Source organism: Ambystoma mexicanum, chromosome 1p, assembly GCF_040938575.1.
Source record: "Ambystoma mexicanum isolate Mex_15411 chromosome 1p, UKY_AmexF1_1, whole genome shotgun sequence".
Taxonomy (NCBI): Eukaryota; Metazoa; Chordata; class Amphibia; order Caudata; family Ambystomatidae; genus Ambystoma; species Ambystoma mexicanum.
In genome coordinates, this window is record NC_090921.1 from 263,518,184 (window position 1) to 263,662,362 (window position 144,179).

At 46.9% G+C, this 144,179-nt stretch overlaps 1 protein-coding gene across 1 annotated transcript; it reads right to left on the reverse strand.

The window, feature by feature from the left end:
* Positions 1–19,272: 19,272 nt before the first annotated feature.
* LOC138568795 (2-acylglycerol O-acyltransferase 2-like) lies at positions 19,273–108,659 on the reverse strand. Its single transcript, XM_069646571.1, has 6 exons — positions 108,350–108,659; positions 76,264–76,442; positions 63,823–64,027; positions 61,448–61,622; positions 60,861–61,060; positions 19,273–19,727 (listed from the first exon to the last, which is right to left on the reverse strand). Exons 1-6 carry the CDS (start codon positions 108,441–108,443, stop codon positions 19,573–19,575), a joined length of 1,008 nt encoding a protein of 335 aa, XP_069502672.1. The 5' UTR covers positions 108,444–108,659; the 3' UTR covers positions 19,273–19,572.
* Between the last annotated feature and the right edge of the window lie 35,520 nt (positions 108,660–144,179).

A 144,179-nucleotide genomic window follows, 5' to 3' on the forward strand; every position in this document is an offset into this window, starting at 1 on the left:
CACCGCAGAATGCCCCAAACTCTGGACCTGGTACTCCAGAACAATGACGGGGGCAGCACCCCGATAACACACCGGTTCCTAGGGAGGAGGCACAAGGGGAAGGGGGGTGTAAAGCCTTGGAGGAAGCTTCCTTCCCAACTTGTAAACAGCCCCTGGAAAACCAGGAACCAGAAACAAAATCTCCTGCCCCTGAAAGCCTGCCTCCCAAGGAGCAGAGGGGGGGTAGGAGAAACAAAGGACCCAAACAGACCCACTTTGTGGAGGAGGTACAGGTCTTCCAATTTGAGGGAGAGGGATCCTCAGAGGATCCTGGGGAAAGGACCTTCTCCTTCAGAGATGGGGGAACTCCTCCCAAGGAAAAATGGGTCCCAAGGGATGCCAATTCAGACTGGGGAGATATGGAGACTGAGCTACCGCCGCCCATCATCTCATCCCAGAACCCACAATACCAAAATCCCCTGGTTCAAACCCATCCTGATGACTGCCTCCAAAAAGGGGGGGGCGGCCCAGAACCGGAACCAGGGGAACCCACAATGGCTCTGATCTCCAGTTGCCAACCTTTTCTTTCAGATTCCCAAGGCTCTCCACAGAATTCTGCCCAAATTTCTTCTCTTGCAATGTCCAAAACCAGAAAGTTAGCCCACCAGTTGTCCAAAAATGTGCATTATCTGTGCCCCCTTGAGGAGAAGGAGGGAAGATACTATGCCCCGGTACAAGTACAGGGGCAGGGTACAATTTTGGCACTGGTGGACACTGGATCCCAAGCTACCCTTCTGTCCAAAAGGGCCTTTGATGAACTAAATGCAGGAAGGGGGGAGAATTACCGTATTCCTCTCACCTCTCTTCCTGGACAACTGCAGAACTTTGACGGGAAGGAAATTCCCGTTGAGGGGACTGCAGACTTGGACATTAAAATTGGGCGACACAAGGTGAGACACCCGGTCATAGTTGTGACTCTAGAGGGCACCCCTTGTTTACTAGGGAATGACCTCCTGAGAAGGTTGTCACCCCTAATAGATTGCGTAAACAAGGTCCTCTGGACCCAGACTAGCCGACCCATAAAATTAAAACAGATTGTCAACCATGTTAGTTTAAACGGAACATGCCACATGGTTGAACAAAAATCTGACCAAGTAGAATTCCACTTCCAGAATAACCAAATTCCAGACGTGACAGTAATAGCAGTAGGACAACAGACTGGTGATGGGGGGTCCTCTCCATTTCTGAAAATCAACCTTCCTTCCAGTCTAAAGTGGTATTCCACGCTGGAAGGAAACACTCTGAAATTCTATACTAATCCACAATCAGAAACTCCCCCTCCTATAGTCCAGAAAGATGTGAAATCAGCTCAGAGCCTGGCTGATATTCAGCAAATTGGAGAGCAGTTGTTCATCCCTGTTCAGTTAAATGATGGGAAGGACTCTGTTCTCGCTCGAGTGTGTGTGAACAACGGTAAGAGCTTCATCAGCGAAGCCATGTTCCGCCAACTCCCAAAAGATCCAGCCATTCCCACATTCAAACTGATAGACAAATGGGAAATGGACCTGGAAGCACCCAATTCCAAACATCTCCTGCCAAGCAGGTGTATGCTCAAAATCTCTATTGGCAACAAGAGCATAGTCCACAATTGTTGGGTCGTGCGAGACGTCACTGCCGCTTTTTACTTAGGCAGTGACATTCTCAATCGCTTTGCAATTAGTTTGGACCTAATAAACTTCAAAACTTGGTCCCGATTAGCGAATAATCCCATGGGCTTTGATGATCCAGAAAAAGCATTTAGGTCAGCTCAATTGCTACCTTATGCAGTTGAAATTCAGATCAAAGAGGAAGTCACCATCCCAGAAAGGACCCGACAATTCTCCCTGGAAGTGAAAGCTAAAAGAGGACAACATTTGAAAAACCCTGATGCTTACATACATCTAAACGCTTCTCTCCAACAGCAAGGGTTGGGGGTAAACCCAACTCCATTAGTCAACATAGAACATGACACCATTCTAATAGAGGTGGATAACAGCGACTTAAAGAGTATTACTCTAGCCGCAGGCACCATTATTGGAATGGCGGTTGATGACCGACATTTTTCCATCGATTTAGGTAATGAACTGTTAGGGCCAATCCCCAAGGACTGCTTTGACAGTGACAGTGATGACAATACAACACCAGACAGGATTTTTACCCGGCATGGGGGGGAACTTCCTGGTGTACACTTCTTGCCCTTATGGTAAGGAAGATGTGACTTGTGACTTCAGGAGGGATGAGGTAATTTTCCAGGTCCATGAGGGCTGCCTTTCCCACCTGAAGCCTCCAGTTCAAATCAGCACTCTGACCAGGGACTTCTCCAACCAGCTGGAGGAGGCTGAGATAGCCAAACCAGAAGTCTTTCCAGGCTTCAGGCAGATGGTGGAAGAGAGAGTCAACCTAGCTGATGCCTGTGTGACTCTGGAACAAAAGCAAAAGTTGAAACAAGTTTTCTTGGATTTCCAAGATCTCTTTGCGGTAGACTCATATGACTGTGGCCGCACCGACATCCACACAACAACAATCCCCACGGACCCTGGCATGACTCCAGTGTTTGTGAAGCAATATCGTTTGCCTCTCGCATCCATGGAGTCCCTTACTGAAATAATTAAGAACCTTGAGTCCCGGGGAATAATCCGTCCAGTTCACAGCACCTTCAATAATCCGGTGCTGGGAATATTGAAGCCAAGCGGCCAGTGGAGACTCTGCGCCGACCTCAGGGAGCTCAACAAACGGGTCAATACTTCCCGATGGCCTCTGCCCTACATTGACCAAGGGCTGGCCCAGATCCAGGGGTCACAGGTATTCACTGCAACAGACCTGACCAATGGATACTGGACTGTGCCTGTCAGTAGGGAGGACCAATAGAAGCTGGCTTTTACCTTTGGGGGCCAGCAGTACACATGGACCCGGACTCCCTTCGGATACCTCAACTCCGGCAATGAATTCAACATTTTCCTACACAAGGCCATGCCCGACCTGGGTGCAAGGGGTAACCTGGCTTATGTAGATGATGTCCTCATCAAAAGTTCATCTGTGGAGGAACACATAGCGGAGATCCGTTATGTTCTGACGCAGTTGAGGGCCGCCGGAGCAAAACTTTCCTTTCAGAAAGCACAGTGGTGTAGAACCCGTGTTAATTTCTTGGGGCATGAGATTACTCCTCAGGGTCTCTGTCCCCAGGAAAAGAAAGTGGAAGCACTTCAGAAACTGAAAGACCCCACAACTCTGCGGGAACTAAGGAGCCTCCTTGGACTGACTAATTACAGCAGAAAGTTCATTGAGGGCTACGCAAAGATCACCAGACCCCTGATTCATCTCCTGAAGGGGGGGGGGGGTCAAGTGGGAATGGGGTCCAGAACAAGCCGAGGCGGTAAAACAACTCAAGAGAAGCCTCTCACAAGCGCCTTGCCTAGCTTACCCTGTCAGAAACAAGGAGTTCTTCCTGGAGACAGGGTTCTCTAATACGTGCTTGACGGTGGTATTATACCAAAAGCATGACAAGGTCAATAAAGTAATCTCCTATGCGAGCAAAACTGTATCCTCTGTGGAGGAAAAATTCAACGATTGAGAGAAGGCACTCCTGGCAACGGTGTGGGCATTGAAGAATTACCGCCCGTTTATCCAGGGGGAACACATCATAGTGGAGACTCCACACCAGCCTCTGCAATATCTCCAAAGTGACAGAATCCGGGCCGGAAAAGTGAGTAATTCCCGAATTACTTCCTGGATTCTGTCAATGCAAGGCTTTCCTGTGGAGGTCAGATATGGCCAAAACAAGAAGAGTCCCCTCGCGCAAGGTCTGGCTGACTTGCATGATTGTGCCAGAGAAAACTGTCTCGAGGACGAAAGTCTAAAGATCAAGGACAACACGGAGGCATACCTTAATTCCCCACACAAAGTCTTTGAAGAAGACAAGTGTGAGGGAATGCCCACTGCCTATGTGGATGGATGCTCTTACCATGTTGACAACGACGGGGAGAAAGAACTGGTAGCTGGCGTAGGGAATGCATTGGTGAAGGAGTTTCCAGAACCCTCCGCTGGATACAAAATTGGTCCCCGAAGTAGTCAGGTGGCAGAATTGATGGCTGTGCATCAAGCCATCCTCACTGCTGTCCAACATCAACTCCACGAACTGGTCATAATCACAGATTCTGATTATGTACGGAACGGGTTCGTGGAGCACCTGGTTAATTGGAAAACCAGAGGCATGTTATGTGCTAACAACCAACCCTTGAAACATGGGAAGTTGATCCAAAACATTGACGATCTGGTCACCTCGAATGAGATGACCATCTATTGGAAAAAGATCAAGGGTCATTCCAAAGTAGAGGGACCAGACAAAACTGGAAATGACTTAGCTGATCAGCTGGCCAAAACCGGGGCCATCCAAGGGGATCTAATTGAGATTAAGTCCCTGTTGGGGGAAATCCAGGTCACTGCTATCACTAGGTCCCAGACAAATGCTCACAATGATCTTTCAATTGCACAATGGAGTAAGGAGACCCCTGATGCGGATTTGATTACAGCTCAGAAGGGGGATCCAATTATTGGTAAGTTTTACCAACACCTTGAGGACCCTGAGAACTTTCCCCTGACGGATACCGATTACATTGGGAAAGAGGACCTAAGAGTGTTGATGAAATGTCCAAAAATGTTCCTAATCCAAGACGGTTTGCTGGTAAGGAAATACAAAGCTGGCCACGATCAGTGGGTGGTTCCCACCTCATTCCGAAGCCTGATGTTAAGTCACGCCCATGATGCGGCCACCGCCGGTCATAGGGGGTTTCACACAACACTGGAAATCTTAAGAGAGGTTGCATACTGGCCACACATGGGGCAGGACCTTGACCAATACTTGAAGGGGTGTCTTGTGTGTGCACAATTTCAGCCATCATCCCTCACGCACCGTGCACCCCTCCAAAAGAGGGGGGATGACACTGCCATGGTCAGATTTTCAAATCAACTTTGTAGGCCCCGTGATTCTCTCTGCTAGGGAGAATAAGTACATGTTGACTGTGACATGCTTGTTTACCAAGTGGGTGGAATGTCTCCCAGCCCCAAACTGCAAGGCAGAAACGGCAGCTGCCTTGATGATTAACCACATCTTTTCCCATTTTGGTCTACCTCAAAGGATTGAGTCAGACAGAGGTAGCCACTTCACCAGTGAAGTGATGACAAAGATGTGGGAGATACTGGGAGTCAAAAGGAAGTTGCATATTGCTTACCGGCCAGCTTCTTCTGGGGCAGTAGAGAGATATAACCGAACCATTGTGAGCATCTTAAAAAAGTTTGTGGCAGATTCTGGGCCAAGTTGGGATATCAGATTACCTCTGGTCCTAATGGCCATCAGATCTACCCCTGCATCTGCAACCAAAATGTCACCATTCGAGTTGATGACTGGACGCAAGATTGTGCTTCCGCAGCATTTGCTCTACAGGACCCAAGAGCAAACACTAATAAATGCCTCCACAACTCATGAGTATGTGGAGAATTTAAGGAAACACCTTCAACATGCTTTTGCCTATGCTCAGCGGAATCTAGAAAGATCAGCTGAGAGTATGAAGACCCACTATGACCTGAAAACTTCCAGGAAGGAATATCAGGTGGGGGACCGGGTCTATCTATACAATTTCCAAAGGAACCAGGCCAAGCAGCGAAAATGTTTGCCTACATGGAAGGGACCCTATGAGATTATAGACAAGATCTCCCCTGTGGCCTACAAGATCCGCATCCCCAAAGGCGGTTTGGCAGAGGGGGAAGACAAGTGGGTCCATATAAACCAGTTGAAGTGTTGCCATCCCAGGCACACTTTGCAGCAACTGGAGGAGACCTCGGTAATCCTAGAGGGTACTGTCTCTGATTAATTCAGTTCTAACTTAAAATATCCTACATATCGCCTATCAAATTCTGAGTTTCTCAATGTGGGTGTTTTCGTTTTTGAATGCAAAAAGAAATGTGCATGTTCATATGTTTTGACTATAAATTTATATGCCACCCCACTATATCAATGGTGGGGGAAAAATGTCTATGAATAGGTATTGCCGCTCTTCCTTTGTCGTCCTAGGAGAAAGAAAACCTTGAGACTGGCCAGGGAGGACGATCCGGAGACCGGGAGCAGAGATACAAGGGGCCCGGGGTACCGCCTAATCTTCCCATCAGGACCGGCGAGGAGAACCGATCGATCCGACCGGATGGAGAAAAAGATGCTGAACTGTGCCATCTATTGGAAGAAGATGAGGAAACATCCCAGATCTTGCAAGTTCCATCAGTGAAACAGAATGGCCATCGCAAGAGGGGGGCTTGTGGGATGTTTTTACCCATGCATCCGAGCCCTACCACAAAAACTGTGCAGTACTGGCATTGAAAACATCATGATAGCCAGAGCTTCCCAGAAAATGCCCAGGGAAATGCATGAAGAATAGGCTGCCACCCATTTTTGCCGATGTTATGTGCACAGAAGGGCACTGCCTAAAACCACCATTGGACTACCCACACAGTAGCCTGAAACCATTGGGAATGGCAATGCTGATTGCCAAAAGCAACCTAGAACTGTCGGGAATTCGTTTTCTTAAATCCCCAAAATGGTTGCATTACCAGTACTCACCACTATCAGAAAGCCGGCGTTTTAAAACCACCAGACATTTGTGTAAAACTGAATAAATGAACCCAAAGCAGGCCAAAGAAAGACTTACTGAGAGGTGGATACAATGTAAAGTTATATTCTGAAGTGACTTGAATGTTCATAACAAGACTGGCTGAGCTCTGCAGGTCTGCAGCAGCCTAACTGAAACTGGATTTAAAACTACCAAAAATCGAAAATGTTTAAATTATCTGAGTGACCTACTTTTGAGTGTCACATAGTTTGTCACTGTTGAAATGTCATAGTTTTGAACTTAGAATCAGCATTCTAGCGGCATATGTAAAAATTGTCTTGACTTAAACTGGGGAACAAAAAGTGACACTTTATCTGAAACCTGGCTTAATGAAACTGAATTCTGCCCACCAGCTACCCCCGACAGGAGTTGAGACTTGCAAAACAGCTGTGTTCCCAGGCCTAGCTGCCTTTTGCTGTTCCCACCAAAAGGGATATGACACTTCTCTGATTGAATTACCTGGGCTCTGCAGGAAATTGAACAAAGCCTTGTCCTGACTCAGGCAAATGTTTTATTTGGGGGGGGTCGTAAAAGTGGCTTCCTCCTGGAAGGAAAGGGGAGGAGCACTGCCTGTGAGAGCAAGCTGGCTTGGCAGAAACTGGAAATTCCAGAAATTCAACCTTGTGCTGGGGGAAACCACACCCCTTTGGGGCCAGAACATAAATCTAAAAAGATGGATCATTCATAGAGCGGACTTGTGAAAATTTTATAAGTGATATCATTATTCTTGTGATTTTTCTGTGCACATTTGAAGACTTGTTAGGACCCAGTGGTATGTTCAGGGGGGTTTTTAGCAGAAAAGAGGATATTACTCTAAATGTATGTATGTTAAAAACCTGACACTCCACCACGTAATGCCCACACACCAGGGGCACATTTGTGTAAATGCGGGGACAAATCCAATATTGGTAACCCGACCAAAAAGTGAAATATGTTGCCATTTTTGAACCCAAGCTCCTAGAAACGACAGAATTGGAACAGGGGCTACCATCAGTAAATGCATGATGTGTGTATGCAATGCCAAACAACTGTCTATCGGGGAATTATGTATTTGGATCAGATATAGATTGTGTGTAAAGTTGACAGGGGTGGGTTCTCTGTATCATTAACAGACCTCATCATGATGACACTTCATTTCATTCCCCCAATCAAGGGGAAGAGGAGGGAGTGGCCAATGACAAGTGGAGAGGGGTAGGGCCTAGAAAGCTAGCCTCTCCACCCACTTTCAAAACACATAAAAGCAGACAGTCAGGACAGATAGAGACATTCTATTCCATCTGCTGCGGGACGCTCTGCCGGGAAAATCCATACTTTACCTCCATCAACCTCCAGGGAGCCAACATAGAGACTTCAATCTATCCACCTTCAGAGACCAAGACTTTACTTCAGAATTTGTAGCAGAGAGGTCAACTACAAGCTAAATCCCTCTTTAGCAGGCCTCAAATCATTGCCACTATTCACAGCCAGGCGAGCTGTTTGAATTCTTTGCAAGAACTCTTGCCATTTGCCAGAGAGCAGTGTTGTATCCAGAGAGAGACCAGCTGAACCGGAGACCGCTGTTAGCAGAACCAGAGAGCTGACCCAGATCACTGAAGTGGCGAGACCAAACCGAAGTCCAGTCCAAAACCTGACCAGATCCGTGGCGAGGCCTAATTCAAAAATATATTGTGAGTACCTAGCAGAACTGTGCAGAACCAATCTCTAAGTTAAAATAATATAATTCAATCTATTTTAATCTAACCAGAACTGCCTCCTAACTCTCACCTGTCATTTGCAAAGCTGTCACCTGTCATTTTCTATCTGCAAGCTGTAACCTGTCGCTTTGAACTTTTAAAATTTTGAATCTGAAAAACTACCTTTATTTAATCGTTCGTATCTCTGGAACCGTTTGGGCTAGGAACTTGGTTTAACTTTCCTCTGAAAGCTTAGGATCTCGCCTTTTCAACAAGCCTAGAACCGACTTCCTACTCCTCATACATTTGCTGTAATCACGATTCTCGCACTCGCGAATTTTACCGCGATTTGCGATTTGGTTAAAAATCCAGCCAAGTGTGAAAACAGCAGCTTCCTTGCTAAAAATTTGTTTGCCTCTTAAGAACCATCCCTGAATCATTGCTAGAGTGAGCCTGGACTAATATTAACTAGATGCCACTCACCCTGAACCTCTAGAGGGAATTAAAAGCATTTTAGCATATTTTTCACTTCATTGCCAGCACATATAAAAGCATGTTGGGCCTGTGTTTCAAACTTCTGTAGTCTAAGCTTGCTGGGGTGAACTGAATTACATTTGATTGCATTTCTGAGAACTGTGTGCTTTCCTTCCATTTCCTTGCATTGCATAAAGGGGGGAGTGGATTGCCAGAGAAAAGTGATTACATTGTTTTGTTGAAATCATATTGAGTATTTCTGTACTGCAATTTCATTCCACCTTGCATCCATTTGAAACCATAAAAGTATTGTTGCTATCTTATCCATCCTATAACCACTCATCATTGATTATAAAGAAGTGTGCTAGTGCCGGACTATCCATTATTGATTACTGCTCAGATTAAGTGTGATATATATATATCACACTTTATAATAAATTAATAATTGAATATCTATTGTTTAAATGATCAAATAAACCTTTTAAACTTGCAAAACAGAACTACTTCTTGGCTCAGTGGGGTCAGGGGGATTCCAAGAGAGGGGTGTTATATAGGGGTAGTCATCCAGAACGCATGAACTGGACGTAAAGATATATCAATAAGGGTTTCCATTCAGTATCCCAGACTAGGCATTGACTTAGCTGTAGTGTTGAATTGAATCCTCTTAAAGACACCACACATGCACAAGTCACATGGCGCAGAACACCAACGTAGATAAAAGCAGAGCCATCCTGGTGATGACATGGAATGTTAACGGACTCGGAAATAGTATTAAAAGACGCCTAGTCCTACAAGCACTGAACCGTCACTCACCGGATGTGACCTTAACAGAGACACATCTGGCGGGCAAAAGATGCACACTGTTTAGTCGCACAAACTACCGACAAGCCTTTCATGCCGGATTCACCATGGGATCACGTGGGGTATTGATCCTAGTACATAAAAGACTCCCCTATAGCCCCACTGCAGTCACCCAGGACCAGGGAGGTAGATATGTACACACGATAGGAACCCTGTGGGAGCGCACCATCTCTATGATCACTGTATATGCACCGCCTAGCCTCCTAACCCCCCTGACTAACGTTATTACACCCCTAATTGTTGACAACACTGAAGGCCTCACCTTGATTGGAGGTGACTTTAACAAAGTCATGAACAGAGTTGGATAGGACATGTGCGATCCGAAACCCAGATATATGCACTAAACTTGCCACATTTGCCAATGCAATGGGGTTACATGATGCATGGAGATCCCTACATCCCAATACAAGAGAATACTCGTACCACTCCGGTGCACATACTTCGTTGTCCAGGTTGGATTACTTCTTCCTATCAATGTGTAACATACATGAGGCGTGTGACGCACAACTGCTCCCCAGAGGTATTTCAGATCATTCCCCACTCATGTTAACGATTAAGACCAGCAGACCGCTCCCCCCGCCCAGTTGGAGACTGAATGGTTATTACCTGGGGTTTCCTGAACTGGTGGAACACATACAAAAAGTTACTGAAACATACTTTGAAATAAATACTGACTGTGGACAGCCCAACGCCGCTATGGGAGGCACTAAAAGCAGTATTGAGGGGTGAAATGATAGCCTGGACTGCAGCCCACAAGAAAAAACACCTTGGAAGCGTTTTGTGCAGCTGAAGCCAAGGTACGGAATGCAGAATCTGCTCACCTGGTCCATGACCTCCCCGAGACACGTCGTGCACTGCAGTTAGCACAGAAACAGCTACAGCATATAGCCTTAGACAATGCAAAACAAGCGCATGCAGCAATGCGAGCGAAAATATATGAAACTGGGGACAAGGCGGGGAAATTTCTGGCGTGGTTGGAGCGCAGGGACTTAGGCCTCACTCAAGTTGGGAAACTAGCGAAAGAAGGGCCAGACCCGCTAGTAACGGACCAGGACATAGTGGAGTGATTTGCTAAATATTACGCTGAACTGTACAGTGCTCCACTTGCACTGCCACCGACCGCTATATTAGAAGAAATCACCCTTCCTACCCTAGACTAACAACAGGCGGCCCTACTAGAACAAGAAATTACAGAGGAAGAAGTAACCTGTGCAATGTCAGAACTTCAGTCAGGGAAGACCGCAGGCCCGAACGGTTTCCCTGTCGAAATATGGAAGAAAATAGGCGCAAACGTAATCTCTCCACAACTACTATGCCTCTTTCAACACTCACGCTCGCAGGGTTGCCTCCCCCCAGGCCTCAGAAAAGCTACAATAATAGTTTTGCCCAAAGCAGATACGCCACCTGACAAGTGCAGTTCCGATAGGCCCATCTCTCAAACTGCGAGGCCAAAATACTGGCGAAAGTACTTGCCAATCGGCTGCAGGGCGTGGTACACACTAGTGCACCCGGTCCAATGCGGCTTTATGCCACAAAGATCCACCAAGCAAAATTTATATAGATTACACACAGCACTAGAGAAAAGACCTAAGCTATCAAACCCCCTAGCCATACTTTCAATAGATTTCGAGAAGGCTTTCGACTCTGTGCACTGGGAGGCAATTTGGGAAATTATGCGACGTATGGGCATAGGCCCTTACTTCATAAGTTGGGTTAAACTATTATACCCCCTTCCAGTGGCAGTAACAAGAGTGAATGGGTATACTTTTGAACCCTTCCAGCTGGGTAGGGGCACACGACAAGGCTGCCCCTTGTCAGCTTTGATTTTTGGTTTAGCAATCGAACCTTTAGCAATCCTGTTAAGATCCACGCGTACATGGAGCGGCTTCAGGTGGGCGGACGGCTGAGAAGACAGAGTGTCTTTATATGTGGATGATCTGTTAATTTATCTGGCGGACCCGCGAGTTTCCTGCCCCGTTTTGTCGCATTTACTAGAGAGATATGGCACGTTCAGTGGACTCCGCGTCAACTGGTCAAAGTCCATACTATTCCCGGTAAAACATATACACATTGCGGTACCAGATTGTGCCTCTACCGTATTGAAAGGGAACAATTCAGATACCTCGGAATACAAATCACACACAAATTAACAGACTATGTGGGGAAAAACTTACATCCAGTGGCGACCAGGTTCAAGGATGATGTTCGCCACTGGATGTCCCTACCACTCCCATTGCTGGGTCGCGCGGCGCTCTTCAAAATGATGGCCCTCCCCAGTTTTCTCTGCGTGCTACAAAATGCACCACTATCAATAGCACCCAATGAGTTCCATAAAATGGATCAAACACTTGGGCTCCCCCGGCTACAGACCTATTACTGGGCCAATCAAATGGCAATAGTGAATGACAAACTGCATGGGGATACCACTCTACCGCATAATGTAATCTAGCTGCCACCTATGCACTCCCCCCAGCGAACATTACCACTATATCCAGCTCAAACATGCGCTGCAGGCCCATCTCCCTGAACTGAGTGACATACCTGATTATTCTCCGTTAGAACGCAATGTATTCCCAGAATTGCTTACACAGAAGGTCACATCGACTATGTACAGTGCTATTAACTCCTTTGCTATGAAAGAGCTGTCGAACCTGAAAGCCAAGTGGGAGAGGGAGGTGGGTGATTTACTCCCAGAGGAATGGGTGTCTGCGCTGATGTACCCCAGAGAATCAACTATCTCCTCCACACTTCGATTGATTCAACTGAAGATACTACATAGGATTTATTACCCGAGGGTGGCACTGTTCAAGTGGGGAAAGGCTACGAATCCATACTGTTTGCGATGCAAGAGGGAGGAAGGCTCCTATTATCATATCCTGTGGGATTGTGCCATCATTCAACAATACTGGCAACAGTGCTGTGAAGAACTGTCAAGGGTAATGGGCAAAAGGATACTTGCAAATCCAAAGCAATTATTGCTGGGGATAGAAGGAGATACTGATTTAACGAGGCATGAGAGCGCGCTCTTATCTACCACCACTGCGATACTTAAAAGGAACATAGCGCAACTTGGGGCTCTCAGAGGCCACCGAGCCTTCAACAATGGATCACAGACGTGGATATATGCATTGATATGGAAAAGAGAGTCTATACTGCCAGGGGGTGCCCAGAAAAAGCGCAAAAGATATGGCAAAGTTGGGAAGAGGCGCACTAAAAGTGAGTTATAATATTGTATCGTTACGCTATCCAGAGACTTGCAGATGGACTGGCGGGTGTACTGAGAAAGGGATAAATGTTATGGCATGTTTTGCAGCTCGTTGGTAAGGGGCCACAGCGGGGAGTCGTTGGTGGGCAGGTACGGGTGGTTTTGTTTACCCCACTGTGTGGGGCTGTATGTTTTGTGTTTCCAAAAAACCAATAAAATGTGGTATTAAAAAAAAAAGAGCTCTACCTCCTTGGACCTTCCTATATCGCCCGTAGAAAGTAACTGATGCGATTTCTTCTCTGAAGAGTGGTACTGCTCCAGGGGATGATGGATTCACGGTCCGGTTCTTCAAAACATTTCGATCCACATTGGCCCCTTTCTTAGCTAGAGTCTTTAACGATGCCCTGGAATCTGGTTCTCTCCCCCCTTCCATGATGTCGGCTCTCATTGTGGTTATCCTGAAGGAAGGAAAGGATCCCTCGCTTTGTCAGTCCTACAGGCCCATTTCCCTCCTTAATGTAGATGTTAAAATCTTGGCCAAACTTCTAGCGAATAGACGGTCTAAATTTCTTCCCTCTTTGGTCCATGGGGATCAAGTGGGGTTTATCCCCGGACGCCAGGGCTCGGACAACATTAGGAAAACGTTGGCTCTGATGTACGAGGTGTCCAAGCGGGAGTCAGAGTCTTAACTCCTCTCGCTGAAAAGGCGTTTGACCGCTTGGAGTGGCCATATATGGGGAAGGTGCTCCGTAGGATGGGTTTTGGTGGTGGGTTTTGTGGGTGGGTCTCAGCCCTATATAATGGTCCCTTTGCACGGGTTCTGGTTAACGGTTCTACTTCACCGGGCTTCTCGCTCTCGAGAGGAACTCGCCAGGGATGCCGTCTCTCCCCCCCTCCTATATGCTCTGGCAATGGAGCCTTTTGCCATCGCAGTCAGAAACGACAGAGGGGTTGCGGGGGTAAAGTGTGGGGACTTTGAATTTAAATTGTCTCTTTTTGCGGACGATATCTTGGTGTACCCGTCTGGGATTCACGACTCTCTCCCGCGGCTGTTGGATTTAATTCGATGCTTTGGAGCGTTCACTGGGCTTAAAATTAATGTATCCAAATCCTGCTTTATGCCTATGGGTAGGCTAGATCAACAGATTAGAGGTAGGACAGTGGTGCTGGGGATGAGGGTAGAGAGCTCTTATACTAGGCATTTGGGCACTAACATACCTAGGGATCTGGGTAGGATTTATGAGTTGAATTTCCCTCCCCTGCAGGCCAAGATTTTTAATGACCTGGTTGGATGGGCTCCTCTCACATTGTCCTGGTTTGGGCGTATGGTCACTATGAAAATGAACATACTCCCCTCCTCCAACCCCCCCCCCCCCCCTGTCTCCTTTACCTCTTCTCGGCTCTCCCTTGCATCATTCCGGACTCTTTTTTTCAAATCTCTTCAATTTCACCTCCTTCGTTTTGTCTGAGGTGGTAAGAGAGCTACAGTGAAATTCGATATCCTGACCCTTCCAAAGGCGCTCAGGAGTTTTGGCCTCCCGGATGTTAAATTGTACCACAAAGCAGCTCAGCTGCGGGTGATGCTAGAACATCTTAGGGATGACCTGAGGACATACTGGACATATGTCCACCCCTATAAGGTCAGGGACTTGCTTTGGGCTCCTCTCCGCTCTCTACCAGGCTAAATCCCACCCAATTCTTTCGGCTCTTTGGGCACTATGGAAGCCGAATAGGGACAACAAGCTCCTCTCTTCATGGCCTTCCCCCTTGTCATTGTGGGGCCCCCCGCTCAATTTAGGGACCCGAGGTTTTCGCGAGACGCAGTAGTGGTCGGATCAGGGGCTTGAGGGCTGCGCAGCTGTTTAATCAGGGTTCTTTTATTGATTTTGACCAGCTGTCTTAAGCTCTCCCGGAAAAGCCAATTTCTATCTTTGATTATTTGCGGCTCAAGGGCATTCTTATTCAAGCGGACTTGGCGGTTCCCCTCTCTCGTCCTTTGACTCCCTTTGAGAACATTTTTGTGGAGGCTAAATCCAGGAAGGGCTCTCTTTCCAAAATCTACAGCGTTCTGGTGTCAGCTAATCTAGACGGTAGGCAGGGGTTTAAAAGTGCATGGGAGGAGAGGATGGGTGAGTCCCTGGATGATCGAGCTTGGGAATTAGTATTTAGGGCAACTTTTGAGGGGAGGCTGTACACCGCAGCCATGGAGCATAATTTTAAGGTTTTGCACTCGTGGCATCGGCACCCTGTCACCCTGTCTAAAAGGGTTTCCTAGTGTGTCTCCCATGTGTCCTAGGGCATGTACAGGCAGAGGAACGTGGTTCCACATGTGGTGGGAGTGTCCGGTTATTCAGGGTTATTGAGCAGAGGTGCTCAGTTGGATCAAAGACATCCTGGGAACATGCCCCTCCCTTCTCCCTATGGAGATCCTGCTGAGCACTCCTGAGTCTGAGACGCCGCTCTTCTCTAAGGTGACGAGGGCGATGCTGAGGGCTGGGAGAATGGCCTTAGCCCAGAAATGGAAAAGCCCCCAGGCCCCAACGAAAGCAGAATGGGTAAATAAACATCTGGCAATTTTTCCCTATGAAAAACTTGCAGCTATAGATAATAACAGGTCTTCTTTTCTACGGGATTGGACGATTGTGTTAAGTGAGGACTGCAAAGCCTTGAAGCTTTAAAATAACTGGGCTCGGGATGGGGCTCGAAGACAGGGGTGGTTGAATCGGGGTGATTTACAGGGACCCTACTACCGGAGACGGGTTATAAAAGAGTCGCCTCATGGTTAAGGCCTTTGCTCGAACTCTAGTGCACACCTGGTTTGTTTTTCCTGTGTAGCTCCTTGTTTGGGCGGAGGGGGTTTCTGGGTGGCGGGTGGAAGGAAGGCGGGAGTGGCAGTATAAAATTGATTTTTTGTTGGAAAGGTTTTTCGTTTTGTTTTGTCATCAGATGTTTACTGACGTGTATGTTGCTATTTGTAAAGCATAATAAACATCAAGTGGAAAAAAAAAAAAAAGTACAATGCAAGACTTCTGATAACCAGTGAAACCCCTGAAACACTGGGGCTTAACTTCCGCGGTCTGCCAGGCACTATGGAAACAAGTCTCTGATGGAAAATAAAAAATAAAATAAAGGACTCTCTCCTCTGGTTCATCCATCTCAAAGCAGACCACTCACTGTCACTCTCCACGCAGTGCAGCTAACGAGGGTTTGAACTTGCAGCTGGGCCATGCAGGCAACATGCTCATCAGCCAAACAAACAGTATGGCAGAAAGACTACCTTCAACAAGTTCTCGCCAGAAGTCAGAGCAGACCCCACACTGCAACGCACAATAAGTTGATTGGTCAAACATTTATCTAGAAAGGGATTTATATAGAAGTCAACTCAGAGTTTGCATGCCACCACTTTAAGCCTCTGCTCCACACCCAGTTATCTAAAAATGTCAAATGGAATAACTTGACCAATTAACTAGGGCACCGTTCTTTAATGGGCCAAAAAGAAGCTTTAGATTTTCGTGTTTCATACAAGAATGGACGTGTTGATGAGCTACCATGCTACAAAAGATGAAGTGGTTCACGTTCACAATAATTTCATTTCACATCTTGTTGTACAAGTAAGCCCACAGGTTCTTGGTACTCTTGCTCTTATGATTAGTTCGGATGGCTGAAAATAGAAATACTAATATTAGTAATCTTTCAGCGTCTTCATTCATATTCTTCTCCTAGACAATCTTGTCCCTCCCTCATGAGGCCCTTCTGTTTTCTTCCTTACTCTCGATTTCTTTGCTTTTTACTATCATACATGTAAAAACATTAGTCCATGATGTCTCTTCAGCTCCTATAATCAATCACATTGTAGTTTCTAGTTTCTCCGCCTGAATCAACCTCCTTTAATCTTATTTAAAGTGCAACGTTATCTCTTCTATGTATTGTTCCACCGCATTAATACTGCTCCTTCCCATCCTCTCCTGGTTTCCTTGATGAAATTTGTCTTTCCTGCTTTTGTTTCTGTTTTATCTACTCTCGTTAATGCTTCTTTACTATATGGGAATTTTCCCTCCCCTCACCGTTTAAAGTTGCTACGATTATTTCCCTGCCTAAAAACCTAACCTGTATCAAACAGAACCTTCACATTTTCTCCCAATTTCTCTTGTGTTATTTATCCAAATCGCCCAAACTCTTCGCATATTCCCCACTTGGCTCTTATATATAATGTATTTCCTTCTCATCAATCTGGCTTCCATCCTCATCCAGCTGAAACTGATGACCATCCCACTTGCTCCCCATCCTTTCCTCTAGGAGTCTCAAATACTGATTTCCAATGGTTTTCTTGCCATCGGTCTATTTGTTCCTTTGCCAACTCTTGGAAGGTATCCTCCTCACGACTACTCCCTAATTGGCTACAATATTCTTTAAGGTTCATTTTTAGGATCCACTTTTAGGATCGAATGATCCCCTTCGGCCCCTTTAATCTCGGACCACAGTTTTCAGGTTCATATTTACACTCACTATACGCAGATCTTTCAGACTTCTCCCTCTTTTACGACTGTTCATAATTGCCTTTCCTTTTGGTCGTTAAATCCTGGATGTCTTCTCCATTTCTTTTTCTCAACCCGAAAGAACTGAAATTGGAAGCGGTCCTCAGACTCGTAACCCTGGTTTGATCTTTGGCTCTCCCTCTTCTCTACAAGCCCAGATTGCTGCTGTAGTTCCATCTCGCAGTGTTCAGCTCTTTAATTTCAAGAAAATGTGACATTTGTTAACATTTGCTTCTACTAAAGTTCTGCTGCAAGCCATTGTTCCATCTCGTCTTCATTATGGTGGTTCTTTAGATGTGGGACTTGCTAACTATACTTTTTATCCCCCATGATTGGCTTTAAAAACGAGGCTTTTTATTTGATTCGCCTCCCCCTTCAAGCTTGTGCTGTATCCTTATTGCCATCTTGTGACTTTCATGCTATGTACTGTATCCTGATATGCTACCCTCTTCATGTACTTCAACGCACTGAAAACTAAACAGTATTAATCCATTGTACTGGGCCACTCTCCTGTAACCCTGAAGCAAGCCTGTATACATATTCTTACAGCACCTCGATGCCCGTGGGCTGTAGTGCGCTATACAAATCCAAAATAAATTTAAAAAATATTTTGTCCATCTCCATCCAATGTTCTATTTATTTGACTCATCTCCAATGGATTCCAGTAAAACAGTGTTTTGACTTCTCCTTTGCTTAGTTTTTTAAAAAGTATTTACACCTATGCCCCACACTATCTTTGTTCTTTGATACCGCATTATCACCCTACTAGAGATCCGCGTTCCTCTTCAAAGGTCCTTCTTTCTGTTACTCGGCCACCATACGCACCTTCGCAAATCTGCTTTTTTCAACGTCTAGCTACCAAACTGTAGAAATCTCTTCCTCTGGAAAAGTACTCTTGGTCCGTTGAAATTCGCTCATGTCCCTCCTTAGTTCAATTTAAGAAGCATCTCAAACCTCAATCACTTCACACTTCTCTTGCATAAATCTGTTGCTCTAGTCTAGGTCTTGCTTATTCCGGTCATGTGAATCTCTTCTCTGGATCATGCACTCCTCGTTGTTCCTTTTTGTTGGACAGTTCTATTTTTATTTTGTTCAGCACTTTGTGTTGAAGTGCTAGATTAGCCCTGTAATACATATTAAGCACTCCAAAAGGCAAGGGTGGCTACCTTGATCCAGCTACATGAACAGTCAAGTCTTACGCCTGAACTGGGAGCCCTCCGTTAAAACTGGCTCCAATTTTCAAAGGGGAGGGGGTCCAGTTAAACCCTCCCATCCCCAACCAGAAATCCTAATATCTACCATGTCCCCCACCCCCAATTCCTTGTGGGACACCCAACGTTCTAGTTTTTTGCACTGCATGCTGAGACGTGTAGGCCCATACTTCCAATGGAAAACAAAAAAAACAACCTACAAGTCCAAGCATGCAATGGGAGAAAAAAAAAAAAAAAAAAAAAAAAAAAATCAGGATTATCTCAAGGGGTTATGCATGGAACTGGGAAACATGGCCGATATGGTACCTTCACACCACCCATGCCATATTCCCTTGATTAGATCCCTCCAGCCATCAAGGATGCAAGAGAACACCCAGCTATTACCGCCTCTTCCCCAACTCACACCAAGGCTCCAGAGAAGCATTCAAGAAGAGCAATCTGTCACCAGAAAACTTCACCTACACAAGCCGCTGCAGGTACAGCAAATCTGTTTTTTCAGAGACCCTACACCACACCCTGAAGGAATTCTACATTCAGACCTTCACCTGTAACAAAGCATCTGCACATTCAACTAGAGGAGCATCAACTCCCTACATTCACAAAACCCTAAGGAACAGAATGCAAGGGTGAAGCCAAAGAGACGTGGAGTAACTGCAAAAATAATCTCTTTATTGGAAAAACAATCAAGACTTCCAAAAACACCTTACAAAAGACAACCCTTGTTCTGCTTCAGTTGGCTTAGAAGGGGTACCTTGCAATCAATGCCATTAACAATCACGTGGACATTCAACGCCCAATCCTCAAAGCAAGGGGTAGAGGTGCTACTTCAACCTGGGAAAGCTGCCTCCAGCAGACCAGGCGTTTGCAAATGTCTAGTCCCACACATGTCAATCAGCGTTCCAGTCCCCTTGCTTTCTCCGAAGGTAGTTTTCTTGTGGCCTAAATGAGGACAAGGTGCTTGCTTTCTGGTATTCCGTAGAGCGTCTTGTTCGCCTCAAAGAGTTGCACAAGTTTCTCCAAGTAGATCTTGTGCAGCTGGTCCACCGACTCACGGGATGGGTTTGAGTTCTTCTCCACCGCTATGGGTTCCCCCACTAGAAAGATGGAGAGAAGGAAACAGGTGGGTGAACACTAGCTGAACAAACAGGCAAAGACAGTCATAAGAGTCTAGGATCTCTCGGATTCTTCATACTTGGGTACCTCATCAATAGCTATAGCTTCCAGCCAGTCCTAATGCACCAACAAAGTCAATGTGTGGGGGTGGGGCAGGGTTGGTGGAGGTGCAATGGGGCAACTGATATGGCGACAGTGTGGGCAGTGGGCCGATTGCCTACACACAAACTTCCATTCACTCTCAATGTGCTTTGGGGGCAGTGTGTGGGTGTACTCTGTGTAGTGAGACAATGTGTGGCGGTAGGGCAGTATATCTGGGGGTAGTGCAATGTGTGCTTGTGGAGGGGTCGGACTGTCAGGAGGTGGATGTTGGGTGTTGCATGTAGGGTCTTTCTGGCTGTGTTGCGGATATGTGTACAGGGCAGTGTTTGGGGAGGCAGTGCATGTGTGTGATTCTAGCCAATGTATGCAAAGCAGTGTGTGGAGAGGAAGTATGGGGGCTCTACACGGAGGCAGGGGAGTGTGGGCAGTATGCAGGGGTTTGTGTGGTTGTAGAGTGTACATATGCGGTGACTAGAATCAGTGTGCGTGGGAAAGTGGCTGTGTGGTGAGTGTGCAGGGGCAGTGCATGTGTGGGGGGAAGTGGAAGTGCATGTGCATCTGCAGATTGGTTGCTTACCCACACACAGACTAAGTTCATGTTGGGGGGAGGTGGGAGCAGTGTGGGTGCATTGTACAGTATGTGTGCGCACACTGTCTGGGGGCTATGTAGGGCAGTCTGGGTTGGAGAATTGTGGGTGGGTCAGTGCATGTGTGGGATGAGTTTGGAGGGGCAGTGTGTGTAAAGGGTCTGTGCATCTGGAAGAAGCAGTTGGTGTTCGGGGCACGGTCTTCAGGCGGTGTTTTTGGGGAGCAATGTATGTGGGGCTACAGTGTATGTGTGTTTGTTGGGAGGAGGTCATCTTCAAATCCTGTTGCATCATCTACAAGGCGGTCATCCTGAAGTCCCCAAGCTGCCTCACTGAGAGTCAGCATCTCTGGAGGCCTACGATCCACCAGAAGTAGGGAAATGTGCAGACTTAAATTATGACAGTGCAGTAAGAAAAGAACCAGAAGACAAGCCATCTCTGTCTATGCTCCAAGACTCTGGAACTTCTTCCCTGCCAACATCAGACTTGCCCCATCAGTTCTACAGTCTACCCGACACTCTGATCTGCTCCCAGTCTCCACCCCAGTTGCTTGTACATCCCTTGCTGCCAATTGCCCACCCTCCCCGGTCAGCTCCCAGGTCCATTTTTCTGCGCTTCCCTCACTGTGGTCTTCACCCTATGATTGTAAAGCACTCTGTTGCTTCCTGGAGCTTAGTCCGCTCTCAATAAATATAGTAATAATAATGTCCAAGTGATGGTGCTAGGACTGGTCTTTCAATTGGAAATGTCCCATCATGCATAAGAAAGCCTGTGCTGCTGATAAAATAAGTATTTTGGCGAGTCAGTTATGGGGATCGCTGCAGAGCCATGGACGCAGTCTGTCTACCTGTGACTTGGAAATGGGCAGGGATTGAACCTCAGAGCCCAGCAGATTGTATATTTTTCTCATGCAAAGAAATAAAAACCCTGAGTCTCCAACGCTTTGTGATCCTTTGAACCAAGATTACGCACTTTAGAAAACACAATAACTAGTGGTAAGGTGTTACCAATGCGATATTACACTGCATCAATGGCTACATTAAAAAGTACAGTCATCTGTTATTTTGTAATCAGCCTTTCACTCTGAGTTTTTGTATTTTGGAAGATAAGGAAGAGTGAGTCAGAACAGCATCTTGCTGTGTGTATGGAAAGGCAAAGTGCAGGCAGGCCATGCGTTAAGGTGGACTGCTGCTAGAGTCGGACTGGGACAAGAAATGCACCCGGTCACCCAAAAAGAAGTGGCCCGACCCTTGACCTCTAATAACATCACCAGAAGTGATGTCATTTGACCCCACCCCAAAGTGACATCCCGGGAAGTGATGAAATACAACCTTTCACCCCTTGGCAAAACAGGAAGTAGCATCAAATAGCATTGTTCCTAAGTACACTAAATGACAGTGAATCCAAGCAAACGTCCAAGGCCAAATGTTAATGTTATTATACAGCACTTACGCTTAAGCTCTTTTTTTATGAAACAAATATGCATACAGTATCACCCAATTTTGAAGAAAAAAAAGAAATTGAAAATGTATATATTTTTTCAATTTCTTTTTTTTTCTTCCAAACCGGCCCAGGCATAGCCAGAAACTGGCCCCACTCCCCAGGAACGATTTCGGCCCGGCCACGGCTGAGGGGCCAATCCGACCCAGACTGCTGCTAGCCAGGGCCGAGTACCGGCAATCCTCCAAAACATAATCAGATGCAGCTCTGCCAATGTTACCTCGGACCCCCCACCCCGCACGACCTTAGACCTGAGCACAGGTGCAGAGATCTTAACTGGGTGTACTACAAGAACCCACACTCAGGCTGACTTGTGTGAATCATGACCATGTGATGCTGTGATGGAATGATGTGCATGGAAGCTGTATAGGACAGCCAACACCGGACCCCCAAAAGGTGGAGCTCTCCAAATGCATATATACGACTCATGGTCTGCAGTCATTTTACTGTTGGGGTGTTCGTACATTGTATGCTCAGAAGTGTTGCAGGCTTGAGTCATTGCCACAAATGTCATGACAAATGTGTGCCAATTCTTGTGTTCCCAAAATGCTCTTTGATTTTATGCAAATTAGCGTACATTGGCTCCTTTTGTCCTCTCCGGTTTCACATGGGTAAACTTCATGGCCTTTGGAATATGCATAGGGGCATATTTTAAAATGATGTTTGCGGGCCACCTACACCTCCCTCACGCACTCACTCCCATCTGAGACAGCAGTGTGGTGAATATAGATTACAATGAAGAGGTTTGCTAAGGCAAATTCCAAGGGGCGACTTCCCTGGGTTTACCATACATGGTGCAAAACTGGACCCCCACCTTTAAATTCATCCCAAAACAAATTCCCTGCCTCATATCAAAGAGCGGATTAAGCAGATCAGGGATAACACCTTTCACAGAGGCCGGTCTCTGGCCAGCAAAAGCCCATTGAAAGTGGCACAGCCTTTAGTTTAAGGAGACTGGTGCTTTCCTGGGCAGTGTGTGCATACCAACAGTCCTTCATTGTGGCTTCATACTGTGGCAACATCCTAGTTAAAGCACTGGATCCAAGCGGTTAATTGCTGCAGAATATCACGTGACAGACAAGTAGCATGTTAAACCCTAAATGAGCACTTCCAAAATGACCCGTGCCCCTTTGACAAAAAATAAATAAATAAAAGGATTTACTCACTGATTGCAAGTCAATTAGTTTCTCGCGCCCTATATTAACAAATGCTACAGCAATTTGTTTGGAAACTAAACGAGAGGGAGCTTTGTTTACAGTTTGCAGACAAGATCACCCGAGACAATGCCGACCCAAAATGCATGTTTGCAGAGCCTCGATGTATTGTTTGGGACAGGCTGCTATTGACCAAGCCAGCTACCCGATCCCATTGTAGAAAGGAAAGTAGGAATGAGTGGCATGGTTGCATGGGGGAGATTTATTCTGGCGACATGCACAATTGTTTTTGAGCAAGCCAGGGGTCTCCTGACAAGACTCCCCTTGTGGGCATGTGTACTTCTCATGGAACTGGTGGCCTACCGTTGTTGAAGGATAATAATTCCAGCAGGGCCTTTACAAGGCGAGGATCAGGAACGCGGTTGTGGCTTTCATTCGTAGTCCCAGTCTCATTTAGAAATGCGGCATCCGCGTTTAAGGCCCGTATGGTGTAGGAGAGCGCGACAGCCGCCGATTGCTGCTTTCTAGGTTTATGGATCATTCAAGAAAGGTTGACAGCAGTTTGAATGATATCTGGAGCTAGTGCACGCAGGGCCGCCATTAATGTGGGGGATACTGTGGCAAGCCAAATGCAAGCAGTATGAGAATTATTTAACGTTGACCTTCAGCGATATCGAAATTGGAGCACTGTTTGTTGGGAGGGAGTTTACGTCAAAAGAGTATTGGTGTTAAATCTGATTTTTATAAATATGAAAGGATGCCGATAATGTGATTTCTGAAAAGGGGTCTGCTACTAAGACCCCCCCCCCCACTTTCAAAATGCTCCATGATATGATAGGTTATTTATAACGTGCTTAATACCCAGAGGTTTAAGCGTGGACCGGGTATCGAACCTGTGGTGCTCAGTGTCATCTTGCTTCCAAGGTGAGCACGTTGCCCCTGAGCTATCCTCCCATGCCAAAATTATAATGAACACAGGTGCCTTGATGCAACCAGTCTAACAAGACAGCACCCATAATGTGGCACAGAGCAGATCTGACTGCTTCTGGCACAGGGACTACAGGCAAAAGTAGCAATTTAACTTCTGCGCCTTCGATGTACATTTTTATGATTAACTGCCTTAATCAGTCTAGGGGCAGCTAAAACTGCAATTATAATCCATGCCTTGTTCTGGGATGGTGACTGAAAAGAGCACACAATTAGAAGCCACACCAATCTGATATCAGAACCTTTCCCCAACCCACCCATCCAGGGCAAAGAAACTACAACCAGGCACCTTTTTTTCGATATTATGACTGAACACCGGAAGAAGTGGCGTCATTTGACCCCCCACCCTGAAGTGACATCACGAGAAGTGATGGATCATGACCTTTCACCCCTTAACAAAACAGGAAGTGGAATCACATAGCATTGTTCCTAAGTACACTACCAAAAATATGGTTACGAGATCACTATAATGTGATATGCATTTCATACAAGAATGGATCACCACCATATGAATCATTAATATCAGTGTGAATAGGCCCAAATTAGCAAATTACTGTGAAAGCATGTGATTTCCAAGGCCAAATAAGTGCATGTGCTGTATAATAAACACATCATTAAGCACTTATTATAGAACAATTATACATACAATATCACCTAACCTGTGTTGGTACTCAAAAATTGACCTCAGAAGGATGAAGGGCTGAGTTGAGGTGTTTGAGAACGGACTAAAATCAGAGACTCGCCCCCCCCCCGATGTGTGTCTGAAATAAACCTTTAATGAGTCTAGCAAATATATAGCTCCAGAAAGACAAATTAGTCATTCCTATTCTTTGTTATTTAGGGTCATTGCTCTAAGTGTTGTAAGAAAGCCAGCCACTCCAGAAACAAAGAACCACATGGCGCTGGACACAGCCCAGGAGCTTACATTTTTTTTTAAAGAAATATTTTTTTTTATTCTTTTTTTTTTTTGGCGGGCGGTAGCAAGGGAGACCGCAGGGGTCCCAACTGCGACCCATGGCTACCTCCAAATGACGTCCCTGGATTGCACCCCTTATAGCGGGCTTGATTTTGACCAAACCCTGCGGCATTCTGCCTATAAATGTGAAGGAGCACAATGTCAGTGTCAAGAAAGCGTTTTGTATGAAAAAGGCTGAGAAAGTTTATATACACACACACCTTATACATGAAGTCATTGGCTTTTGCTATTGCACTCCCAAATTCAGGATGTCCACCTCAACTCACGCAAGCTTTTTTATCCGGTCAGATAATTTATATTGTGATACTGCTTCACAGGCCATTCGTTATGGGTTCCTACAATTAAGTCATTGCAACCCTTCAGCACCCTTTACAATAAATACATTTAAAAATATATATTACTAATTCACAATTATATATAACTCCAAAACTAGACTTACAATGTGGATTGAATCCTAAATTTACAACAAAGCTGGACACTGGGCCTTAACAATATGGATACAACAAGCCAGTGTGCACAAACTGAAATACCATCCAATCTACACATAAAACACAGACACAGTCATAGAAACAACCCAGGCAGTGGACCTTACCCATACGGATACAATAAACCAGGTCACGCAACCAACCATCTGCAAGCCAACACACAGATGCCAGTTTCTCCTAGTCCTGGACCCATCCCATCACTCTTCCCTCACTAACCAACCCGGTCCCTTTTCTTGCAGAGCCACGCGAGTGCCTGGAGACTGCCCCTGGATGGTATAAATCAACATAACTATTGTGCCTTGTTACCCCTGGTTACTCTTTGTGACTATAAATGAGAACTTTTTACTTTTAAATCACATTTATGAATCGTGCATTGTATTCATTCCCAACCAAGTTAGAAGACCAGGTTAAAAAAGACTTGAGAAACTGACCACCTTTGTTTTTTTCCCTCGTTTTTTTAGTAATCCAACATCTTGCCTCCGGATTATTGGGCATCCATGGCACTTGGTGCATCATTGATATCTTTCCCTGAACCTCTAGATCGCTCACAACATGCCCAAGTGTGAAGTATGAAACAACCATTCAACCTTGTTGGATCGCTGGTCGACGGACCTGGAGGACAGAATGATGTACAGCTAGCGTGTACGATTGCACATGCTCATTTTGCAAGGTCCGTGTTTGAACCTGAAGTCGCAAGTTCCACTGACAACAAAGACTCAACAAGGAGGACCGATGGTTTTATACCACGCATTGCGGCATAATTTGAGAGATCTAGGTGCTCCTGGTGAAAAACCACTTGGAGGATGATCTAGAGGATTGGAACAGGTAGGTCAATAGGATGTAGCATTTTTAAATTATGCTCTTACCTTTTCTCACAGTTTTGCACTTTGACTTTCATTCCTACGCACAGCACTTGCAGCAAATCCCTCCATAGTAGATGTAAATAATTGAGTGTTATTTCATCGCATTCTTTAATGATTAGTCACTATACTTGGATCTAATCTCCTAAAGGACTGTGGGCCTCAAAGAGTTGGGCGGTATTCCCCACTGTATTACTGCCGGTGCCATTAGCTTTGCTGCCAGATCCCCGGTGCTATTAGCGACGGATTACGGGTTTGACAGAACAGTAAGTCCTCATTCCCCATTGGGCCCATTCGGGAATTCTTCGTTCCCAATTGGGCTCAATGGGAAAAAAATGTCGGTGCTTCTACTGCCGGCGGTAATAGCGTCAAGTAAATAAATAAATAAACTGAAAAATAACCAAAATCGCTGATTTGTCCTCAGCTCAGAGCTGGGGGTAAATCATGACAAACCTGTGATTTGGCGGACTCTGAAATGCGGCAGTAATCTGCACATTTGTGACCTTAGATCACCACAAGGATCTTATTCCCCAACACGTCCGCCTTTAGTAAGTTTCTAGGACAGTCATCTGGCCTGCCACACGTGGCTGTGGCTTTTTATTCCTGCTGGGTAATCTCCCACAGATTGGGATCACCGAGCAACACTCTTTATTCCCTTTTGTGGAGTGCATGAATCAGTTATGCATGTCAAATGATATTTATACTGTGCACTATCACCACTTGAGTGGTCTCCTGGTGCTCTGGCGGCTCTGAAAAGCAAGAGGGTAGGATGTGGGGGATAAGTTAGTGGTACTGAGCGGGAAAAAACACACGAGAGATGTGATGTTGGAAGCTACAGTTCGGTTTACACTGTTCGCTGAGCGTAGATGAGTGTTCGGTCGAAAGTTACCTGCAAAATGTTTTAACGACTAGGCTGGTGATCTCTACTTATACCTTGTGTGATTTCACAATGACGAGGGATGCAGATTTGGGTAGGTTCCCAAACACCTGATGCGTACCAGGTGGAACCTTACTTTTAGCAGAACCTTAATGCAGAGGGTAACTACTATGCACAGAGCATACAAACCAGCGTGTGTTTCATTCTGAAGGATTGTGCCATTTGGTTAATTGTACGAATATGTTAGCACTTTATACAATGTTAGGAGCCGACATGTGTGGGCACCTAACGCTTAATGGCCTGCGCTATGTGCAGCATAGAAAACGCCCAGATTGCACTTAGTGCACCACCTAAGGAAACATGGATGTCAGCGGCCGGACAGCTTCGAGACAACATTGTGCCCAGGATGAAACGGAGAATAAGCCACTGGACCCCCAGACTGCTCCTGTACTGCACCCTGCACTGCACTCCCCAAAAACATGGCCATTTAAATACAATGCTATTGACTTGCACTTAAAATTAATAAGTAGACAACGTATGATACAATGTTAGGAACAGCAATGAATTTTCACGATCCCATGTTGGTAGTCGTCTAAATAAAGAGCACTCATCTAGGCATGGCTGCCGCAAACGCTTTTATTGCTGCCATAATCTACTGCTCCAACACTTTTGCTCTCCATTGAATGTGTAACAAGAGCCAATAGCTGTCTTCAGTTGGTGAGCACAGCCAGTGGTCGAAGTCGGTGGGAGCGGTGCTCCTCTTATTTTAAAAAGAAACCGTTCCGGAATGGTTGTTTTAAAATACAAGTGTAGGAAGAAGTTGAAACTGCACGGAACGTTCTCTTAAACAGCAGGCGCATGTGTTTGTATTGTGCGTGGCGATGGGGTTCCTGGAAAGGCGCGACAGGTCAGTAGGGAACGTAGGTCCACTGCTTCGTACACTTCAAGCACCGAGCACAGCTCTCCGAGGCCTTTCCAAATGCTCCAGTGGAGCAAAGGGAAAGAGGCAGAGGTGCAAAAGGAGGCAGTTCCAGCTAAACGAAGTAAAGTTGGGTTACAAAGAGTGCCTTGAAGCAACTTAAAGCACTATAGGGAGACGACCAGAGAAGTAGGCACGCTATGAGGTGAAGCAGTCATGTTGCCATATGATCTGCGTAGCGACACAAAGTAGAATATCACCTGCCAAATGGAGGGAGTGCATGAGCAGTTTATGGGAAAAGCTGCTGGCATTACCAGAATAGAAGCTGGCAACATCTAGACAAAAGGCAGGAGTCTAGGCACGTGATGACAACAGCTGCCTATTGGTGTTAGTTCCAGGGCATATCATGTCGGCATCAGGCACCTATTGGATGCTGGTTAGATAGCTCATTGCTTTGGGAATAGGGCATTGCCATGCAACAGGTTGCAAAGCCTGCTTGGACCAAGGAGGCCCTCATCATTTTGAAGCTGGGGAATAGAGTGGATAATAATAAACCTATTTAATACAGAGGTTAGCAGTGGCCCATCTATATGATTCTCATGTATATAATGCAAGTACAATTCCAGCATTGGGAAAGCTTTTAATTACAAACATCAATTTGATCCGGTGTTGAAACAAAGCAAAACAGAATTCAGGCGTGAAAAAAACGAAATTGTAAAATTACCAGTAATGGAGAGACATGAAGCACTTGCTAAAGTCAAGTGTAGCTTTAGGAATTGGACTAGAGGAAGACAGGCATTCATGTATCAAAGAGACAGCGAGAATATGCTAACTTGATTGCAAAATACCAGTATAGCGCAAACTTGGACCCGGATTAATAACAGTGAATACAGCAGACAAAGTAGTTGCCAAATTAATGGGGTGATGGAATGGCAATGGCGGCAACATTTTATCCAACTATATGTGGATTCTGATTTTGACACCTTAAAACATGACCATCCTGAGGCTGATCCATGGGCTCTTGAAGTTCAGAAACAATAGAAGATCGAATATAAAGATCTAGCCTCACAGGAGCAGCGGGTCCAGATGGCCTGAGCAACAGTATGTTCAATGCCCATCCTAAACATTGATCTACGATACTAAATACCATCTTTTGAAACATTATTATAAATGGCTTAGTACCTATTTTTTGCTGTAAATCGATAATCGTACCGATTTTTAAAAAAAGGTGATCGATCAGTACCTAATAACTATAGGCCAATAGCATTGCTGGATGCACCAGGAAAGATTTTTACGCGACTAGTCTTCAGAGATTTTAATGCCTGGACCAACTTGCAGCAAAAATGTGACCCAAATCAGACCGGCTTTATAGCTGGAATAGGAACCATAATCAATCTATTAAGCCTTAATGCCAATAAGACTCAGGCACGTGTCAGTAAACAACCAATTTACCTTGCATTTGTAGATTTTAATTCTGCATTTGATTCAGTGTCCGGAACACTTCTTAGGACTAAATTATCTATGGCAGGGTGCCCAGTCACACTGAAAGACATCATCTTCGCCTTACATTCGATACAAACTAGACTCCCCACAGAGGGTCTTCTATCTTCTTCGATTTGCACAGCGAAAGGACATAAGCAGGGGTGCATTCTCACATCCGCACTATTTAATGTCTTCATCCATGACATCAAATATATATTTGAAGACGCTGATCCTATTGTTGATGCTTGAATGGGATAACTGTTTCAGCATTATTATATGCCTACGATTTAGTTCTTATTTCCAAAACCCCAATAGGCCTTCACACTCTGCTAAATGCACTAACGCAATACGTTGAAGCAAATCAGTTGGTTATAAACTCAAATAAACCAATTCTAATATATTCACCAAACCAACTGTCTCGCAATAAAACATAAGTGAGACCTGAATCCGGACTTGAGGTGGCAAGTAATTACAGTCACTGCATATATTGGCATTAGCATAGCCACTGAATTTTTTTTACCCGCACTTGAATTGTCTAAGAGCACAGATGTATAATATCAAGAACCAGCATGTCAAGGTTTTGTGAATATAAATCTGCAATGAAAAAGATTGTACTTAACAAGAAAATCTGATATGGAGTAACAATCAGAATTAATTCTTGGTTATGTGGACATTCATATTGTTTAATGGCTTATCATGTATATTATATGCTTTGTTTATGTTGACATGTTGTTTTAATTTAGGTGCAAGGATGCAGTTGTTGATATACAATGATGTTCTCTTTGAAAGACTGAACATGACAGCTCATGAAATATTACTGTTAAATGATAATCAATGTATCTGATGACCGAGAAGGACCATAACGTTAATGAAATCTCTCTTCAGTGGCCAACCATAATAGACGTTCATAGTTTACTGCTAAACGGTAGCAATTAATGCATTTGATGACCGTGATGGATCAGATATGAAGAATCTGACAATTTGTCAAATCGAATATCATGCATAATTGAAGCTCCTGTCGAGAAGACTATTATATAATTGAAACATCACTTTACACAGCCTTCTTAATATACCTTTGTATGAATTTAAATTGTAAGTGATCTTTTTATACATGATTTTTATCATATGTAAAGATTAATTTGGGTTTTATGTTTAAATATCATCATGTGATTTTGTATTTTAATATGTTGTAAACCAATATTAAAAAGTTAATATTTCAGCTAAATAAAAAATATATATAAAAATATGATGCAAGTACAATTCCAAAACTGTAAAATGCCTCGTAAATATTGCTATTGTCGGATGGCAAATGCTGGCCTGGCAATGATGACAGGTGCTTATTATAGGAGGACAATACCTGTAATAGGGTTTGCCAGGATATCCTGCCATACACCCTGTCAAATTATTTGATCTTGTACATGCATTTGTAACACTAGGAAAATGAGGAGTACATGGGCATGCGACCTCAATACCTACAGGAGCAACAGAGGGATAATTTTAACTACAAACACGTCCACATTGTTGGCTTTGTGTTTTCTCCCCTTGCACACACATATTCTTCACCGCAAACACACAAACAAATCATCTCATCTTTCAAACCTTCAATTTTTTCAAATCTCAACTTAAAAAGGCAGCTACAAACATAAAGGATAGTATTGTTTTCCCTACTTATTCAAACTTTTTTCCATGTCACACATGTTCACTCGTCATGGGTGTTCATGCAACAGTTGCATAACGATTTTCAAAATAAACCCCAGTGATGTTCAGATGACATTAGTTACTCATTTGACCGCCCTAAAACATCCCGTGATCAAGAAAATGGGCTTAGTCACCTGCGACTAAACCATAAATGGATGCCAATTCCACCCTTCCTCATAGAATATGCCTTCCTTTGGCCATTTACTTTGGACTTCCACTCCTGCCCCACAACCCACTCCTGCAGGCAGTCTCTGACCTTTTTGCTCAAGCCATTAAAAAAAAAAAACCACCACAGAATGTTGTCCACCACAAGCCCCAACCTTCCATTCTACCATGCAAGTGTTATGGAGCAACTATTACACTGTCTAAATCTGGTTGTCCGGGAACGGGTGGGGTGGGAGAGGAGGGGGGTGTTGGTGTGGGTTGTTTAGCATGTTTGTGAAACTAAGCATGCTTATTCTGGGAGGTAAAAAATAAATAAATAATACATTTAAAAAACCCTGAGCAAAGTACTAAGCCATTGGCTGCATCCTGGGTGGTAGATTGATATGGCCAAGGCAGGAAGGCATCCAGCCATGCATCCAGCTATGCATCCAGCTATGCATCCAGCTATGCATCCAGCTATGCATCCAGCTATGCATCCAGCCAGCCCCTGCCTCGGTCCATGGATTGTGGCTGTCAACATTGGAATGCAAAGGCACGCTGATCTCCTAAGTGGGAGTGAGGTGGGGGTGACTGCTCCCCCCAACACTGTACCATCTGTTCCCCAGGCCTTTGCTGAATATACCTGCCCCTAGAAACAGCCCAGGTGAAGGGTAACTCATTACCCTTCACCAGCCCACAGAAACCCCAAAATATTGTAAAAACAGGGTTACTTTTAAATATCGAGTTATTCTTGGATGGGTGATCACTTTAAGCCAGAAGCCCAGGTGGCTCTTCCAGGGACCATTCCTGGTATACAAAAAAGAAACAAGCGATGTACATCCTCATCCTTGTGTAGAGCTGGGACGCGGACTAGTTTCCTTGTAAACAGTGATTTTATAGGTTTTTTGTTAAGAGTGTTTTTACATGGGACTTCTTGGTTACCAACTCTTCTACTGCGATTACTCAGTTTGCGTTTTCAAAATAGCAGCCACTTCAACCTAGACATCGTCATGCCATTTGTTTGCGATATTACTGTCACGACCCTCGCCCAAAACCCATTCTGGCAAACCCATTGGCCAGGTGGAGTCAGGACTCGGGCCTCTAGAGCCTGGCATCCTCTTCAAAAGCCCTCATGGTGCCAGTCCTGGCGCCGATGGTGCCAGGCTCATACACCATGAACAACAATGTGCTTTGGAACTATTGTATTGTCAGCCAACATGGAGGCATCCACATAGCTTGGTTCCTAAGAACCAAGCTATCCGGTCTAATGTTTTGGGTGTGGGCCTAGGGACTACTTTACCTGGACTATTTAGTTGGGGCTATTTAAACCACACCCGAGCAAGACAACACGCTTCGCGTTACTTTGCAGCTTGCAATGTGACGCTCACCGTGTCCAGCTATTCACTCGAACCTCGGAGAAGCAGAACCTGCAAGGAGACAAAAGGCACATCATTAGCAGCAGCATCTTACCTGCAGTCTTCATCTTTAAACACTCGCAGCTACTGAGAACAGCTTCCTCGAATCTGCACGCCTCACGGACAGAACGACCTGAAAGAGGAAGATAGAGGCAACATTAAAGAAAGCAGTAGAGACATTTACAAATTACGAACTGCTCAAAAGGCTTACCTGGCCGGTCGCCTCTCGGCCGGCACCACTCCGGACATTCCACTCGCGCTGAAGAACACTGCGACCTACAAGGAAGGAAAACACAGGTTAGCAAAGGCAAGACTTTGCAGCGCTGAGCATAGCGCTTACTTACCGCATCATAGCGCTCTTAATGCGCCATCATTTACCAATGGGGCTCAACCAAGCCAGTTTGCCGCCCTGAAGCTCTGCATACCTAAGGGAGAAAAAAACACATTTTAAACAAAGAAAGGCATGCAGGATAGCAACAAAAATAAACAGCAATAAGACCTACCTGAACAATATCAAACGGGCCGGCGTCAGTGAAGTAACTGGACCGCACTCGCCCATGAAAGACAACGCGCCCCTGCAAAGAAGGCAGGACAGAGCACACCTAATTCTACAAGGTGAGGAGAGGGCGCCAGAGGCACTGAAATCATACAGGGGTGGAGGGAGGATACTTGCCCCAGTCGGTCAGTCTTGAACACAGTCCTCCTGTATTTTCAGGCAGAACCTTCCCCTCAGACCACATCAGGGCAAAGCTGAGAAGCCTACCAGCGAGTAACCCGGCTGGGTGGCGTCCCTGTGGATACCAGGTGAGCGTAACAATTACGTCTCACTCTCGCTAGCAATCCATATATTCCAACTTCATCTTTAGTGCACAATTGCGTTGCCGCAGATAGCATGGGCACAGTCGGTAGCGCTCATTATCTCAAGGCAATCAGATATCCGTGGGCTGGATTACAAGTAGGAACATTGCTAGCTCCCACCTTCCCATCCCCTGGCCACCTTCAAGACTACTGACTCCACCATCCCTCTGCCCTCAGTTTGGCACCGATTTAGACAGTGCTGGAAATTGAAAATAAAAAATAAAAAAGGTCTTGGATAACCATCGTCTGCTTATGGGTGTGGGGGCAGGACCGAGGGCAAAGGCTCCAGCCAAGGTCACCCAACACAGTAGCTCTTCACGGAACCCAAGCTTGGCGATTTTGCATATAAGCAAAGTGAATAATGGGAAAATAAGAATGCCCACAATTTTTAATTTAAAAAAATGTATGCGATAGTCATTCAGCAAGCAACGTCTTTTTTGGAGTCATTGGTGGACTGTCTTCATTGGTCACAATTCTCACCCTAATAAAGCCTGTAAATCGCAAGACATGTATTCCAATTTGGACAGCTCCTGGACAGAATGCGCGGCTGTCTATTTCTGCATTCAATTTCGCGGGCCACTCGTGCATAAAACACAGCTTGGGAACAGCTCTGGGAGTTTCCTGGGATAAACCCTGGCCCTTGGTAGGAGCTGCAGCCCCGACAAGACAAACTGACTTGGTTGTAGCTCCGCTACGTCTTGTTCTGGCCCAATCCTACCCTTTTTCTAGACCAATTTACCAGCAAGAGAAGAATGCTACCAAAAAAAAAAACACAACAAGATGTGCCATTTGTACAGCACCTGCCGGACATTGATAAAGCTTTTGGAATGGGGGTGGGGGGGGCGGGGGGCTAATGGCTTGATCAACACCACACATTTGCGTGGAAAATGCCTAAGAAACAGTGGTGGAAATGGAAAAAATGTGGTGCGGGATCCCACAACACAAGGGCCGGGTGGGGGAGGAGGCGGTGCCTGAGCAGGCGTGGTCTAGAGGGGGCTCGTAGTGTGCTTCCAGCAATGCTGGAATCCTAAAACAAAAAAACGCCCGCGACGGCAGCATTGCCTTTTACCACCGGCTTTGGCACTGTTGTGTAATGCACAATGCTCACTACATGTACAACTGTTGTGTAATGCACAATGCTCGCTACATGTACAACTGTTGTGTAATGCACAATGCTCGCTACATGTACAACTGTTGTGTAATGCACAATGCTCGCTACATGTACAACTGTTGTGTAATGCACAATTCTCGCTACATGCACAACTGTTGTGTAATGCACAATGCTCGCTACATGTACAACTGTTGTGTAATGCACAATGCTCGCTACATGCACAACTGGTGTGTAATGCACAATGCTCGCTACATGTACAACTGTTGTGTAATGCACAATGCTCGCTACATGTACAACTGAAAAGAATCCGTTGTAAATGTAGCCAGCATTGCGCATTACACACCAGTGCCAAAGCCGCAGTAAATGGCAATGCTGCCGTCGTGGGCGGTTTTATTTATTTATTTAAGTCTTCCAGCGTGGTTCATGGTCTTGGACAGCTGACTCTGGCCGGATCCCCAGATCCGGCTCCATTTCTGGTGCCGGATCTCAGATCCGCCGAGAGCCGGATCAATGACCAGCACTGCTAAGAAATGGCAGTGCACGTGCGCATTACACTTGGGTATATAGTTCATAATGAACAGGGCATGACGTTGCATAGCATCAGAAGATCGCATGTCAAAACATAGCATATGAAACCGCATAGCAGGGGCGCAACGGCTATTGAGCAGACTCGACTTTAACCCACCCTGAAATGTGGGTTTAGATTGACTTGACATAGCTGAACTATAGAGCCGTGGCAGCCAGACAGGACCGGACACAGACCTGTACTAATTTAAAGCGGGTCGTCATTGATAGCGCCTCCATTCGTATACATGCATTTTTCGGCAATTGAAACCGTGATGGGATGTACTTGCATCTCAGGGGAGGGATTAGCAGGCCACGGAGACAGGAGACCGATCATTCTCACAGCAGTTCTGAAGTGTGTGTTTCAGACACAGTTAACAGCTTGTGACATTGAAGCTGCACTAGAATACTCAGAATACGTAAAGTTAAGATGCACACACAAGTAAGTTCACCCCCGCAGTCTCTAAAGTTAGCGCCTCTCACATCATTTGAAGGGTTAACACCCTCCCCCACCTTTGCTTAGTTGCGCATCTGCCTCATCAAGACCCAACTAGGCAGAATATCCTGGTAAGCAGATCATGGAACGTCTGTATCGGTCTACCACTGCAAGCAACTTCTGTAACCAAACTCCTAAGAAAAGGTGCCTAGATGCCTTCGGGCGCTATACAAATGCTAAATAAATAGCAACACAGCCTAGCTCAGTAGCGTGAAGACCAATGCATCTCAAACAGGGACAGTCCAACAAGATGGGGACAGCGAGGAAACATTGCACTGGGGCAGATCAGCCTCCTGGGGCGGACGATTGTCCGGGGAGCACACCTAAATAGGTCAGGGTGGGGGTTGGGGCGGGGGGGGGGTGGGGGGTTCGGGGTGGCGGCGCTGGAAGTGTCCTACCCAGACTACTGCCTCTGAACTCACTGCTGGCAAAAAAAGTGAAGCATTCCTCCGTTACAAACACAGGATTGCATACTGCGAAAGCAGCCGCCGAGATGCCCTGCAGACAAGCCGTGCGCCCTCGCCCTTTGTCTTCAGAGCCTTTAAAGTGGGGGTAATGTATAAGGGATGGCTTTTTACACAATATAGGATTATTTCAATGCTCAGAATAAAAAAGCCCCATCTCAGGTGCTGTGCGCTTACACCCAAAGGGGTGTTGGCTCCTGGGCGGATTTTGGAGCCTGGCAGGGTTCTGCCTAGATCCTGCCCACTTAAAGTCCTGGTGACATTTGCATGGTCTCCAGGCGCTCTGGCCGACTAAAACGTAGAGGGTGGGCTCGGTTAGTGGGGAGAGGGAGCATTCATGATGGCATTGGTGTCTGTGGTGTGTACGGCATTGATGTGTGCGGTTCGGAAGTATCGAGATACTGTGGATGTTTTTTTTAAATGTATTTTATTGGGAGGGGGCTGCATAGAGGCATTTGGGTCCCCGTGGTGCTCGGACGCATTGGCCGGTGCATGAAGGATTCAATTGGAGACCAGTCTAGTAACTGCACAGTGTGCAGTCACAGCGCTGGCATGGATGCACTGCAATAGGAGGCGCTGCAAGTCAGCATGGAGGTGCACTGGCAGAGCACCAGGCTGCTCCTGGTCACGGATGGCCGTGCAAGGCAGGAAGGAAGTGCGTCAGAAGAGCACTTTACAGTTCTGTATGGCAAGCGCGGGTCCCTCAAGGACACTGACCATTGCCCAAGTCGGTGCTAAGTGGACTCTGCAACCGGGGGCTCCTCTGCCAACTCCAGACAAGGCAATTGCAACATGGTTGGGAAACCAGATAAAAGCAAACACGCCGTCCTGCCACTGGGCAAAGTTTGGCTGCTTTGCACAATACAGTCGAGCGCTGGTGCAAAGTCCTGAGCAAGCAGGAAGCCATTTCTGCAACCTACCTCCACACTCCAGCTATGGGGCGATCGAGGACTAAATCACAGCCCACTGGAGTGGGGAGGGTAAGGGTGGGGGATGAAGGTTGGCTCTGGCACTTTTATTTTGACACTTCTAGAGCGCACCAAACCCAAAGGCATCTGGGCGCTTTTACTTCGGAAGTTGGTTACAGGAATTGCTCAAGTAGTAGGTTACAAATACAGTTACAGTGGTTACAATGTGCAAGTGCTTAGAAGTCAAGTCAAATAGTTACATGGTATAGACAATGCATATGTTATGTTAAGTTATGTTAAGGCCAGCAGCGCCCTGGGCGAACTGGCGCCCCCCCTCGCCCACTGCGCCCCCCTGGCTAAGCTAACAGGGGGCGGGGCAGAAGGGGGCGGGGCCAGGATGGGCAACTTTTTTTTTTTTAACCTCCTCACTCCGGGCGAGGAGGTTAAATAGGTGCCGTTAGCACCCCATTGCCACTGAATGAGACCGCCATCGCGGGTTCATTCAATGACAATGTGGCGCCTGCCACACCTTCTGCCAGCACGCCAGCTCGGGGGAGCGCTTGAAAGACTGCCCAGAGCTGGCGTGGTGGGGGGGGCTAATGGCGCCTTTTCTTGTGAAAAGTGTCCACGGCAGAGGGGCGCATTTAAATGCACCTGCCGCCGCGGGCACCTTTTACAGTAAAAGGCCGCCTGTGGAGCCTTGTCCCACAACGCCAGCTCGGGGGAGCTCTTGAAAGACTCCACCGAGCTGGCGTGGCAGGGACAAAAGGCGTGGTACTTTTATAGCACACCGTCACTAAGGGAATTGGTCCCCAGGTGCTCTGGCGGATTTGTAAACAGGAAGGGTGGGTTAGGGTTAGTCGGGAGGAGGGGAGAAGGAAAGTGGGAGAAGTGGGGAGGTGTTAGCAGCTTCAGCTCGGTATACACCGAGTGCTGGGCTTTGGTGCCAGTATCGGATCGGATGAAGGCCTTGAGTGCTGCGGGTGAAGTTTATGTGTTGTTGATGCAGTGTGGTAAAGTGCGTGCGGATTGCTGGGAGAGCGATGGTTGTGTGGTTTTGTGTGGGTTTAAGTATGCAGAAGATTGAGGGTTGGGTTAGTGGGGTCTGTATCCAGGTTCAGGACAGCGCAAGGATGAATCAGGGAGTTTCATAGCAAGGTCGGGCAGGTGGGCAGAGCAGGCCGCAAGGTCAAATCAGATGGTAAAGGAACAATGCAGTCAAGACATAAATAAAGCATACGTGTGTACTGGCTGGGAAAGCCTCGAGTTACAAGGGGCTACATCAGGCAGCATGAAGGTCAGGTTGGCAAGATCAAGCAGGCTAGGATAGCCCCTCCTCAGAGCATGTAGTCATGTGGGTGTATGGTGGGGCCGCGCCTCGCGATACGGGGCACCAACACTCGGAATACCATAGAGTGTAAGAATCCACCGCCAAATTCGAATTTCCCCATAGATGTAGGATTCGGGCACTCCGCAGAAAAACGGTCCCGAAGAGGCCAAGGTTCAGTGTGTGGTGTGAGGCGACGCAGCAGAGGCGTTGCTGGGGGGGCTGAGGGGGCTATAGCCCTAGGTTGTAGTCACGGATAAAAGCTCAGGAGCTACAACCAAGACTAGCTAGCCCAAAGTCTCGACAGTCCCAACATTAGTGTAGCCCCGGATCTTTTCCAGACCTAGCAACACCCCTGCGATGCAGTGTGTGCTCATCATGGATCAGACAAAGGCCGGCGAACTGAGGAAGCCGGGGTAGTCGGAAAGGGTCACTGGACCGGCGGTAATGGAGTAGGCACAAGGTCGCGGAGTAAGGGTGGGTAAACTGGCCTCAGCTAGTGTATGGTGGGTGCACAGCGGGTGAGGCATGGCAGCTGAGGTGACGCCCAGAAGACTCGTGTGGCAGCTTGTACTACAGATTTCCTTATGGTCAAATGCCCTTTTGACGTCCTTATTAAGACCTATACAGAGTGATGTTGCCAAACAAATCACCAGGGCCCATTCCCCTTTTGTAGAGTTTGTCCCAGCAGCCTTTAGACAGTGGTCAAAGTGTACGAAAAGAAGTAGTGGAACTATGTTCCCTACTGGCCTGCACTGTGCCCCACACACCCCCCCCCCCCCATCGCCATGCCCCCCTCCCACGCACAATACAAACCCCAAAACACATGCACCTGCTGTTTAAGGGAACGTCCAGTGCAGTGCAAGTTTCAACTTCTTCCTACACTTTTGTTTTAAAACAAACCATTCCGGAACAGTTTCTTTTCAAAATAAAATTATTGGAACGGTAAATCTTAATTAAAAGTATAGGAGCACCGTTCCCGACTGCTTCCCCCCCACTTCGACCACTGCCTTTAGAGCGTTGGGAAAAGGAATCACCCTCCTCACCCCTCCTCCTATCGGGCAGGAATGGGGCGATGGCTGTGATATCAAGGTGGCACAACTGATGAGTGTAGCTGTTCTTGTGCTTGTTCATGCGTGATGATCTCCTACATGCAGTCCTTCTGTGCTTGTTCATGTGTGATGGTCACCTACAAGCAGTCCGTCTAGAAAGGCAGAGTGGGGCAAGAAAACAAACGGACGCTCGCACACAGGACAGTGTGAACTAGTCACATGACAAGTAAGGGGGACAGTTTGAGATCTCGGATTGACATGTATTGAAGGTTTACAGCCAGTCTACCTTCTGTAGAATGGGGCGCTGAAAGAGAGGTGCCACCCGACAGCTTTCCATTTCTTTATTAACAAATGCCACCCTTCAGACACAGATGCACCAGACACACCCAGGGCAGTTTCTAGCTAACTTGGTGCCCAGGGCGAAACACTAGAATGTACCCCTTGCGCGCCTCCCTCCTTTGACTGCCCTCTCCTCCAACCAACTGGCACAGGTCACTCCCTAATTACATCTCTGTGCTGCTCGACAAAACCCTTCCACAATATCAATAGATCATTGCTGTACAAATGAAGCTGGTTTCGTTACATTGTAATTCAAGTACTTTACAGAAGAAATCTAATGTGAAAACACAGCTGTTGCTGCCCAAGTAAATCGTTCTTCTGCCACCTGCTTTTCAGGAAGGCCTAGCCTGAATGCAGTGTCAAACTGTCCGTATTGGCACACTGCGGTGTGACCAGCCTGAGGGCCTGAGGCGTCTCTATATTTGATAATCACGTCTGTGACAAAAGGGTTGTATGTGTGAATCTCTAAATACATAAGACACATGGCTTGGTGATCACAAAACTAACATTAAAACGTTTGTAACCATGAACTATACATACTCATTTGGACAGCATACGTTTTTGAACGGGAGTATAAAATGGCTGCAACATCATAATGGCGTACAATGGCTCTTTTACTTTGTTTATGGAGAATTTTAGCTGAAAAAGGGGCTGAGTCTCAGCGAGCATGCCTAGCTCCCAATACACAAACATCTTTCGGGAATAATTTATGTAAACAGGAAACTATACCCTACAAGAGACACAAACGATTGTACCTTTGACAAACTTTAGCCTGGCCAGTAATATGCTGATGAAACATTTTAAACAAAAACAGGCTTCTAATGCATTGTAAAGGGTTCACAGTTCCTCGGCCACTGCCTCCTCACCATTACTCAGGCATCAAGGGTTATTACTGCAAAAAAGAGCAAGTCCATGCTTTATCCAACAGAGCTGGCATTAGCATCTCTCATTAGTGCTGGCCTGCAGATGGTGAAAATGATATGGTGTGGCAGGTCATAAAGGTTGTTTGACCTAGTGAATGTACAGTTTGAGGCACCTTCTTTGATGTATGTGTTTAAGTGTGGGGACATGTGAGGAATTCGACCATCTGCACGGTGGGTGTGCGCTCGCCTGGGCTTTTAAATGGAATGATGGTAGATCAACCTCAGGAAAATGTTTAGGGCTAATCCAGACCTTTTCCTACGCACACACCACAAACACATAGACCAGTATACTCTGGGTGGACATAGCCTACAGGCACAGTCAACCCGGTCATATGTAGTTGTGATCACGACAGCCCACAGTACACTATATCCTCACCAGAAAGCCGGAGGGCCAGCCTTCCCCCATGGCCGGCCTGATTAACTAACAAAGGCTCTGCCCTGCTTTTTTGTTGGGCCCTCCCTGCAGCTAGTGGCAGTGATTATACTGATATAGTACTTCAAACAGGCCCACATGGGGCCTGGCTGCAGAGGGTAACCAAGGAGACTGGAAACCAACAACCTTTCATGTGTAACTGTCAACTTGAAGCCAGCTCCCGCCCTCAGTGTCATTGACAGTGAGCGGTCATGTCAGGGACTGTGGGTTTACAGTAAGCCTCCCCAGTAGGGGGACCCCGTTATTCAGTAAGAGAATGTGGTTGGCAGGAGCCAGAGAACATTGTCTTGCCACAGCTTCAAGGGTGACCTGCCGCTTTAAACAGGAACCACAGAGCTCCATTAACCAGAGAGACTCCGTTCAAGAGACAGGAAGATGGGTGGGACTTCATATCACGTTTTCACACCTTCCCTGTTGCAAAGCACTCTGGTTAGGACCTCATGCATCCAGGAGATTGTTGGTGGGGACCCCAGGATTGGGTCATTAAGGTGGATTTAGCCTACAGCAATCACTGGCCAACTGGTCTTTAAAAGAGGGCTGAGCCCCTCTTTTGGCAGATCTGAAGGCTTTGCATAGATTAGCAAGAAGACCTCCTCATTGGACGCTGGTATAAGTTTGTGCCTTGAAACACTTGTGTATAGGCGCGTTATAAATGTCATATCAAACAATCTGCCTTACATCTTCCGCCTTTGAAGGAAGGCCAGGACCTCCAAAGAGGGAAGCAAGATACCTCCCCTATATATCTCCAGGGAACAGAGGGAAATAAAGACCTCCCAGGACCAACCGGCCATTCCAGAGCTGGTACCCGGCCAGCACACATCGTGCCCTACTAGGCTCTGCAGCAAGCTTCCTAGGTAGGAAGTGCCAAAAGGTCTCTGAACCTACAACAAAGGACAACGCAGCTGCTTGCAACACTCTCCTCAGCATTGCGGCGTCCGCCTTAAAGGACAACATGAGCCCATTGAAGAAGCTGGTAGAAGTGCCTCGACAAGCATAACGCATCAGTGATCCACGTTCAGCTCCATACACTGAAATGTTAAGCGCATACCATGTAAAAGGAGCCATCCCTTACAAATTGCCCCCACTTCAAAGGTTCTGTCAACACAGAGCATAAGCTGGAGAGGAGGTGCACAGGCAGGGCTCGAGTTGAGGTTACAGGCTGGAGGACGGGTTCCCCCCACCCCCCTCCACTGAGGGTACCTTAATATGCTCAATTGTAGTGACCACAGTGCAGGGTGGCAGAGAGGAAATGGCGTGCTTCATGTTCATCCTCTGACAAACTGGCCTGCCGCCTGCTCCAAAGGCAATACCGGCTCTCCGTTCTCACCAAGAAGAGAGCCCTTATCCAAGCCCGCATCTCTGAGGCATCTAACAACTCGGCCGAACTCTTTAAAATCTGCAAGGAGCTGGCCAACCCTGCTGCAGTCTCTACCTCTCCTGTCCCCTCCCAGGCCCTCTGCACTGCACTGGCCTCGCACTTCATCTCAAAAACTCAGGACATCCTGTCCTCGCTCTCCTCCTCTCACCTCCCTCCCTCTCTTCCCTGCTCTTCCTCTTGCTCTCTTGCAGCCGCCCCTCCGCCCTCCTTCTCTGCTTTTCCACCTTTTTCTGCTGATGAGGTTTCCAGACAAGTCCGATCTATGAAAACCTCGTCTAAACAGGTTCACCCCTGTTCCTCCAAAACCATCAAGGACCACATCGACTCCCTGGCTCCTGCCCTAGCTGACTTTTGCAACCACTCATTCGCCTCTGGAGTCTTCCCATCCCCCCTCAAGCACTCCCTTGTGCACCCCCTCCTCAAGAAACCCTCTTCCGACCCCTCCTGCCCGGCCAACTATCGCCCAATCTCCATTACTCCCTTCCTGGGCAAGCTCCTGGAGAAACTGGCCATCTCCCAGCTTAACCTCCATGCTGAATATGTTGGTAATCTTCATGACCATCAATCCGGCTTCAGAGCGGCCAGAAGCACGGAAACTGCTCTCCTGAACATCCGTGAGGACCTGCTCCTGAACCTCGATTCCAACACTCCCTGTGTTCTCATTCTGCTCGATCTCTCCTCTGCCTTTGACACTGTCAACCATGCCATCCTGCTCAACCGTCTCTGTGATAACCTGGGTATCACTGGTCAGGCTCTGGCATGGCTGACCTCTTTCCTTTCCGGTCGACCCTCCCAGGTCCAAATGGGCTCCTTCCTCTCTGACATCTTTTTCTCCACCTGTGGTGTCCCCCAGGGATCCAACCTCTCTCCCTGGCTTTTCAATCAGTATCTGGCACTCCTTGCCCACCGTATCGCCGCTCTCTGCCCCCACTTTCAGTGCTATGCGGACGATACCCAGCTCATTTTCAGGCTACCCTCGGCCTCCTCCTCTCCTTCCCTCATCTCCGACTGTCTGTCTGCTATCCAGGAATGGTGTGCCGCCAATGACCTCTGCCTTAACGCCAGTAAGACTGAGATTCTACTCATCGGCACACCCACTCCCTCCTTTCCTGCAGCTCTCTGGCCGGCCTCCCTTGGCCCTCTTCCTGCCCCTACACCTGCAAAGCTAAAAACCTCGGGGTCATCTTCGACTCCACACTCTCCTTCTCTCCTCATATTTCTGACGTCTCTAAGAAGTCACACTACCAGCTGCACCTCCTCAGAGGTATTCTTCCCTTCCTCTCCTTCCCCCAGAAGCTCACTGTCTCCCGAGCCCTGGTTCTCTCAAGGCTGGACTACTGTAACAGCCTCTATCTTAATCTGCCTGCCTCCACTCTCCGCCCTCTGCAACTTATCCAGAACAGAACTGCGAGACTTGTCCTTGGCCTCAAGCCCAGGGACCGTATCTCTCCAGGACTGAAATCTCTTCACTGGCTCCCAGTGGCTGCGAGGATTAAGTTCAAAACCCTCTGCATTGTCCACAAGGCCTTCTGGGGCCTGGGGCCACAATACCTTCAACTCTCTCTTCCTAAATATCTGCCTTCACGAGCCCTTCGCTCATCCGTCTCCAACTCCCTCATGGTCAGCCGCTTCTCGAAGCAACGAGCTGGGGGTAGATCTCTCTCCGCAGCAGGGGCCTCCCTCTGAACAGCCTTCCTGCCTCCCTGAAACTTGAGGAGAACCATCTCCGGTTCCGGAAGCACCTCAAAACCTTCCTCTTCGCTTCTGCCTTCTCTCTCCCTCTCCCCTGCTAAACCTGCTAAACTCCCCACTGAAGTTTGCACTAAACCTGCATCTGGGCCACTCTGTGACCTCGGCCCAGGGCCCAGCCACTCTCCACTTGCACTGCCTCCCTGGCTCCCCCTGCACTGTGGGACTGTCACTGCATCCCTACAGCCCCCTTCCCAGCACTTGCTCTGCACTTACCTCGCACTTGCCACCAGCTGGCCCTTTTATTATGCTACTTACCTTGTACTGCACTTTCCCCCCCACCTCCTCCCCCTGCACTTTCTCCTTTTCCCCTTACCTCTGCACTTGCGCGATCTGAATGACACCTGGCCTAGTAGGATCGTTTGTCTGTCTTCCCCTTGTTTCCCCCCCTCCCTGCCTCGTCGCGCCTTGAAACACTTGTGTATAGGCGCGTTACAAATACCATATCATATCATATCAATTGGTATATTAAAAGCCCCCCGAACCCACCACTTTTAGGACTTGATCCCTGGGCATAGGGTGCGGCTCCAGAGCACCTCAGGCTGTTTTCAGAATATGCATTCTTTTCTTCAGCAGCGAGTCAGCAGTGTAGGTGGGACCCTTCCAGCACCCCCCCAAAGCTATTAAGCTCAGCTCCCCGGGCAGTCGCCCATCTCAGGAAAACGGGTCTGTAGGCACCCCTTTCATAATTGATCTTTTACCCAGGTTTTTGGTAAAGGAATGGCGTCAAATAGGCAAACCTACACCATTAACATTGGGGAAGGGAGGCTTTGAATTCCTCCCAACTGCTGGCTTCTCTCTATGCAGCCTTCTGAATCCCGATTTATAGCCAGGAGCTCCTCAGTCTAGGTCTGCCAAGAACGGAGACCGATGTTTTAAATGGGCACAGAGGTGGACTGGCCTACAGGGAACTCTGGACATTTCCTGGTAGGCCTCTACACACTGGACCTCTTGCGTGGCATTTCCACATTTTCTCATAGGAAAAGGGTTGGGATTGCTGAAAACGCGTAATATAGGGTCACTTTGGAAAAAAGAAATCGAAGGCCTCTTTTGGTTTCCAGTCCACCCCTGAATGGGCAGGGTCGTTGCGGAGTACCTGCACCTGATAGTTCCTCCGCCACTTCTCAGCAGGAAGCCAATACTTTTAATGGAGAAGTACTATAAGCCGATACTCTGGGATAATGAGTCTTTATTCCCAGGTCAAGCTCTGATGGAGACCATAACGGATCTGCATTTGGGTGGTATCCATCTGTAATAACGTAGACGGGCTAAAACACAGACACAAAAGCACAATACAGCTCATTGCCAGTGGTCGAGATTACCAAAGCTTTCAATGCATCACTCGGAGAGTGCATTGGGCTTGCCCAGATGTAGGCCCCTGCCTTACTGTTCCGAGGGATTCATGCTGCACCTTTCTGAGGCGGTTTGAGAAAGGTTTGGGGTCGCACAGGGGGACTATGAAACCAGTTCAGGTTACACTGCTACTGGCCAAGGTAGACAGGGCTCCATGCATGGATTATGGAGGAGCTGTAGGAGCTGGCTGCACTGCCAAAGTAGCGTCTTGAATTCGAGCACTGAGAGCCTGCGCATATAGCTACACCACCACATATGTAGCACCCGAGTTCTTTAGCACTGTGTGATCCTGGGCATTTAGGGCAGCACCTAAATGGGAAACCTGGAAAAAGTATCATTGGCATGATCAGATACTGCTCCAATAAAAAGGTAAGTCATTAAGAATAGAATCATGCAAGAAAGATGCTGAGGGGAATTTCTGTTGGGTCTCCTGTTAAGAAACTGGAATTTGACTTGCTACTGACCCCAGCAAGACCTGAACAGTTTTTGAACCTAGAGGTACAACAGCTCTGGATCAACCATTGCCTCCCCCTCCCCTGTAAGGGGCAGAGAGGTCCATCATATCTACTAGAAAGCTAGTTCTATGAACAAATCTTGGAATGCAACCATCTGCTGGATCAGGCATCAGACCCATGAGAGGCCCAGAAACTGCTCCATCTGGGATGCTCTAAAAACCAATGCAGACTCCAACACAAACTCCGCGCCAATACTACTCAATCTCTCAGCAGCCTCCACAGTCAACACCACGCATCCAAAGGCTAGAAGATATTGGAATCGGCAACAGCTCCCCTCTGGCTAAAATCAAAAATCATTACGGACAGAAAGAACAAAACTAATTTGGCTAGCGCCATTCAAATAAACATTTGGAAAACATGGAGTCCCCCAGGGCTTGTCGCGGTCACCGTTACTCTAACATCTACATGACACCCCTAATCAACCTCAACAAAAGACATGGGGCCTCATTACAAGACTGGCAGTCCAGAAATAAGGGTGCCGGTAGCAGCGTACCGGCACTCTTTCCAGACTGCCACACGGTCTGCCATTAGGGGCTTGTACTACCGGCAGGTCAGAACTGCTGGTAGTTTTGGCCCCCATCGGCAGACCTTTCACTGAAGCACCGTTGGCAACAGTACTGGTGCTTCAGTGACCCCATTTTCATGGAGTCCTACGGGACTCCACGGAAATGGGGAGTAACCGTTCTGCAGCCACCAGGATATCAGGCAGTGGGATCAGTGTTATGGGGTTGGTGGCAACCCTCAAACCTCATAATGAGGCCTATGGCTTCACTGGCTGCTACGCAAATGACACTCGAAGCAAGTGAAGAGGAAAACCCAACGCTAACAGACTGGCTCAATGAACTAAATCAATGGATGAGCACCAACAGCCTTACACTCAACCCAGACAAAACTGAAATAATGATTACACCAAACAACCGAGCAAACAGCCAGCACTTTCCATGGCCAACCAAGCTGGGAAACTCGCCAGAAACCTCCAAGGTGGTCAGAAATCGGGGAATTCCAATTGACAACGAACCAACACGATAGTTAAGAAATGTTTCTTCCACTTGCACATGATCAAAAAGATACTTCCCTTTTCCTTCACACACAAGACTTGCCATCATCTCTCTTGTCATGTCCAGAATAGACTACTATGCCAACAGCATCTACCTGGGAATGCCAGATTACCTGTTGCGAAAACTACAACGAATACAGAACGCAGCGGCAAGACTACTCCTTAAACTCAAGAGTAGAATGCTTCACAATGGCACTAGCGCTGCATTGGTTGCCAGACAAAAAACAGATCTTTAAAACGCTCTGCATAACAGCGATCCATGGCCAAGGGGCAGAATTCATACAGTAACAATTCACCATCTACAAACCAGCACAAACACCAAGATCTAGCAAAAACATCTGCTTTGAACAGAAACAATACTCAAAACAAATTGAGGATCAGCATTTTTCTGCATAGCAATGAAACTCTGGAATTCACTTCCAAGGGAAATACGAACAGAGCATCACCTCAACTTCAGGCAGCTGTTGAAAACATGGCTCTTTAACACTCCAAACTGAAGATAAGCCACCAAACTCCATCCACCGCAAGAGAAATCCAGGAGAATGAAATTGGGCTGTGCATTGCTGTACTACTACTTATTGTGGCTAGTGTGATGAACTCAGTGAGACCACTAGAAACCCGGTATGGGCATCTCCTGTGGCCAGGGAAAGGCAGGCACTACCTGATCCGGACACTGGGGGTGGATTCATGTGGGTGGATCACTGGGGAGGGTCCAATGCCGGGGGACAGTAGGAATCTCCTTTATCTTACCATTCCCCTATAATTCCTGAACTGATAATGGAACTCCATTACACATTTTCCGCTGTACTTCAATGCCCATAATGCTGAAAGTACTGGGATGAAGAACTCTCAGGCAATGGGGGCTCAGAAGTGTGAATACTGAAGGTGCGGTCTAGTAAATTCCAATTAGAGCACCTGAGCGGGATATTTAAAACCTAGGATTAGACCCATCTTGTGAAGATGAAGCAGAAGAAGCAGTTCATGGCCATGCGAGAGGCATAGAAGAGGGAGCTCAAGCCATCCGAGGTGCAGGAGCAGCCATGGAGAGAAGCCCACAAGCAGAAGTCACCCCGCCGGGGGGAAATCAGCAAAACAGCAGATTATGCGCAGTGAAAAATGGCGTATTAAGAAGCGTAGTTGGTCAGGAGAAGGGCCACTGATAGACTGGGGAAGCCGCAGAAGATCAAGGGAGCTGTCATTGCTCCCAGATACCACTGCACAACTGATCAGAAGCTCACAGAGAGCAGGCAGACGGACTGCAGAAGTACCGCAGCAAGGCCTGACAGTTGCTGCAAAGAACCGGTGAGTTGGCATAGAGTGAATGCGGACCCTGCGGTACTACGTGGTGGAAGCCTCTAACCTATGAGAACACATCTTTGCAGCCAGAAGAGAAACCAAATGGCTCTCTATCAAAGACAGGATATTACTCAAATCAGCCTCAATAACACACAAATGCCTAAACAATGCTGCCCCACAGTACCTCCAAGAAAAAAAAAAAAGAAATAAAAATCCAGAAAAGTCTCCACCCGCCCTAAGAGAGCGGCCCAAGCCTGCTGCATTATAGTGCCTGGATACAACCTGAAAGGAGCAGGTGGGAATAGCTTCCCTGTCCAAGCTGCCCAAATCTGGAACGCTGTACCATTGCACCTCCGAACAGTCCAAACATTCCTTAGCTTCAGAAAAACACCAAAACCTGGTTAGTCTGTAATGACATCTGATCCCTTCCATGCACTTGGCTACCTCATTATGCACCTTTTGCATACTGCCTTGCACCATAACCTGTCTCTATGTATTGTATAATGCTGTAACACTTACCAGTTTCACATGTATTGTAAATAATTTGTTTTCACCTGTAACATTGCACAAAAATGGATAATCTTGTTGCACCCAGATACCCTTTGGTGAGGAGCGCTTTACAAATAAACGGAGGAGCGCTTTACAAATAAACAAAGTATCCATTTCTGATAAACAGACTATTTTCAATATTTATTCAAAATAGATTTTCTTTATTTTAAAAACCACTTTCTCTAAAACAATAATTTTTACTTGCATTGATTGATCAAGCTCAAAACCTGTAACATTGGTTTTTGATCTCTACTAATCAAGAAGTATGTCTTTTGGTTTTGGAGAAAAACCTTTACATCAATAAAACATTCAGATTAATCAATTGTTTAGGTTTCCATTTTTCTACTTACTCATCCTTTTCGCTAAACACACATTACCTACAGCCAAGAGGCTACAGGTAGACCAGATCAAGACAACCCCTGGGAAAAGCTCAAAGTTGAGAAACCCTCCATAAAAGCAACCAAAGCATAAGTCCCCTTTTAAAGAGATATAATTTGGAAAAGCTTCTATCTTACATTTCCAACAGCCAAGAATGGTGTGGACAATACTGAAATCAAGTCATCAAGTTTGAAGTTCGTGGGGGGGCGCTGTTGCACACATCTAAGATGGCCGCCTAGTCCCAGAGCTCCGGCTTCTATAAATCCTTCAAGATACGCATCCTCTCTCAGGGCCGCCCGCGGAACAAACGAAGTGCGCCGTTCTGTGGCATAAGACTGGACACATACTGAGAAAAATTTGGGCCGATCCGCCGAACCGCGTTGAAGATACACCATCCTGAAGATCCTGCGGACGGAGGCTGAGACATTGGCCGCCCGCGAGTTCCAGGCGATCTTCCCCTGGAGCCGCGGGGGGAGGGGCCGGATCGAGTGAGTCGGAGAGGCCGCGCTTCGACCAAACTCCTTGATGTGATTGGACCATCGCTGCCGGCTGATGTGAGGGTGCCACGTCGGTATATATCGCTGCTGCGTGCTGGGCACGGCGAACGCGGTGGTCCCCCTGCCAACGGCCGCGTGGTGTGCAGCCGTCGTGCTACGCGGGCCACTGTTGCTCCAACACCCGTGCCTGCGGAGCCGCCCTTGGCCCCCCGGATATCTCCTGCTGGTGGAGTGCCCCTCCACGTGTGGACGGACGTTAACAACAAGTAAGAACAAGTGGGGCAACGCATGAGGAGGGAGGATCTGCTGAGGAGAGGACATTTTATCCGGCTACAGCCCTCCCTTAAACGCCTCTCCTGCACGATAGGTGGGTCTAAGCTCACTACCAACCCTGTATAGAGTCCGAGCCATACGTTGGGGCGGAGGGCGCTGGAAGACGCGGTCTACTTGAGTCTACACATGGGCCGATACGAGCAGAAGGGAGCACGCCCCAAGAAAACAGGCCCAATGGACTCCTTTGCCAATTCCCAGTCCAGCGGGTCTGCGGCGCCCGCGTCGCAGCAAGAGGACAGTCACCCTGAGTTGCCAATGGAGGAGAGGGTGGACCGATTGATGGCCATGGTTCAGAACGGCTTCCTGGCAGTGAACACTAAATTGGATGACATAGGGGCAACAATTAGCTCCTTGAAGGCGAGGGTGGACAAGGAAAGCACACGGATTACTGAGGCCGAAGGCAGGATCGCCATCAATGAAGACTCGATACAACAACATGGCCGCGATATTGCCCAGCTGAAGGGGGACCTCCGGAAAACCCTTGACAAATGCGAGGATTTGGAATCCCGTTCTAGGAGGAACAATATCCGTCTGGTTGGGGTGGCTGAAACCTTTGGCAAAGGGTCTATGGAACGTCAGGTAGAGGCCCTTCTGAAGGAACTCCTGGGTTCCGACTCCTTTTCAGACCATTTCCTTGTGGAGCGAGCACACCATACATCGGCGCCTCCGCCCAGGCCTGGAGCCCCACCTCGTATAATAATTGCCCACCTTCTCAATTATAGGGACAGAGACGCTATCCTGCGGATATCCAGGGAGAAGGGCACCCTATTCCATGAAAACAACAGAATCCACGTATATCCGGACTTTTCTACCAATGTGCAATCACTCAGGAGATCCTATGAGCCCGTCAAGAGACAACTGAGACTCCGCCAGGTCCCCTACCTTGTCTACCCAGCGAAAATGAGGATTCCACATGGAGGCAGGGCTCATTTTTTTGAAAATCCAACCGAAGCCATGCTCTATGTGGAAGCCTCCATCCCTCTACCGACCGGGGATCGGGCCGGGAACCAGAACCTGCCACCCCGGGGCGCGGTGGAGCACGACGACCCTGCGGGTTGATACCTTTTTTTGATGCCACACTGCTATAAAGTTTTAAATTGAAGCCCGCAGGGTGGCCCTGAAGGTAAATATTTGTTGGAATGGAGCCGTGCAGACTTCCTGGGTCGGCGGTCGTACGAGTGCAGCACACACCCCCAGGAGTGTTCCTAGGTTATGGTTTTAGGGGTACATCGTCCAGTTGGGGTTGATGATGCGGGAGGGGGTTGGGAGTGGAATAGGGTGTTGCCGTCCGAAATACCGGGCTTGTTGGGGGAACCCATGTTTAGGGTTGTTAGAGGTTAAAATAGAGCGCGGTTTTGCAGCAGGATACCCATTCTCCCTGCGACAGGGGCGGGAGCATGGACGTATGCCTAGTCTCAGGTACGACCATGACACAGGTCAATAAGGGCTTGAATGTTAAGATCCTTTCCTGGAACATCCGGGGGTTAAATAACACGATTAAGGCAAGGAAGATCACGGCATACATCACACGTCACAACCCTCACATTCTTTTTATGCAGGAGACACACGCGCTTGGGCAGGTCAATACTAAACTTTTACCGAGGTGGGGGTCACACAGATGCTATACAGAATAATCAGCAAAATCCAGAGGAGTGTTGACTCTCATACACCCCAAATTGTGTTTCAAATATCAGTCCAGCAAAATATACCCACAGGGTAGATACGTACTGGTGTGGGGTGAATTGGCGGGGCACCAAGTGCTTCTGATTAATACCTATGATCCCAATTTAGATGACCCACAGTTTTATTGTACAATACTGGATATGCCATCATCATCTGGGGAGACAAATACTCTGGGGTGGCGATTTCAACATGATACTGGACCAATCCCTGGATCGTTCATCGACTGTCCCCAGAACCCCCTCCAAGGCCGCACTGGTAGTAACACAATTGATGGAACAGATGGGTATGGTAGACTTATGGCGTACATTACACCCAAGCGAGAAGAAATACACCTTTTACTCGTCGGTGCACGACTCTCACTCGCGCATTGACTATTGGATCGTCAGTCAGTCCCTATCTGGGGCGATCTCCCAATGTGATATATATCCCCATACCGTTTCGGATCACTCGCCGGTATCGCTTGACATTAACTTTAGCGACGTCTCCCCCCCGGCGAGAAGATGGAGGATGCCCCCTGCAATCCTAAGAGACCCCAACATATGTGAATCATTGCATGTAGAGATTGTGGAGTTCTTAGAACTAAACGAGGGTTCGGTTGCCACCTATGCCACACTGTGGGATGCATTCAAGGCCTGGGTCCGGGGAGCCATCCTAGGCAAGTCGACTGGTATGTTGAAGTCGGTACGTGAGGAATTGGGGGTGGCCGAGACAAAAATTGACCCGTTACAGACCGAGTACAGCATCACACAGGATAAGGGAACCCTGGCGCAAATACATACCACGTTAAAAGAATTCCACAAGTTGGCCCATAGAGAAGTTCTTTATATGGGTGCTCCAGCCAAAGCCCGACGATACGGGGAAAGCAATAAGGCTGGGAGATTCCTGGCCAACATGCTTAGAACTGATAGGCACCACAACCCGATCCCGAGCATACAGACACCGAATGGGGGGACGGTGAACAAAGACCGAGACATTAATTCTGCTTTTACTGAGTTCTACTCCTCCCTCTATTCCAACCACGATAAAAAAAAACAAAGAGGATACGTTTCAATATCTGGATAATCTCGACCTTCCCACATTAACGGCCGAAACCCGTGATATACTAGACAGGCCAATCACATCAGAGGAGATTGCAGAGGCCATAAAAACTCTATCGAGCGGCCGTTCCCCCGGCTCGGACGGCCTTCCCGCGGAACTATACAAGGAATTCTCTAGTGAATTAGCCCCGATACTGCTGAAAGTGTGGGCGGAGGCAATGAGCCTGCGGGTTCTCCCGGAATCGATGCGAGAAGCAATCATCACCGTCCTTTTGAAACCCTGTAGACCGCCACAAGACATGGCGTCCTATCGAACCCTGTCTTTAATTAACACTGACGCAAAAATATTTGCAAAAGTGCTGGACACCAGACTCCTGCCATACATGCCGATCCTGGTTCATCCCGACCAGGCCGGCTTTATACCAGCCAGATCCACGGCTCTCAACCTAAGACGCCTATTCAATGTTATGGCACAGATAGACCCAGATGCCAAGGCGGCCGTGGTCGCATTAGACGCCGAGAAGGCCTTTGACTCTGTTTCCTGGGCATACCTCTTCCTGGTGCTGGAGCGGTTTGGGCTCGGCCAGTACTATATCAACTGTGTCCGATTATTATATACACAACCAACAGCTAAGGTCCTGACTAACACCACTCTCTCCCCGTCATTCCACCTACACAGGGGGACCAGGCAGGGATGTCCCTTCTCACCCATACTTTTTCGCTCTGACCATTGAACCAATGGCAGAATTCATACGTCAAAACCACTCACACAGAGGTCTTAGGATGACCGGCCCCCCTCAGATAATATCACTTTACGCTGACGACACCTTACTATATGTCCGTGACCCCAAAGAAAACATGCAACACATCATGTCTGACATACATGAATTCTCAGGACACTCGGATTATAGAATTAATATACCGAAGTCAGAAATATTTCCCCTTACTGACGGCACGGGAGACCTAGCTGAAATAGAGGGATTTAGACCTGCCCCCACCAAGGTACGTTACTTAGGGATAATGGTCGCCAGAGATAAAACCCTGTTATACACGCATAACCATGGGGAACTGTTGTCAACCCTTTCGACCAAATTTCAGATGTGGGCTGGCCTTCCACTATCCCTGTATGGCAGAGTTGCGCTACTTAAAATGGTGGTTCTCCCCAAGCTCCTATATTACTTCAATAACATCCCACTTTGGCCTGGTAAACCCTTCTTCTCGAAACTTAAATCACTCGCCTCCTCGTTTATTTGGAATGGGAAAACTGCCAGGATGGTTTGGGATAAGATGGTTGAGCCTTTCGTACAGGGAGGCATCGCGGCACCAGACTTCGAGCTTTATTATTTATGCGCGCAAGCGCAATTTGCAAAACATTGGTTCGACCCAGAGGACACTGCCCCCCACATATTGATCGAAAAGCACTCTGTTCGCCCAAACAACATACGCTCAGTCCTTCTTAACCCAAGCTATGGGGACATATGCCCGTTCGATCCGGTATACACGACCACTCATGCTTGGGCCAGACTTTACAAGAGGCTAGGACTGGAATCCCCCTACGACCCGGAAGTCCCCCTGTGGGACTTCTCCAGCATTTCCCCCACATTTGACCGAGCCCTCCAGCAATCCTGGGACCCTAACAAGCTTTTCACACTACACGACATGTTCCCGGATGGTGAGTTCTGTGACCTCACGAGCTTTACTGAAGCGGTGGGGAGGGGCCAACTTAAACGCCTTCAATATTACAGGATGAGGGCTGCTTTCTCGGCGAAGTGGCCGACATTTCCACAAGAACCCCAGTCCCATGCATGCATTAGGTCAATGGACGGTCAAGGCAAGGGGGTCTCTATGCTATATTCATTGGTGCAGACCCACTCCCCATTGCGCAATACGATGAGAAATCTGGGAACGAGACGTGGGCACTCAAATAGATGAGGTCCGCTGGGCCCGGTACTGTCAGCTTACTCGATCAGTGTCCATGAATGCTGGGCTCCGGCTGATTCAGTTCAAAGTTTTAAACCAATTACACTATTCCCCGGCCAGATTAGCTAAATTTGTGGAAAATTGCACAGGTGCCTGCCCCAAATGTGACACCCCCAATGCGGGGCCTTATCATATGTACTGGTCATGTTCGCTAATTGTGGAGTTCTGGAAGGAAGTTGCGAAGCTCCTTGAAGATATCACAGCCATCCCGGCGACGCTCTCCCCCTTGAAATACCTGCTGGGCTATATAGGCAAAGTGAAGGAAACCACGAGGCGATTATTTAACATTTCTTGTATTATTGCCCAACGCTGTATTCTTAAATGTTGGAAGTCCTCCACCGCCCCAACCAGAGCCACTTTCTTAAAAGACCTTTGTATGGTAAATGATGACGAGGAATTATTTGTATTGACGGTTCCGGCACCATGTCGCCCCAAAGATATTTGGCCATTGCTACGCTTCTACCTGTGCGGTCCTCGCCTTGACTTGCAATGTCTACTACTCTTGTACTGGTTGCTCTCATGTCTGTGATCTGTGATGTCTTCCTCTTCCCCTCCCCCCTTAAATTGAAAGCTGTAAAATAATGAAGCTATGGTCTGACATGTTTATATTGTATCTTGCTGCTGGCCTACTCTCTCAATAAAAATATGTTTAAAAAAAAAAAAGGTTTGAAGTTCGCGGTAGGAGTTTTCTTCCTTGCAGGCTAGTATACCAGGAAAGGGCTTGTAGTGGTTAGTCCTGGCAGGCGAGTGGACCAGGAAAGAAGAAGAGGGTTTGATATCTTTGTAGCAGAAAGATTTGTAAAGAAATATTGATTGAAAAGAAAGAAAAAAGTGCTTTATCATTTGGTGACAAAACAGGGGCATCACTGAGTTGTATGAACTGTCAACCAGCTGTGGTGAAATGGACATTTATTGTTTCTACAAGAAAGATTCTGTGGTTGAAAAACACTTTGATTTCTTTGAACTGAACTTTGTTGCAATTGAACTATAATCGGAGTATTCCTGAATTGATCCAGGGGGAAGGGTATACAACCCTGGTCGCAAGGAGTTCTTCTAAGAACATTTGAGGTTGAATTACAATTTTTGTTGAACTAAACTTTAGCCATATTTTCTGTGTATAATTGTGTTGTGTATTAGTGTGGAAGCCAGGTGTAGTTTGGACATTAGGCCAGTTTTCTTTAGTTTGCTAGGTAGAGATCCCTCTATTATATAGAGGAAAGCTAGGTGTTCATCAACCCCATTTTTACTTTCAATAATTGGCAAACTATGAGGAAACTCTACCTTTGTGTCAGTCTCACATTTCTGACCCCTCACAGTAGGCAATCTATTGAGCTTGAGGGTGTTCGAGGGTGGCCAGTGTGTTGATTGGTTGTGTTCAAGGATGAACCATGTGTCAGGCTTGATATAAGTCGAGGGTAACCAGTGTATGGAGCTAGGATGTAATTCAGTGGTAGCGAATATACTAAACTTGTATGTGTCTTTGGGGTAGTCCATGCATTGGGTTTGAATGAGCGTGGGGTGGGCTGGTCGATGCATTTAACTTTGAAGGCTATACCACTGTCCTCAAACCCACTAATGACTCAAACATTCTGCTTACTAAACCTAAACCACAGAATATAAAACATACGTGTATTGCAAACATAAGACCATCACAAACTACAGCGAGCCACACACAATACCAAACAAGAAACCAAGCCAACCACATACAGACACCAAATATCACAAACCAGCCGCAGTGAATGTTTTTTTTCTGAACTGAAACTACCAACAGCACATCAAAGCTCATGTGCTTTTCCCCCTCAATCCCACTAGAGGAAGAGGCTGATGCAGTAATCAACTTTAGAGAGAACCATGGCTCTGCAGACATTTGGCTTTTGTGGGATGGTGAGGAAAGGGAGAGTGCCCCTAAGGAGATGCGCTGAAAGTTGGACTTCTTGGCAAAGTGACATGTGTGGAGAGAAGGAGAGTGGAGTCAAAGATGATGCCAATGGTGTTTGCCTCACAAGTGGGTAAGGGGAGGGGTCCCAAGAAGTCTGGCCAGAGTGTGAGGTGGAAGCTGTGAGCAGGCATCCCAATGCCAACGAGGTCAGTCTTGCTGGCATCAAGACAGATATTGTCAGAGCACCGTACTGGAATAGCAGTCGGGCAGAAGGCAGGAAGAGGAGGAGGTAGGGAAAAGCAGCCAGAAAGGTGTGCGTCGTCTGTGTAATACTGAACGTGAGGAGAGTAGGTGGAGATCAGGTGGGCCAAAAGGGGCCAGGTAGATGGTGAAAAACCCTGGCGATAGGATAGAGCCCCGAGGGACACCACAAGTAGAGTGAGGTGGAAGACGGAAACTGATTCCTCTCGAACAGACCTGCCCAAGTTCAAATAAAAGAGGTAAGCCACGCCAGTGCCCTGTCCATGATGCTAGGGTATCAGACTGTTGAGGATCGAGTGGTTGACTGTGTCAAAGGCAAAGGAGAGATCGAGGAGGATCAGCACAGATTGGGAGTTTGAATTCAGATTGGAGAGTAGGTCTTCACAGGTATTTAGGAGAGCGGTTTCATTGGCTCTGGCTGCCCTGAAACTAGTTTGGTGGTCATGGAGAAGACACCCATTTCAGTGTGGAGGGTCAGTTGAGGGATGACCAGATTCTCCATGAGTTTTCTCAAGAAAGGGGTAATTGAGATGGGTCAATAGTTAGCCGAACAAGACGGGTCAGCAGCCAGCTTTATAGGAGAGGTGCACAAGGGAGTGCTTGAGAGGTTGGGGGAAAAGAGTGGTTTCAGAGATCAGCCAAGGCAGGGGCGAGAGTGTCAATGTTGTCCTTGATGGTTCTGGAGGAGCTGAGAAGCACCCGTTTTGAGGAGACTTCCATAGAGTGGACAACTTCAGAGGAGATGTCATCTGGTGCAATGTGAGAGAGGGAGGAGGGTATAGGGGGAGGGAAGAGGTGGAAGGAGGAGGGGTGAGGGAAGAGGGAGCAGATGACAGGATGTCAAGAGTCTGAGGAAAAGTGGGCGACAAATGCAGAATCAGTGCGATTTTCCCGCAATGGAAATGTTCGAGAGAGAAATGACAGAAGATTATTTGCTCAAAATAATCCTCGGTCATTTCTCCCCTGAACATTCCAGATGTGCCCAAACCCTTACCCAAACCCCCACCCACACCCCTATCCCCACCCCCAACACATCCCCACCCCTTACTTAGCGTCTCGCTGGACCCTGCGACGCCTGTTCGCTTTCACTTCTGTGATCAGGAACCGGCGCTGCAGGGCCCTTTTCATTTTTTTATTTTTAGACAGCCGCGAGGGTGTCCCCCTGCAACCCCAACACTATAGTGAGCGGGGTGTTGCGGGGGACACCCCTGCAACCTTTCTTTGGGGGTGGAGGGGGTCAGCTGCAGGGGTGTCCCCAGCAACTCCCGCAATGCCTTTTTTTTTCACTTAACCTACCCCACCAAATCATACACACCACAAAAGGTTCGAACCTTTGGGGATTGAACTTTTGGTGGTATGGATTTTAGCTCTTTTGGTAGGGTAGGTAAATTGTATTCGGTCATTTTGACTGAATCAGGAGCATAAGGACTGAGACGTGAGAGGGGAAGAGGAGACTGCAGTAGGATTGGCGAGTTCCCTGCAAATTTTACATTTTAAAGAGTTCCGCCGTGTTTGTGGCTCCAGTGATGCAAGCTTGGCCATAAACTCTTATTTTGGAGCAGGTGGAGAGTCGGTATTGCCTTTGGAGTAGGTGGCAGGTCAGTTTGTCAGGGGATGAGCTAGATGTCTTGTCACTTCCGCTCTGCACTTTTTTTTCAAAGCAGCCAAGTCAGAGTCATACCAAGAGTATTATTTGGAGACAGGCTTCATGCTAATCCTCATGACAGAGGCAAGGATGCCCAGAGCGTTAGTTATAGAGAGAAGGATGTTAGTTAGGAAACAGTTGGGGGAGAATCCAAAGAATGGGACTGGGGAGGGATGAAGGAGGAAGCAAAGGCAGCAACTGACACTTATCAATTGCATGCAGGAGAAGGAGACTGGGGACAGGGGAGTTCAAGGAAGGAGGAGATGAGAGAATGGTCAGACCAGGATAGAGGGGTGATAAAGGGGTTGGAGAGAGTAATGTCTGACGAGATGAGAGCCTCTAAGGTGTCCCCTATGGAGTGGGAAGGTGTCCAGAGGGAAGGATAGTGAGGGAGAGAGAGTTGTAAGGTCACAGGAGAGAGGTGGCTGCATCAGGAGAGTCAAGATGAATGTTGAAGTCCTCAAGGAAGATATGTTTGGGAGCGGGGAGGAAAGGTCTGCCCATTCGGAGAGGAAAAGGGAGGAAAGACCAGCGGGTGTGTAGATGGTAGCGAGTAACAGAGAAAGAAGAGGACATAAACAGCCTGCAGTCTAGGATTGAGTGGGGATGATGGCGGCAGGGACCTGCTCAGGGAAGATCTGGTGGTGGAGTGGCTCTGATCGACATGGTCTGGGGTTGGATATGATCGTGTAGCCATCAGGAAGAAGAGCGTCAAAGGCAGTGACAGTGCGGCCCTTGAACCAAGTCTCAGTATGGGCGAGGGCGTCAAGGTCTTTAAGGATGTGACAAATGTCAGAGGAGTGTTTAATGATGTCAGAGTAGAGTTGAGGGTAGCTAAGTGAAGCTGGTGACCCACTTTGAAAAATGTGCAGGGGGAACAGGGGTGCTGTGCAACCCATGGGGATGGGGTGGATGAGGGAAGGAGGGGTGGAAGATGCCCGACAAGGAGAAGGTTGGGCTGAGAGCCCTGGGTCATGAGAGTGCCATTGTGATAGATATCAATGGTGAATTTGGAAGAAAGGATGTGACCCAAGAGCACCTCCTCCATCACGTGCAGTCAGTAATGGGTGAGGAGGAGAAAGGGTATGGAACAGGTGGGTACATAGGTTAATAGATGGAACAGTAAAGAGAATGTCAGTTGTAGACAACTTGTAGGTAGAAGCTAAGAAGGTGTTTTAATTAATTTATAGGGGAAGTCGGATGGTGAGGTCTTACAGTTCTCATTGGAAGATCTTCAGCATCCTTTCTAGGTGGACGAGGGGATGTGTAACAGTAGGCCATTAAGATATTAGGCAGGGATGGGGTATCCTCAAAGGAAGAAGGGGGATACCATGTCTCATCAGATGGTGCCATGATATTCTCCCAGAGGATGTCTCCACCCACATGCGATTCTCCCAACCCCCCCCCCCTCACAGCCGCCTCAAGGGTCAGGATCAGGTAGTGGCTCCCGTCCCCTGGCCACATGGGGACGATTTCACTGCTTGTAAAGGAGGCATGACAACATCGATTCATCACACCACCTTCAGTTTCAGAACTGCTAGGGTGCCAAGAGACCACGTAATTAGCAGCAGCAGGCGGTACAAGAGAACATGTGCTGGAGGCCCAAGAAAGACAACATTTCACAGTGGGCAGAGGTTAAATTAAGGGGAATCACCAGATGTTCCCTTAATGATAAAATTAACTAGGAGGATGCATTGAAACAAGCCTATGACACATTATTCAGCTATACTGCAAATAACTGGTTAAGCAGAACTTCAATCCCCAGATGTGCCTAATCAGAGCACAGAAAAGCTCCCATGGTTGTGGACTGTGTGCACTCACAATGTTTCTCCCCCAGGATGGGCCAGGTGTTTCAGGTCTTACCAACAGTGTGGATCGGGTTTCGGAATGGTAGGAGGCCAAAGCTGTACTGGAAGACACCGCGGGCATGGAAGAGCGGCAGCGCAACACCCATCTTCTTCTGAAGGGATTCCTGCACCGCCCGGATCAGTGAGCCCCGTGGGTTCTCCACCTGGTTGAAGAGCTCGTTCTCCCCGAATGAGAAAACTGGGACGAGATGTGCCCTGCAATAAAACACCAAGAAGTTAGGCAGGTTCCACGACACAGCAAAGAGGTGGAGTTACGTAGACAGCACCTAAAGTTGAGCTTGCTCAAACTACTGCAGGAGGGATTGGTAGTGTAAGGAGTGGTACTACTAGAAAGAAGCAGAGGGACTGAAGGTGCAGCAGTGGCAGGACAGAAGTTAAAGTGCAGTGGATGCTAGAAGGAGAGAGGGAGAGGGAGAATGATAAAGGGTAAAGCAGTAGGGTGGCACGGGCAAGGTGAGCAATGGCAGCTTGGCCAAGAGGAGCATAGCCTGAGCAGGCACAAAGGAGTGCAAAAGCAACATGAGGATCAGTGGCAGGTGGTGCAAGGAGAAGTGGAGGGCATCATGCATGCAGCATTCTCACCCGTGCACCAGGGCCATCTTGATGAACCCCTTCCGACCGAGAATCTGCAGCGTCAGAGCACCTGGGCGAGCATCCAAGGACTCCGGGGGTCCCCCCACTGCAATTACAGCCACCTGCCCGCCATTCTTCTGACTCAGCAGGTGGGCAGCACTAGACTTGTCCGAAGAGACCAAGCCTGAAAAGGAAGGTGCACAGTCAGCACCCTGAGCTAACTGGATCAAAGCCATCTTGAGAGCAGATAACAGAACAGAGGTAAAACCAAGCAGGCCTGTTGGGGGTAAAAGGGCTTCCACATGCCCGAAGCAGAATATGACTTGGTGCTGGTTGGCACACCACTATCCTCCTCACACTTTCCCATGCTCAACATGAACCCTGGGTTACACCGCATAGGCCCCTCCAGCGCAAAACCATCACACAGCTTCATTGCTGGCAGAAAACGTGCACTCCTAGACTCTTCAGCATACAAAAAGACCATTCTTGAGCTGGCCGCTACTTAGCCACTGATAAAATCCAAGAACTTCACCCACCTCATCGTCCATTGTTAACACTCACCTAGGTTTCAGGCACTGCCACAACCACTCAAACTGTCCTCCACTTCTAAAATTCAGTACAAAAGTCTACCAAATTCTCCTGTACACTCTTCCCACTGACACCACTTCCTATGTTCGCACTTTCCACCACTCAACCTCTCCTGAATTGGCCCTCTTCCAATGGGCTGCCAACCCATATGCACTGCGGTTAAACCTTTATCCGAAATAAAAAATAAAAGTTACATCATTTATATGCTCACACTCATTCCTTCAACTTCTTCTCTTGTGTCCTTTACCACATGCTTTCTGGTAGCCACAGTACTACAGATCCTCAAGAAGCCTGCTCAGGATCTAACTCCTCTGCCAACTGCTGCACTGTGTCCCTCCTGCCTCTCTAGTACGAACATTTAGTCTTTGGCGGGATCAATAACTACCATGATCTTAAGGATCTATGCAACCCTGTTCAATCGGGCTTACAGAGAGAGCCACCATTTCACTGAGAAAGACTTCACCGCCTTCTCTGCTCATCTCCATTCCCATTCCCCTTGACTCAACTATCTCCCAAGAACTAATGGACCTCCTTTCTCCCTGTCCAACCCCGAAATCTTGGAATCTAGGGCTCTTCCGTCCATTCCCTTTGCTATATTTTGAAAAATGGGCCCCTCCGATACTATAGCAAGCCAAGTTGGGGTCCCACATGACTCAGTCCAAGGACATATATGTTATTTATGCACTACACCACGTTCCATGACAAATTCATCTTTCAGGTTATCCTACCACTGCTTTTTGGCTAACACCAACATGTTTTTCTTCCATTCCATCACCCCCTAAACTCTACAATAGTCTCTCTGCCATTCATCACCGACTCGCCCTCCACTTCTGTTTTGCTTCACATCTATAAAACCAAATTCATCTTTCCTCCAAAACCTCTAATCTTCCCTCTTTTCCTACCTCACCACCGCCTTCCATCTTTCCCCCCTCGCACTATCCCCTGCCTACCCCATCCTCCTAATGCGAGCAACCTTGGTGTACTTTTCAACCATAATATCAAGCACCAGCCCTTAATTACCTCTATAGCCACTGCTGCCAGTATCAATACCAGCGATATGCACATCTGCTTCTGGCACTCCCCACATACTCCTTTGCTCCCAATTAAGCATGCCACTTTGCTGCATGTATCCTTTGTAGTCTACCGCTCTTCTTCCCCACTGCCTATCTATCCGTGTGCAACAAGCCTCCCTACACATTGCTTTCACTGTCAAATCTGTCAATGGACTGTTTCCTCTCTACCCATCATCCTCCTCCCTCTCCTACAATCTTCCGATCGCAATCCCAGTGATTTGGCACCCTCCTAAATGTATGTTCCTTGTACCTTGTACCTTCGGACTCTTCCGATCCTGGTCCCCTTAACTGGCACTCCCTACAAAAAACTTCAACATTAAGTCACTCATTCATATGAGTGACTAAGATTTTAAGATGGAGGCAAATCGTAAAAGTAGCACGCTACCTCCATGTCAACATAGCCACATCTCCTAAACCCCCAATCGCCCACCATTCCTACTGCCAACACCAACCCCAAGCTGCCCTACACTTCAAAATAGAGATTCTAGCCCATACTTGCCCCAATCTACAAACACCAAACCTCTCCCCGTCTCCCTCACAACCAGTTGCTTTTCAACTACACAATGCTTTCTTGTGTAAGGCAGCTTCTCCATGAGTGTCTTCATTCGAGACGCGTTCCTCAAACACAAATTTACAGCAGCTCTTCAGTATAAGAATGTGGGCATGTCCTAATTTGAAGTAATGATCTGTTTGCATCTTTTCCACCTTTGCCCAGGTGCTTACTTCCGCCCATGATGTAGTCCCTGAAGAAGGGGATCTTGAACCAGAAGGGCAGCATCAGCAGGTGTGAGGTCAAGCCAGGAAAAAGCTGCGAGAAGCCCGTGGCCTCTGTGCAGAAGTTGCCAAAAGCACCAGCCACCAGAATCCCGTGAGGGTGAAACCCGAAGATGTAGTTGTGCTTCGGGTCCAAATCTGTGGTTTTCACCAGCTGAAGACAAAAAAAAAAAACACACAGAAGTCAAGATTAAACTGAAGAACACATGGTGAACAAGGCGTTGTGTACATTAGCACGTAATACCAATCTATGGTACATTAACGAAAAGCCAGATGATGGCCTAAACCGTGTAGAAGCAAAGAGGGACACAAAAGTAATCTGGTATTCTAAAGGAAGCTAGACACTTACTCCAATGTTGGTCAGCAATCCTTAATTGATGGCAGGTAGTAAGCCAGTTCATAGTTGCTGCAGTAACACCTTCATGCTTAGGCTCCTTCCAGCAACTGCCCTCCCACCACTGCATTCCCATTTCACACACATCCTACTCGAGAGAACCTTCCCTCTCAAATTATCACCATTTGAATACCAATGGAGACTAAAATACAACGCATCTCCTTACCTCAATCATACAAGTCAAATCACATAACAAGGATGTTAAAGCTACAGTTTGTCAATCTAACCAAATATATAAAAACACCATGAAAAGGAAGCAATCCTGAAATAAATAGGAGAGGAGAGAATGTTTATCTCACCTTCACCACACTCTCCTTATGTCACACTTACCAACTATCGAGTCTGGCAACTACCATCTTTCCTAACTATCTTCAAATGAAAACTGCAGGCACACTTATTTGTCAACTGGCAACAACATCACCCTTCTGTCACTGAACTTTTTATCATGCCTTGGACATTTCCCCAATCCTCTCTACTCAATCCCTAACACTCACATCACACAACACTCCTTGATCATTTAAGCCACACAGGCATCAATGTATTGGGTGTGTGACCCCTTAACATTGCAAATGGTGTGACCTGTAAGACCATGAGGTGCGACTATATTGAAAGGCCTTCAAACGCCTGCCGCCAATTTATAGCACAAATAAAACACATGTTCCATCCATTATCGTTCTATTAAAATATCTATTGCTTTGAGGATGATACAAATACGTTTGGCGATGCACTATGCCCATCTCCTTAAACCACTCTTGGAATTCACGCGAAATAAATTGAGGTCCATGGTGACAAGATGGAAATCCACACCCTCCAAAATATCCCTTTCAAAAATGGTATCAATCTCTTGGATATGACATCCATCACCACTCCTACTTCTGGCCATTTGGAAAGCAAATCCATCGCCACTATGATGTACACATCTCATATACCAAACACAATTCGACGGTCCTAACAAATCAACCACAACTATCTCCCACGCACACTAGGTGCTTTCACAAAGACCATGTGCGTTACCCTGGTTTCCAGTACATGATCACTGTTCCTGCAACAGCTCGTTTTTCAATGAACTCTGGCCACCAAAAACCACCTTAACTGATGCCTTGTTCCTAGATATTCCCATATGTTCTAAATGAACTATTGTTTGGCTAATTTCATATGGACTAAACGTATTTGTCCCTTGCACACATTCAGGCTAAACTCAATTTATCCTGCACTCTTCTAAGCTTAGTTCATCCTTGAACTTGTCCTTTTCATCCCAAACATCTCTCCAATTACCAACCACACATTTCTTTACTTCTTGATACACCTCAGAACAAGAGCAGGCTTCCTGCCACTCTTTTTAAGCTCTCCTACCACAAAAATATCCTTAACCTCCTCAACCAGATTCCTGGACAAACCATCCACCACATAGTACCCCCCCCCCTCCCAAGACACAGGCTTCACCGCAAATCCAACCTTTCCAATCTCGTCACCCACTTTAATTCTCCACGAAAATCCATCCAAGCCTCTCTTTAAAAATTGCCACCAACGGCTTGTGATCTGTTCCCACCACAAATTGTCTAAGATACACCTCGAATTTGGAAATTGCCCAAATCAGTGCAAGAGATTCTTGCTCCATTACTGAATAACGGATCTCTAGATCATGAAATACACTAGATGCAAATGCCAGTGTGGAGATGGCCATTTTCGCTTTGCATCAAAACTGCTCCAAATCCTACCTCGCTGTCAGAGTACACCATGTCCTCCCTAAAACGCTTTAAAATCGGAGCATTTCCAGTTTAACCCTTTGAACTCAGTCCCACCATCAGACCACACAAATTGTGCTTCCTCATTGTGTGTATTACTAGAGATCTTTAATAAACTTGGCATAATAGTCGTAAAAAAAAGAAGCATCTTGGACGGTGTCCTCCAGTGTATTCAGATCGGTTATTGCACTGCTTTTAGGTCTTATTTCATCCACAGAAAGATTGTATCACACATAGTCAATGTGCGACTCCTTACACTTCAACATTAAGCCCAGTCCTGTCTTCCCCAGTCTTTCCAAAACCTCCTTCAATCTACAATCATGCTCCACTTCACTGCATCCCCAGAACAAAATATCAACCTGGTAATATTGAACACCTTTAATTCCCTCCAAAATCATATGCATTGCCTTCTGAGACACCACCGAGATCAGACCAGAAGGCATTCTGGCACACTTGAACAAACCAATGTGCCCGATTAAGTGGTGATCTCAAGAGAGTCTGGGTACAGTCTGGCGTTAGGCCAACTTCAGCTCCAATAGTGAAATATCTCTTGCACCAATCAATTAACTACCGCATCCATTTTAGAAAGTGAAGCAAAAACCTCTCAGCAACAACATTGAGATTATTCTCCGAGATCTATAGAAATTTCTTAATGCTCCATTATTTTTCTGCACCACAACAATCGGCCTTACCCACTCCGATGCATCAGTCACCTCAACGACACCTTTGTTCAACATTTGATGCAACTCGGTCTCAACTTCCTTTTGTAAAGCCAGAGGAACAGTGTGCAACTAAACGGAGGGTACTATCTTGCGAATACATTCTTTCAAACAACCTATCTTACAGACACACATGGCACCGAGCTCCTCACATCACAATCTGTCACCCTCAGTACTCTGAATTCCTGCGCCATCAGTATATACCGGTTCTTTTTTCCTTTGGGATCAATTGCCTCTAGATCTGTTGACCTGCAGCCCAATGTGTCCCCGCTCAACATACTTTTATAGCCACTAAACTCAATGTTGTGCTTAATCTGCTCTAAGTGCTATTCTGAAGTTAGGGGTTATTCTGATTCTAGGTGTTATCTTGAACTAAGTGTTACTCTGAACCTAGGTGCTATTCCCAATCCAGGCGCTATTCTGAATACATGCTACTCTGATCCAAGATGTTAATTGGTACACTGGCGCAATTCTAAACCTAATGCTGTGCTAATTGACAAACGCTTACTATGACCACTTTGCTTACCTGTACCTGAGTCAGATGCCAATCTGCAACCTTGCACTACATGGATTAGGTAGTATTCGGCTACTCCAAGCAGGCCGCACTGTCCACTGCTAGATTTCGACCCTAGACAGGACACACACTGCACCTTACCCCCCTCACACAATGTTCCTCCCGGGCCTTTACTCTATACTACTGAGAACCATTCTCCACATCACCAATTCCGCATGCCTGCCCAGCTCACCCCTTAACTTGACCAGCCTAGGCACCGCATCACCCACCCTCACAGAGCCCAGCACCACAATCATGCTTACCCTACTCGCTCCCCCATGCCTTTCGGACAGGCTGACCAGATTACGATCCAGACTTCCCAAAATACACGAGCCTAGAGCCAGGGACTCCACACAATCCATACTCACACACCGAACATCCATTAGCTCCTGCGCTAACCTTACACTAAAAAAACCCGAACCTAAACCCGTCAACTCCACTACAACCAACAATAGAGCGCTCAGCACAGCTACCACCACCACCCCTGCCAAAGCCAAAACCCTACCTATAAAAGGTGCCCTCATCAACGCACGCTCCATGATTGCCCATGCCACGGACATCGCCGATCTCATTTTAGCTGAAGATCTAGACTTCCTAGCCATAACAGAGTCCTGGCTTCATGCAGCCGCAGGCCCAGCCCTTTCGCTAGCCATCCCCACTGACTACACCATCATCCGAGTGGACAGAACTGAAGCTAAAGGCGGTGGTTTGGCCATCATTGCCAAGACCCACCTTAACATCAGACTCAACTCGGCCACACACCTCCCATCATGTGAATCACTTACAGCCAAACTACCCATCGCTAACTCCCAAACAATATCCATTCACTTACTATACAGACCGCCCGGACCACCGGGATCTTTCGAGGAAGACCTCAATGCCGTCCTTACCGACAACCTAAAAAACTCCTCACAATGCCTTCTCTTAGGAGACTTCAATTTAGGCTACAAAGACCCCAAAGACAATCAAGCCACTCTCATCAGTAACACCCTGTCTGAACTAGGCTTCACACAAAAAGTAACCAGCCCCACCCATAACAAAGGGAGAACCCTTGATTGGATAGCAGACTATAACTGTGCCGTATTGATCACTAACAACACTCCCCAATCCTGGACCGACCACCACCTCCTCTCCTTCTCACTTGAGGCCTCAAGCCCTACAACCAACATGGCACTAGCCCCAGCCATCCACACGAGAAGCAAAAAAAATATTACAGTAGAAAAACTGATCCCACTCATTCTTCCTACACTAAGCCAACTCCAAGACTCTAATCCCTATGACCTCGTAGAAGGCTATAACAACACCATGCGCATAGCCTTAGACGCCATTGCACCATTGAAACTTAGAAAATCCAAACCAAAAAAGCACCTCAACCAATGGTTCTCCAGCCATCTTAAAACCCTTAGATTGGAAAAGAGTAAACTGGAACAAGTCTGGAGACAATCTCCGACTGACCACAACAAACTATTGCTTAACAAAATAACGGCCAACTATAAAAAAGAAATCATAGCGGCCAAACAAGAATCCTATAACCAGAGAATCTCCCAATCCAACTCCAGCTCCAGAGAATTATTTACTATCCTGAAAGAATTGGAAACCCCGGTAACAATCCCAGATACTTGCGTTAAAAACAAACAATGGTGCACCAGTGTCCAAAATGCACTAAACAACAAAGTCACTGGCCTTCAAACAAAAATCAAAAATAAGAAAGACTCCCTCACCAATCTTACCAACCCCATCAACGCCCACTCGAGCCCTCCACCCTCACACCACACACCTAACACTGCTCGCTTCAGCTTTTCCAAAGTCTCTTCCCTCGACGTAGAAAAAATAATTCTTGGCCTTAAACCCTCCAACTGCAAAGGTGACCTCTGCCCCCCACAAATCATTAAAGACGCGGCACGAGACCTCTCGCCATTCATCACCAGACTCATCAATGCCTCTTTTTCCTCAGGAACAGTCCCCAGTAACCTTAAAGAGTCCTGGGTCCTCCCTCTCCTCAAAAAACCCTCCCTTGACCCGTCCATCCCAACCAACTACAGACCGATTACCACCGTCCCATTCCTGCTCAAGATACTAGACAAGACAGCATACCAACAAATTCAAAAGTATCTTGAAACAAACCACCTTCCAGGAATAAGACAATCCGGCTTCAGACCCCAACATGGAACTGAAACAGCCCTGATAGATCTGAAAGCCCAAATAGACATCCTTAGAGATAACGGGAAAACTGCATTACTACTCCTGCTAGACCTCTCTGCGGCGTTTGACCTAGTTGACCATAAAATCCTATGTAATCATTTAGACTCAGCTGCCCACTTTTCACAAGAAGCCATCAGTTGGATTGAGTCATTCCTCAACAACAGATCCATGCGAGTCTTCTCCTCCTCTGCCGCCGCCGAACCCATCCCCATTACATGTGGAGTCCCACAGGGCTCGTGCGTCTCCCCCACTCTGTACAACGTGTTCACAAAGCCCCTGTTTGATGATCTAGATGGCCTGGGTATCACCTACACTAACTACGCCGATGATACACAGATCCTCATCCCGTTGACGGGAGATTACAACCAGGATTTGGCCTTGGTGAACAGGGTGTATCTCATCATCCAGGCATGGATGGCTTCGCACAGTCTATGCCTGAATGATGACAAAACTGAACTCATCATCCTTGGTTCCACGTCCAACCTAACCAAACTCGACCACAATTATGCCAACTTCATCATAGATGGGAACCTAATCAAGGTTTCGAAAGAAGTAAAAACCCTAGGAATATACCTCGACTCCTCCCTAACCTTCCACAAACAGGTTAGCTCGATGGCATCCTCTACGGCCTACACATGTAAGCTCATAAGAGCAGCCAAACCCTTCCTCTCCACCCACAGCTGCACTACACTAGCCAGAGCATTGGTATTATCCAAACTGGACTATTGTAATGCCCTCTACATATGAGCCACCAAACAAATCACCAACAAAATTCAGACGCTACAAAACAACGCCCTTAGGGCAGAACTCAATATTCCCAGGAGGGAACACATTTCCAATATCAGGAAATCCCATAACTGGCTCAGCACAACAGACAAAATCCTACTTAAAGTAGCATCGCTCACCCACAAATGCCTGAATAATGCTGCCCCACGCTATCTGGCAGACAGAATATGCAAACACACCCCCATCAGACCCACCAGAACCTCCAATGCTAATCTGCTCACCGTCCCCAGGTTTAAACGCACTAAAATGGGTGGCAACAGCTTCCAGGTGAAAGCACCTCAACACTGGAACTCCCTACCACCATCGCTCAGAACTCCCCAACCTTACTCACTTTTTAGACGCAACTACATCCATTGGTTAAAGAACACGAACCACTAACACCTCTAACACCACACGGCTGCTCTCCGCGCTGCATGCTTTAAGAGAATCTGTAAATTTATAATACTAAACTTGTATATATTTGTAATTCTTTAAATACATCTACTGCATTCTCTCCTGCCAAACTGTACACATGTTCCTTCTTCGTCACACTGTAATTATGTAATGTAAAGTATATTTATGTAATGTAAAGTATAAGCATCCTGTAACCAAGCTTTGAATCACCTTGCTGCTCATGCGCCCTCATACCCTCGGGTCTGGTGCGCAATACAAATGAATAAACTGAAACTGAAGGTTTTATTCCTAAAGCTGATTGACACCCCCATGACAACATAATTCCTCCCACGCTGGTTCTTTTTCCATTGGCATGGACCTTGACAGAGGCTACTGGTAAAACACAACACCCCATTTTGATTTCCTAGGTCTTTCCCTAGGAGCGTGTAGGGCACAACACTATCCACTATCACTCAGCATAAGGTTCTCCACACCATTCACATTCACCTTAACAAATCGATCTGTGTTTTCCTAAACTACATTGACCAAATTCACAACCTCCAGCCCCTCGTATACTTCATCTTGAACATCAACCAGAGAATAATTTTCATTCAAACTAAAGGCCAACCCAAGCTTATTCTGCAGCATTTCCCCATATCACCCCTCTTCCCACAAACCTACACTGCAGTACATTCCTGGTCCGTTGCAAAAATGTTGTGCGCACTTCCACACCTTGTCTGTTGGCTCCCTGGCTAAATGGTCAGATTCAACGCTCCCCCCTCACAGTCCCCCCCCCATGCCTCCTGTTCATTATTTTCTTCCGTTGCTCGTGGTTTCTCCAATCGCCATCCTTTACAGGTGCATCAGGGTGCGTCACAGGAACATTGGGACGGGTCACATCTTTACTCTATATTACAGCATTACTCTCCCCCATTATTTTCTCTCCCTCCTCATTAGGTTCCTTGATGCAAGATGCCATATGCTGTTCCTTCTTGGCCATCTCAATCTCTGTCCCAATCAGGATCCTGCTCTTGCCACAACTTTTCTTGAACACGATCACTGGCACACTTGATCATGAGTTGATCGCTTAAGTGTTCCTCTTGTCAATGATCAAAATGCCCCTTGATTGCCAAAGCATGAAGTACCGTAAAACTCAATTGTTTCACCCTTCTTGTGTTCCCTTGTAGCAAACTGGTACCTCGCCAATATTTTATTTTCCTTCAAAATGTTTATCCAGCTTTGCCAAACTGCGTTCATGGACACCCAACCTCTAACTGGTTGCAACGACTCCAGCAATCTCTTGTATATCTCTTGCCCTGCATGCCATACACAAGGATACAGCAGGACATCTTTTCTTTCAATGAGTAGTTCAGTCCATATTCTGCAAGACAAACTTCTGGAAGTCTTCCTTCCAATCCTTCCAGCGCATCACTGGTTCACCAGGCTGGCAAGAACAACGCTGGTCGGGATATTAGACATTCTGCACATATGTGGGCTGCACTCTGAATATTTCTTCTTTTAATATATTTATTCATACAACAGGCACACACTGCTGCTTGCTCCATATGTGTGATCACAACTTAAATTAAGTGAGGTCTATACTTCCTCACCCCGCAATCCATATACCCACAATAGCCCTGGTGTCAAACCATCTTACCATCCGTTCACGGCACTGCAAAGCAATAACCAATATGTTCCGTTTGACCCGTCAATTAAAAGCTCCTATGCACGTCCTCCAGCAACATTATTGCTAGGCACAGCATAGATGCTTCAGCAGTTCCCTCGCGTCTCAGAGCTGCGCTGCCACGACTCACGTACATCCCATCATGTTGCACAAGACAGGGCTTCCCAACAATATCAACAGATTAGTCGGAGTCAGTTGGCACACATACCCGATACCCGTCCCAGTGCATCTTCCAAGCCTCTTGGACGTCACTGCCCATCCAAGCGGTGCTCCGAGTGCAAACAGGACACACTCCATCCTCTCCTCACCCTGCCCAATGTCCAGTACGGACCCAAGTTGCATCCAAATCCATGAAGTGTCACTCCCAGTCCTTCACAGCATCACGCAGTCGCTGGCCCTCTACAGCATTGGCCGTTCTGCCCTGCCCCTTCCACTGCGACCAAATCGGCGGGGCCCCATTGCAAAGATTATAAAAGGAAGCTAGACACTTGCTCCAATGTTGGTCAGAAATCCTTCACCGATAGCCCTTCCGCCTTCCGCCTTCACTCAGGTCCCTTCCTCCATCTGCCCCACCACCACTGCATTCCCATTCCAGTAATCTTCTCTTGAGAGAAGTTTCCCCTCCTCAACATTCTCTCCTTTTAATTGCTAATGGAGACTAAGATACAACACCTGGACTACCAGTGGGCAAGGGAGGTGGTGGCAAAACCAACTGCCATCCAGACTAGTAGAGCTTGAGGCAACGAGGCGTTGGGGTGTGGGGAGGTTCTTTGGGTGTAGTTAGGAGACAGATCCACCTTGGAGAGCTCAGAAAGATCATTTGCAAAGGCTACATTTGGGGGTCAATTGATACCAGAGAAAAGTATGCACTAGAAACAATGGCCATGGAGCACTGAACCGGGTCTTCCCAAGCTGCACTTGGACTTCTTTCACAAGTACCTTTGCCATCTGGCAAGGCAACAGTCTGTAAAAAATAGATATTAGTATTAAATCACAATATGCTTCAGCACCCCGGAATTATTATTTGCACCGCTTACCCAAACAGTACCCAAACAGTTAATTACTGATCCTCACTGGATCTTTTTCAAAGAGTAAGACAGGTTTGCAATTCATGAGGGTACCACCAAAAGGGATTGCCTTCCGACGGCAAGTACCCGGATTTTGCACCAAGTATCTTCAACTAGATGTTTTGGCAGAAACCAGGTAGGCTTTGCCCAGTTCTAGGCATGGGTTACAACCCCAAATGTACAAAGACACGGTACCTTCTGGTCACCGCATTACACTTTAGGGACTCCCAAGGAGCCAGACCGTCTTTCGACCACAAGGAGCGCATTACAAATCCAGGAGGCAAAGAGGCAACCAAGAGTTCTCCTACAGGAAGCAAGAGTTTAGCAGTTCTTGGTCTGCTTTTAGCCAGAAGTTGGTCTCTTTGCTTTAAACTGGCCCCACCAGGGCTTCTTGAGCGGGAGGGTCAACGAACATGCTTAGTTTTGATCATATTTGATTTGGATTTAGATAAGATTGCTTATTTTTCTAACTATTAGTCCAACAAATAAACCCCCACGCAAAAAATAAAAAAATAGGTTTTAAAAACAAAATCACTTTGAAGGTGTATTGCTATGAAGGTGTATGTGAAGTGAGGGTCTTCCAGCAGCTGTTAGGATGCAATGGGTTTCTGTACCCCAGTCCATGAAGCGAGGGCATGAAAAGCAAATACAGAGATGCATAAAATAAAAAATAAAAGGATGTGGGGGTGTTGGGTTCCAATTGCCCACACCCCAGGCAATGACTGGAAGTCAAATTCTTGAGACTAGGTGGTGCAGTGACTCTCTTTTGGAAATGGATTTAGAAAGAAACATGCTACTTACAGACAGAATGTCCAACAGAATAACAGACGTATTAAACGATCACACTTAAAAATGGCAATATTTTAGAAACCAAATATGTGAAATTCCCATCTGGATACAAGTCTAGATGTTATAGGTGGCTTTAAAATGTGTAGAAATTTAGATACTGAGCAGTTAAAACCAGGCAAATAAAACTAAATTTCAGTCAATGGTAAAATTATGAGGCTTCATAGTAAATAGATGTGGCGTATTATGGTGCCCTATGGGTACAGCTTTCACCTGATAAAGATAAAAAACGATGTTTTATTTATATCAACGATCTTACTAAGCCCAGTGACATTGAGAATGCACCAGTGCATGGGAAAGGGAGAAAAAGGGGAAAAGTGCATGGAAGGGCGGAGAAGTGCAGGAGTGCGGAACAGAGGAGAAACAGATAAACAAAATAAGGCAATAAACATTGGTAGTGCAGCCAGCAAGTGGCACGTGCTGGGTTTGGCAGACAGGGTATGACTGATAAGTGCAGAAGAAAAACGGGCGGGGGACTGTATGGGTACAGATACAGACCCCAGTGCAAGGGGTGGCCCGGAGGCAGTGCAGCAGGGCGAGCAGGTACTTGGGCCAGAGGACAGAGGGTGGGCAGATGCAGTGCCGAAAGAGAAGTAGATCTGCAGGGGGCAAGGGAGGCAAAGGCAGAAGCAAAGAGAAAGGTCTTAAGGTGCTTCCAGAACCGGAGATGGTTCCCCTCAAGTTTAAGCATGGCAGGGAGGCTGTTCCAAAGGGAGGCCCCGGCCGAAGACAGATCTACCCCCAGCTCCTTTCTTTGAAAAACTACTGACCATGAGGGAGGTAGAGGAGCAAAGAGCTCGGGAGGGAAGACATTTACGGAGGGATAGTTGAAGGTATTTTGGACCCAGGACCCAGAAAGCCTTGTGGACAATGCAGGAGGGTTTTAAATTTAATCCCTGCATCCACTGGGAGCCAATGAAGGGATTTCAGCGCTGAGAGCTACAATCCCAGGTCTTAAGGCCAAGGATAAGTCTTGCAGTCCTTGGTCCACAGAGGGGGTTTCAGGCTAGCTGGATACAGTGACCTCATTCGGGGCAGTTGGAGTGGGACAACAACTGCAGAAAGGCAGTGTACAGCCCAAAAACCTTTTAAAAAAAATATATATATATATATATATATATATATATATATATATATATATATATATATATATATATATATATATATATATATATATATATATATATATATATATATATATATATATATATGTGTATGCTAATATAATGCGGACTGATATCAATGCCACTTGAAAACCATGTCCCTCTTCTAATCCCAGTCTATGGTGGGATACCTGCAACTTTCCAGTAGCTTCTAATTGGCGTGAGTACCCTTCAATCTTTCGCCAGCTTCAGCATTCAGTAAGGTTCCTAATCAGGGTCCTCTTGCCTATGCTGGCGCATGTGTACTTTATTCATACAGCTCCTGATCTGTGCCCTGCATCTATACCACACTGTCCTCATGGCTGCTGGTAAAATGTATCCTGCACCTACGCTAACACACAAGTGCCCTCACCGTGGACTGCTACTGTGGCTCTTGAAACACCACTGGTTTATTATTCCGAGTCGAGCAAGCCTGAAGAGGGTACGGGAATTGGAGGGGAGTACCCATGTATATTTTGATGGGGCAGCATTTCAAGCTAAGGGTCGAGATTACAATTAGGGCGGGTGGGGGTGCGCGACCAGAGATTTTGGATCCTTTAACTTCTTAGGTTCAGTGGGTGGAGGGTTCTGTGCCACGTCCGTCAAAATTCCTTAAAATGGCTTTGACATCAAGTGCTTTGTATCAAACCGTACTACTTATACTATGCCCAGTCAAGCCCCCCACCCCCTTGTAATTAAAGCCCCTGGATAATCTCCCTCCTATCCCATTTCCTTTTTTACAACAGTTCCCCCCCCCACCATCTCCCACACTTCAAGAAGTGGTAACCTCCGAGGTCTCACTGCTTGTTGCCGCGTCAGTTACATTTCACCACCACATCCACAAAGGTTGTCTCTCGAGACCCTGGGGGTCGTTACTCACTGTGATTGGAAAGTAGTCCCTGAAGTGATCCCAGAGCCTCCAGTTGCGGATCCAGGGTGATCTCCGACCTCCAGAAGCAGGTGTGTCCCGGTCCAAGTAGAGCCAGGCGCCATAGAGTACAGCCAGGTACCAGTAGTCACTGAGGAGCAGCAGGACGAAAGCAGTCAGGCAACACTGAGCTGGGAAGAGAGAGGGGGCAAGGTCTCAGGGTCATGCATGCAGCACAGTAAGCAACTGACTCACAGAAGATGCATCCCTCCATCCCGGGTCCATGGTCCTACAGCCCCGGGTACATGACCCTACCAGCAGGACGAAAGCAGCCAGGCAACACTGAGCTGGGAAGAGAGAGGGGGCAAGGTCTCAGGGTCATGCAGGCAGCACAGTAAGCAACTGACTCACAGAAGATGCATCCCTCCATCCCGGGTCCATGGTCCTACATCCCCGGGTACATGACCCTACCAGCAGGACGAAAGCAGCCAGGCAACACTGAGCTGGGAAGAGAGAGGGGGCAATGTCTCAGGGTCATGCAGGCAGCACAGTAAGCAACTGACTCACAGAAGATGCATCCCTCCATCCCGGGTACATGGTCCTACATCCCCGGGTACATGGTCCTACATCCCCGGGTACATGGTCCTACATCCCCGGGTACATGACCCTACCAGCAGGACGAAAGCAGCCAGGCAACACTGAGCTGGGAAGAGAGAGGGGGCAATGTCTCAGGGTCATGCAGGCAGCACAGTAAGCAACTGACTCACAGAAGATGCATCCCTCCATCCCGGGTACATGGTCCTACATCCCCGGGTACATGGTCCTACATCCCCGGGTACATGGTCCTACATCCCCGGGTACATGGTCCTACATCCCCGGGTACATGGTCCTACATCCCCGGGTACATGACCCTACCAGCAGGACGAAAGCAACCGGGCAACACTGAACTGAGATGTATCCCTCCATCCCGGGTACATGGTCCTACATCCCCGGGTACATGGTCCTGCATCCCCGGGTACATGGTCCTGCATCCCCGGGTACATTGTAAGAGGATTCAATTCAACACTACAGCTAAGTCAACGCCTAGTCTATAATACTGAATGAAAACCCTTATTGATATATCTTTAGGTCCAGTTCATGCGTTCTGGATGACTACCCCTATATAACACCCCTCTCTTGGAATCCCCCTGACCCCACTGAGCCAAGAAGTAGTTCTGTTTTGCAAGTTAAAAGGTTTATTTGATAATTTAAAATATATATATATCACACTTTATAATAAATTAATAATTGAATATCACACTTAATCTGATATGATAATGATTAACAACGGAGAATCTGGCACTAACACACTTCTCTATAATCAATAAGGAGTTGACTTGAAATGGATAAGGTAGCACACTGGTAAATAGGAACAAAAGTATAATGTGGTAGAGGATGCTTTATGTAAGCTCAGGTGGATGCAATATTCAATTAATGCAGTACAGAAAATACTCAATATGATTTCAACCAAACAATGTAATCACTTTTCTCTGGCTATTCATTCCCCCCCCTCTTTATGCAATGCAAGGAAATGGGAGGAAACACACAGTTCTCAGAAATGCAATCAATGTAATTCAGTTCAACCCAGCAAGCTTAGACAACAGAAAACAGATAGGAGTTTTGAAAACACAAGCCCAAATGCTTTGATATGTGCTAGCAATGGATGAGAAATATGCTAAATTTGCTTTTAATTCCCTTTCAGAGGTTCAGGGTGAGTGGTATCTAGTTAATATTAGTCCAGGCTCACACTAGCAATGATGCAGGGATAGTTAACAGGTTAAACGAATTTCTGGCAAATGGAAAAGCAAAACTGCTGTCTTTTTACACGTGAAGAAATTGCAAATCGCGGTAAAATTCGCGGATGCGTGTTCCGCGATTGCGGTAAAACTATAGGGGGTAGGAATGCGGTTCTAGGTTCGTAGGAAAGCCACGATTCTGAGCTATCAGAGGAAAGTTACTGCAAGTCTCTAGCCCAAACGGTTGCGGAGATATGACCGATTTACTAGAGGTCGTTTTTGGTTTTTGCAAATTTTAAACGCACACTTTTTCAGCTTTAAAAATGATGGCAGGATAACACAATTGCTAAGCTGCAGTTCTACTTAGATTAAAAATGGATTGAATTATATGATTTTAACTAAGAGATGTGTTCTGAGTTTTGCTGAGTACTCACAAGAGATTTTGAACCGGAAAGCGGCTTTGTCACGATCTGGTCAACAGTCTGGTCAGGTCTTCCCGGGTTCTGCTCACAGCGCCTGGTCTCTGGAACTGCTCACAGCGGTCTGGTCTGGGTCTCTCTGGGTACAGCACTGCTTTCTCTCTGCTAGGCACCGGTTCTCTGGGTCGGGTCCTGCCTTCTCTTTGGATATCTCTGTCACCGGGTTCTTGCAAAAGTTCTTGGCAAAACTCAGACGGCTCACCCGGCTGTCTGAAGAGTTCAGTTGCAAAAATATTTTGAGGCCTGCTGACAAATACTCTTGCTGGCAGTGGCCTTTTTGGTTAAGGTTCTGAAGTCTGTTTATCTTGGAGTCTAAGGGTTGGCTCTTTGAAGATTGATGGAGGTAAGTATGGATTTTTCCGGCAGAGTGCGTTGCAGCAAATGGAATTGAAGGTCCCCATCTGTCCTGACTCTCTGCTTTTATGTGTTTTTGAGAGTGGGTGTGTGTGTTGCATCACTAGACTTGCCCCTCTCACTTGTCATTGGTCCAGCTTTCATTCCTCCCCTTGATTGGGGAATGAACTGTGAGTCAGAGTGATGTCATTTTATGGCTTGCCAAGAGGGCACTCCCTTGTCAGATTGCACACATTCTATATTTGATAATAAAAGACATATTTCACAGTTGCTTGAAATTACATATACATGGTGTGGCTGAATTTAGCCATGTCTCTGTCCAAATCTGCTCTTTCTAGGAGCTTGCATTCAGAGATGGCACATAATGGACTTTTTAACTGATTTTTCAATTTCTGACATGGACCCAACTTTACATACATGTGCGCAGGGAGTAGGGACATTAACTGATGAAGTTTCAGATTTTTAACATGCACACATTTAGAGTAATATCCACTTTTCCGCTGACACCCCCCTGTACATACCACCGGTTCTAAAAACCTCTTCAACTGTGGGCAGAAAAATCACAAGAATTATGGTATCATTTATAAAATTTTCACATGTCCGCACCATGAGTTATTAATCTTTTTCTAAACAATATTCTGGCTACAAAGGGGTGTGGTTTTCTCTCATCACAAGGTAGAAATACTGGTTAATCCAGTTCTGCCAAGCCAGCTTGCTCTCACAGGCAGTGCCCCTCCCAGCTCCTGCCAAGAGGAAGCTACATTTTACGACTGCGTAATAAAACCTTTGCCTGAGTGAAGAGGGCTTTGTTCACTCTCCTGCAGAGCACATGTAATTCAATTATCAGATAGATGGCATATCCTTAGTGTGGGCAGCAAAAGGAAGGTTGGCCTGGGAACACAGTGGTGACTCAAGTTTCACTCCTGATGGGGGTAGCTGCCAAGCAAAATCAAGTTCCTTAAGCCAGACCTTCAGCTAACTGGCAGGTTTTTTGTTGCTTTTTAACTTAACTTGCAATTTTACACATGCAGCTAGGATGCTGAGTCTAAGTGCAAAACTATGACATTTCAACAGTTACAAAGGCATGTGATACCAAACATAGGTCACTCATTTAATCTAAACATTTTCGATTTTAGTGTCTTTAAATCCAGTGCAACTTAAACTGCTGCAATCCACAGCTCAGCCAGTCTTGTTATAAACCTTGTCTTATGATCTTCATTTCCCAGATTTTGTAGGCACACAAAATTCCATTCTGCCAAATGTCTGCTGGTGTTCAGTAAATATTTTGCACATATTGCAATGTTTGAAAATAGGCATTTTGACTTGCCTTCAGGGAAACAGAGTGGTTTTAAAACGCCGGCTTTTGGATAGTGGTGAGTACTGGTACTGCACCCATTTTTGGGATTTAAGAAATGAATTCCCCACAATTCTAGGTTGCATTTGGCAATCAGCATTTCCATTCCCAATGGTTTCAGACTACTGTGTGGGTAGTCCAATGGTGGTTTTAAAGCGCTTTGAAGCTAACCGGCGCTACTGTTTTTCCTTTGGCAACCCATTTCCCTCATGGCAACCCGGCCTTTCATTCTCGCACTGGTGGGTGGCAAGTGAGGCAACCATTTTAGTGTGCGCACAAACTGCGCAGCTTTCCTGGATTTCGGCGCACATGTGGGTTTTCCGCCATCTTGAATTTTCTAAGCCCACAGCACCAAATGTTGTGGCATGATAGCTTAAACGTGGGTCAGGACACCCAACAACATGACCCTACCAGCAGGACGAAAGCAGCCGGGCAACACTGAACTGAGATGTATCCCTGCATCCCCGGGTACATGGTCCTGCATCCCCGGGTACATGGTCCTACATCCCCGGGTACATGGTCCTACATCCCCGGGTACATGACCCTACCAGCAGGACGAAAGCAGCCGGGCAACACTGAACTGAGATGTATCCCTCCATCCCCGGGTACATGGTCCTGCATCCCCGGGTACATGGTCCTACATCCCCGGGTACATGGTCCTACATCCCCGGGTACATGGTCCTACATCCCCGGGTACATGGTCCTACATCCCCGGGTACATGGTCCTACCAGCAGGACAGACCTTGGGTGAATGCCTAAGATTACAGATATGACAATCTGAGCAGTTCCATGGAAAGAACCCCTGTCAAATAAAACAAACCCATGACTAGCAGCATTCAGGGAGATGGGCAACCAATTCACCAAACACTATAGGCAACACTTCTCAAAACATTTTAACTAGGTCTAGATAAACAATCAGCGGGCTCATTATTACAGTGGATTGCCCAGCAGAAGCAGCACAGGTCAGTAGCGCGAGCTCCATGTGCCAGGATGCCCCCCATAGGGCTAGTTGCCACAGCACAATAGTATCCTAGCCTTAGCCTCACATGCCCGGGATACTAGTTGAGAAACACCTTGTTGCCATCCCCAGGATCTTCTGATGCCTTGGGCAATGGGCTGTGCCCATTACTAGTTGAGGCCATAAGAAATGACATTCTGTGGTAGCCGCACATATGCCAGAGATCTCATAATATGCAAGGTACAGCCCGAGATATCCAACTGCAGCCTGAAAGTGACCAAGTGCTGCGTGCGTGCACCACATGCTCGATATCTTCACAGCAAGCAAGGCTCAGCCTTGGATAGCCCCATGTGCCAGATGCAGCCTCAAATGACCCAGAAAAGCAACCCAAGGACAGCAAGTGCAGGCTACGCACAATACTCCCATTATACAAGGCGCAGCCTCCCAGAGCAATGTGCTGCCATGGAACGCAGTGGCGTGCAACGATCTGGATTTTCTCTTGGGGATCTGCACTGGGGGATAACGCTTGCTACCAGTCCAGCTAGATCTCAGAGGGAATCCACGAGTTTACATCTCTCAGGTTCAACCCTTGGATCGAGCTACCCCTCGGGTTACACAGATGGTACAGGCATATGGTCAGAAGTGGTGATCAGCAGGGCACACAATCACACAGGCTCAGATCATCAAGCTAGAGAGATCACACAGATCCGACAGTTCGGCAGAGCCATCACTACAGTTGCACCATTCTTATAGGATTAGGAGTCGCAGTAAAGCATCTCACCGGGTTCATAGGATCTTAAAGGTCCAGGTTTCAGAGCCATTCCTTGAAGTACTTACTGTAAAGGCAGCTATAAGTAGATCATGCCCTATGGGAAGAGGCCCTGTTGGAGGGGAAGCAATAAACACAGGAGGGGGTTCCTATGGCAGGGTTACTTAGGAGGGAGCAGGAAGTCCCGGGGTGGCCCTCTCAATGGGATCATGTTTAGCTCCAGGTTAGAGATGGCGTTGTTGCGATGGTGTACCAGCTGATTGTGAAACTCTACATCATGCACAGATCAGCGACTACCATGCGCAGGGGCTGCACCTAGTAGAAGCGCATTTGAGGGCCAGCAATGATCACCGAAGGCAGGGGCGGACTGGGGCCTTAAATGGTCTCCTGCACCAATAAAAAAGTGGCCCACAGTTGCAAATGGCAATTAATTCCTTTTGTGACAAGATAGTGTAGTACCCAAGGGGGAAAACTACTAGCCGCGCAGGGAAGTAACTCCTCAAACTGGACCACTTTGACCAACAAAAAAGAAAAAAAACAAAAAAAAAAAAAAAAAAGACCCACCCTAGCATTTTGCCATTTTTGGTTCAGGCATCAGCCTATTACCCCTACTGGCCAGTCCGAGCCTGCCCGAAGGGTAGAAGCTGTACCACACAAACACAAAGAAGAAGCTAAAAGGCGAAATGTGCCCTTTTTTGGTCTGGGCTCCCAAATCCACAACCTGCCCCGAGTGTGGAGAAACTCCTGCCTGCTCCCTTGGTGTGCCTGAAGACGCAAAGGGGGAAACACTGTGTACCGAGCATGCAGTTTACAGCATAGCACTACACCCTGGGACCTGCTGCCTGGCTCCGAAGTTTACAGAGTAGTATACAGTACACCGCCCTACAACTGGGAAGTACCGCTGAGGAGAGGACCAGCTGCCTGGCCCTGCAATAATCTGAGAGTGTGGTCTGGTATACCACCACCACCACCATAACACTGAGAAGGTAGTTCTGAAGACCAGACCTGCACACTGGTCTCATGGAAGTATTTCTTAGGAGTCAGTGAATCTGTTCCACCTCGTGTGATTTAGGCAAATTGCCCGTTTTCTGATGTATAGTTTTCTTCTGTTTGTTTTGTCTCTGGTATATGCCCCACTTCTGGGCACCCTCAAGCTGGCTCATCACTTGGGCCCATCTTTGGGCCATTGTACAGGCACCCTTCATGGGAATGCTTCCTCCATCCTTAAATGGGTTATCGCAAGTCATTTCTGATCGCAGTTGACATCCCTGTTCTAGAAATCAATACAAATGCAAATACATTCTGGCCCAGGGATTTGGAAAGCCTAGTCTCAGTGGGAGGCGACCAAAGCCTTCGCCAATTACTGGCCAGGACATCCCATGGGGCATTGGGATAGTTTGGTTGCACACACGACATATTGGGACTGTCCAGTGCGCTGGAACTGTGTACACAGGAATCTTGCATGAACTGTCAACCCATAATGAGAATGTGTGAGAACGAGAGGTCCGAGTACTGTGCAATCTCAAACTACAACGGTGCAATTGGAAAGGTGGCCATCAAGTGGACCAGTAAATGTGCTAACTGGCTTTAGTGGAAGCCAGCAAAGATTCAGTGGCTAGGTAGAATGTAAACCGTGAATGATGTGCTAGCTACACTCAAATATGCATACATTAAAAAACGAGAATGTTCATCAACATTAACATGCCATTTAGGGCTGCTGCCATTGAATTGGTTTGTTCTAGGGATTGAAACAGAGCTATCTCACGTCCAAACCAGGCAGCTAGTAAAGCGCCGAGCGCCGCGCTCAGCAGCTACATTACACCAGCTAAGGCGACATGTTGAGGATGGCCACACTCCTGCACATAAGCAATGCACCTACAGTACTACCAGGCTGAACAGAGGGTGAAGCCATGCAGTTCGTTTACTGCTAGGAAGGGCTTTAAGTGGGGTAAGAAATCTAGGGGGTGGGGGCTCATTTGGGACCGTGGCTTGCGGGATGGGCCTAGAAAAGTACACAAACCATAGTAAGGTACCCACATAAATGCTTACATTTATTTATTTGTTTGCGTGCCTTACTGTGGTTTGTGTACTTCAAGATGGCTTGAAAAGTCCACAAACCATAGTAAACTATACATACAAATATGTAACATTTATATATTTGTGGGCATACCTTATTGTTTGTGTACTTTTCAAGCCATCTTGTTTTAAAACATTTCTAGGTTTATAAAAGATGGCTTGAAAAGTACACAATTCAATTAATCTTTTATAAATCTTTGACGACGGAGGCGTGCTTCAAGCCATCTTTTATAAACACAGAAATATGGCACGAGTCCCCTGGTTCCCAGAGGGTCAAAGACGCTTCAGTGACCTGGAGAGGGGGCGGGGAAACAAAAGGACAGTAACTTCCTCACAGGAGGACGTTACAGTGACTGACAGACGTGCCAGCCAGCTGGAGCTGGCTGGCACTTCTGTCAGCTTGCCCAACTCGAAAATGGCAGGTGCATTTGTCCTGCCAATGATGTGGAGGGCGGGGGGGGATGAGGGCCTGGCTCAGCCCCACTTTTTGGAGACTGCCAGGGCCCGGCCCACTTAAAGTACTGCTGTTAGCCTTATCCAAGAGAGGGGAAAATAAGACCAGGCTCGTGTTGGCATCAGTATGCCACCAGAGCATGCTACGGTCTGATAGCTACTGTGCAACAATTTAAAGTGGGATGGCACATAATTCGTTTTTAACTGTCTTGTTTTGAGTACTGCTTGAGTAGACCAGAACGTCAACAGAAGAAAAAAAAGTGGGTCTAGCTAGCGCGACAGACATCTGTCCTCAACGAACACCTCTTCAACCCACATTATCACAATCTGTTCAAATAATTTACTCACACACAATGTGATTGTTTTGGAAGATAGATCACTTTCAGAGTCAGCTTTCAGGAAATCCTAGCTTTGCCCTGGCCCCAAGTGGACCAGGTCCTAAGAAAATTCCCTGGGCGGCCCTTTGCCTTTCCCAGGCTTCAACCAAACCAGTGAACCCTCACGTCGGTTTGTTATCCTTCTGGGTGAACTCAGTCACTTCCGGTTTAACTATTTCCGGATTAAACCCGCCTCAGGTATCCCTTCTAATAGGACTCGGTACTTCCATACACCTGCATGGAGCGAAAAACTGTCCGTAAGGGGAAAGTGACCATTCAACCCTCCCTGGTTCCTGCAGCCAGCGGGTAATGCTCGCGGCTAACATCGGCAGCAAGGATTCTCCTCAGCTAGATCACCCTGTAACTCTGCTACACCAATGGGGGGTGGCCCTCCCGCGACCCCCAATGCCCCCACACTCACGTTCACATACTCAGCTTCACTCCTACTCACATACTCTACAACAGACAACCCATTCCTTCCTCCTACCTCTTACTACATTGCCCTACCAACCTTTTCCAATGAAGTTATGGTATCATCCGTTTAGTGGCGCACGGCCTCAGTGACAATTGCCATGGAAGGCATTCACTTTCCTTACTTATTTTTATTCCCTGCTTGTTGTGAGGCACGGCAATCAAAGAAGAGGAAAAGACACATCCTGAATGCCCTACCCAGAAGGAATTAATATCCTAAATGCGGGTGACACCACCCCTCCCGTTGGCATCCCTTGCACTCCTGCGAGGTATGTCATTTATATTTTCCAAGACTGCTGCCTCCCCTCAATTACCTGGTAGCCTCTGCACCCAGGCCCTTGCATTCTCCTGCATCTGCTGCAGGGGTGAACCCTTTCGCTGCAGTGCCATCACATCACCCACCGGTGGACCCTAAACATCCGAGTCCTTGCCCATTACTGAGTGTTTTTACCAGAGAGCAAAAGGGGTGGCTCATTCCACCCCGAGCCAGACCCCCTCGGTCCTTTCAACAAACCAACACCTTTCCAACTGCAGGGCACTCGCCTCAACATGTGCCGAACCAATGGCCCACCTTTGCCCCCATCCTAGGTGTCCAGTATTCCGGGGCGGTTTGGTAGGAAAATTCCTGCATCCACAGCCCTTTCTATTGTGTACCTAACTTCAACCTTTTTGTACTATTTCAGCCATTTACTTCCTTCACCCCCCCCCCTTAACCCAACCGTGATAGATGGATGTTTTTGTGGCAGCCTTTGGTAGGAGACATCCAGGTAAGCAGGGGCCCCCTCTCCGATTAACATATTGACAAATTATTGCTCGTGTGAACTGCAAACGATGCTGTCCCGGTTGATCGCTAAACATCCTAGCATGCAGTCTGCCCCTTAGCCTCATGGTAGGCAGCCCTTTCTCCCTATACCATTACGTTTCCACTTGTGTTCACACTCACTCTCGTTATTTATTGTATTAATTTTTCACTTGTTAGGCCCTTATACAGGAAGCAAATATGTTTCAAAGCACCCACGGGGCAACAGGGAGGGGACAGAGGATAATAGGCAATTTAATTACAACAATGTTAAATAATTAAAATGAGGAGGAGAATGCGAACCTACTATGCCTTGTGAGTGTTCAGAAAGTGAAAGTGCAGAGGAGAGAGGAGAATGGGCTGGGTGCTGATGGAGAGGGGGAAGTGCTATGAAGAAAGGTAAGTGCAGCCTCCAGTGGTGGAGGCAAGTGCAGAGGATAGACAGCAACTGGGATGATAAGATGTAGGATGTCAAAGCCGCAAGGATGCATATGGGCCCTGCACACCAGTCAAACTACTGTGCGATTAGCAGGGGGGGGGGCGGGCGAGGAAGAGGAAGGTATGGAGGATTTTCTGGAACTTAAGGAGGTCCTGCTCAAGACAAAGGAGGGGGGGGGCTGTTCCAAAGAAGGGAGACAGCTGAGGAAAGCGATTGACCACCTGTTCTGCTTATTTAGGAAACCGCTTCACAAGCAAGGAGTTGGTGCCAGAGGAACGCAAGTGTCTAGATGAGGGGGTATTAGGTCAGAAAGAGTTGCAGATAGAGCGGTCCCCGGCCCCAGACAGTCTTGGGGATGATGCAGAGCGATTTGAATTTAATCAAGTAAGGCTTTGTAGGGCAGGAGAGATGCAGTCCCTGGGCTCGAGGCCAAGGATAAGTCTCACTGCCCTATTCTGGATTTGCTCAAGGGGGCGGGTCACAGAGTGGACAAAGGTAGATTAAGGAGGAGGCTATTGCAATGGCCAAGCCTAGACATAGACAGAGCCAGAGGCATAGACAGGGTAGGGCCTGAGCAGGCAAGGCCCCACCCAAAATCTATAAATGCCCACTCTGTAGCGTTGTGTGGCCATTTGCAGCGTTAATGTCACTGTAGTGGGCTCAGCTACATTAGCTTCAGGCCCCACTTGCAAGACGATCCTGGCTACACCTCTGACCAGAGCCTGGGTAAAATGGAGTCTCTGAAAGGAATTCTACCTTTCCTCACCTTCCCCCAGAAAGAAAAGGTGAAAGTGGAACTTCTTGGCAATGTCCAGAGTATGAGGGAGGAAGGGGAGAGAGGAGTCGAAGAGGAAGAAGGCCAAAGTGAAATGATAGGATGTGCATTTATAACACGCCTGTAAACAAATTGCGCAACAAGACAAGAAGGGGGAAACAAAGGGAGGACAAAATAACGATCTTACTAAGCGTGGTGTCATTCAGATTGCACAAGTGCTGGGAAGAGGGAAGGGGAGAAGTGCCAGGGGAGAAGGGGGAAGTGCAGTTAACTCACAAGTGCAGCCAGCAAGTGGCTCATAAGTGCAGATAGAAGGGACTATAGGGTTTCAGATACAGACCCTGAAGTGCTGGTGCGCCCGGGGGCAGTGCAAGAGTAACTGGACATGCAGGAGCCTGGGTCTGATTTCAAAGGGTGACCAGTGCATGGAGCAGTCAGGTGCATCAGCAGGGGAGAGGAAGAGAGAAAGCGGAAGTGAAAAGGAAGGTCTTGAGTTGCTTCTGGAACCGGAGGTGGTTCTGCTAAAGTTTGAGAGAGGGAAGGAGGCCCCAGCCAAGGAGATAGATCCCCCACCCCCTAACTCTGCTTGGAGAAGTGCCTGACCCTCAGAGTTGGAGGTGGATGAGCGGAGAGCTCAAAAAGGAAGACGTTTGGAAGAGAAAAGTTGGAGGTAGAGTGGTCCAGATCTACGTGATTTTACTGAACCAAAAAGTTTGAATCCCAAAAGTCTTTTTTTTCTCATTTTTCCACAAATATATATGTGGGGGGAGACCCCACACAGCCCCCCCCAACCTTACCCCGATACATTTTTTATTTACATATACATTTGCTGTCATGCCTTTTTTTTGCTGAGATTTGATTCACATCTCCCAGCTGTTTCCAGGAGTGCAACCTGTTGGATTAGCCTTTTTTTTTTTTTAAAGCACTTTTCCTTTTCTTTTGAAAAAAGAGGCAAAGGACAAGTCACGCAGTCCTGTTCTGGATAAGTTGTAACGGTCGAAGAGTAGAGGCAGGAAGATTTAGAAAGAGGCTGTTGCAATAATCCAGTCTAGAGAGGACCAGAGATCTGGAGACAGTGATCTTCTGGGGCGGCGTGAGGGTGGTGGGGGTGAGAAAAGGAAGAATACTTCTGAGGAGGTGCAGTGGTGCAGTGGATAGTTTTGACTTCTTAGAGACCTCAGTGATGTGAGGGGAGAAGGAGAGTGGTGGGTGGGGGGAGTTGAAGAGGACACCAAGGTTCTTAGACTCACAGGAAGGAGCAAGAAGAGAACCCAGAGTGGGTGGCCAGAAAGTGGAAAAGCGGGTGCGGGTGGTCCCAATGAGGAGGATCTCAGACTTACTGGCATTAAGGCAGATCTCATCGGCGGCACACAATTCCTGAATTGCGGCCAGACAGTCTGGTATGAGAGAAGCAGAGGTGGCTGAGGGGAACCTGAAAGAGAGCCGAGTGTCAGCCGCATAACATTGAAAATTGGAGCAGAAAGTAGCGATGCAGTGGTCAAGAGGTGCCAAGTAGTGGGTGAAGAGCCAGGGAGAGAGGTTAGACCCCGGGGGCACCACAAGTAGAGAGATAGAAGAGAGGAAATATCCCAGTTGGACCGGAGAGGGTCGGTCAGTCAGAAAGTAGGTCAACCAGGCCAGGGCCTGATCAGTAATACCAAAGTTGTCGCTGAGACAATTGAGCGAGATGGCATGGTTGTCTGTCAAATCAGAGTATAGATTGAGGATAATGAGGACAGAAGGGAGATTAGTATCATGATTGGAGAGCAAGTCTTCACGGGTGTTCAGGATAACAGTTTCTGTGCTTCTGGCAGCTCTAAAGCCAGACTGGTGGTCATGGAGGCAACAGACACAGTATGTAGATTAAGCTGGGAGATGGCCATCTTTTCCAAGAATTTGCCCAGAAAGGGAGTGATGTTGATCGGGTGATAGTTAGCCGGAGAGGAAGGGTGGGCGAGGGATTCTTTAGAAGGGGGTGCACATGACAGTGCTTAAGGGAAAGGGGAAGGGGAAGGTTCCAGTGGCAAAGGAGTGATTACAGAAATCGGCCAAAGGTTGGGCCAGGGTGTTGATGTGGTCCTTGATTGTTCTGGATAAGCAGGGGAGAACCTTCATTGACAAGACTTATAGATCGGACTTGTCTAGAAACATCGTCAATGGTGAACAGTAGAAAGGAGGATGAGAGACAGCCGCAGATGGGCCAGGAGTGGTAGAGGAGGAGGTAGAGGGAGAGAAGGTGACCAGGATGTCCCGAGTTTTAATAGTGAAATCAGAGGCCAAAGCCGTTCAGGGGCTTGGGAGAGAACAGGAGATGTAGAGACTTCAGTAGGATTGGCCAGCTCCTTGCAGATTTCGTCTGAGTTGTTAGATGTTGCAGAGATACAGGCTTGGATGTAGGCTCTCTTCTTAGAGAGGACAGAGTCGGTACTGCCTTTGGAGCAGGCGGCAGGCCAGTTTGTCAGGGGCTGCGCCCAATGCCCTCCGCCGCCCCACACTTGCGTTTAAGGCCGGCGAAGTTAGAGTTGCACTTGGATTTGAGCTTCAAGCGGATCCTCGTGACAGGGGCAAGGCCATCCAGAGTGTTAAGAGATAAAGATGAAGGTTAGAGAGGGCTGCATCAAGGTGTGAGTCAGACAAAGGAGGAGAGAAAGTAGTGGCGAAAGCCTCAACTGACACGCTTCATGGGTAGTATGACTGAGAAGGTAGGTGGCAGTGCTGGAGTCTGCTTGTCCTGCGGGGAAGACAGGTGGGAAGTAAGGAGTTCACTCCAAGAGAGGAGTGATGAAAGGGTTAGAGAAGGGGAAGGCTGAGGAGAACAGAACATTCAGGGTGTGCCCTTCAGAGTGAGTCAGGCCAGAGGGAAGAATAGAGAGAATTGCAGAGGTTGGGAAGTCCTGAAGAAGGGCTGGTAGTATCCAGGTGATTGTTCAGGTATCCGAGGAGGAGAAGTTGAGAAGTAGATGCAAGGAGTGAGAAGGAGAGGTCAGCCCACCCAGAGAGGAAGAGGGAGACCTCCTGACCAGGCGGCCTGTAGTTAGTGGCCATAGTGAGAGAGAGCCTACAGGCCAGGCATTCAAAGGAGGAGTAGTGCTGCATTGGAATGATAGAAGCAGGGATCCACTTGGGAAAGTCAAGGATACACCCCCACGGGGACAGTTGGTTCTGGGTTCGGAGAGGATCTTGTAGCCATCGGGAAGGAGAGTGTCAAAACTTGTGACAGAGCTGGCCATGTACCAAGTATCTGTGAGAGAGCACATCCAAATCAAGCTCTTCCAGGTGACGGCAGATATCAGGAGTGTTGGAGAGCAGAACGAGAGCCGTGCGTAGCGATGTGGAGCAGGTTGCCACATTTGAAGTTTTCCGGGGAGGGGTACAGGTCAGAGGTACACCCTGCGAAGTGTTGGAGGTGCCCGAGGATGGGCAGAGGAGGCAGGGCCTCCCACCAGGTGCCACCATTAATGGCAGAAGAAGAAAAAGGAGAGAGAAAAGAGATCATTTGGAGGGGGAGGTGCATAGGTCTGGGGACAGAGTATGTCGGTAAGGGTCTGTTTGGAGTAAGCACTGGTATAGGCATCAGCGATATGGAGGCCTGGTTTGGAAAGCAGGATATCCCATTTGAGCTTTTTCCTGCCAGACTTGGCGAGAGAGATAGGATAGTCGATAGAAAAGCAAAAGATAGGCGAGACAGAGCACCATTGTGTATGTGGGAGGGTGGGGGAGAGAGGAGAGCCCAGGCAAGGGAGGTCACGCAGGAGATAACAGATGTGGGAACAGACCTACAAATCAGATGCAGTACAGAACCATCAGAAAGAATAGAGCACAGCAGGGAACCTAGAAGTAGAGAATGCAGATGTAGTACAGAACCAAGGCAAACCACAACAGGGACCCTGGAAGAAAATAAAGCAGAAGATACAGGACCAAAGGCAAAACACAGAAGCCAGCAGGGAACCTAGAAGTGAAGAATGTAGGCAATTGCAATGTGATGCCACAAACCGTGCATAGAAACACTATCAAGAACCGTAGAGAGCAAAAACAGTCAGTACAGTCAACAAGGCACAGAACACAACAGGAACCTAGAAGAAGACTGCAGGCAATGAAAAGTAATGCCAGAATTACAGGGGCGCACGAGACAGTGTCAGAATAGTACACAATAGATCGAAGAGGGAGGGCTTAGATGCGAGAGGAAGGAAGGGAAACGCAGGAGGGGGAGGGACGGAAGAGGATGCATGGGACCTACGATGCGAGGGAGCGCACGCAGCTAGAGAAGCAAGGGAGCACATGCGGCTAAGTTGTGTGTGCGCGGCTAAGTTGAGTGTGCCAAGTTGCGGGCTATTTATTTCAGCACAGCACAATACAAGACACCCAGATTCCACTTACCAGGGCATTCACAGCAGGTCGATGGCTGCAGGCTATGTGCTACCACAGCCGACACTGGCAGACACCACTGGAGCGGTCTTTAGCCTCTGGCCCCTGGTTGAGGAGGCTGCCATGGCAAGGGGTCCCATGGGTGGCCGAACTAAAGGGCCTGCCAACCAATGGGAGCATGGTGGGAGGGAGCAGGGAGGGCCAACTAACAAGGAAGCAACCCGGGACAAAGGGAGGGTGAGCGGGCACACGTGCTGCCGAGAATACAACTTTTACAAATGCACAACTTACTGTGCAGCGTTAATGTCACTGTGGTGGGCTCAGCTACATTAGCTTCAGGCCCCACTTGCAAGACGATCCTGGCTACACCTCTGACCAGAGCCTGGGTAAAATGGAGTCTCTGAAAGGAATTCTACCTGTCCTCACCCCAGCACCAGAGAAGTTGACGTTACCTGATGGTGGGGGTGGCCTGTGGGGATAAAGGGAGAAACATATGTTGGTGCATGCTTAGACACTGTCTGAGCAAGGGCTTAGGCCCCCCCCTCCCCTCCCCTGCCTTTCTCCCCCCCCTAGGTCTCCCTCCCTCCCCTCCCCCGGGCCACCAAAATAGAGACCCTCTCTGGCATGGCCAGAACGTTTAAAGCACCATTCATGCCAAAAGAGGTTTTCAGGAGGCCCAGTGGGACCCCTTTTTCAATTTCTCTGAGGAGGGGATGCAGGAAAGTAAACAGGGTGCCAGAGGAGCAGCCCACTATGCCAGTTGCCCATGTATTGCCCTGTGGTGTGGGCTGGTTCAGCAGCCAAGTGCAGTACAGGGAAGGGTAGCAGCAATCTGTGGCCTCCGAAAGGCTGTTTGGGCTGCGATTGGCATGCACTTGATCCAGTTCAGGGCCGGTGCAGGCACTAGGCAAGGTTAGGAGCTTGCCAATAGTGCGAGAATCTAGAGTAGCAAATGCTGCTGGCACCGACAGCAATACGTATATTTTTGTCATTTAAACATTATCAATTCAGCACTCAGGACTGTAGCAGAAGGGAGCACCGTGAGGTTTGGGTGTGTGCATGCCATGCACAATGTAGGCCTCAGTCAGCATCTGTGCATTGAGTGTAGCACCGCACGTGCCCTGCCCTCGGCACTCATGAAAATGTTCTCCAACTTCCATCCTTTCTTTTGGACTGTGTGGCCGCCCTGGCTTCACACACCGACTGCAGCCTGTACTTCTGCAGCGCGGCGGCCCTAGAGTGAGACAGGAGGAGGTCGCAGGACTGGCCTGGCTGGACACCCAGCGGGACCTGTAAGATGAGTAGGAACAGCCGGAGCATATAATGTAATCTCGTCGTGGTCCTGATGCAAACAGTGCAGGAAATGGGACAGGCTTTTTGAAGTTTTGTAAGAAAAAGTAATGATGGGAGATCAACCTCAGAAAATGTTTGGGGCTAATCTGCACACATTTTCCTATGTTCACCGCACAAACACATAGTCATGTGTATTCTGGGAGGAGGCGGAAGGGGGGGGGAGAACCAGGCGCAGTCCTCCTGTCAAATTTAGCTGGAATGCGACAGCCACGGGTATGTCAAAGTATGTCTAAAGGGGGAAGGCCACACCTTCCTCCGGCCATGGCCAGCCCAATTTAAATATCAAATGCTCCATGGATCCACACTCTATTGTACAGATTCTATGGTGGCAGAGCTAATTGAAACATGCCCGATATGCAGAACTGACAAAAGGGGACAGGAAACCCCAACACCTCTTTGATATGCAATGTGTCAACTTTAAGCTACCTTCCACCCCTCTGTATGAATGGCATGTCTGGAATAACCGTTTACAGTAGGCAACCCCTGCAGGGAGACCCCCTTTCAGAGGGAAGTAGTATGTGAATTGATGGACTGAAAGTCTGTTCTCGCCACACACTTCAATGGAGACCTGCGCTTTGATCAGGAGCCACAAAGAGCTCAATTAACCAGAGAGACGTTCATCCACAACAGACAGGAAGATGGGTGGGACTTAGTAGTACATGTTGTCACCCCTTACCTTTCCTGTTGCAAAGCACTGTGGTTATGACCGCACACATAACAAAACATTGTTGCTGGGGACCCAGGATTGGCTCATTAAGTTAGGCTTAGCCTGCACCAATCACTAGGGCCCATTTGGTTTTAAAAGAGGGTTGAGCCTCTCTTTGACAGATCGTCTGATGACTTTGAAAGGAGTAAGGACTCATTTGGACCCTGGCTGAAGGTACAATCTGCTATACCACCATGCAGCTTTTGCCAGTGAAGGAAGGCCAGGATTTCCAAGAGGGAAGCAAGATCCCTTCCCTAAACATCTCCCATGGAACACAGGGAGATATAGACCTCGGAGGATCTGTCCAGTCAGAACTGGTACCCAGCCAAGACACAGCGTGCCCTGCTAGGTTCTGCCAGCAAGCTTCTTTGGTGGGAAGTGCAGGAGAGAGTCTCTGAACAAAGAACAAGGCAGTTGCTTGCAAACCCCCTCCTCAGCGTTGGGCCGTCCACCCTAAAGGACACAAGCCCGGCAAAGACGATTGGAGTGCCACAACAAGCATCAACCAGGGTTCATCTTTTAAGGACATTTTCGAAGTAGTCAAGCCCTCAAACCACGACTGGCTACACCACTGACTGTTGTCACACTGAAGTCACTAAAGCTGTCCGAGACGCCTCGACCACCGTTCCAGATCCGCCAACCAGCACAAGAGTCAACAATTCTTGGCCCCAGAGTCGTCATGTAGGCCAGCCTGCAGCCATCCATCCAGCCTCGCTTGTTGAACTGCCTGCCACCTGATAACCACAGCCGTCTCCCCTCTTAAGCTCTGTCACAGGAGCTGCAAAACATCCTGGAACCGACTTGACGCTGTCGAACATCAAGATCATTTCAAGCACCAGGTACATTGTAGTTCTGTCCCCCTGGTCCTTCTCTGAAGGCCCCTAGTGACATTTACGAAACCCTTGCTCCCTTGGTGTTGAAACCCAATATCCTTTAACAGTTAGGACTGATTGCTTTATTGACTACCCTCCTGTCAGTACCCAGAGTGCATCCTTTTCCTTCGTGAAACTGTTTGTTCTCTGTATTCCTTTACAGGGTGGCTGTATTTTGTAGTGTGCTAGAACTGTGTTGTAATAATAAAGTAGATATGTTTATACAACCTTGACTGGACAATCCCTTTTATCATTGGGTAATTGTATTTTCTCTGTATTGCAACTAACCAACAATTCACGACCTTGCAGAAATAAGCCTGCTGTTCTGTCCACCTAACCAAAAATTGGACAAGGAAGTTTCTAATTTACTTGTGTTTCCAATCTGTTCGGATCCCTTGTGGTTTACTTGAGGTGTGGGTCTGATTGGCGGTTTAGAAACAGATTTTCATCCCTGGACCACTGGTGCTCTGGCAAAAAATGTCTTGCTGGAGTCCCGAACCGTCTTCCAGACCTAGTCGATTCCAGACATAAGTTTCAAAAGACTTAGCGTCCATGCAGTCTTCTGAAAGCAGTCTGTTGTAGTGCAGGCTGCTCCCTTGCACAACCCATTCTTCAACAATCAGTAATGGAGCTTACATACAGAAACTGCTGAAGCCTCACATACATGTTTGTAGATGATCAAACTGGTATATATGTCCTGCATTTTACAGACCTCTTTATTGGGGTTAATATTGAGACCAATTAAAACAGAAAAGTCCATTATTCGCTTAAAATGTTCTGTTAATGAATCACTAATACATTTTAAATTGTGTACATCATGTTGTTCTCATAATGTCCTTTGCTTTTATGCAAATCGCTAGGATTGGGTTATAAATAGAGGTACTGTCTGGTGCAGCCTGGCAAGGGGCCATGCCCCCATCTCCCCAATGCCCCGCCCCTCCTAAGTAGTGTCGCTTCTCCCAATAAATGTTTTCCATTTCCAGCACTGGATGCAAACACTCTGCTTCCTCTGTACGCAGGCAAGGGACAGCATGCGTGGAAACGTCAATCACACATGCAGCATTAGGAACTGACAGTAATGAAACAAACTCAGGTTCGAAATCATTGCCGGTTCCCTCCTTATCAGATACAATGGAAGCCCGGGCGGAAACGTTGAGCCGAATAGAGGCCTTCGCTGCTGCGCACGCGCTGTGCTTGATGCTAGGAAGCATTTTACTGCGTATCAGCCAAGGCACACGGCTTCATGCATTGGTAAAAGTGTATCGTGCGCAGCCAAATATATCGAAGTATAAACACAGCTCCTCAATCGGGTTTCCGTAATTAATTTCGGCTTGGAGAACGGGCCTGCCATCTAGCAATAGCCTAGTCCCGGTAAAGAAGGCAACAGCCCAAAGGACAAAGCGAAGAGTAAGGGGGTGGGCAGGGCCGGCCTAAGGGCAGCAGCCCCCTGGGCAAACTGGCGTCCCCCCTCGCCCTCGGCGCCCCTGGTTAACAGGGGGAGAGGCGGAAGGGGCGGGGCCAGGAGGGGCCACTTTTTTTTAAAAACCTTTTTTAAGGTAATGGTGTGAATAGGGCGTGTTAACACCCCCCTTGTCACTGAATGAGCCCGCTGCCGCGGGTTCATTCAATGACAATGAGGTGCCTGCTACTCCATCTCCCACTAAACCAGCTCGAGCTGGCGTGGTGGGGCACTATAGCGCATTTTGCTGTAAAAGGCACCCATGGTGACGGGCGCTCTTAACAGCAAAAGGCTGCCTGCCGCGCCTTCTCCCACACCACCAGGTCGGGGGAGCGCTTGAAAGACTACCAAGCTGGTGTGGTGGGTCCATGTGGCGCCCTGGGGGGCGTGGCGCCCCGGGCGGTCACCTGGCTCGCCCTCCCCCTAAGGTCGGCTCTGGGGGTGGGCGATGTATTATAATTGTACAGGCGCTTGCGGTGTGAACCGGCTGTCTCCACGCTTTGCTTGAGACAGGACTGGAAAATTTGCCAGGCCAACAGCACACAACTCTTTAAACGTCTCGTAGATGGAGAGTTGTGCATCTGTCATGGAGAGTGCTAGTGTAGTCGCCCGTGACTGGGAGTGTCACTAACAGACTTAGTGGTCAGGCAGATGCCCCAGGGGCCGGGGCAGCTTTAGCGAAGGGGGAGGGGTATTCGTCCCTTCTCCCCTCTCTTCCAGGGCAATTAAACATAGCCCCCAAACCGGTTTAAATTATCGGTTTTATTGTCGCATGCTCATGTTTATCACACCAAAAAGCTTTTATTTTTAAGCAGAATGTACAATTTTCCTCACATTATACACGAAGCATGCCTTTGTCAAGCATTGAAACACAAACAGGTAAACTTTCCACACATTCCATTTGGCTATGAATCTTTAAATCTTGAAAGTACATTTTTCAAAACCTTCTGCTGAAATGCATTTTGGTATTTGTAGTCTTTCATTCATGGTGGGGGAGGGGGATAATGCTCCAACTGAAAACGTTTTGCCTAGCATATTTTTATAAGGATTTATACATTTGTGTGACCACTCAACTATGGTATTTGTACTTTCCAAGTTAGATTTATAAAATGGAGTATTGTTGGAAGCCAACCATGGGGCTCACTAGTTTAGATCATCAAACACAAGACACAAACTAGGGGCACGACAAGAGATACGAGTCCGATTAGATGGCATATGTAGAACACAGTGGAGCCCGGGCAGGGTAGCCATGGAGCGGGTATTGATAAGCCATGGAGTGGCGGGTGCTCCTAGAGTTAGAAAGGTGGAGCTTCCATGCAGATTTAATGAGTGAATAGTGGTCTTTGATGTGGGAGGGTAGTGTCCTCCAGTGCTGAGGGTCAGAAACTGGAGAATGAGCAAGAAATTGCACCTGATCCTAGGGGACCAGAGAATAGGAAGGATGTTCCTTGGAGATGAATGGCAAGCAATAAGGTCAGCCAGGTGTTGGGTGGCTGGATGTGTAGACAAGCAGTAGGAATTGGAAAGGGTAGCAAATCTCTAGAGAGCCAACCAACATGCAGGCAGTATTTTGACATCGGCAAAGAGTTGAAGATATCATAGAGGGGTGTGTGGCGAAATGAATGGCATTTATAATGCGCCTATACACAAGTGTTTCAAGGTGTGTTTTTGGAGTATTTTGTCCAGCTGGACAAATGAGGGCAACCACCCTCCCCAAGGAGTTCCCTCCCTCCCCAAGCTCTACATCTTTGCCCCTTTTTCCATTGCTATGCCAGTGCTCAAGAAAACCTTCAGGGAATTGGTCCAGCTGATTTTGTGAAGGTTGTTTATAAACTGGCTACCTTGGAAGCCCACAAGAGGCATTGGGGCTCCTTCTGCAGGTGGTTTGAGCCTAGGGGTGAATCACCTACATCTTGGTGTGTCCAAAATTCTGGACTGCATTATGAATGGCTTGAAATTAGGACTGGCTACTGGCACCCTCTGAAAACAATCAGCTACCATATGGCCCTTCGGAGACACTCCCACCGCTTTGGCCGAAGTTGAAGCTTTGGTCGCCAGAGATTTAGATTGCGGAAACCTCCCAGAAGTCGATGGGACTTTCCACTTGTACTTCACCAGCTACAGCTGCCTCCCTTTGAGCCACTCGACACAATAGCACTCAGCGCTCAAGTTTCTTATTGGAAGATCCTCTTCAGTGGCAATGACTTTGCCGGGGTGCTTTTTAGAACTAGGATCCCTATTGTGCATGTAACCATACCATACCCACGTTACACTAAAGTATGTTCCCACTTTCACCTAACCAGGAGTTGGGTTTGCCTGTACTCTTCAGAAACTGGGGGGGGGGGGGTGGGGGGGAACACTCAGTCGCATGACCTCTGTAGGGGACTGCAAATCTATCTGGGGGGAACTTCAACTGTCCGTAACACAAATGCCCTCTGCGTCCTTTGGAAAGGCAACTAAAGGCAAGAATCCTTCCATGTCAACGCAGACTTGTCTGATTAAGGACACTATGGTCATCTCATACCAAGAGGCAGAATAATCCAGGGGCGCTCAAGAGGACTGGCCACCTCTTTAGCTAAAGCACAAGTAGCATCACTCCAAGATTTCTATAGTGCAGCAACTTTGGCATTCTGATACAAATTTGTCGATCGGCAGAACACTCGGCTGACTTTGCAACATCGGTTCTGTGAGTTAGCGCTGTAATAAATAAATGTTTTTGTAGCATTTATGAGTGTCCAAGTGTATTATTGAGACCACTCGTGTCTGAAAGGGCTTGTCAAATTTTCAATTTGTTAGGACTGTGACGAGGAACGGGGAACAGGCAGCAGTGCCAGATTACGTACAGTAATCCACATTACTCCTAGTTCCTCCACACCTCCCATTCCACGTGCATGTCCGTATATGGTCTATGAAAAACACAGGATGTGGTAAAGGTTGGTGGGGCGTATATACCTCACAGAGGTCAAAGTTCAAATACGCATTTTGCACGCGTTTTTGTCTGGCACGCAGAGGCATTTAATCTGTTAAAACTGTGACGAGTCGGAAGAACTAGGAATAATGAGGATTACCGTACCTAATCTGGCATTATAGAGGGTGTGTTTGTGGTGAAATGGAGCATTTGGGCCAGTTGGAAGTAGGAGGACACCCACCCTCCCCAAGGAAGAAGCTAGCAAGCTAGTTGAGGTGACCCAATAACCAGAGTTACTTTGACAGAGTGGAAGGTGAACAAAGGGTGGCCGTGCCGGCTGATCCTGGCACCCGTGATAAAATGGTGGCGATTGAGACTGCTGTCAAAGGGATTCCATGGTAAAGTGCATTGAGGATGGGCAAAGCAAGTAGGGTGCAAATGAAGAAGTGCGATGAGAGAGTGCATTGGAGGCCGTCTGTCTTTGAGGAGTTTTGCACGAGGCAAAGTGCCAGCCAGTGAAGGATTGCCAAGTGGAAATCAAAAATGCATGCAAAGAGATCAGACCACAAGTAAGCAAGGAGAAGAGTGTCTCCTGCAATGCAGTCAAATGAGAACCCAAAAGGAGGAGAGGAGTTGCCAGAGGACGTCTATAGTGTGAGGAGTTTAGGGCCAAGGATGGAGGTTTGGGGGACGCCAACCGGAAGGGGGGGTCTGATCAGAGGTCGCAGTGTTCCATAACAAGCAGGAAGGGGCCTTGAATAACTGTTCCAGACACCAACCATCCCTTACCTCGCAGAAGGTCAGTGGATGGCACGGAGGTGGATAGTGCCAGCAATCAAGGGAGGCAACTTTGGGCCCTTATCCACATCTCCCATGTCCACATCCTCGGGAGCAGAAAATACAACTTTGCTCCTTATAACCTCTACCCCATATATGCCCAGTTTGCCCCATTCCATATGAGATTATGAACCAGCACTGGAAAACGTAGTATTGTAATGGGCTACAAAGTCCAGAACGCAGAGTAAAAACCAGAGCTGGGTTTCCATCTGCCTAATGGAATTGGGCATGCATGCATATGTTAAATGTTAAAGGTATTTGTACCGCGCACCGTCACCAACGGAGTTGGTCCCCAGGTGCTCTGGCGGATCTGCAAACGAGAAGGTGGGATGGGTTAGTAGGTGAAGCGGGAGTAGGCTAGTGAGAGGAGTGGTGTTCTGTTGGCAGCTTCATCTCGGTATACACGGGGTGCTGAGCTTTGGTGCAAGTACCGATCGATGTCAGTCCTTGTGTGCTGTTGGTGTGGCTTATGTGTTGTTGCGGTGTTGTGAAGTGCATGCGGGGTGTCATGCAAGAGATGGTTGTGAAATTTTTGAGTGAGAGAAGTCTGCAGAAATGCTGAGTTTTTTGTTAGTGCGTTATATGAAGTTTAACATGCTAACATTCAGAACTCTGTCCGAATGTGGCGCTCGGATATCCTCCCAATCTCATCAGGGTGGGCAAAGGGGTTATGCCTGGCAGGGTTTTAGGTTTGTGTGAGGCGCTCCCTGTGCTGTTCTAACACGCTGTGTAAGTGATCCAATTGCTCCTCGTCGTTCTATTTAAGCGAGCTCTGTGGGAGTTCTAATGCCGATGGATTGATTAGTGTGGGTTGGGTGTTTATTCTCCTCCTCGGGTGCTGGAGCTGGTGTTGTGGTCTCCTCTCACCAACTTTCTATCTAAATGTGTCTGCTGGGGGTTTTTGGTTATGGTACGGGTGGGAGGCAGTGGATGAGTCGTTTAAGGGCTTTTATCTCGGTCTGAGTATGTGATCAGTCTATGATGACCTCCTTTTGTGGCCATTTCCCATAATATCTTATGGTCTCTCGTGGGGTCTGTTCTTTGGGTTCTGTGTATGTCCATTTTGGGGGTGACCGATGTTGGTGTTATTTCATCGCTGTTTAACGGTGTGGGCATTCTAGTGTGGCGCTGTTGTAGTTACGCTGTGAAGGATTTTCCTGAATGCTAGGTTGTTTGTTGTGTTCCGTATATTCTTAGGTAGGTAATGGTTTTCGGTGCCTGGTGAGAGAAAGAGGATCCTCAGAGTTTATGGTTTTGGTTCCAGGCGGATGTCGGTGCTTGATCTCAGTGTTCTTGTTGGTTGATGTAGGCGCAGTTTATCGCTTAGGAATTCTGCGCCTTGTTTGTGTATTGCTCTGTGCAGGACTTGAACTTTATTCGCTGTTTTAATGGTAGCCAGTGTAGTATCTTTAGCGCGGGTGTGATGTGTTCTCTTCTGGGTAGCTTGAGGAGTCTGGCTGCCGCATTTTGTATGCGTTGTAGTCTTTTTAGAAGTTGTTCGGGCATGCCCAGGTATAGGCTATTGGCGTAATCTCCTCTGGACATGATCAGAGCGATGATGGTAAGTGTTTTGTTGACGAACGACAGGAACGGTAGGATCATTTTTGCTGCTCACATATAGATTAAGGGCATAACCCACCGACTAAATACATCTGCACGTAACAATCGCTCTGAGGTCAGACAGCCTTGCGTTAGGTGGAGTAACTCGCGGTCCAGTTTCTTACACAGGTACTTTTAGAGCAGAGTTTCTAATGGGTATAAATAAAGATATAGTGGCCACGTCATGAGAATAAAAACAGGACTGGTTGGGTGGGCTGTTCCTGGCAACACCTACAGCCAGTGCATACCGACTGAGGGCATGGGGGCACCACCAGCCCAGAGCTCCACAGCGCTAAAAACCAGGACATTTTACGGCAGAAGGGGCCCTTTTGACCCTGCTGTTGGCTGCCAGGAGGGCCCTCCGGCGGGAGATAATGTCCTGGCTGCTGATTCCCTGGCATCCTGGGTGGCAGTTTTCACACTGGTCTTTAGTTTCGCCCAATACCCTGCAAAGGGGCAGCAGTTTAATGGAATGGCTGAAGCCAGCCCCTTTCCCATTTGAGTTTCTCTTCTTCTTGCTGACAGATTTTTAGCCATCGGCAGAGATTATTGGATACCGAGGCTTGAGCCACATTACTCCTTCCTCTCCTGTTGAGTGTGTAGTCGTGGGTTGGGTTTCCTCGTGGTCTATGTGGACTGGTCACAGTAATGCTGGTTTCACAGGGTCTTCGCTGTGATGGGCCATGGGTAGCAGTCATTTGGGCCCGCTCAGCAAACTACAGATGCTAAAAGGCACCTCAACAATGGCCACGCAATTGGAGAGCAATGATTTGGTTAGCAGCACCTTTCTTAGGCACGAGTGTTAAGTCAATTGGCAGCGTTCCCTCCAGTTACCTGCCAAAGCTGTGTGTCTGTTACCAAGACCATTTAATTTTGTAACAAAGCTTCATATAAATGTCTACTAGCTTGAAGAGAAAAAAGGTTTTATTTTTAATGGTTATTTAACAAACTGGAAGTTTGCAAAAATCTCTACACTCCGTTTACTACAAAAGCTCTTTGAATGTGTGTTTTAAAAGGTGTCTAGTCAAATGGTCGATTTTTTTTTTTTTTAGAATATATATATATTAACCACTTGAGAGTTCGCAGCCACTGCTTTTTCTCACTGTGCCTTTCACAGATGGGAAATATCCATTTCCATATCAGTCTTTGTCCTGCCCAGGGGCAGTCCAGCACCGAAATGCAATGGCAATTCCAACCTGAACGAGAGTACCACCAGCAACCCCATACACGTGTTTCACCCTTGTTGGGGATCATCAGTGAGGTGAAGCTGATGCCTCTCTAAGCACAGTGAGAGGGAGACCACGTCTGGTTGCCCCCAGGAGACCTAGGGTTACCAATCCCAGGTTCCTTGAAATTTGGTTTGCAAAGGTAGCGGGCGCCCCTCTCTCGATAGAACAAGGCTTATATATATATTTTAGGTTTTCGTTTAGGGAAAAAAAGGGTTTTTTAGCAACAAAAAAAAAAAGGGAGGGGCAAAAAATAAATAAAAAAATAAAGTGAAAAAACAAACAAAAACATTTGATCATTTGGCCTGTCGACCTTTTGGTGTCAACCATTTGTCCTGTCGACCATTTAGATCCAACCAGTTGACATACAACCTGTTTTAAAGTGCCAACATTACAGTGTTGTAAAGAGGAAAATGTTTAAACTTGCGCATTGTGGGACTTCTAGTTTTACACTCCCGATTGGCGAAATACAGCCCCAATTATCTTATTTTGCTTTGTTTCTAGAAGGCAAGGGTGTATAACGTATTCGGTGGAGGGCCGAATGTACCATACAAGTCTCAATCAGTGGGCAGACTGCCTTATGAATAACGCCCTTTGCGTGAATGTAAACAAAAAACACATGGGTCTTAGAGGTGTCGTTTTTGTTTATTACTCTACTTTTTACACTATGATATGATTATTTATATTGCGCCCATACACAAGTGTGTCAGGCGCGGCAAGGGAGGGGTACAAGGGAGGAAAATACAATTAAAAAAACAGAACGGTCTTACTAGGCCCAGTGACATTGAGAACGTGCAAGTGCAGGGGAGAGGGAGGAGTGAAAAGTGCTGAGACAGGATTAAAAATACAACAGGTAGTGCAGTCGGCCGGTGGCAAGTGCAGTAATTTAAGTGAGGACGAGTGGCAGATAAGTGCAGGTAAGGGGACTGTAGAGATGCAGATACAGACCTAAGTGCAAGGGTTGTCGAGAGGCAGTGCCTGTAAGCAGACGGGTGGGAAAGGAGCTGGGCCCGAATACAGAGGGCATCCAGGAGGCCAGTGCAGAAAGACAGATCAGCAGGAGAGAGGAAGAGAGAAGGCAGAAGCCAAGAGTAAGGACTTAGGTGCTTCTGGAACCGAAGGTGGTTCTCCTCGAGTTTCAGAGCGGTAGGGAGGCTGTTCCAGAGGGAGGCCCCAGCCGAAGAACGATCTACTACCAACTCGTTTCTTGGAGAAGCGACTGACCGTGAGGGAGCTGGAGGTAAAGGAGTGAAGAGCTCGAGGAGGAAGGTATTTCCGGAGGGAGAGTTGAAGGTATTGTGGACCCAGGCCCCAGACTGACTTGTGGACAATGCAGAGGGTCTTAAATGTAATCCTTGCAGCCACTGGGAGCCAATAGAGAGATTTCAGGGCAGGAGAGATACAACCCGTGGGCTTAAGGCCAAGAAGTCTCAGAGTCCGGTTTTGGGTGAGTTGCAAAGGGCAGAGAGTGGAGGCAGGCAGATTTAGACAGAGGCTGTTGCAGTAGTCCAGCCTGGAGAGAACCAGAGCTCTAGAGACAGTGAGCTTCTGGAGGAAGGAGGGGAAAGGAAGAATACCTCTGCAGAGGTGCAGTTGGTTGTTTGACTTCTTAGAGATGTCAGATATGTGTGGAGAAAATGAGAGTGTGGAGTCGAAGATGACCCAGAGGATCTTAGCCACACAGGTGGGAGCAGGAAGGGGGCCAAGGGAGGGCAGCCAGAGAGTGGCAGGAAAGGAAGGTGCAGGAGTGCCAATTAGAAGGATCTCAGTCTTACTGGCATTGAGGCAGAGGTCATTGGCGGAACACCACTCCTGGATTGCAGACAGTCAGATGAGGGAGGGAGGCAGGGTGGTGGCCGAGGGGAGCATGAAAACGAGCTAAGTGTCATCTGCATAGCACTGAAAGTTGGAACAGAGCAGCAATGCATTGGGCGAGGGGTATCAGGTATTGGTTGTAGAGCCAGGGAGAAAGGTTAGACCCTGGGGAACACCACAAGTGGAGAGTGAGATAGAGGAATAGAAGGAACCAAGTTGGACCTGGGAGGGTCGGTCAGAGAGGAACGAGGTCAGCCCGTCCAGGGCCTATCAGTGATACCCAGGTTATCACGAAGGCGGTTGAGCAGGATGGCATGGTTGACCGTGTCAAAAGCAGAAGAGAGATCAGAATCAAGGTTGGAGAGCAGATCTTCACGGAAATTCATGAGAGCAGTTTCCATGATCCTGGCAGCTCTGCAGCCAGACTGATGGTCATGAAAACAACCAACATAATCAGTGTGGAGGTGAAGCTGGGAAATGGCCAGCTTTTCCAAGATTTTGCCCAGGAAAGGGGTGATGGATATCGGGTGGTAGTTAGCCGGGAAGAGGGGTCGGCAGTGGGTTTCTTGAGAAGAGGGTGCACAAGAGAGTGCTTGAGGAGGGAAGGGAAGACTCCAGTGGCAAATAAATGATTGCAGCAATCGGCCAGGGCAGGAGCGAGGGTTTCAATATGGTCCTTGATTTTTGATGAACAGTGAAGAACATGTTTTGATGAGACTTTCATAGATCGGACCCGTCTAGAAATCTCGTCAGGGGAGAACAGAGGAAAGAAGAGAAAGAGTGAGGAGAGGCGGCTGTGTGGGCCTAAGGTAGTGGAGAGAGAAGCGGGAAGAGGAGGAGAGGATGAGAGGGTGGACAGGATGTTCTGGATTTTTTGGATGAAATTAGAAGTCATGGCCGTGCAGAGGGCCTGGGAGGGGACAGGAGAGTTGGAGACTGCAGCAGGCTTGGCCAGCTCCTTGAAGATTTTAAAGAGTTCGGCCGAGTTGATAGATGCCGCAGAGACACGGGCTAGGGTGTGGGCCCTCTTCTTAGTGCTGACAGAGAGCTGGTATTGCCTTTGTGGCAGGCGATAGGCAAGTTTGTCAGAGGATACACAAGAAACCTGCCATTTCCTCTCGGCAACCCTACACTTGCAGTTCAGGGTGACAAGGTCAGAGTCGTACCAAAAGTTGCACTTGGCTTTGGGCTTCAGGCATATCCTCATGACAGAGGCAAGAACATCGAGAGTAGCAGAAATAGCAGAGTGGAGCTTGGAAAGGGCAGTGTCAGGATGAGAGTCAGCCAGAGGTGGAGAGAAAGTGGCAGCAAAAGCCATAGCTGACACACGTCTTCATGGGCCGGATGAGAAGGTAGGTGGCAGTGCTGGAGCTGTTTGGCCTGCGGGGTAGAGAAAGAAAGAGAGAGAAATGGTGACAGGGTTAGGGAGGCGGAGGTCGGGGGGGGGGGGGGTTGAGAACATCTAGAGTGTGCCCTGCAGAGTGAGTCAGGCCAGAGGGAAGAAAATAAAGTCGCAGTGGTCGCGAAAGAGTCCAGAGGAGGGCGAGGAAGCATCCAGGTGGATGTTGAGGTTTCCAAGGAGGAGGAGTTGAGTGGTCGAGGCCAGGAGGGAGGAAGAGAGGTCCGCCCACTCGGAGAGGAAGGATGTGATCTGACCAAGTGGCCGGTAGATAGTAGCCACTCTGAGAGTGGGCAGGAGAGAGAAAGCCTACAGAACAGACATTCAAAGGAGGTGTAGGCCTGCGTGGGAATGATAGAGGCAGGAATCCGCTCAGGGAAGGTAAAGGCTGCACCACCACCGATGCGGTTGGCTCTGGACACGGAGAGGATATTGTAGCCATCGGGGAGGAGTGTAGCCGGCCATGAACCATGTCTCAGTGAGACCAAGTACATCAAGGTCATACTCTTCTAGGAGACGGCATATGTCAGGAGTGTGACAGCTGAGCCACAGTTAAGAGTGGCGAGGTGGAGAAGTTGCCGTCCTTGAAAGACTTCCGGGGAGGAGTACAAATCAGAGGTACTCCCTGCAGAGGTGTAGGAGGAGGCAGAGTAGCCAAGGCGGAAGTAGAGGATGCAAGAGAGGTGGCGAAGGGTGGGGGCAAGAAAGCCACTGAAGGGAGCGAAGGGATAGTGGCAGCAGAAAGGAAATTGATAAGGCATGGGAAACGTCTGTCAAAGAAGGGGAGGTTGGCCTGCCCGAGAGCCTTGGACCAAGACTGTGCCATTCCTGTAAACAGTAATGAGGACCCTAGAGGAAGAGTCCATAGGTCTGGTGAAGGAACGACAAAGAATGTCAGTGAGAGCGGAAGCATCAAATGGAGATACAGGGGGGGCAGAGACAGAAAACTAGTGTGGGGAAGGAAGCACAGTGGTCACTCAGCACAGCACAATTCGAAAGGTGGCAGGCAGATGGAAAACAGTGGTTACTGGTGAGCGCAAATTTGAAAGCAGTTAGGACATTCCAAATTTGAAGTAGGACATTCCATCATAGCGTTTACTAGACATCCTGGGACTTGTAGTCACGCATTGGGAGGGTAAAAATGCAACACGTGCAAGTCCAGCAATGCAACGAATACAAACAGGAAAGCGTGGCGTATTCACGGCCGTCCTTCATAACTAGTGGTCGGATTTCACCCTTAGCCCAGTAGCCTTAGATCAAACCCACTAAATCCATGGACGTTAAGTGGGAGGAGGGAAATCAGTCCGCTTTCTGTAAATGCCTTTACTTTTATAAAACCGCGCTGAGAGTTCCGAAGGAAAATGAATTTATTCATTTTCCAAAGGCCTTCCGTTTTTTTTATTTTAATTGGACTGTTATCGCGATCTTGCCTGGTAGGGGACAGGTAGCGAGATAAAACATCTGGTCAGGATGCCTGCATTTTGGTAGAGTTCTAAACGGCAACGCGTATTGATCTTGCTTGCCAACATCAAGGACATGGCTCGAGGTCTGATTGGTGGCCAATTAGCCTAGTCGCATTACTTGACCCTCCCCTATCTGCATTCTGGGACTTGTAGTTTCAATACCCCTGGATGAGCTGCCCACATCCGACATGCGACACGCTTGCAACATGTCTGTGTGGGGGCGCACACACTCACTTTTAAACATTTCTTTTTGCGTTTTGTCCAAACACTGGCCTTTCACATAATGTTTAGATAAAACACTAATTAAGAACATTATGCTAACATAGTACAAATGTAGACCAAGATTAGAACACGTACACTGTTCTTAAAACCAGTCAATACAAAAGCAACAATATCAGTTAAACTTGTTCCCTATAACATTTCAAATGTTTTCCAAAACTATCAGTTTGAATTTTTCGAGAAATTTCAAATAAAAGCTATTATATACAACATATCAATTGTTATGTCCCTTTTATGGTCCCACGTCGCCACTAAGCTAAACTGCAATTCCTGGTTCATGCAACATCTTCACCGTTTCATGTGTTAAACATGTTTCTTATAGCACATTCATTCGGTTCCATGCATCCAGAATGTCTACCTGGAAGCAACGATCTAAGTAGTTTGTTCTTACTTCAAAGTCATGGAGAGAATGTTTGCCCCCTGCTCCTCCGACCCCCTTTTTGTCATGTGGGACTTATAGTTTTCCTATATTTCTAATGGGCAAGAAAAAAAAACTGCATGTCCCAGAATTCCAAGGAAAAACAAGCCTGAAATGGTCCTCTCCTGCATGGCAATGGACAACCTGATAGCGCTGAAGTTGCTGAAGTTGCATTGAAGAAGTTGGACCAGAAGAGAAAAGACTCTTTGGTAGACCTCATCTGAGAGACAACGGTTTGATAAGCCGTTGCCTCCACCTTTACCCAGCCAGGTGAGCTGGTGCTTGGCCCCCGGGTGTGGTGCCCCCACACCCGCACTTACCCAGAGCCAGGAAGGAGAATATCCACTTAAGCACCGCCGCCGTCTGCAGCCTCCGGCTCAGCGGCAGATGCAGGGGAGCAAACTGGATCTTCATGCTTGCGGGTAACGGGCACCTTCGGACGCCCTGAGGGGAGAGGGCAGCTCTGACCGCCCCTCCTGGCTCGGTGACACAACCGAAGCCGAGATGGGCAGCAAGCGGGGGGAAAGCTCAGCGCGTGCCGTCCCTATTTAATGACACTTTTGGGGCTGAAGCCAGTAGACACACCTCCGCAGCCCGGCCTCCCATTGGACGACAAGACGGCCCTGCTGTGCAGGACTGGACCTTGTCCAGGGTCTGTGGTGTAACGGGTCGCCCGGAGTGCAGACAGTGGTGGTGCAAGCGAGGAAGGTCAACCGGGCTAAAAGGCAAACGGTGCAGCATCTAGCCGAAGGATTGCGACGGGAAAGCGGCTGAGTGGGCGGTAAAAATCACGCAGGGTGCACGGATAAAGCTGGAGACCGTGTTAGGCAGCTTCGTCTTTCACGCCCACCCCGCACCGGACGCAGGTGTCGTTTTATTCTTATAAAGCGCATTGAAAGAACAAATCCGTTGTTCCCGAGCCTAGTCCTTGGCCAACGCTGCAGTTGGGAAGAGCGATGTCATCCCTCACCCCGGTACCAATACCGGGGTGATACCAATTTGAGTGACGAAGAAAGGCCGGGGTAGGCGGATATTACACACTGTACCTCTGTGGTAGAAAAGAGGGACTGTATCCTCTTAGTGTTGTCTATTGAGACCTTAACAGCAGAGACTCCACGTCACCCGACAGTTGCCCATCCAGTCCTGCTTTTTTTCTTTGCATTCTGGGACTTGTAGTCCTGGCTTTACAATGGGACAACCAAGGCTACAAAAATCCGAAATCCACAGAAAGAAGCAGGGCTGCATGAGCATTTCCCAAACGACGTCAGATAGCACAGTGAGTCGAGTGCTCCCTTTGACACCTGACTGTGCACAGCCTATGGACGCAGTTCGAATCCCGACAGTGCCAAACGCAGCTTTTCATCCTTCTGAGATCCATAAATGAGCACCAAGGTGAGATCCATAAATGAGCACCACACACCGTGCAGCGCTCAGATACTCGTAGCACTATATAAATGCTAAATTATTATTAGGACATGAGGCTTGCTCAGGGACAGTGTCCGGGCCTTTCACTGTTTTTAGTTAAAAAGTGTCTCGAGCCTCAAGGGAAGGAGACTGGGGGTCAGCAACTGCCCCATGTTGCCAGTCAGTAGTCTTACAAAACAGCCATATGTTCCTTTCTATATTACTTCCGTCCTGGGGCTTTAAATGAGCGCTTTGCAGTGCTCGCCTTAGCTGGAGCCCTACCAGATGTCACCTCCCTCGGGATACAGAGGTGTTATCACCTTGTTGCCTTTTAACACTGGTTGCTCCACATCAGTACCAATTTCGGCTGGGTGATATTGTATGTAAATATGTGTTCTGTAAAGCGCTTTGGATTAAGGCGCTATATAAATAACATCATTATCATTATCATACACTTGCTGACAAAGAAGGATTGATAGCTTTTCTGTGGACGTTTAGTGTTTCAGTTCACTGTTTGCTGGCTGGCCGTCTCTTGCTAATCAGTAGCTATGAACCCCGGCTGGATTCCTCTGTCTCCATTATTATGTATGAACCACAAGGGTGCCTCAGACTGTCGTTCTGTTGTAAGCAAAGGGGACCCCAACCATCATGTTGAAACAGGCTCCCACACATCTTCAGCTGGGCATGCTGGCATGTATAATATTTAGAAAGGTGTGTGACTTTGGCAGAATGGGGCACTGTGTGTGTCTGTGTCTGTGCTAGAATTGACGCCACTTGTGTCTGCAGAATTCTCAAGTTCTCACATGGAAAGAGCGAGCACAACATCAGGTCTGCATATTATTCTTTGCAGTTTGGAAATTGCAGGGTTTTTGTTTCTTAATTTGAAATGCAGGACTACAATTAGCGGAATTCAAAGGAAAAACACAGGACTATTTACCCTTCTCATACATGAAATGTGGAAACTTGAGAGATTTGCCTATGCTTTTTATTTTGAATGCCCAGGGCGTTAAGTGAGCCAGAGCCTCTGGGAACCGCTCCTTGAGCAGAGCTCCCTCAGCCTCACAAGTAAGCACCTAGCACCTGAGAAGGGTTCCCCACAATAATGACGATACCGTGAAAGGAGGACAGCCAGTACCAGACTCCCAAAGGCTGTATGTGTGTTTTTCTTATTATGATTTTCATGAGCGACTGGTTGTCACCATATTGAGGATTTGCCCCCACCAACACTTACTAAATCTGTTTATTACACTTTCCCAAACTCCCTGACTCAGTCATATCACGCAGTATTGTCTGATTATTTCTATTGTATGTTTCGTTCCCATCCTCTCTCAAGATATCTCTAGTGGAACCAACAACTATTCCCAATTTTCTTAAACTTTCATATTCTTTCTTCGAGTGTCACTCTGCGGAGATTCTCTCGAAATGGTTATATATGACTTGCATTTTGCAGTCCTTTTTAAGTCAGGATGTTATTATAAATACAATATTCAGGAGGACCAGTGTGCAACATGTGCCCAGAAGTGTTTTAGGCTTCATTCACTATCAAGTATATGCCACATTTAAAAATGTGTGTTCATTCTTGCGTTCTGTGAAAAACCAGGGGGTGTTTCACAACCTAGTCCCTGGGAGTCCCGCACTCAGGTGGCCAGGGAAAGACCATCGCTTTTGGACCCCGACTCTAGGGTGGACAAGTGAGGGAGAATCACCTGGGTAGGGGGAGAAACATCTTACGCGAGACATGCTATCCCTCTTTTTCCACAACCCCTCTAACACCTATCCCTGTTTATTTTAGGAGAAACTACAACTCCCATGATTCCTCCTGGCTTTGTCTTGACAAAAGTACTGCACCAAAGAAGATGAGGAATGCGGTCAGAAGTATTACCTTCCCTAACTTACATTGGCCATGTCCCTGAAATAAGGCCAGGTAGAGTCAGGCATGTAGCTCTAAAAATGAGCAGTGCCAGAGGTCAAGATTTATTCTAAACCTTCCAGCCATCAACTCTTTTGTTTTGCTATTGTCACCCCGAGTGGGAAGGGTATGCCCAGACGTGGGTCCCTTGCCTGCTGGGCCTAAAGACCCAAGCTACTCCTCACTGATGACGCCCAACAAGGCTGAAACATGTCTGGGGATGCTTGTGGTCTCGTGCAAAAGGGATGTGACCTAGCAGTTCGGGCTGGACTACCCCTTTGGGGGTGGGACCAAGCCTGATTTGCATATGGTTTTTCCCCTTTTGTAATGGCTTGGCAGGCGAAGAACGATGGTCTGGAGGGTTGCCCAGAGCAATATGCCAGAGGTCAAGATTTATTCTAAACCTTCCAGCCATCAACTCTTTTGTTTTGCTATTGTCACCCCGAGTGGGAAGGGTATGCCCAGACGTGGGTCCCTTGCCTGCTGGGCCTAGAGACCCAAGCTACTCCTCACTGATGACGCCCAACAAGGCTGAAACATGTCTGGGGATGCTTGTGGTCTCGTGCAAAAGGGATGTGACCTAGCAGTTCGGGCTGGACTACCCCTTTGGGGGTGGGACCAAGCCTGATTTGCATATGGTTTTTCCCCTTTTGTAATGGCTTGGCAGGCGAAGAACGATGGTCTGGAGGGTTGCCCAGAGCAATGCCAGAGGTCAATATTTATTCTAAACCTTCCAGCCATCAACTCTTTTGTTTTGCTATTGTCACCCCGAGTGGGAAGGGTATGCCCAGACGTGGGTCCCTTGCCTGCTGGGCCTAGAGACCCAAGCTACTCCTCACTGATGACGCCCAACAAGGCTGAAACATGTCTGGGGATGCTTGTGGTCTCGTGCAAAAGGGATGTGACCTAGCAGTTCGGGCTGGACTACCCCTTTGGGGGTGGGACCAAGCCTGATTTGCATATGGTTTTTCCCCTTTTGTAATGGCTTGGCAGGCGAAGAACGATGGTCTGGAGGGTTGCCCAGAGCAATGCCAGAGGTCAAAATTTATTCTAAACCTTCCAGCTATCAACTCTTTTGTTTTGCTATTGTCACCCCGAGTGGGAAGGGTATACCCAGACGTGGGTCCCTTGCCTGCTGGGCCTAGAGACCCAAGCTACTCCTCACTGATGACGCCCAACGAGGCTGAAACATGTCTGGGGATGCTTGTGGTCTCGTGCAAAAGGGATGTGACCTAGCAGTTCGGGCTGGACTACCCCTTTGGGGGTGGGACCAAGCCTGATTTGCATATGGTTTTTCCCCTTTTGTAATGGCTTGGCAGGCGAAGAACGATGGTCTGGAGGGTTGCCCAGAGCAATGCCAGAGGTCAAGATTTATTCTAAACCTTCCAGCCATCAACTCTTTTGTTTTGCTATTGTCACCCCGAGTGGGAAGGGTATGCCCAGACGTGGGTCCCTTGCCTGCTGGGCCTAGAGACCCAAGCTACTCCTCACTGATGATGCCCAACAAGGCTGAAACATGTCTGGGGATGCTTGTGGTCTCGTGCAAAAGGGATGTGACCTAGCAGTTCGGGCTGGACTACCCCTTTGGGGGTGGGACCAAGCCTGATTTGCATATGGTTTTTCCCCTTTTGTAATGGCTTGGCAGGCGAAGAACGATGGTCTGGAGGGTTGCCCAGAGCAATGCCAGAGGTCAAGATTTATTCTAAACCTTCCAGCCATCAACTCTTTTGTTTTGCTATTGTCACCCCGAGTGGGAAGGGTATGCCCAGACGTGGGTCCCTTGCCTGCTGGGCCTAGAGACCCAAGCTACTCCTCACTGATGACGCCCAACAAGGCTGAAACATGTCTGGGGATGCTTGTGGTCTTGTGCAAAAGGGATGTGACCTAGCAGTTCGGGCTGGACTACCCCTTTGGGGGTGGGACCAAGCCTGATTTGCATATGGTTTTTCCCCTTTTGTAATGGCTTGGCAGGCGAAGAACGATGGTCTGGAGGGTTTCCCAGAGCAATGCCAGAGGTCAAGATTTATTCTAAACCTTCCAGCCATCAACTCTTTTGTTTTGCTATTGTCACCCAGAGTGGGAAGGGTATGCCCAGACGTGGGTCCCTTGCCTGCTGGGCCTAGAGACCCAAGCTACTCCTCACTGATGACGCCCAACAAGGCTGAAACATGTCTGGGGATGCTTGTGGTCTCGTGCAAAAGGGATGTGACCTAGCAGTTCGGGCTGGACTACCCCTTTGGGGGTGGGACCAAGCCTGATTTGCATATGGTTTTTCCCCTTTTGTAATGGCTTGGCAGGCGAAAAACGATGGTCTGGAGGGTTGCCCAGAGCAATGCCAGAGGTCAAGATTTATTCTAAACCTTCCAGCCATCAACTCTTTTGTTTTGCTCTAAAAATGTACACCTGCCACTTGTAAAGACTCACAGTGGCAATAAAAGGTGGAGCACACAATGAGCAAGGCTGGATACGAGAAGGAACAGCTCTTCCAAGGCTAGGGTGAACCAGGCTGTGGAAGCTGGAAGGCCCGGGGTGGGGGGTGTTGATCAACAATTGAACGGATCGAGAACAAGCCAGGCAATATTTCCAAGCCAGGCAATATTTCCAAGCCGTGAGTGATGGAAAGGCATAGCCAGGCGAGCTGAGGAAAGAAACCTTCCAGGTGCCAGGAAACGGCCTGCAACCCTCCTGGGTGAATGGAAGAGTTGCGGAGGAACAGAGGAGGCGCTGGTAGCACCGTTGAAGTGGTGGAAGAAGATGAAAGAAAGTCATTTGGCATAACCAATGAGTTACCAAGAGCAACAAAAGTCTGGTTGATGTTAACAGGAAAGTGACTGTGATTTGAAAGTTGAAGGTTGCGTGTGTGCCAATATCATGCGAATAAAAAGGACAATTGTTAAAGGAAAAGGATACCAAGTAGCAGAGTGGTCCTGTGAGAGGAAGTTGCACATTTGAAAGTCTCTATGAAACATTATGAACCTTTCCTTTGAAAGATATTGTGAGTGGAGATCAAAGGAAAAAAGTTTCAAATATATAATTGTTAAATAAACCACAAGAGCTAAAGTAAAAGATAAGGACTAAAAAGCCACAAAAGCAAGCAAAACGAGAATAAGAACTACAAGTACCAAGATGCATTGGCGCTACAAGAAAAGTTGAGAATTGTGAAAATGCCAAATGCGAAAGGGGAAAAGGCTGAAATATAAAGACTAAAAGTCCCAAGAAGCATTGCTGGGAGAGAAGCACCAAGAAGTATTGGTGTTGAATATAAACTTTTGAGAAGGCCAAGAAGAATAAGAACTACAAGTGCCAAGAGGCATTGAGAAGGGAAAAGAAATACCAAGATGTATTGGTATTAGCTACACACCTTTTGAACAGGCCAAGAGGGCACACTAAAGAGAGTGAGAATTATGGATGTCCAAGAAGTATTAGTGTCACAAGAGGAGTGTGGATTGTAAATATTGAAGGACAGGTTGAAGTGGTCATACAGAGGTCTATGTGAAAGTTTTGCAGTTTCGAAAGTCTTCGATAGATAATGAGATCTGGAATAAAATGCGGGGAAGGGAACCACGACAAACAACAAAACAGGCTTGAGCCCGGTAGAGGGAAGCATGTGCTGTAAGGAATTGTGTGATGAAGTGAAACAGGACAGACTCGAGCCAGGCATAGGGAGGCCTGTGTAGAACTGCGAGAAATTGAAAACATATGAGCTAAGTATTGATGGCAAGGCAGGAAAAGCTTAAGGAATTGATTGAACTACCAGAAGTTGAAAGCCTAAGATGAAACGGTTGAACTGTACAAGTAGGGCACACTGTGCAATTGTGTGTCATCCACAGTACCCACCTATCCTTTGCCATCCACAGTATCCACCTATCCTTTGCCATTCACCTATCCACCTATCCTTCGTTTAGTAAGAGACTCTTTAGGCCCTGTGGGGTTCAATCTGGGGAAGGGAGTTGGTGCAAATGCCATTCTGACATTTATGTGTGACACACTATTTTGTATTCCCTTAACATAGTTGTTATCTTGAGAAGGAGGGTAAGATTAGGTTTTCTTAGATTAGGCCTTTTTAATTTGAACAGGCTGACTTGAACGCATTTGTTATCGTTTGTTTAATGGTCGAGATTACTCCCATTTTAGAGTTAGTGAAAGTTAGGAGTTCTACCACCCCAACCAAATTTCTTAATAAAGGGTTTCAAAACTTGTATCCATTGTGTCTGTGTCTACTGCTCAATACTATGCCTTTCTCACAGTTGCCAAATTTCTCTTTTGATTTTATGCAAAGTAACAAGTAGCTTACATTGGTGGTTTCTCACTGCTGATTTCAGGGCCAGCTAAAGATACATGGGGAGGGGTCACGTTGGCCACCTCCAATCCCCTCTTTCTTTAGGTGATACCAAGCCCAAACTGCCCATGCCCCTTTCCAGAGTCCTCTCTAATTTTTATGCCACTTAAATTACTGTGAATCCCAATGTTAATTGGTGTTTCACGTCCCACAAAATCGTTACAACTGGGCTTGCTCCAGGTCAAAACCTGGCAGACAGATCACAATGGAGCAATAGGAAACACCCATATCTGCACATCTGAAGTCAAGAGACCAAGGGATCACTGAAAGCAAAGCTCCTGGCAATGTGTGTGTCAGTCTCAGTGGCATCCCACCACTATTGCCAGGGAGCACTGCCCCCTCGCCTCGTTGGCAGGTAGGACAGTCCCCGTGTGTTTTATTTGCATGGGGGTCTGTATTGGCTCCAAGCAGGGGCACGTTTTTACTTGGCATCAAGGGTAATTCGAACACAATCTGTGTTATAATATGGCTAGATGGACCTACATTCAATGTAGGCCAGCCTAGCCACGTAACACCTGGCTAAACTGGCTTACATAGAATGTAGGTTAGTGACAACACTTGTCATATTTGCTGTACTCTTGATGCACAGCCACTGTGCATCAAGGGTTAAGCAAACCAAAGTGTTATTATATGGATAGTGGCCTACATTCAATGTAAGCCAATCGAGGCACGTAATAAAACTTTACTTACCATTTTTGCTTTACACTTGACTAACGGTACTGTGCATCAAGGGTAAAGTAAAAAAGAATGTCATGCATCCAGCAGCCTCCATCCATACATTTAGTAATAAGAATTATGTTTGCTTTACCCTTTATGCCAAGTAGCAAATGCCATGCCTAATCAAGAAAGTATATGCAGACTGGCACTCCTGTCAGGCTGCATATACTTTCTAAAGGTGGCATGTGATTTTTTTACTTGGCATTAATGGTAAGTATTCTTAGGTGGCTACCTTAGCCTATGGTGTCAGTGTGCATTTATGTTCTCACTGTGGGATTGCATTTGCTACTTGTTACTTGAAATTTTGGGTAACACAAACATGATAGTGTTATTACGTGGCTAGAATGACTTAAAACGATGGCTCGCGTCTAGCCCTATATTCTTTGTGTCATGGCATTTTTGTACTTTGCATCAAGAGTAAAAGCAAGCATATGTGTGAATACTTGGTACACTGGCCTATCTTGGTATAGCCAGTCTTGATATCTTTTCTTTTTGTGGCTTGGCACTTCTTACTGGCTGGGAATCCTTAAATAGTAATACTGGCATATATTGTTGCAGAATGCATGGACATGTATGGAAACAGCCAGAAGGAACATGTTTTATATAATGGAATATGTTATGGACAAAGGCATAATGAAAATGCCTTGGAAAAAGGTCATGTGCACTGTTGGCGACTACTTGCATGCATTGGGTTTCTTAATGTGCTACCATCCAAAACTGATTGCAAACTGTGTTTTTCTCATCCAATTTGTCACAGAAAGGGCTGTAAAATGCATCATTTTAAACCATTATTTTGAAAATATTCTCAGGGACACAACGCCCCGAACCCTCCTTGTTTGGCTTGGGCTTCTTTGCTGCACTCAGTCGCTCCCGCATATTAGACGCATAGATTTACACCGCTCCAGTAAAATAATGCAGCAGCCACCACTGCTGTCTTTGTGGCTAACTCAAGGCAAGGGTGACTGCCAACATGAGATTCCAGGGGTGGAGGTTTCAACGATCCTCAACGGGGAACTCAAATGATAGGCATGGTCACCCAGAGGTGTCTCGATCCAGAGTAATAACATGGCTGCATAATTCCTTCACACAGACTGTGTGTACCCTTTCATTACTTACTGGTAGTCTTCATTACTTCACAGTACTTGCAAATCTGTCATGCCCCCAACACACAGGCAGCCTTACCTTTCCAATCACCAGCCCAACAAAGACTGGCAGGTTTCTATGGCAAAGTAGAAGGGTGCCGGAAGTCTTGGGTACAAGAGGAGGACCACTCGAGTGTCACTGCCATCTCTGTAGAGAGACCAGAACATCTGTTGCCTGAAGGGAGCAGCCACCTGCACAGGGCACCCTTCCACTTGACCGTACTCAGAAACATGAATGTCGGTGGAAAGAGAGATAATGCATAGAAGAGAATTGGGGTTTAGAGGTTCGCTCTTCCTAGAGATGGGACCAAAAGGGTGGGAGTAATGCATTTTCCCACCAAGCAACAAGGTCCATAACAGGAGGCCTGAATCCTTTGCATAATTCTCCAAACATTACCAGTGAAAAGCTGTAAGACTGGGGGTAAAGAGCGGGATTTCTCCGTTTAGTCCATGCTTCTGAATTGTCTGATCCTCTGTGGATGTATTTATTTAATTATTTAAATTCTTGGATATCCTCATATGCCTATGGGCCTCAGGGCGCACGAAAAACATAGACAAGACGGGACAGCCGATGCAGAGTCAAGGGAAAGGGGCGGCAAGGCTAGATGAAAGTGAAACAGCCTGGGTTAAGGGTGAGCATGTGTGGTTTGGTCATTTTCTAAAATTCTGTCAGCGTGCTTCCTGTTACAACAAAAAAGAGGATACAAAACGGAACCCTCCCGTCCCCTGCACACTTTCAGAAACCCGTCATTAGGACGGATAAGTATCTATTTAATTAACTTTGGGGGTTTGATACAACATTTGAGTCAAACAACAATTTTATAAAGTACACTGTTAGCCACTTAAAGTGGTATTTCATAAAAAAGATAGTTTAATTTGCAAAACGCAGAAAACAGAGAAAATACAATTCAAAATAAATGGCTGACGCGTTTCGAGACAGTGGAGGTCATTACGAGTCGGGTGGTAAGGGATACTGGGCACCAGTAAGGAGACCGGTGCCGGTAATCCCTTACCGCCCGATTCTGAGGTCCCTTGCAGGGAACCGTAAGGAACAAGTGGTCTGACCACTTGCGATTTGCCATTTGCGAGCCCGTTATTAGCGTCCTCCCCATTTCCATTGAGCCCTAAGGGGGCTCAAATGGGAATGGGGAATGGTTTGTTCAATGGGGACTTACCGGTCCTGCCAGGGTCGGACTGCACCGGTAAGTCCCCAATGAACAACACCGGAGTCGGTCACGGTAAGGGAGGCAGCCATGGTGCTAATAGCACCATGGCTACCGCCCATCTCGTAATGAGGCACAGGATCTCTCTTCTTCCTGAGCCAATGAATCGTTTGAACTGAAAACAAATAACAAGAGATAAAGAAAACTCTAATCGGGTGATGTAAGCATACTTAGGGTGCAAAAAACAAGACCCCTAAGCATACTTAGGGTGCACGCACATTAGTCAATACTCAAGGTTACAATGATGTGCTATAAGTAGACCCATACTCAAAGCTACTGTGTAATATTGAAGTTGTGGTCTCTATGTCAAAGGTAATTCAAATAGGAGGCAAAATAACGAGCAGAGAAATGGAGTCATAGTGCATTCACCATGGCCGAATAGTCCGTTATGCATCTGCGTATTGCGCTCCGAAAAGCAAGGTAGATCGAAACCATGTGTTGGTTCTCTCTGAATGAGTGCGGGAACATGACACTCATGAAAAGTATAGTGGGAAACTGTAACGGGAGTGCTAGTCCTGTAAATCAGGAGAAAAGGGGGGTTACCAATATTGTGGAGGGAAGGACGTAGTTCACCTTAGTGAAAAAGAAAAATACATGCTCAAAAAAACGTCACCGGCGGCCTGAATATTATAAATAAATATCAGGTTGTGTGAACCCATGATAGAAAAAAAGATACAGTTATAGACAAGACAGGACAACAGATGCAGAGTCAAGGGAACGGGGGCGGCAAGGCTAGATGAAAGTGAGTCAGCCTGGTTTAAGGGCGAACAGGTGGAGCTTGGTCATTTTCTAAAATTCTGTCAGGGAGCTTGCTGTTCTAAGCCCCAGGGAAAGACTATTCCACACTGAGGGTGCCTGGACGCGAAGCTGGAGCCACCAAATCGGACCAGCTTAAACCTGGGTTGCGTCAGCTTAAACTGGTCATGAGACCGTAGGTTGCAGCTTGGTCGGCTTGCCTTAAGGCGATCTCAGAGGTGTTTAGGAGCCGCATTGCTCCAGCATTAGCAGGATAAGGTAAGGAGCTTGTGGGTGATTCTGTGCTTTATGGGGAGCCAGTGGAGGTCCCTCCTGGCATTGGTACCATCTAGAGAGACCATGAATAGCATGAACAGCACCATTTCGGGTGACTTGGAGGGATTTGATGTTGGCTTGAGACGTTCCTAGCAGCAGGCTGTTGCAGTAGTCTAATCTCGAGTTCACTAGTGCAGTGGCTAGTAAGGACCTTCTGCTGATGGAGATGTAAGGGTGTATGTGGTTGAGTAGTTTGGTGATGTAACCACACATGGACTGAATATGTCGACCTGTGATCTCATCGTAAACTCGGCGTCAAGAAAGACGCCCATAGTCTTCACGCTCTTGGCCACTGTGATTCTACTGCCAGCTATGGTGAAGCTCTCGTATTCGGGATTGAGTGTTGAGTGCAAGGGAGTTAGATGCCATCCAAGACTGGATAGCCTCATAGATGATATTGATTGCAAGAGAATCCTGTGAGTAAACACCTGACAGCTCGAGAACGACCTGGGTGTCATCGGCATAGTTGGTGTATTGCACACTCAGGTCATCTAAGATGCTGAGCAGGGGCGTGATGTAAATGTTAAATAATGTGGGGGCGATGAATGAACTCTGTGGAACACCACAGGTTATGGCTGCTGGGAGGATCTGGCATTATCTATTGCCACTCTAGGAGTCCGGGGCCCCAGGAAAGAAGAAATCCACTGAGCCACCAAGCTGGAACAGGATGCCTGGTCCCTTAATCTGGTCACCAACAAAGAGTGGTCGACCAGATCAAAGGCCGCCGACCAATCCAGAGGCATTAGCAACGCTGGTTGACTTCTGTCCATTATGCTGGTGAGTTTGGACTTGAGATCCAGCGTAGCGGTCTCACTGCTCTCTGGCTCTGAAGTCTGACTGCCATGAGTCCAGGATATCATTGCTTTTGATACATTTCTGGAACTGTATATATGCCACACAGTCCATGATTTTTAACAGGAAGGGCACTTTTGTTATTGGTCGATAGGTTTTGGCTACTGACAGGTCCAAGTTGCACTTTTTCAGAAGAGGTGTGATCCATGCTTCCTTTAACGAATGCGGGACACTGAGAGATTAACTAATTTTGTTGTGCATAAGGCCAGTACCTCTAGGCAACTTTTGAAGATGCTGGCTGGGCAGCTCTCACAAAGACAGGAGGTGGGTTTCATGTCTGATATCTTCAGGATTTCAGATTCAGTACAGTGTTTGAATTTGAAATTGGTGGGTGGACTCTAATCTTGGAGGATGGCAGGACTGGGGGGAAGATGTTGAGGCTTCCCTGTATTTAAGAGACTCCCTTGTCGTGCAAGGGTGGCCTGCTGAGGGCCTGTGATGTTGGCAGATAATTCATCATGTATCTCCTGAGATCAGGCCGAGTCTCTGTTAAGTGTTTACCTTCAAATTCATTCAGAATTTTAAATAGTTCTCTGCAGCTGGATTTTGCATTGACATCCTATTTTTGAAGCTAGTAGATTTGGCCTCAACAATAGCAGTCTTGTAATGTTTGACAGACTGCTTATTCATAAAGAGGGTTTGAGGAGATGGGTGTTTCCGCCATTCCCTTTCAGAAGCCCTTTTTGTGTGTCTTAATTGAAAGATGGTATCGTTGTACCAGGAGTTCCCACTGATTTCGGGTTTTATAATTTTAGCCCTGACTGGGGCAATATCCGTGATGGTGTAGTCCATGGTGGCTGTTAAATGAATCGCAAGATCAGTGGAGTTGCTAAAGGAGTCCAGGGAGGATAACCTGGCCGTGAGCACAGCAGACAATTTCAGGGGCATCATTTATTTCTGATTTGATCTAAAATTTGGTGTGAAAAAACGCAACTTTCAATTTGTCAGGGATTGTGGGTAATACATTCTGGGGCGATTTGCGCAAGTCAGACCTCTGTGGATTCCCACGGGTGTCTTCTTTTCGGAAATGCATGGGGTTCCTTGTTTTCCTTGGTTACTTCGACATCACATGTGCATTTACTTTTCATGACAAGGTTCTACAAGGGATTGTCATTATAATGTTGCAGGAAAACTATCAGAGATCATTGGGAGAAATATCATGAAATACATAATTCATTGAGCAATGCATTGCTATAAACACCTTTTGTATTACAGAGTTATTTCCAGTATGGGAACCTATTCATGTAGAAAGGTGGCATTGTCCTAATCTTGCCATGTTGGACAGTAAAATGAGGAATGCTTTCGTGTCAGAGTTTTGCGTATTATGAAACATGTAAAAAGTAGCTATTAATGCCTCACTTACTACATAATTGTACTTCTACACACAAACCATAAAGAGACAACAATACATAGAAATATGAGCATATACAGGGAAAGTAAAGTAAGCAAAAAAGGAACAGTATTATCAGAAAGGGCCTCATTACGAATATGGAGGCAGCCATGCCCTTAGTAAGGGCATGGCTGCCTTCATACCGTGTTCCAGCTCCGGGTTCCTTCAATGAGGAATAACCAGGTCATTCCAACATTGTAGGACCCGGTAATTCCTCTTTGAAGAAACCCAGCCCCATTCCCATTTGAGCCCCCATAGGGCTCAATGGGAATGGGGAGGGAGCTAATAACGGGCCCGTAAATAACAGGCCCGTTATTAGCTCCCTGGTCCCCTCGCGGGACCCGCTAAGGACGTCTGGTCGGACCCGCTCAGGACGTCTGACCAGATGACCTGAGCGGGTCCCCCAAGGGGACCTCGTAATATGGCCTCCCGTAATAAACAGTGTCGGTCCTGTACCGGCACCCTTCATTACGGGAGCGCCATGCTTATAATGAGGCCCAAAGTGTTTGTAACATAACTGATTATTGTCATGCACGGAAATGATTGCTGTGTTTTAGGCTTCCTTCTTCCCCTATGTATATGTATCATATAATGTGAGTGCACTCTAACGAAAGTAGTGTAAGAACATATGAGAAGGGTACGGTATACAAATATAGTACTTTTTTGAATTTTTAGTTCCTGACTGTCGGTGAAGAAAACAACCTGGCCCAGATATGTCAGTGAACAGAAAAAGAGGGAGCCAGACATGTGATGTCATCAGTGATGTCATCAATGACATTTGTGATGTCATCTTTGATGTCATGGGTGTTTGTCTTAGCAGTGCACGTTGGTGGCGCAGGTTATGGTTGCTTAGCTTACCATAACTAGTGAATTTCTGGAGTTTTCGGTTTTACTTGTAACCATAACGTCCCTTTAACAACGTTTTTTCAATGAATTGCATAGGTTTTTATTAGCGCAACTTCACCATAACGTGCCTTTACAAAGTTTTTTCACTGAATATATATATATATATATATGCATATATATATATATATATATATATATATATATATATATGCACCCCACGTTGTTTTCTTGGGGCCAGCGCAGCTCAAGGTCTACCAGCCTTTCATCAGCCAGTTACAAATGACAGAGCTCATCTGTTGCAGCACAGGACGTGTTTGCATTTGAGCCGAAGATTTCAGAAGCATGCAGTGGGTGTGGAGGGGGGCCATTTGGGCTGAAGACGGTCTTGCTCTGCGTTATCTAGGCAATACACATGTAATTTATTTGTATCCGGTTATTTGTGGCCGCTGACGCAGTACAGTGACTCATGAAGCCAGATATTTCATAAGCTATGTGAACATTTCCGGATTTTCTCTGTGCCAGCAACAGGATGCCTGGAGTTGGCGGATAAGAAGAGCTTTATTTGGCTAGTTAGTTCTGCATGACATGGCTTCCCTCTCCCTTGCACTTGCGCAATCTCATTGTCACTTGGCCTAGTAAGATCGTTGTCTTGTCCTCCCGTGTTCCCCCCCCTTGCTTCACCGCGCCTTGAAACACTTGTGTATTGGTGCGCTATAAATACAATATCATATATCATATGATGTGCAGCGCCAGCCATGTTAATATCGGCTCCAAAAACACACATGGGGGCTGCTTATCTATAGTCACCCAGGTTGACCACGGTATTTATATCTTCTGATACAATAACAACGGGGTGATATGAAGGAGAAAGGAAAGAACTGTTTCAGAATCTGTTTGTATCAAGTGCATTTTTGCTTTGTCATCAGGAAATACACGGGGAGCATATATGTGTTTTATTGATAAATGTACAGGCATCGTGCTTCTGTGCTCAGGAAGCATCAGGGGGTGGGATGGCGGCCTTTATCCTGAAGCTCCATGGGGTTGGCGGTCTCTAGAGGAGCAGGTGGACATGTTATCCGTAGCTTACCCCCATACCTCTGTCAGAGGTGAGACGAGCCCTATGTGGGCCACCAGGTATGATCCCAATAGCACATCGAGTGTATGAGAGATGGTATGCGTTCAGACAACAGTATCGAATGGGCCGTCACACTGAGAGGGTGGAAGGATGTCTGCACGCACGATTGGACATCCTAGAACTATAAGTGAAATCTGACAACAGCAGAGTGACATCATAGAGGAACGATACTGAGACCTACTGAAACAATATGCAAATACTCGAAGAATAAAGTTTTGACTGAAGTAACAAGAGAAACATGTAATCAAATAGGAAGAAATTGTATATGCAAAGAAGATAAAGTAACCTGCTGATTATTAAATGTGTACACACAGAATGCAAGGTAAATGAGACATATAGAAGCTTGCTGCAGAGGAAAACATAACATGGCTAGTGCGGCCATGATGGAAAGATGGACGTCAGACTCATATTAAAACCATTCAAGTTACCTCGGAGACAGACCAGGGCTGCAGAGTCAGGAGACGCTGGAAAAACAGCTTCCTGTAAGGAATAAAGAGGAGTCTATTGAACTGGGATCAAGAATGCTACTTCAAGGAATAATTGGAAGGCACAAGGGGAGTCAAGAAAATACGCCAAGTATGAAAGACATATTTCTATTAGATTAAGCGAAGGAGAAAACATCTGCAAGAGCCAACTATTAAACAATTAAAGATGCAGAAAACCCAAGTAAGCTGGAGTGAGCAAGTCTCTGGAGGCTAAGAACGGTAAGGACAGCCAATTCAATTGAATCAAATAGCAGTAAAAAGAATGTTGAGATGAACAAATTAGTAGTCTATTCACCCACGATTCAGAAGTTGCAAACAAGGCCTATTCATTAGCTCAAACGAAGATTATAGTGTGCCTAGACTCCCTTGAATGCCCCAGAACTGAGAGCAGGCTTCGACTTCAACTACAAAGGAGAAGCCTTGGCTTGGGGCCTGAATGATGAAAGACAATGGACTAATTGGGAAAGTGGGGAGTAGTCTGACGTTGCTTGTGGCACCTGAGTTTTGTTTTGCTTACATGCTGACAACGAGCCGAAAGTCCAAAGTTGGAAAAGCATGCCAACCAATCGGAGGGTCTATGTAGCAACATGCTATAAAATGTTGCAAACACCAACCTTCTGCCATTTTTCTGCTATATTCTGTATTACACATATTTAGAAGTGGTTTGAACCATGCCCACCAGAAAAGGGTCCGCCAATGAAGTTATTAACACTTCTATATACTATCGGTACATATAATCCCTTAAACAATCCCTGTCTTCAATAGGTTTTAGTTTGCCACGTAGGATGATATCATAGATGATGCATATTGGGGTATAAAACCTTCGTACAATCACATTTGTGTGGGAGTGCGTGAATTACTGCCTGTCATTCACCAGATTGCCCTACTTTATTTCTATGCTGATAATAAAATAGTACTTTGCGATATTCTTTGAGTCTGTCCGGTTATTTGATTCTGAGATCATTATTGGTAAGCTTCAAGGTGCTAAAGCACATTTTGATCCTTGACCTATGCCCAGATCTAGACTCTCTGACTCCTGATTGATTCCGCCATTAGCCAGAATACCATGAAGCTTCCTGTGCAGATTGGCGTGCAAATGCACATGTGTGAGAGGAATCTGTCTGCCGGTGCCCCTTTGATGAAATTCCTGTCTGTTCCCTGCAGGTGCCCTGCGGACTAAATGCGAACTGGTTAATTAGGGAAGAGTCGATGCCGAGGGACTCAAGCTGAGCCACAGATGTAAGTAGAGCATCAAAGGTGGAAAAATAGGGGGAGGGTCTGTTTTACAAATATATGGATAGAAGTAATAGGATTTCTGGGGATATGAAAGAGGAAAAATAGATACCTCGATTCCTGGGTGGACAGGTACGCACACAAACTGTATATATAGGGGTATTATTTAGGGATTCCTGAGGCAAAGCCAAGAAGAAGAGTGCATATCAAACTCCAAAATGGGGTAAAAAGTCAGATGAGATACATTTACTTAAGATCGTAAAGGAATGTGTATGCAGAAAATTGAAAAGTGCACATGTGTATGGGTTATAAATATGTCAGTATAAAACGTTTATTGTGTCTAGATTAGGAGATAATAAACGATAGTCAAAAATTAAGGAGATCATCAGATTTTTAAATCAAGAGATTGACGTCAATCAGGAGGGTAAAAATCCAAGGAGAATGATAATAAAATAAAGACGAGACTCTTAAAACATCAATAATAAAAACAAAATGGTTAAAATTGATGGAAAGTGTAAATGAAGGAACAAAAAGAACATCATTTCATAGATTTCTAAAGTGGTTAAAAACAGTTTTTCTGGTAATAAGCAGAGATTGATGTTGCCTGCTCAAATAATCAGTGTGGTATACTTCATAAAATGAATAAAAGATCTGGTAAGTATTGACAGTCGAGACTTACTTGTCATCATGGGGGACACTCCTCTTCTACACCTTTGCAGGACACTGCCGAGATACACACCCAAGAGAAGACAGTATCACTCAGAGTGGGTCAGAGGCACAACTAATAAAACAGTCATGTCGTGGCCGCAAGAGGGTTCATTCTTAAAAACAGTATTGCGACATATGACAACATTTTTACATGCTACATTCAAGCAGAATAAGTTACAGAAAAGATTAGCCATTTTAGAATTGTGAAAAATGAATCGGAGCGAGAAAGAAGATCTGCCTGAGAAGGAGTGGATGCTTAATCAGCATAAGGCGCATATAACACCTTTGGCTACTCTTTCCACTCCTGATAAAACATCTCTTTCCCCTTCTGAAAACAAGAGCACAGATACCGAGGAACAAGAATTCTATCCTTTAAAGAAATTGAAAGCAGCAGCGGGGTTTGTTCATCTGACATACGAGCGCCCTGCTTATAACAGTGAGGATGATGCGGAAAAGAGCAAAACTAGAGAACACAAATATATGCCTACACGTGATTATAGTAGACAGCATGATGAGAGACAGGGCAGACAGATGGAGATCAAGGAAGAGGCAAGGAGACAAAGAGAAGTGAAAGATAAGGCTAAGGGAGTAACAATAGTGCAGAATGAATGGATGGGAGGACTGATATTACTTAAGTTAGATGATAAGTGCATTGATGGGGTTTGAGAAAGGGAAGAAAGAGAAGAGTGGGAAAAGAAAGAGAGCATGAGAGAGCATACAAAGAAGAGAAGGAAATAGAGAGGAAGCAAAAGAAAGAATGAAGAAGGTACGAGGCAAGGAAAGAAAAGGAGAGACTAGAAGAGAAGAAGCAAGAGGAGATTGTAAAACAGAGAATGCAAGTGTCCAGGTTGAAAAAAGGAAAGAGGAAGAAGAGAAAAGAGAGATGAGAAAAAGGGAAGAAGAGATGAACAGAAGTAGGGGGCTAAAGGATGAGATAGATTATTTATTTCATAGAAGTATAGTGCCAATTGAAGCACGAGAACGATTTGAAAAAGAGAGATGGTCACTGCAGGAGCAGCAAGGGACCAAGAATACAGACATGGGCTGACGAGCTTGAAGCAGACTACATAGCGAAGAGGGTTGTGGATGTATATAGTCAAATGAGAGATAACGATGGGAATAAACCCCAATAGGATGTTGAAGGATCTTTATGGAGGGAAACAGGAGGAGAGTCAGGTGACGCATTAACAGAAGAGCATAGAACAATGTCTTTAATTAGACTAGATCTTGATGATGTGGAAAGGGATGAAAGTCATACAAGTAGGGACATAATTATGTCAGACAAAGGAAGGGAAGAAAATGAGAAAGCACAAAGAGAGGGTGCAGGCAGTTTCTTGAAGGATTAGAGTGTGGAGAGAGGGGTAAAGGGGTCAGACCTAGAGGACCCTAAAAAAAACCCACCAGATCTGACACCATACACTGAGCGCCCACAAGCATGGTCGAACAGTGCAGGGGATGTATCCTTGCCTTATGTGTAACGCTTACCTGAAAAAACTCTGCAGGGACGCCCTTGGAAACTCCTTTCCAATTTCAGTGAACAATATTTTCTATAGAAGACAAGAAAACAATAACGTTCCTTAACAATGGCTCCCTAATAAATTCCACTTCCCTGAGACTATGTATACACATATCTAAGTAAAATTCTAATTCTTCAGGCTCACCTTAATTCCTATTTTTGTGAGCTCTCCATCCTGCGTACTCACAGGGGTGCTTATCCTGAAGAATGGTGATGATGTAGAGCAAGAACTAATTACATGGAAGGGCAAATGAGGGCAAACGGGTTTGTGGTAGAGAAAATAGAACAACCATAATAGAAGACTGTTGTGGCAACTTTGTTGAGGAAAAAGAAATCAGGAAAATTAGTGGTTTTTAAATAGAGGAAGCAACTGTATGCACCTAGTAGTAGAAGCTCAACCACATATGATTAAATGAATAACCTATACAGGCTTTATCATATACCAACGGTGGCTCTATAAAAGCGCACTATAATCAATAACCCAGTCTATAAGAACTCAGGCGGCAAGCTATTGGTGTGCAAGTATGACAAATGGGTAAAAACTAGGCAATAAATCACTAACCCCGACTTCAAGAACTCGAGCGACAAGCTATGGGCGTGCAAGTGTGACAATAGGTTCAAAACTAGGCAGTGAGAAATGAACCTAATAAGACGCACTGGAAACTCTTGTGCGCAAGCTGGGCAGCCAGAATGAACTAATAACGAATGGCAAAAACAACACCGTTGTTACATAAACGGTACCTCTAATAACCCTTCAAAACTTAAGGTAAACTCTAACACTGTACTTGCGTGAGGTAAAGCTCTTGTCTTCCGGGACCTCTGAGGAAATAATAAAATGACGGGAGTCCTACGAACTGCAACGGCAGAAATGGAAATAAAATAATGAAAGGGAGGGACGTAAGACTACGGGCCATGTAAGGAAACCGGAACGCTACAACTGTGAAGACTAAGGGAAGGAAAGATACACGGGGCTGGACTACAAACTGGAATCTGTGAGGAGAATTCTGCAGCACCACGGTAAGCGTTAGTACTGCTGGGCAGTCAACAACGTGAAGCGCGATTTCCCTCATGAACTGGCTATTTATAACAATGTCAATAAAAGACTAGACCTGTAATGTTTGTTCCTCAATGGCACAACCAGGTGGCCATTGAGGGAAACAAATTCCTATTGATTCTACATGACTCTGACTTCAGCCTAGGACCTGCCAATATCGGAGCAAGGTTAACCCCTTAAGGAACCATCACTTAATCAGTGAAATGGCTGGTATTCATGACATTATGTAAGCAGATTAAGGTCACTACCAGGACGGAGACTAGACCCAGCTAAAAGACACGAAGCATAGGTGGGTATGATTATGGATCAGGGTTTTCACAATTTCCGTTATTAGAGAAAGGGAATGATGACCACAATGTATTCTGTGGCCACAATTTGACAAAGATAATTTGAAATGTAAATTAGTTAGTTTGACTTCAGGTGCAGGAAAATGGATTTACGAGTTAGAAAGAATGACATCAGGAATGACATTAGATATAGGTGACATAAAAGGCCTGCTAGCAAACATCCTAGGGGAGAGGGCTGACAACATTTGGAAGCGAGCGGGATATGCGTGTGGGACTGCACAAAACACGACACACGATAGAGCACCATTTAATAATTGCAGAGCAGATGTATGGCAAGTGCTCAGAGTTCAATATCCCGATACATCAGATATGGGTGCGATCATGTCTAGGAAGATGGGGGAAGATGAAGAACCTGTTGCCTTTAGTCAAGATATTAAAGAGAGAGGGCGTCTCGAGATGAGGGAACCCGGGGGACAAAACAGTGGCATTATTTTACCACATTTTATGTCATGGACTGCCCGAGCCAGTGCAAATGCAGATGAAGAAACGGGTTTGGATGGAAGCAAAGCCATGGCCACAAATACAACTGATGATCGTGCACCACTGCTGATTGTTACAAGAGAAGAATACAGAGAATAGAAAGCATGAGTAAGAAAGATTAGTTAAGAAAGAATTGGCAAAACTAGCCATAGAAAGAGTGGTATTGACAAGTAATGAGGGTGTGGCGACACAAGAGATGGACCGGACCAGTGCAGCCTATAGATCATAGTGGGTACAATTTCTGGCCAAGAGGAAGAGGAAATGGACCCAGAAGACGGGGTGGATTTCAGGACCCACAGAGAGGAGGAGGATTTAATGGCGGACAGCCGCAACATTATTGGAATTGTGGGAAGATGGGGCAGATAGCCAGACCATGTAGAAGTAGAGGGGGCATGCAGCTGAATTGGCAAGCTCCAAGAAGGGGGATGGGCTATGTTCCACAATATAATACAGCACCACAGGAATATTAGGCACAAGATTGCATACAGAAACAGGCACGTGTGCCGAAAACACAGCAAGATCCATTACAAATGCAATTGCCACAAGGGCAACCACAACAAGTGCCTATGCAAGCTCAACAGATACAGGCCCAGCAAGCAGAGATGCAACAGGCCATGGTACCACAATGGAACAAAATGTAGGAATACTGCAAACACCTGCGCCTAAACTAGGGAGTGTGACTGTGGTAGGAGGAAATCCTTTCACAAGTACAGGGATGAACTTATATCCACAACAGGACAGCCCACATAGCGACTTGATGTGTCTAGTACTATCAGTGACACTGGACCCCCAAGAGGAACAAAGGGTCGAGATAACGATAGGAGGTAAGACATTTTTCCATTCCTTTTAGACACTGGAGCAACTTGTTTCTGTGTCCGGGTGGGAAAATACCCAATGTCAGGCATTGCCATGAATGTTCATGGATTCTCTGGGGTGATAAATATAATTCCTTTTACAGACAACTTACCAATCTCTATAGGAGAACACGATATGTCAATGCCCTTATAATATTCTCGGCAGACACCAGTTAACATACTAGGACATGACTTGATGACAGAACGTAGCATGACAATTGGCCTCATTACAAGTATGGCGATAAGGCAACAATGGCACCGGTATTGCTACCGGCACTGTTGCTACCGTACCACCATACTACGAGTTGTGCTTGCGGGTCTTGCTCTGCCCACCCGGTCTGACCTGGCGGGCAGTGCGGTACACGCAAGCACAACTCATGGATGCACCAGCACTGTTATGAACGGTGGTTGTGCATCCGAGCTCCCCATTCCCATTCAGCCCTATGGGGCCAAATGGAGATGGGGAGTCCCTTATTGCCTGCACCCGCAAATGGGCAATTACGGGGCCCGCCGAACTCGGCATCACCCAGTAATTGCCCATTCGTGGGTGCCAGTAAAATCACGGGTTTGGCGGCAGCCGTGCCTTTATTACAGGCACGGCAACCGCCAAACCCGTAATGAGGCCCAATATCTTTTTTTGACGAGGACATAGTGTGTGGATACATTATATGAATGTGAACAAATTTATGTTAGCCTTCACAGGCCAGAAAGCATTACGAGGAGTCCTTCTATACCCAGAAGTATTTTTGTATGGTGTGACTGTTTTATTATCGTGATGACCTAAGTTGGTAGGTAAAATATTGAGAATACCTGAAAAGTTTTTGTTTAAACCAGAAATTCCCATGGGTGATGAAGAAGTTATCCCTTTAGAGTTAGAAGCAGCAGTGGTCAGAGTGGAAAGAGTGGTTGTCCACGGAACAGATAATGAGGGGAGAGGATGGAGGGGGTATTGATAGCCCTCAGTGAAGGATTTAGATTGACAGACTTGAGAGATGAAGAGCTTTTTAGGGATAATTATTCTAATGAAGAATTTGTATTTTTTATAAGTCTCACTAATTGGATTAAAGTGGGAATATGGAAATACTGCAGAGAATGCTGATGGTAAAAAGAAACAGTAATTTCTCCAGGAAGATTTGGAGAAAGTGCCAAATATTTTATGGACCACTAGTCCATATGACATATGCCTATTGAAAGGAATAGGAGCAGTTAAAATCAAGCTTAAACCAGGGGCAATTTTGCCATGAGCAAAACAATATGCTATGTCCCGAGAAGCGGACGAAGGTATATTTGAGACCCTTCCCGCTTTAGTGAAGCAAGGAATATTGGAGCCGTCTGAGTCCCCATGTTACAAGGTTGTGTACCCAGTGAAGAAATCAATTGGGGGGTCAGGGAGATTTATTCAGGATCTTCGACCCTAAACAACAACAATATTGTTGAAGCAGAGTTTCCTTTAGTTCCAAATCCTACCATGATATTATGCAATATTCCATCTAAGGCTAAATATTTTAGTTATAGATCTAAAAAACGCATATCTATCAATTCCCCTTCCTAAGGATTCACAAGATTTGACTTCCTTTTCATGTAGAAATATCCACCTGAAACATACTTGTTTGCCCCAAGGGTACTGTGAGTCCCAATTGACCTTTAACAGGGTCCTTCAGATGGACCTGGATAATGCACAGCTCAAGAGTAAATAATACAGTATGTAGATGACATAATGGTGTGCAGTGAGACAGAGGAAAGGTGAAGGGAAAACTCAGTACGATCATAACCATATTAGCAGAGAAAGGATACGAAGTGGGCAAAGAAAAGTTACAATATAGTCAGGAATCGGTACTGTACAATGGACAGATAAACTGTCAAGAGGGGAGAAAAGGGACACCTGAAAGAGCGGAAGCAATTTTGAAGACTTCAGAACCTAAAACAGTGAGGACATTGCAACAGTTTTTAGGCCTATGTAACTATTGTAGGACCTGGGTTTTTCGATTACAGCACATATATTCAATCAATTTTAAAAGGACCTAAAGAAGCACAGGTAGACAACAGTAAGATAACATGGACAGATGAAATTAATGAAGGATTTGAGGTATTTAAAAAAGGCATTTAGTACAGCCCCCGTGCTAGGAATTCCAGACTATCATGAAGAATGAAGTCATGACAACAGTTCTCACACAAAAAATGACATTAGGACATGGACACAAACCATTGGCTTATTAGAGTGGGAGTTTAGATCCAGTTATGAAAGGGCATTAACCTTGCAAACAAGCTTTAGCTGCTGCTGCATTTGCAATTGAAAATGCTTCATGTATTAAAATGGGGTGTTCAGTAACATTATTCGGTAGGCACGCATTGTTTGCCATTCTAGAGAAACCCAAAAGTACATTAACTACACAAAGAGCATCAATGTGCGAGGTAATTATCTCAAATCCTGCAAACAAAATTGTTAGATGCAGAGTAGTGAATCCAGCAATATTAATAGTGGAAACAGTAGGGGAGGATGATTGGGTACATAATTGCACAACGAATACTGAATTTTATGATGATATTCCCTGTGTTAGAGAAAATGCTCTCGGGGGGAATTCATTTTATTGATGGTTCTTCAAAAATTGATCAAACTACTGGCGAAAGGCATACTGGAGAAGCAGTAGTAAATCTGAACTGAGAGGGTGAATTTGAAGTAGTTACAAGCGCAAGATTGCCTTCGCTTTGCTCAGCACAGGCTGCAGAATTAGTGGTGTTTATCACTGCACTCCAAAAATATGAGGATGAGAAAGTGACAGTGTACTCTGACTTTGCATATGTGACGTCAACTGTGTATGCAGGTTTGTCAGATTGGAAAAGGAGGGGCTTCCTGCAGGCAGACCCCACTCCAGTGTGACTTGCAGCCCTATTGGATAAGCTTATTGAGGCATCAAGGCTCCCATTGACTATTTCAGTTGTTAAATGTGCAGCCCATACTAAAAGAACAGACGTAATACCTTGCGGAAATGAAGTCCCAGATTTAGAAGCCATACAGGCAGCATACTTCCCAAATATTTCTGATTTTGAAGTAAGAAGTGTTAAGCAAACGACAGGATGATGCATGTTGGTAAAGGAGGGCTTTAACATGCTGTCTATTGTTCAGTTAATTGAAATACAAGGTTGAGTCGCACAAAGGGAGAAAGATTTATGGAGAAAATGGGTGTGTTCTTTATTCCCACCAAGGCAATCTGGAAGCAGGATAGCACTGCACAGCCAGTTATGCCTCTAGCATTATTGACGATAGCACTGGAGCAGCTTCACTACTCTGTGCATATGACTCAAGAGAGTCTTGATGCTACAATTGCAGAAGATTGGTTTTCACCAAATTTGTTAGAACATGTGGCACAGTTTATTGTGAACTGCATCATGTGCTAGAAATTAACTGCAGGGCATACTTTCCGAACAGTGAGAGCAGCAATTCCTAGACGCAAACGCCCATTTCAACATCTACATATAGATTATGTGGATATGCTGCAGACATCCAATGGTTATATGTACATGCTAGTAGTGTTATGTCCCTTTTATAGATGAATTGAGGCAAGTCCATGTATACACCTCAATGCCACATGCTGTCATGATGCCTACCCCGGGGGACCCAGACCAAGTCCAGCAACCCCGGAAGCAGGCATCAAGTTATACTAAGCAAGCCCAACAACCCCTGCTAGGGGCTATTTGGGTGCAGTCCTGGCGCCTATGGTGCCAGGCTCATATGGAGAATCAGTCCTGACGCCTTAGGCGCCAGGCTCATAGATTAAAACGTACCTGATGCAGACCATGCTGAAAACTCACCTGATGCAGACCATGCTGCAAGAGCACCAAGCCAAAGGAGGCTTGGAAGGGACTACTTTACCTAGGGACTATTTTTTATTCGGGTGGGGCTGGGGAGGAATACTTACCTGGGACTACTTTGGAGGCTATTTAAACCACGCCCAAAGAGCAGCACACGCTTCGCGTTATTCTGCATCCAGCAGCGTAACACTCACCGTGCCTGCAAGTCTGCATCCAGTCTTCTGCCACGCCCGCCTCGAGTCCGGAGCTCCTAGAAAAAGGGAGAAAGAAGGAGAAAAGATTAGAACAAGAGCAATACCTTTGATCCTTACCTGAATTCCCTTCGAGCTGGAAGAAAGAAGTTATTTTATGCGCGTCGCCTCGCCTGCAGCAGCGCCGCGCTGAACTAACCGGCCTTTGCAGCATCTTAACATTCCACCACATCCTAATGCATGCTCCCGCCGCACTCCGGCACCTAAGGGGAAGACAAGAACAGCAAGGTGAGGCAAGGGAATACACAGAGCCAATATTAGTTACCCCCCATAGACTTACCTGATTTTACCACAGGGGGTACTATTCCTCTTCACAGGTCGGCGCAGCTTCCACTGCATCCTCGCCGAACCCCGGCCCCTAAGGGGAAACAAAAGGACAGCAAGGTGAAACAAAGGGACAAACAAGGGGAAACCTCCTCACCACAATAGACTTACCTGATTTTACCGCCGGAGGCATTATTCCCCGAGACTTCATACTTTCTCTCAGCGCCTGAATAAGGGAGAAAGCAACAGGTTGCATATTGACATTATTTTATCGAACTGTGTTGGATAATACAAATCCTTACCTGAATATTACTGGTTGCCACGAGGAACTCTTCGCTAGGGTCAAGCTGCAACCTGCAAGGAATCGGACAAGAGTGAAAGTCAGACATTTGAACTCTTACGAACTACATACTTACGGCGTCTTGCTGGGAATCTCAGAGTCAATATTGTTCAGGAACTCACCAATTCCTTCGAGCCAGTGAAGCAACTGGTTATCTACGCGCCCCTGCGTTGAATGCAGGATGGAGAGCTCATCTTTTCAAACCATCAGAGGAGACTATAAGAGGGGACACCAAAGGTGATCAGTGGGGAGAACAGCGGGAGTGGGGGGGGGCTTAACGCTCATCTCCACGGGTGGTTAATTCCCTTTCTCCATTTGCAGAAGAATATTCCTATGGGCCAAGCAAACGAAGCTAGGTGGGCCAGTCCAGTCCGTCATCTCGGCACTACGCGTCACATTGGTGGAGACCGCAGCTGTCCAGTTCAGATCGACGCCCCTGTGGGAGCCAAGTGAGCGGAACACATGCGCCAAGTTCCTTGTGAGTGAGGTGTTCCAAAGATGGGGTGTGTACAGAGTGTTGCAGTTTGACAATGTACCGCATTTTGTAAATGAAATATTTGAGCAACTAACTCTTTTATTAGGTATACAAGGCAGGTTCTCTTCTGCCTATCACCCACAGGTTAATGGAATTTGTGAGGGATGAAACAGACTCCTTAAAGAGAGGATAGCAAATATTAAGATAACTTTGAAGAAGAGGTGGTTACATTGTTTGCCCCTTGTGCTATTTGCACCGCAAAATCAGCTTGGCTCTGATCAACACCTAATTCCTCATGGGTTGGTGACTGGACGCCAAATGAGAACACCTCTTGCTCCTCCAACTAGTGTAGAAAGTGGTGCCCCCACAGTGTGGCAAAAACGTTAGGTGATCAGATGCATGAATATTTAGCAATTTTGAACCCTGGTGTCTCTTTGATTGCTCAACAGATCAAGAACCGGAGGGAGTGGTCAAAGAGGATTGAAGAATAAAGCCAGCCAACTGATCCAGATTGCATATTGAATCAGCCAATATTGTATCCAGAGACCAGGTGCTGGTGCACAAATTTGTCCGCTCCTGGAATAAGCCCTGCTTTAAGGGACCCTATGTGGTGGAAGTAGTTACCCCCACAGCTGTTATACTAAAAGGTAGACAAGCCTGGCTGTATCCCTACAACGTCAAAATGTACAAAGGAGAAACTTCGACCTCCTGCATCTGCTGACAGTGAAGCAAGAGAAAAAGTTCTGTGTATGCAGAAAAGATCACCAACCAAGAGCAAAGAAAAGGAGTTTATGGAATAATAAAAATACCCTTAAATAAAGATTGACATTTCTTAAAATCTAATAAGGAATGAATGGACTTGCAGCTATCCTGGAACTTGTAGATAGTTAAAAGGAGCAATGCATTGATGCACTGAACCCAAAGGATAATAAATACACTTCATTTTCTATGCTACCCATCATAATAATATTACACACATTTGTGTATGTTGTTTTCACTTACATATTACAGTCTTACCCAGCTTTCATAAGACATCATGTGGACATTATAAAATGTTTTGACAATCCTAAAAACAATCACATTATTTTCAGAATCATTGTGGCAATTACTTTGCAGTTCTTGATATAAAAGCGTGAGTTACAGAAGATAAAACAATTACATATTGAATTAAATAAAATGGGAAATATGAGAGACTCACTACCATCAACAAAGTCAATGAGTTTTCTGGGAATGGTAATTGTGATTTCATTTTGTCTTATGGCATTCAGACACATAATGATTAAAATACAGATACTGTGGGGAACAATTAAACATCCTTTATAATTCCTAACAAAAGCACAAGCAGCATCTTTACTCATTTTACTAAGCAAATTGTTCGACTTAAAAGAGATGTTGGAGAAGATCATGGAGGCATAAATACATATCTTGATAATGTGGCTCACCTAAAGAATAAACTATGGTATCAGCACATGAAGGAGGTAGGAGAGAGAACATCAGATGTAAGCTGCTACGTTTGCTCTCTCATCCCCTAGGCCATGAACACAGCAAGAACATTTATTGCAAAAGAGAAATCTGCACATGATGCGAAGTGCCTCCATCATCTGGCAGCGTAGACAACCAGAGGACAATTTGAAGGAAAATGGGCAACCCTACGATGGCGATCAAGAAGAGCATTTCCATATGAAGATACTTATGTGGAAACACAAAGGTTAGAAAAAGGGATGGATTGGACAAGCAAAAAATGTATTCATGCATCCCAGATTGGAGAACGAATAAAAGTTGTCCAAATGAGGAGGATGCAATGTTCAGACATAGTGGAAAGATCAGGAGTACCAGAATGCTGGGAGAGACCTCAGCTATTGGTATATGGACGAGTGGCTACCAGCACAGGGTGGGAAAAAGAAATGTTATCTTGCCCCGCACACTTATTGAAGAACCAGTAAGCATAGTACAAATAATGAATGACATATATTTAGAATCAGGGCCAAGTACTCAGAGCTACTAATATGGGTTGACAATGATGAATTTCTTAAAATGGATGAACACCAGAGAAGGAAGAGGTCGCTCAATCTCCGACTGAAGTGGGAGAACTATTTCTCATAAAAGTTAATAGAACCCTATAATGTTATTCTGGATGAGCAGAAATTATTTATCAAGACGGTGATGATAATGACACCTATATTTATGCCAGGACTTCAGACTGCAGTGAATGCCAAGTGGCTGCAGATTACCAGATGGGAGCTGCTGCCAATTGACCAATGCAACAATAAAAGTATTTAATGCAATCAGAGAAGAACTGAGGGCCATTAGGCTTATGACCCTCCAGAAAAGGTATGTCCTGTACTTAACTACAGCAATGGGAGGATGCATGTGTGCCAAGGTCGGGATTCTTTCTGTACATTTATACCTTCCCATAATTCAGAAAATAGAACCATGACAAAAGCAATAGCTATGCTGATAACTCTGCATACAAAGATGGAGGATGAAGTTGATGAGACAGCAGCAATGACTAGTTTCCATCTCTGTTTTCGGGTATTCCAGCTTGGCTGGCAAAGGCCTTCAAATTACTTGGAGCAATACCAGTGTTGGTATTGCCAGGATTCTGTCTCATAAGGATTATTTTGGGACAATGCCAGAAAAATGCCTGTGCCTGGATCGACTCTGCTCTGCCCCTGACCCATCCACCTGTCAAACTATCTCTCAGGGTCCTGGCAGGACAATGGTTGCCTGTGGTACCTCATGCCATCCCTGACCCGCTGCCACCAGTACGCCAACACCGATCCGGCTACTTGGGTTTGCCCTCTTTAGCCTGGCTCCTCCTGGCTGACTACATGGGATTCTGTCCAGCTTCACTGCCTCTGAATTCTGAAGTTCTCCCCCCGCAGCTGCCTAGGTCTCCAACCCCTCTTCGCTACCAGCAATCCCTTCCCCCTCTAGTACGGGTCCACTCACAGAACTTCACTGCTTCTGCCCACCCTCCTTGCCTGACTCTATTCTTCTATTGTGCCCCCACCACTCCTGGTCCCATTGCCAGCAGACCTGCCAACTTAAGTGCGAGCGCAGCTACGTTGGACCCCTGCTTCGAACCATCCACCACCTGTGTTCCTCCTCCAGCACCTTTCTCCCGAACCTGGTACTGCCTGCAGCCCCCCCCCCATCCTCTACTCATCACTCTCCTAACTCATTTCCCTGACCACAGCCCCTACCTGAAACTGCCACTCTAATCTCCGTTCTCTCCACCACAGGTCTCGACAGGATCGACCCATACACACTCGCCCATTCATCGAGTCCTCTGTTATGCAATTCTGCAAATCTCCTTCTACCCACCATTCCTTCCCTCCTCCCCCCTTGCCCCTACTCCCATCTTCTCCTCTCCCTTCTACTCTCCTTTCCCCTCCTAATGCCCAGCCCTTTCCTCTACCCCCTCCCACACTCCTCCTGTTACTCTCCTTTCTTCTCTCACCGCCCTAACCTTCTATACCCCCCTACTGTCCTCACTCTTCCCACTTGAACATTGCACTCTGGAATGCCAGATCCATCTGCAACAAAACCGCAGCTGTTCTCGACCTATTCTTCCGCTTTAACCTCCATTTTTATGTCTTACTGAAACCTGGATTCCCCCCCATAACACTTCTGTCCCCGCTTCCTTAACTACCTCCTCTTCTTCCTTTACTCACACCCCACGTACTACTGGCTGTGGTGAAGGCGTTGGCCTCCTCTACCACCCCAAATACATCTCCTCCTCCTCACCATCTCTCCCTTCTTTCCCTACCTTTGAATTCCTCTACAAATCTTTCTCCTCGCCCCACCTTATTTCTTTTCTGATCATATACCGTCCCCCTGGCCCTCTCTCTTCCTTCTATGAAGACCTGGATCACCTCCTCTCGCTCATCTCTCCCTCCCCCTCTCCTCTATCCGTGCTTGGTGACTTCAATCTCCATCTCCCTTCTCCCCCTCAATCCTCTCCCCTCTTCTCTATCTTTGACTCCTACCTCCTTACCCCTCTTCCTTCTTCCTCCACCCACTCCTCTGGCTCCACCCTGGACCTCATCTTCAATTCTTCCTGCCCCTCTTCCCCTGTCTCTACTCTTCCTATCTATTTTTCAGACCATGCCTTACTCTCTTTCTCCCGCTCTCCTCTTCCACACTCCTCCCCTCCAAACTCCTTCCCTCCAACCTACTCACGGCGCGATTTTATCGCAACTTTGACCCATCCCTCTTTACTGACACTTGCTCTTCTTTCCTTCCAACTCTCCAAGACTTCTCCTTATTATCTGCGGATGATGCTCTAGCCTCTCTCTCCTCTGCTATCTCCTCCTCCCTTGACAGACTCCACCCCCTTTCTCTGTTCCGCCCTACCTGGAAACCCTCTCAACCTTGGCTTACTCCTCATCTCCTCTCCATGCGACGCTTTCTCCGTCGTCTCGAGAGACTTTTGCTCAAAATTACCTCGCTTTCTAACCAAACCTCTTACTTCTCTTACCATGCACTCTACGACTCTTGTCTTGCCTCGGCTAAATCCTCTTACTTCTCTAACCTACTCCAAACTCAAGCCACTCACCCTCGCCGTATCTTCCAAACTCTTTCTCGACTTCTCTCTCCCCCCACTCCTGATCCCTCCTCCAATTCTACACTTTCCCCTTCTGACTTCGCCAACTTCTTTTCCTCTAAGACTCTTGCCCTTCGTCAAAAAATCCACACCCCCTCTGACTTCATTTCTACTCCTCCGCCCTCCCCTCCCTCATCCTGCATGTCCATCTTCTCTCCTGTCTCCCCTTCTGAAGTCTCCACCCTACTATCCAAAGCCCACCCCACTGCTGCCCCCTCCGACCCTCTCCCTTCCCTTCTCATCCCTAAGATTTACCCTCTTCTTATCCCCTACCTCCCCTCCTTCTTCAACATCTGCCTCTCCACAGCTACTTTTCCCTCTGCCTTCAAGCATGCTACAATCATCCCTATTTTGAAGAAACCTTCTGTTGACCCTCTTCTAACCTCTAACTTTAGACCCATCTCTCTTCTCCCATTCCTCTCCAAGCTTCTCGAGCGCCTTGCCTACTCCCAACTCTCATCCTTTGTCACTAACTCCTCTCTCCTTCCACCCTACCAATCTGGCTTCCTTCCCAAACATTCCACAGAAACTGCTCTCACCTCTATTCTCAACTCCCTTCTCTCTGCTCGCCACGCCAAACAATCCTCCATACTTGTTCTCCTAGTCCTCTCTGCAGCCTTTGACACTGTCGATCATCCCCTCCTTATTCACACTCTTTCTTCCTTTGGCTTCAAAGACTCTGTCCTCAACTGGCTATCCTCTTACCTCTCGTCACGCTCCTTTATTGTCTCCTGGGGTGGCCGCTCCTCTCCTACCTATCCTCTTGAATACGGTGTACCCCAAGGGTCGGTACTTGGTCCTTTACTCTTCTCTCTTTACACCTCCCTCATTGCCCCTGTTATCTCCTCATTTGGTTTCTCCCACCACTTTTATGCTGACAACACTCAACTCTTTCTCTCTTTCTCCTCCTTCTCACCTGACCTTCACCAAAAACTCTCCTCCTGCCTTACTGCTATTAAAAACTGGATGTCTTCCCGATTTCTCTCTTTTAACCCAGACAAAACTGAAGTTTTATTCTTTCCCTCTAACTCTCTTCCACCTCTCTCCTCTCCCCCATTCATTCACTTTCCTCCCTCCAATCTTCCTATCTCTCTTCAAGCTCGTAGTTTAGGGGTTCTCTTTGACTCCTCTCTCTCCTTCTCTCAACATATTTCCCTCACTTCCCGCACCTGTCGCTACCACCTCTTCAATATCCGCAAAATCCGTCCTTCTCTCACCTTCCATGCTACTAAACTCTTAATCTCCTCTTTCATCTTCTCCCGCCTCTTTTACTGCTCCTCCCTACTCTTTGGGCTTCCTACTTCTCACCTTGCCCCTTTTAAATCCATCTACCACTCTGCGGTTCGAACCCTCTGTCTACTTACCACCCGTGACTGCATCTCTACCTCTCTCTCTTCCCTTGGCTGGCTTCCTTTCCATTCCCAACTTAAATTTCAATTTTTCTGCCTTGTCTTTAAATCTCTCCATGGTCTCGCTCCCCCTTATCTCTCCTCCCTTCTCTCCTTCTACTCTCCCTCCCATTCCCTTTGTTCAGCTGACCACTTCCTTCTCACTGTACCTCCCTCCCCCTGTGCCTCCTCTCGCTTCCGCTCCTTCCAACTCCTAGCACCTCTACACTGGAACTCACTTCCTCTTGCCATCTGCTCTACCCCCACCTTCACCTCCTTCCACTCTTCCCTTAAATCTCTCCTCCTCCATACTCCTCCCTGAATCACCTCCCTCTCCTGCTTCCCCCCCTCTCCTCCCTATTCTTCCCCTAACTATCCCCCCTCTCACCCTCCCCATCCCGCCATCTACCATTTTTCACCACTCCCCTCCCATCCACTCCCTCTCCCCTTCCAAACCTAACTCCCTCAGTTAATTGCTCTTTTCATTGTTTAGTCGACTGATTCATAATGTATTTGCTTCTACTGTTTTTGTTTGTTTATGTAATTTGTTGTTCAATTGTACAGCGCTTTGGCGTAAAGCGCTTAATAAATCAATAAATACAAATACAAATACAAAACTGCCAAGAAGCTATTGGGATGAAAATAATGAATGATGTGAATGGAGATCATGTACCACAGACTGAAGATACCACCCGTGAGAAAATAAAGAAAATTCCCTGGCACCCCCAGGAACAAAGTTCTACTACCATAAGGATAACAAGAAATATGTAGGATGTTGGGTATTTTTTTGACCAACTGGAGAATATTGTCACATGACCTGGAGTGTTGATGAGCATATAAACAATGCAGGTGACCTGAAGGGGTGACGAAAATATTCCCAAAGAAACCTAGATGTGAAGACAGGATGAAGAAGATTGAAGAAGAGGAGGTGTTCGAGGACTCGACCAGAGGGGGGAATGTAGAGGAGCAGGTGGACATGTTATCCCTAGCTCCTGCCCCCTCACCTCAATCATACTGAAACAGTAGGAGAAGAGCCCAATGTGGGACACCAGTTATCATCCTAATACTGCTTTGATTGTATGAGAGACGCTATGCACTCAGAAACCATATTAAATGTACCCTCGCACTGAGAGGGTGGAAGGATATCTGCATACACCATTGGACATCACAGATGTGAGAAACCAGAAGGTGTTTCACCCACTAGTCCCCACAAAGCTCTCTCTCAGGTGGTCAGGGCACAGCCATCGCCTTTGGATCGAGACCCTGGGGGTGGATAAGTGTGGGAGGATCATCTAGGTGAGAGGTCCTCGGGAGTGGGATGCCGGATGTTGAGACGTAAGGATTGGCAATAGGGTTATTACTATAGGCCCTTTTATTTTGACAAGACACCACTAGAACTTCATTATTATTATTTGATTGTCGTAGCTTGCTACCATCTTTAGATCTAGGATTAGATAGGCATTTTTCCAACCCAATTGAAGTTCAATAAACACACTGAAACTGGGGTCACTTGTATATTTCTTACTATTTGATACCATGACTTCCTTACATGGATCTATACTTGAAATCTGACAAGAGATGAGTGACGTCATAGAGGAAATATACTGAGACTTACTGAATCGATATGCAAATACTCAAACAATAAGGATTTAACTGAGGTAACAAGAGAAGCATGTAATCTAATATGAAGAAATTGTATATGCAAAGAAGATAAAGTAACCTGCTGATTGATAACAGTATATACATAGAAACGCAAGGTAGATGAGACATATAGAAGCTTTCTGCAGAGGAAACCGTAACATGGCTAGAGCGGCCATGATGGAAAAAGGGACTTTGGACTTATGTTAAAACCATTCAAGCTACCTCGTAAACAGATCAGGGCTGCAGATTCAGGAGACAGTGGAAAAACAGCTTTGTGTGAGGAACAAAGAGGAATCTTTTGGCCTGTGATAAAGTATGCTACTTAAAGAAATAATTGCAAGGCACAAGGGCAGTGAAAAGGATAAGCCGTGTATTGTGGGATGTTTCAACCCACGCACCCAAGCCATACAACATCATTGTGCATTACTGAAATAGGAAATATCATAATGGCCGCCGGAAAGCATGCTGCTGGCCAGAAATCACCAGAAAGTGAGCAGTGAGAACCTGACAGACAGGCTGCCATCTTCTTTTGCCTCTGTCAGTGTTAATGCAGGATACCATTGCCAGCCCCATCCTTTGGCTGCCCACAGAACAAAAGCAGACAAAGGAATACAGAGCTGTTCAACAATTCATTTTCTTGATTACCAAAATTGCTAAATCATGGGCA

Excerpts from the sequence above, each read along its gene's own strand:
- LOC138568795 (XM_069646571.1), bottom strand. The coding sequence starts at position 108,443 with ATGAAGATCCAGTTTGCTCCCCTGCATCTGCCGCTGAGCCGGAGGCTG. Across the intron at positions 61,061-61,447 it reads AAGATGGCCCTGGTGCACGG|GGCACATCTCGTCCCAGTTT; the intron begins GTGAGAATGCTG and ends GTTTTATTGCAG. Across the intron at positions 19,728-60,860 it reads AAACCCGATCCACACTGTTG|TGGGGGAACCCATAGCGGTG; the intron begins GTAAGACCTGAA and ends CCATCTTTCTAG.